We start from the raw sequence: 118,904 nt of genomic DNA, 5'->3' as shown, positions 1-118,904 counted from the left end.
CATTACAGGAATTGGATGTAGAGAGACCAAAACTGCACACACTACACCAGGTGTGGATTCAGCAAAGCCCTGTACAATTGCAGCAAGACTTCCTTACTGGTGTGCTCCAAATCCCTTCCTAATTGCTTGCTGTACCTGCATGTTAATTTTTTGTTTCATGTGCATGGACACCAACATTTAATAGTTCACTGTTTAAAAAAAAAATATAGTTTTTCTATTTCTATGAAAGTGAATAACCTCACATTTCCCCACATTATAAATGCAAGTTATTGTTGTAATGCAAGTTCTCCTTGACCTGCCTGTATTTGCCCACTTGTTATACTAGTTGGCATTGTATTATGGACCATGTCTCAATTCAAATTCAACTCTCAAATTTCTTAATTTGAATTGAATTTTAAATTATATTTTGACAAATTAAAGCTAATTTTTGTAACTATTTAAAGTACTAATCTTTTTTAAAATCAATTTCACTGTTCATTTTTATATTTTTTCCAAATAGAAAGTTAAATAGGAATTACTTTTTCCTTAATGCACATTTGTATTCTGGTTCCTAGGAAGTACTCAAATTGTAGTTCTAATTATGTTGAATGTATTGTTTAAGATATAAAAATATGTCAACAGTAGAGTATAAATGAAAATAAAGTCACAGGATCAGACTTCCTTTTCTCTTGTCAAATAAACTATTCCAAATTCTTAAACATTTGATTATTGTGAATTAGGGACTAATCAACACATCAAGCACTTTCCTAAATTAAAATTTCTATCCAGTTTCAATTTAAAGTTTTGACCAGGTGAGGAAGGGGTCTTGGGCTCCCCTCTCACCCCCTTCTCTGGTTTAGCTGTAACAGGGTTTATCTTTTTAAAGTGATTTTAACTTACCACCTCTGAGTCTTTGCTCACTGCACTCTGGTTCATTTGCAATTGTAATTAATCAGACAGGTTTTCTTGGGTTTAAACAAGAAAGATGTAAGTTTATTATCACTAAACCAGTTAAAATTACTAATATGCGACACATCCACACACAAATAGATACAGAGGGGGAGAAAGAGTTGGGAGGTTGGAGTAAAGTTTGTAATAAATGGAATTCAGATACTGGGTTGTAATGTCCTTAATTGAAGTCAAAGTCTTGAAGTCCTTGCTAGGGCCACATGCACAATTTCAGGCTTGCTTTTCTGGTTCCAGAAGGCTGAAGGGAGGTTCCAACTGTCTTCTTGGTGGTTGCCTGTAAATTTCTGAGGCATAGAAGCTTCCACTATGGTTTCCCTGGGACTTTGCTGGGGAGAGAAACTTTTCTCCTCCAGTTCAGTTGCAATCTCTTTGCTTTCTGTGAGACAATCCAAAAACCTCAGTGTTACACAGCAGGTGTGTCATGTGACAATGTTTGAAGCAGCAGTCCTTGGAGGGTTGTTTGGATTTCAGAGTCTTTCAGACAAACTCAGTTGGCGGGGAGGGGGGTGGTTTGGTTCTTACAAAGTCAAAGGGGTGTGGGTGTCTTTTGATTACCCCTATTGACAAAACCAATCTTGCTAACTGAGTCGGGGAGCATTCCCTTTGTTCCAGCTAGACTGGTACATTATTTCTGTGTCTCAGCCAGCCTTTGTCTTCTCAAAATGCAAATGTACTTGGCCATTTTTTAACTGTTCAGTTCTGCTTTTTAAAAAGTTATTTGCAAAGTCCAGTAAAAGTTTCAAGCAGTGTTTAGTTTAGTTTAGAGATACAGCACTGAAACAGGCCCTTCGGCCCACCGAGTCTGTGCCGACCATCAACCACCCATTTATACTAATCCTACACTAATTCCATATTCCTACCACATCCCCACCCTGTCCATATTTCCCTACCACCTACCTATACTAGGGGCAATTTATAATGGCCAATTTACCTATAAACCTGCAAGTCTTTGGCATGTGGGAGGAAACCGGAGCACCCGGAGGAAACCCACGCAGACACAGAGAGAACTTGCAAACTCCACACAGGCATGTGTGATGAAATTAATATTCCTATTTGGACATGTGTGATTTCCGTCACAATTGTATTGAACAATTCAGATACCATCCTCCAGTTAAATGAATCTAAAGTGCTAGCTTTAACTCACTGGTAGTTTCTTGCCTCTGAGTCAGAAGGGCATGATTTTGGATCTCTCCAGAGACTTGAGCATGTAATCTAGGCTGACACTTGAGGGAAAGCTGCACTGTCAGAGGTGCCATCTTTCAGATGAGACCTCCCAACTGAAGAATGCCATTTGTGGAAGAGCAGGGGAGTTCTCCCTGGTGTCCTGAGCAACATTTATTCCTCAACAAACACTTAGAACAGATGGTCATTATCACATAGTTATGGGTCCTTGCTGTGTGAAAATTAGCTTCCATTTTTTCTACATTACAACAGTGAGGACATTTCACAAAGTATTTCATTGGCTTTGAAACTGTTTGGCATTATATAAATGTAAGTCCCTTTCCAGCCTTCTAAATGCATGTTCAGATTGTGATCTTTTCATTTGATTATTAAATAATTTCAAATTCTATTCATTCATTTGTGGTCCAATCCATTTTCCTGAATATTTGGTGCTCTACATTCTATGTAAACTTCAATTTCTGATTTTTTTCAATTTGAACTCCAGCTGTCCTCGATTTGAATTTAACTTTAATTGTACTTAATTGAAATTACACTTATTTCCCTCATTCAATTCCTGTGATTTATCAATATAAATTGATTTGTTTTGCAATTCATAATTCAAAATTCAATCATTTAATAAATTGATTCCTCTGTACTCAACAGTCTCTTAGTACTTTTCTAATTGAATCAATAATCTAACCTATCGATGTAAACTAATTACCATGTTCAGGATTCTCATTCAAATGTATATCCTGTTTCTGGGGTTAGTTTTATATTGCTGTCCCTTTTCTCTATCGTCTTTTTTTTTAATCAAAAATATAATTTTAGATTAAAATAGTGCCTTTCTCTATAGTTTTTATATTAGATGTAGCCAGAGATGGAGTAGACAACTCAAATTAATTTCATTTTGGAACTGAAATGTATTTATTAGATAAATTTGGAAATGGGAAAAGAATAGTTTTGGGTGAAAATGTTTAGGTTATGTGATGAGTTTTGCTGTTCCACAGTGATCCATTTTTCAGACAAGGCATTAAACTGAGATTCCAGTCAACCTTCCCTGGGAGATGTAAAAGATCCCAAGGCAGTGAAGAAGAGCAGAGGAGTTCTATTTGTCCCTCAACCAACATCACCCAACAATAACTGGTTATTGTTTTTGATATTCGTGGAACCCAGATACAAAACTTACAGCACAGAAGGAGGCCAATTGGCCTATCAGGTTTGTGCTGGTCAAAAAAGAGCTATTCAATCTAATGCCACTTTCCAGCTCTTCGTATGTAATCCTGTAGGTTACTGCATTTCAAGTGCATATCCAAGTATTTTTTTAAAAATGCAATGAGGGTTTTTGCCTCTACCACCCCTTCAGGCAGTGGGTTCCAAACTTCTATCACCCTCGGTGAAAATAAATCTTCAATTCCACTCTAACCCTTTTGCCAATTCTTCTTTGGCCTCCTTGTCTCGAGAGACAATGGGTAAACGCCTGGAGGTGGTCAGTGGTTTGTGAAACTATAAAGTCCAATTCTAGAGTGACAGACTCTTCCACAGGCGCTGCAGATAAAATTGGTTGCCGGGGCTGTTACATAGTTGGCTCTCGCGTTGCGCTTCTGTCTTTTTACCTGCTAACTGCTAAGTCGCTTTGACTCGCCACACTTTAGTCCCGCCTTTATGGCTGTCTGCCAGCTCTGGCAATCACTGGCAACTGACCCCCACAACTTGTGATTAATGTCACAGGACTTCATGTTGCATTTGCAGATGTCTTTAAAGCGGAGACATGGACGGCCGGTGGGTCTGATACCAGTGACAAGCTTGCTGTACAATGTGTCCTTGGGGATCCTGCCATTTTCCATGCGGTTCAAATGGCCAAGCCATCTCAAGCGCCGCTGGCTCAGTAGGGTGTATATGCTGGGGATGTTGGCCGCCTCGAGGACTTCTGTGTTGGAGATACGGTCCTGCCACCTGATGCCAAGGATTCTCCGGAGGCAGCGAAGATGGAATGAATTGAGACGTCGCTCTTGGCTGACATACGTTGTCCAGGCCTCGCTGCCGTAGAGCAAGGTACTGAGGACACAGGCTTGATACACTCGGACTTTTGTGTTCCGTGTCAGTGTGCCATTTTCCTACACTCTCTTGGCCAGTCTGGACATAGCAGTGGAAGCCTTTCCCATGCGTTTGTTGATTTCTGCATCGAGAGACAGGTTACTAGTGATAATTGAGCCTACGTAGGTGAACTCTTGAACCACTTCCAGAGGGTGGTTGCCGATATTGATGGATGGAGCATTTCTGACATCCTGTCCCACGATGTTCGTTTTCTTGAGGCTGATGGTTAGGCCAAATTTGTTGCAGGCAGCCGCAATCCTGTCGATGAGTCTTTGCAGACACTCTTCAGTGTGGGATCTTAATGCAGCATCGTCAGCAAAGAGGAGTTCCCTGATGAGGACTTTCCATACTTTAGTCTTCGCTCTTAGACGGGCAAGGTTGAACAACCTGCCATCTGATCTTGTGTGGAGGAAAATTCCTTCTTCTGAAGACTTGAGCGCATGTGAGAGCAGCAGGGAGAAGAAGATCCCAAACAGTGTAGGTGCGAGAACACAGCCCTGTTTCATGCCACTCAGGATAGGAAAGGGGTCTGATGAGGTGCCGCTATGCTGAATTGTGCCTTTCATATTGTCATGGAATGAGGTGATGATACTTAGTAGCTTTGGTGGACCTCCGATCTTTTCTAGTAGTCTGAAGAGACCACATCTGCTGACGAGGTCAAAGGCTTTGGTGAGATCAATGAAAGCAACGTAGAGGGGCATCTGTTGTTCACAGCATTTCTCCTGTAGCTGGCGAAGGGAGAACAGCATGTCAATGGTGGATCTCTCTGCTCGAAAGCCACACTGTGCCTCAGGGTAGACACGCTCAGCCAGGTTCTGGAGCCTGTTTAAAGCGACTCGAGCGAAGACTTTCCCCACTATGCTGAGCAGGGAGATTCCACGGTAGTTGTTGCAGTCACTGCGGTCACCCTTGTTCTTATAGAGGGTGATGATATTGGCATCGCCCATGTCCTGTGGTACTGCTCCCTCATCCCAGCACAGGCAAAGCAGTTCGTAGAGTGCTGAAAGTATAGCAGGCTTGGCACTCTTGATTATTTCAGGGGTAATGCCGTCCTTCCCAGGGCTAGAGATTGGCATCACTGAGTTCCGATTTTGTTAGCTGTTCGTCCAGCTCATCCATGACTGGGCTGCATTGAGGGCAGTCTCAGTGACAACATTTTCCCTGGAGTACAGGTAGTGTTCCACCCAGCGGTCCATTTGCTTCTGTTGGTCAGTGATTGTGCCCCCTGATTTAGATTTGAGGGGGGCGATCTTCTTGATGGTTGGCCCAAAAGCTCTCTTAATGCCATCATACATTCCTCTGATGTTTCCGGTGTCTGAGGCCAGCTGAATATGACTGCATAGGTGTTGCCAGTAGTCATTTGCGCAGCGCCTGGCTCATCTTTGTGCAGCGCTTCTGGCTGCTTTATGTGCTACAGATGTTAACTCGCTGGGGGTTTTCTTGTAGTTCAACAGTGCCACGCGCTTAGCGGCTATGACAGGTTCCAGCTCTTCAAAGTGAGATTGAAACCAGTCTGCATTCTGCTTCACACGTTTGCCATAGGTGGTCATTGCTGAGTCATAGATGGCGCCTCTGATGTGGGCCCACTTAGTCTCTGCATCCCCTGTAAGAATGTTTTGAAGGGCTTTTTCAAGTGAATTTAGAAACTTATGTAACAGCTGTGGATAAGAAATTCTGCAATTACCTTAAATCTAAAAGAAATAAAAGCAAAATACTGCAGATGCTGGAAATCTGAAATAAAGCAGGGCTGGCAGCATCTGTAGAGAGAGAAGCCGAGTTAACGCTTCAGGTCAGTGACCGTTCTTCAGAACCTTAAATCTATACCCCTGGTTTTTTGACTTTTTTGTGCGCAAATTAACAGCCACCTTTACTTACAGACCAACAGTAACTGTACTACAAAAAGAACTAATTGGCTGTAGTCTCTTTGAACCTGTTGGGTTCAAATACACTCTTTCGCCCAGTCGGCCATGGTACTCCCACCACTAGCTGGCATCGTAAGGCGGTCCTCGCTCCAGGAGCTGGTTGCAGAGTTTGGTTTACTTTGTTGCTATTATGAGTCGAGATGACGCCCAGGTACCTGAGCTGTTCGAGCTGCAATATGACTTTTAAATCCCCGTCTCTGCTTCAAAAGCACCGGGAAAAATTTTGCATCGGGACCGGGATCGGAAGAGGATTAGTGACCCAAACCCCAGAGGATATGGTAAAGTAGTGTATTTTTTTAAATGCTTCTATTTCCTCTCTTAAACGCATTGTATCTCCGGCAATAACATCCTAAGGAAAGAAACAAACACACTCATGTTTGTTTCATTATTGAGGGGACTTATAGCGCAGCCTTTTAACATTGGCTGGGGAGCGAGTGTACTTTCTGCAAGTTTTCACTTGTATTGGCTATCTATAATCCTCACTAACACGGTCAAATACTGTTGAACTTCACTGCTCTATTTATAAAGAAACAAAAATTAGATGTGAAAAGAATAACGTGATTACAAAGCTCCTCGTTGCTAATTTGGCATACACGGTCCATTTTATTGTATTTTAATACAGATTCGGATCAAAGCTTGGTGCATACATTTTTAAACAAGCGTAGTAAAATAATTGCAAGCGTTTCTTTGGCTGTTGCTTTCGCTATTGATGTTTCAATTCAGTGTTTCTGACGCAGCGATTGAAATTGATTGATAATTCGAGCTCGAAAACCCAGCAACAAGACACGTGTTCACTGAAACTCATCGACTTCAACAGTTTCCCTGTGTGTGTGTGTCTAGCGTTTGTAAGTAAATGCTGGTTGCTATGGGGCGAGGATATATGCTTAACACCCGGCACCATAGAGTTGTATTTACTAAGTCGCTGTTGATGCTGAAGGGATCCCAGCACGCACATTTTGGCTGGGGCAGAACTAGACCACAATGAGTGTCCAAATTTTGTCCTGAGCGAAGCATTTGCATTCATACCGACAAACGACAACGAGGACCGGAAAAGACCCACTGGTCCAACCAGCCTGTTCCATCCATCTGCAATGCACAGTGCATCACAATACAGACAATGCCCACCTCATCCCACCCGAAAGCCTTGTAATCTTATGGGAGAGGTGAAAACCGAATTTAAAAATGCAGGCCAAATAGGGAGAACAAATCTGGAAAATTACTCTCCAAACCTTTAAGACCATTGAAGCTAGGCCAAGAGACCATTCTGGCCCTGATTGATGTTGTGCGATACCTACCTTTTGTATAGCCAGAAACAGGGTCTCATCGAAGGAATTCAGCAAATCAGTGTTTATCACAAGAGCTGGGAACCTGTTGCATGCAATCATAGAATGTTTACAGAATAGGAGGTAATTCTGCTTATTGTGTCCACTTGGCTCTCTGCAAAAGCAACTTAACTGGTTTGACTCCCCTGCCCTTTCCCTGTAGCCCAGCAATTATTTGTGTTCAATTCCCTTTTGAAAGCCACAATTGAATCTGCCTCCACCACACTCTCAGGTAGTGCAATCCAGATCCTAACCACAAGCTGCGTTAAAAATATTCTTCCTCCTGTCGCCATTGCTTCTTTTGGCAATCACCTTAAATCTGGTTCTTGACCCTTCCGCCAATGAGAATAGTTTTTCTCTACACTCTCTTGATCCTCATGATTTTGAACACCTCCATCACATCTCCTGCCTTCTCTTTAAGGAGAGTAACCGCAGCTTCTCCAATCTATCCGCATAAATGAAGTCCCTCATCCCTGGAACCATTTTCAAACCTTTTCTGCACCCTCTCTAATGCCTTTACATCCTTCCTAAAGTGTGGTACTCAGAACTGGGCAGAATACTCCAGTTGAGGCCAAACCAGTGTTTTATAAAGGTTCATCATAACTTCCATGCTTTTGTACTCTTATGTCTCTGTTTATAAAGCCTAGGATCCCATATGTCTTATTAACCACTTTCTCAACCTGCCCTGCCATCTTCAACGATTTGTGCACATATACTCCCAGGTCTCTCTGTCCCTGCACCCCCTTTAGAATTGTATCCTTTATTTTGTATTGCCTCTCCTCATTCTTCCTACCAAAATGTATCACTTCACACTTCCAAGCATTAAATTTCATCTGCCACATGTCCGCCCAATCCACCAGCCTATCTATGTCCTCTTAAAGTATATCACTATCCTCCTCACAGTTCACAATTCCTGTAAGTTTAGTGTCATCTGCAAGTGTTGAAAGTGTGCCCTGTGCACCCAAGTGTAGGTCATTAAGGTCAATAGAGAATCCACTATTCCCTGCGAAAAGAATCACTTCCTAACATCTAACCTAGTTTTTGCCCTTATATAATATGAGATTGTGACCTCTAATCCTCCCTAACCTATTTAGCTGAATACCTTATTAATCCTGTGACGTTTGATTACCAGTCTACATGAATCATGTTACTAATTGTGTGCCAATATCCAGATTCATATCTTGTCACAACAAAAAATCACTCTCAAAAGTCAAACCCTCTGTGGTGTTTACTTGAAATCACCTGGTTTCCAGTATTTATTTACTGGTCAAAACCAGTTGTTGACCTTTTTTTAAAAAAAAAAAATCCATAAAATTCAGCTATCTCCAGATGTTTCAATGTCCATAAAATCTTTTTTAGTTTTTAAAGATGTAGATTCCCAAGTTTTAACACAAAGAATGGAAATTCCATAACAGTACCAATATGGGATTCTCACCCCCAAGCACCAGCTCACACCTTCTCCACTCCTGGCAGGCTCTGACCCAGCCATGCTCCATTGCCAGCACCTGCTATCTGAGAGAAAATCTTTTTCCATAACTGTTGCCTGACCTGCTGACCATTTCTAAAATTTTCTTTTCCTTTTTTAATTTTATTCTTACATAACAGCTTGATCAGCTGAAGGACTATAAGCGACGCCGTGAGGAGCAAAGGAAGCAGCGGGAAATGGAGGAGCAAAATATCCTAGAAGAAATGGATGCGAATGAGAGGAGGTTAAGGAATGATAGTTTGATATCTGATGAACAGGCAACATTTTGCCAGGTAAATTCTCTGTTTTAAGAGAAGAAGACATGGTCTTTCAAAGGAAAGTAAATGTCTCCTATTTCAGCCTGTTGCAGGGAAGTAATATTATTGTCTGTTAGGGCTCATTCATCACCCATAATGTTTTGTAAAAGCCTGAGACCCTTGCAGTTTAAATGTATCATTTAGAATTGTAGGAGACGATACTCCTGCACCTCCCATGGTGAAGTGCAGGGGGAAAAAGAATGGAGGGGAAAGGATTGACAGTAGAAGGGATGGTGTGGCCAAGGGATAGGAGAGACGGAGGGGGAGAGCAGTGGATCAGAGAAGGGAAGAGTAAGGTAGAGGAGGATGGGGAGAGGGAATAGTGGAAACAAGTAGAGAGAAGGAAGAGGGGGAAAAGAGAAAGGGGAGAATTAGAAAAGAGGAGGGAGGGAGGGGCAAAGAGGGAGAGGAAGGGTGAAGAGAAAAGAGGGGGGAAGAGGATTGTAAAAGAGGGAGAAAGGAGGGAAAGAAGGAGGGGAGGGGGAGAAAGCTCAGGTAGAAGAGTTTGGAGCAGGAAGATGAAGGAGGTGAGAGGGGGCATGTAGGAAATGCAGAAGAGAAGGATGGTGGAAAGAAAGAACTTGCATTTACATAGAGTTTTTCACCATCTCAGTGCACTCTAAAGTGCTTCACCGTGAATGAAATATGTTTGAAGTGTCGTCCCATGGCCTCTAAATCGTCTTCTAGCCTTTCTGATGCTTCTCCATCTACTGGGGGCCAGTGGAAGACTTACATTAAATGCCAGAAAACTTGCAGGGAGCCTGTCGTGGTCTTATATTGATGTCTGACCCAGAGAACTGGGCCAGGATCATGGAGCTGAGGCAGTGGGAGGAAGAGTCCCTTCCTGACCCTGTACCGCTGGGAAACGAAAAATTCATGAGTCAGGGTTACAAGGATGATGGGCAATTTGAAAATGTGCCTAGAAAATATGGACACAAAATTTGAACTACTGTACAATAATGCTGGTGTTTGTACTTGAATTAACCAGTACAGGCTCAGTACTTAACACTTACATCCATATTTTTTATGCTTGATTACTAATCTTTTTGAAAAAAAAAAGTTAACTCCTGCTACTGTTCAGAAGGATACTACCCGATATACCTTTTTGAAAACAAAAATCATATGTTCTAGTGTTTAATTTGCGTGCACTGGTTTTGACAACAGCACAGTCCCAATCCACCATTCACATTCCCATTACATTTCATTATTTTAGTGGTAGAAATAATGTTCACCATTATGCCACAGCTGTCTAGTAAACTAACCCATTGGTAAAAACAGCTAAACACAGTTTTACATAGATTTGCATAGAATCTACAGCACAAAAAAAAGATAATTTGACCTAATTGATCTATGCTCGTGTTTATACAAGAGCCTCTTCCTACCCTGCCGTCCATTATCCCTATTCCGTTCTCTGTTTTGGATGCATCAAACCTCCCCTTAAACAGGTCTATGCTATCTGCTTCAATCAGTTCATGTAGCAGCAAATTCCCCATTTACATCACTCTCTATTTGAAGAAATTCCTCCTAAATTCTTTATTTGATCTTTTATTAATTTTACATGTATGCTCCCTTGTTCGAGACTCACCCATAAATAGAAACAGTTTCTCCACATTCTCCCTAGTGAACCTTTTCATAATTTTAAAGACCTCTTCTTAGTCTTTATTCCAGAAAAAGGAGCCCTTGCCTGCTGGGTCTTTTCTGATAGGGGCAGTTAACTCATACTAGGAAAATCAAGTAAGGAATGAAGCAGGATGAATTAATCTAAAAGCCAATTAAATTAATCACTCACATTGGACTTCACCTTGAACATCGGCCAAACCCAACACTGAATAAGAACTGACTTGCAAGTAATAAATATACCATCCAATGTATAATGGGCTTGACATTTTAATTCATTGTATCTTTTTTTGATGCTTCATTAAATATTTCGTTGATGGTTGTCGTTAAAGTTTTATACTTGTCCGTTTGTGCATTCAAGGGCAGCTTGGGTGTATTAGCATAATGAAAACTGTCAGAAGATGCAATTATTGTTAATTGGTGCACTTCATATTATGTTCCTAGGGTTTTTGTTAATTTTAGATTCAAATAAATTAGTATTTGAGGTGACTTTCGAAGAAGATAATGAACAGACTCGATTAGATGTCTTTCTAAAGCTTCTTTTACACTGGCTTTAGAGGTTCTCTTGAGCCACTGGTTCCCAATACACCTGGTGGAGACCTGAATGTAATCTTGCTGTAAGTGCTTCTTCTCTTGATGAATCCACCAAGAGTTGCAGCTATGTTTACATTAACTTAGTGATCCTAAGGGGTGGCGCAGCGGTTAGCACCGCCGCCTCACAGCTCCAGCGACCCGGGTTCAATTCTGGGTACTGCCTGTGTGGAGTTTGCAAGTTCTCCCTGTGTCTGCGTGGGTTTCCTCCGGGTGCTCTGGTTTCCTCCCACATGCCAAAGACTTGCAGGTTGATAGGTAAATTGGCCATTATAAATTGCCCCTAGTTTAGGTAGGTGGTAGGGAAATTTAGGGACAGGTGGGGATGTGGTAGGAATATGGAATTAGTGTAGGATTAGTAATTAGTGTAGGATTAGTATAAATGGGTGGTTGATGGTCGGCACAGACTCGGTGGGCCAAAGGGCCTGTTTCAGTGTCGTATCTCTAAACTAAACTAAACTAATACTGGATCTTTTAAGCTTGAGTCCTACCTTGGAATTTTGAATTTATGGGCTGATGTCAGAAAGAATGACCATGAAAGCTGCTTGATTGTCATTAAAAACTCAACTAGTTCATTAATGTCCTTCAGTGAAGGGTGCCTGCTACTCTTGTCAGGTCTGGTTTACATATGACTCCAGTTTCACCTTATGTGATTGATTCCTCATGCCCTCAGGAAAACTAGGAATGGGCAGTAAATGTGCTGCCTTGCAGGTGTTGCCCACATACTGTTACGACCGACAGCTCCTGTCAAAGCCCCCAATCAAAATATACGATTCTGATTGTGGTGGGATCAACGCACTGTTAATTCAATCCCGCCGTTCCACAGATCGGCTAACATATCACTTAAAACTTTCCAAATTACAGAAAGACCCACCAAATTGTACCATCTATTAACCCCCGAATGAGGCTAACCAAACCAGGTGTCTTTAAATCAACAAATTAGCTCTTGAATTAAAAGAACTAAATTCTTAGACACTATGAACATTTAAAAATAGAAAAATTGGAGTCCTTGCAAATTTACAGTCCAATGTTGTTCAAAGTCCCCCGCAGAATGTTGTTCGAAGTCCAGCGAATTTCAACAATTAACGACTTGCAAACACTTTCAACAGAATCAATCTGACATTAGAGATTTTGAGGGATAAAAGATTGTCAAACTCTAACTCAGTTTAAATTACCAGAGATCTCTGTCTTGGCTTGACTTTTTAGAATTTCGAGAGATAATAATTAAACAGACAAAATCCTATTTCCTTCAGTTAAAATGGTTGAGAGCGCTTTTTCAGTGCTGACACCACAGCAGTTGTGTCTTCTGTCTGTGTGTTCAAACTGTCTTACTAACTGCCAGTTCAAAACTGAATTGTAACAAATGTATCGCATCAGGCTCACTCCCAGTGGCTGTTTTCATGGTATCGAGAATGCACCCTTTGAATCACAGTCACCAAATGGCTGTTTCTAAGGCAACAAAAATGCACCTTTCTATAACTCCTGAGGCTTGCTGGCTCTTAAAGCAATACTGATCCCTTGCAAGCCTTAAAGACAAATCACATATTCCGAAAAAAAACTACAGGACCATGACAGTACAGAGAAAAGTAAACAAAAAAAGCTGTCAAGAACCAGTGAATCTAGCTTCCCTCTGAGACCACTGTAAAAGTGCTATACCTCATCATTAATGATGAATGGCTGTTAACAGAATGCACACTTTTGGAGTGATAGGAATAAAGAGGCCTTTTAAAGGGTGTTGGAGAAAAATGCTGGCAGTGCATAGCATCTGAAAGAGAAAGATATATTGGGTGGGACCCTTCACGAGAACTTCTCTCCTCTTTGCTTTGTTTTGGTAAGTCCTACAGAGAGGATTTTTCCAGTTTGTCTGTGCCTGTTCTGATGAAGGGTTTTAACCAAAATGCTAACCTCCCTCTTTCTGATGCTGGCTGACTGAGTTTTTCCAGCATTTTCTGTGTTTTTTTTCATCTTCTATTCATGATTTTTTTCCCCTGCTTTCCTTTTAAAGGAGTAGTTCTGTAAGTAGCATTGTTAATGAAATTGCTAATAATGGGAAGTCTCTTTTTCTCCTTATTTACATGAAGATGTTGCCTCGTTACTAAACTGCTCTTGATTGGTTTTAGTAATATGGTTAAATTGCCAAATAAAAACAGTAAGTGCTGGAAATACTCAGCAGGTCTGGCAGCATGTGGGGAGTGAAAAACAGAGTTAACGTTTCAGGTCTGAGATCTTTCATCAGAACAGGGAAAAGTTAGAGAAGTAATAGGTTTTGAGCATGTGAAGGTGGGAAAAAGAACAAAAGGAAAGGTCTGTGATAGGGTTTAGGACAGGAGAGATTAAATGACAAAAGGTTTCATGGTGCAAGGCCAAGTGGAGTGGTAATGAACAAGTCAAGAAACAAAAGATGTATCTAGAGGAGGTGTGGCAGGATCCTGAATAGCTGCTGCCTTCTGAAAGCAAAGTAAAGGAAGTAAGAGAGAAATGAAGGAAACAAAGCAAAAATAAACAAAACTAAATGGGGGCAGAAGATACGGTCCAAAACTGTTGAAGTCGATGTTAAGTTCAGAAGGCTGTAAAGTGCCAATTGAAAGATGAAGTGCTGATCCTTGAGCTTGTGTTGGGCTTCATTGTAACACTGCAGGAAACCAAAGGCAGAAAAGTCAGAGTGGGAGCAAGGTGAAGAATTAAAATGACTGGAAGCCCGGGGGTCACACTTGTGGACTGAATGGAGATGTTCTGCAAAGTGGTCACCCAGTCTGTGTTTGATTTCCTCAACGTAGAGGAGACTACATCGTGAATAGCAAATGCAGTACACTAAATTGAAAGAAGTACAAGTAAATCGGTGTTTCATCTGGAAGGAGTGTTTAGGATCTTGGATGGTGAGAAGGGTGGAGATAAAAGGGCAGGTGTTGCAGCTCCTGTGCCTGCATGGATAGATGCTGTAGGAAAGGGGGCGGGCGTTGGGGGTAACTGAGGAGTGGACCAAAGTATTGTGGAGGGAATAGTTCCTTCAGAATGCTGGGAGGGGAAGATGTGTTTGGTGGTGGCATCGCGTTAGAGGTGGTGCAAATGGCGGAGGATGATCTGTTGCATAAGGAGGCTGGTGGGGTGGAAGGTGAGGAGAAGGGGAACCCTATCGTAGTTCTGGAAGGCAAAGGAAGGGGTGAGAGCAGAAGTGCAGGAAATGGAATGGACAAAGTTGCGGGCCTTGTCAACCACGATGGTGGGGGGGGTGGAATCCTCAGTTGAGGGAAAAGGAAGCTATTTCGGAAGCACTGGTATGAAAGGTTGCAATATCCACACAGATGCGAGAGAGAGAGAAACGGGAAGAATGGGATAGAGTCCTTACAAGAAGTGGGGTGTGAGGAAGTGTTGTCAAGATAGCTTTGGGAGTCAGTGAACTTATAGTGAATATTGGTTGATAGCCTATCCTCAGAAATGGAGACAGAGAAGTTGAAAAAGGGAAGAATTAGAGGTCAGACCATGTGAAGGCAAGAGAAGGGTGGAAATTGGTAGCACAGTTGATGGAATTTTCCAGTCCAGGATGACAGCAGGAAAGGTCATTGATACAGCCATCAATGTACCAGAAAAAGAGATGAGGGAGGGAGTCTGAGTAGGACTGGAACAAAGAATGTTCATATATCCCACAAAAGGCAAACATAGCTATCACCATCCAGGTACCCATAACCTTTTATTTGGAGGAAATGAGTGGAATTGAAGGAGAAGTTGTTCAATGTGAGAACAAGTTCAGCCAGGCGGAGGAGGAACTGGTTTGGCCTCCATTCAAGGAAGAAGCAGAGAGCCCTCAGACCATCCTAGTGTGGAACGGAGGTGTAGAGAGATTGAACGCCCATGATGAAAAGGAGACAGTTAAGGCCAGGAAACAGGGAACTGTTAAAGTGATGGAGGGCATTGGATGTAGGTGGGAAGAGACTGGACAAGGAGAGGAAAAGAATAGAGCCGAAATAGGAAGAAATCAGGTCAGTGGGGCATGAACAGGCTGAAACGATAGGTCTACCAGAGCAGTCCTGTTTGTGGATTTTGGACTTTTTGGGGTCAGGGGACTATGAGGTTGGAGGCCATGGAGGGAAGATCTCCAGAGGAAATAAGGTCCGTGACAGTCCTGGAAATGATGGTTTGATGTTCAGTGTTGGGGTCTGGTCCAGGCAGGGGGGTAGGAGGAATTGTCAGAGTTGCCATTCAGGCTCTGCTGGGTATAGGTCGGTTCGCCAGACAACAACAGCATCACCCTTGTCAGCAGAGCTAATGACGATGTTAGAGTTGGACCTAAGAGAACAGAATGCTGCAAGTTAGAGTAAATGAGAGGAGCAGAGAAATTGAGACTGTCCATGTCTTGCTGGCAATTCTCAATGAAAAGATCTAGCGAGGGTAAGGCCAAGTGGAGAGAGAGTACTGGAGGTATTTAATAACTAGCAGTTGAAGTTGTAAATTTAGTTGACTGAAGTATGTGTCTGGCTTTTTTGATCGTATGGCCTATCCCGTAATTCTACCTTCTCTACCTCTAAGAGTTAAAGGAACCACCCCATGCTTGATACATTCATAACCAAGCAACTGGTCTGAGCAGTCACAACAGAAAGTAAACTTGATACAATAAGTTATAGAGCCTGCAGAACCTCCAAGAACCAAATCCAATTGTGCCACAATACTTTTTTGTTTTATATTGGAATGAGGGTCAATGCTTAATGTTCACTTTCAGTCTATTTTCTCATAAAACTCCTACTATAACCTGACAGTGTTGGCAAGTCTAGATGTGCTTTTGAAAGCACATGGTAAGGAACTGTAAAGCTTACACTTAAATATTTTGTTCCACAGTTCATCCCTGCTAGACTTGAGATCAGTCTTGTTACTCTTCTGTGCCCTTTCTGCTGCTCCTATTTTTTGTATGATATGATCTCAATATTGTAAAGCCTTAGCGTAGTTTTTGTGGGCTTGCATTGTTCTGGCTATACATCTTTATTTTCTATCAGCTTTTTAAATTATTGCTATATGGCCTGAGTTTTGGCAGTGATGTCTCTTTCCTAATTATGTTCCAGTCATTGTATAGTTATGTCCCATATTTTTAGAGTTAATTTTTTTTCCATTTGTTTGCCTAGAATCCACTTTAATTCATTTTCAAACATTTGCTGCATTCTCTGTCTCCCTGTTTCTACCAGAGGACAAGATAAGTTTGCATATAAGACAGCTCTTCAGCATTTTTTGAACTTGTTAGGTTTGCTCAGTGATTGCACTCTCTCACTTCTGAGTCGAAAGGCTGTGTGGGTTCCAGTGCAGGAGTTAAGTGTACAATCTAGACTGACACTGGGGGAGAGCTGTCTTCAGATAAGATGCTAAACCAGAGCCCCATCTGTCTGTTCAGGAGGATGTAATAGATCCCATGGCATTCTTTGAAGAAGAGAAGGAGAGTTGTCCTGGTGTCTTGTCTAGCATTTATCAACCAATGCCACCAAAAGAGATTAACTGGTCATTTATGTCTCTGCTGCTTTCGGGACTTTATTGTCACATTTATTTTAGTATCGACAGTGACTGGACTTTAAAAATAATTCACTGACTGTGATGTGCTTTGGAACATTCTGGGAATGTATGAGTTCTTCCATTCTTACCATTCCGGAATACAACTTTATTCTCTTCCTAATATAACTTTTGAGATATTTCTTAAATGAGTTGAGCATCCTGGCCTTAAGTACCTTTCCTGGCAATCCATTCCAACTATTGATACCCTTTATGCAAGGAAGTGCCTCCTAATGTCTATCCGAAATTTGCCCTTCACAACCCTGAACCGATGCCGCTTTGACCAGTTGCTGCTACATATCTTTAAAAAAAGAATTATTGGTAAAGTTGCCCAGCTCATGGTTGGTTTTGGTATTCAGGTCATTGACGCAGATTAGAAATAATAAGAGTTCAAGCACTGACCTTTGTAGGCCTCCATTCATCATCTTGTGTTTTAGTCTGACTCTACACTTCTCACAAATAATCGATTTACCTGCTCTTAAATGAGTTTTTTTAAAAATCCGGTCTCATGTTCTATTTTGACTCTCGGTCTGTTATGTGGAACTTTGTCAGTCTCCACAGATCTGAAGATAAAATACCTCTCTGCGTTTTCTCTGTAACATCCTCAAGAAATAATGTTTGTCAGGCAGGATCTTTGCCTTTTAAATCCACCAGTGCTGAGTGAATTTCCTTATTCCGAATCTTGATCGTCTGGAATGTCCCTGATTATTTTATTCAGTAAACTGCACGTTCTGAATTGACTGAGATAAATCAAATCAAATTTAGAATAAGAACATATATTTATATAGCGCCTTTAACATATTAAGATGTCCCAAGTTGCTTCACAGGACCATTATAAAACTAAATAAGGAGATATTAGATCAAATGACCAAAAGCTTGATCAAAGAGGTAGGTTTTAGGTAGTGTCTTAAAGGAGTGAAAAGACGTAGAGAGGGAATTCCAGAGTTTAGGGCCTGGGCCAGGGGTCTGCCACCTTAACAACAAGAAGAGGTATTTTAAAAAATATTTGTCAAAAATATATCTTAAGAGCCACAATGCCATTACTCAGGCACCAATAATAACAAAAAACCAGAACAAAACATTTCTATGTAACGTTGTTTCACTGGTCATAAACATACATGCATTAATAGCAATGAAAGAGGACATTTGCTTATCAACAATATTTTAAAGATTTTGACAAGAAGTTCCAAATTGGATGATGCTTTCTCACAAGTACAATGCTAATAAAAGTTTAAAACATCAAAACAAGCCATTTAATTATCATCAACTCCTTCCTTATATGAAAAAAACCTCTTACTTTAATGCGATTTCTGCTGCTGGATTTCTTTGGAGAGTTGTTTGCTATCTGGACAGTATGCCGTCATTTTGATCTTCAAGCAGGACTGTAAACTTTCATCGTTCAATTGGCTTCTCAACATGCTTTTTTTTACAAAATTCATACTCGAAAACACTTGCTCACACAGGTAAGTAGATCTGAAGATGGACAGTATGCCATATGCATATCTCTTCACTCTACAGTAAGTGTTCGGCAAAGAATTCCAAGCTTCAAACACAATTTGGTCTTTTTTGAGATCATGCATTGCAGCTGCTCTGTGTTGAAGCGCCAAGGTAGATTTCTCCCTTTCTAGAGATTCAAGTTGGGTTCCCAAGCTTCTGAATTTAGAGGCCCACATATCTTTGCCCTGCAAATCTGCCAGCTCAAGTTCGAATTCTGCTTGGCTCACTCCTGAAAATGCTGAAAAGTTGAGTGTCGAGGTGTCCAAGAGTTTTGAACACATTGTTTCCTTTCTAAATTCCTGAAAACTTCCTGCAAAAACTCCTTGCATTTTCAGAATCACATCTTTTAGGTTTTCCTTGTCAAGTGTACCGTTTACCTGTTTTTGAATTGTTTCACTGATGGGAAACGAACAAGGGAGCCTGTCTCAATGTCTCTAGCAATCAGTGCTAGCTTGTGCTCAAGTGAAAGTACTTCTTCCAAAAGTGAGTGAGCCATGTTTCCCTTTCCTTGTAGTCTTCTGTTGAGGCCATTTAAATGTGCTGTGATGTTTGTCGTGAAGTAAAATTTCAGCAGCCAATGGTGGAGCAGTTAAAATCATGGATGCTCAAGAGGCCACAGTTGGATGAATGCAGATATCTTGGAGGGTTGTGGGGCTGGAGGAGGTTACAGCGATAGGGAGGAGCGAGCTCGTGGAGGGATTTGAGAAACTGGATAAGAACATTAAAATTAAGACATTGCTTGACTGGGAGCCACTGTAGATCAGTGAGCACAGGGATGCTGGGTGAATGGGAAGTGGTGCGAGTTAGGTCACGGGAAGCAGAGTTTCGGATGACCGCAGGTTTATGGAGGGTAGAATGTAGGAGACCAGCCAGGAGGCTTTGGAGTAAAGTTTACAGGTAGCAAAGGCATGAATGAGGGTTTCAGCAGCAGGTGAGCTGAGGTAGGGGCAAAGTTGTGCGATGTTACATAAGTGGAAATAAACAGCCTTAGTGATGGTGCGAATATGTGTTAGGAAGCTCATCTTGAGGTCAAATATGACACCAAGGTTGTGAACAGTCTGGTTCAGCCTCCGACTTTGCCAGCGAGAGGGATGAAGTCGTTAGCTAGGGTACAAAGTTTGGAGTGGGGACCAAAGACAGTCTTCCCAATATTTAATTGGAACAAACTTCTGATCCAGGAGTCGATGTCAGATAAACAGTCTGATAATTTAGCAACAGTGGAGAAGTCAAGAGAGTTGGTGGTGAGGTATAGCTGGGTGTTGTCAGTGTATATGTGAAAACTAACACTGTTCCTTGGATGACGTCACTGAGGGGCAGCGTGTAGATGAGAAATAGGAGGGGGCCAAGGATTGATCCTTGGGGGATGCCAGAGGTAATGATGTGGGAGCAGAAGAAAAGCCATTGCAAGTGTTACAAGTGTTACTTGAGCTACGGTAGGATAAATAAGAATAGAACTAGGCGAGAGAAGTCCCACCCAGTTGGACGACTTTGCAGAGGTGTTAAAGGAGGATGGTGTGGTCAACCATGTCAAAGGCTGCAAACAAGTCAAGAAGGACTGGAGGGATTGTTTAATTTTAGTTACCTTAGTTTAATCAAACCTCTTTTATGCTGCATGAATTTTTTGCCATTTGTCTGCAGTTACCACACTGAAATTCTATTCTTCAATGCCAATGAATAATAATCAAAAGTTGCAGATTAAATTTTCCATCATTATTAAACAGTATTCTCCAGAGATGTCATACCAGGAACAGAAAAAATCCTGCAGCAGCTGTTAGACAGCAAGAGAGCAGTACAATATAGTTTAATGTCTATTTGCCTTGCTGCTTACTAGTGTGATAAATTTTATCGCTTTCATAAAGGAACTACAGCTATAATGTGGGGAAAGAATGTTCAAGGAAAGTTATTTCTTGCCATGCTTTGCAGTTGACTACATTATCTTGTTAAGAGCTAAGCTTGTGTTTTCTTTCACTTTTTCCCTTTAATTAAATTCCTTTATCGCTGTTTAATCATTTAATTGTAATCTATTTTTACATTTCATTTTTACCAGCAAACATTCGTTCTCTCCTCAAGAAAGAGATCTTTTTGAACAGTGTTTCATGCTGTTTTGTTAACTAAATATAAAAATGACTCCATAAACATGATCAGGGGGATTTTGTAAGATTTTCCGTGAATCTTAATTATTACAAGGATTTGTCCTGACTCCCATATTTGTTAGATAATCAAGGTTTTATTGCAACTAGCGATACCAAATTAATCAGTACGCATAATTAATTAGCACTAATTAACAGTCGGTCTTAGATACTACCCACATTTCGACTGGACAGGGTAGCTGGCGTAGATAAGCTTAGAGGCTGTTGGGCTCCTTGTTTGCCCGCATTAACATCCACTTTACAGAAGCTTTGAGATTCATCTGGCTGGTATTGTTCTGCTCCAATTCCTTTCTTGTGCAGTTCATAAGAAATCCTCTCTTCCTTATACACCTCTTCCTTGGCCACATGACCTGATGGATTCAATCATTCTTTTATCTTCTCCTGACCTTTTGAGCCTTGTGATCTTAGCTCATCTATTTTAATGGCCACCCATTGTGATGGTTATCAGCTTAATGTAGTAATTTGACACAAACAATGGTCGCTGCTTGTGGATTTTGAAAATCTTAAATCAATCATAAGCATGTCTGTAAAAAAAAAACACCAACCTGTCTGAACAAAGGGTTTAAAATAGTAACACAAAAGCAAAATACTGCGTATGCTGGAAATTGGAATTTAAAACAGCAAATGCTAGAAATACACAGGTCAGGCAGCATCTGTGGGAGAGAGAAGTAGAGTTAATATTTCAGGTCCATGACTTTTCATCAGAACTGGGAAAAGTTAGAAATGTAATAGGTTTTGAGCAATTGAGCAGGTGGTGGGGGAGCACAAGAAGAATAAAAGGGAAAGTCTGTGATGGGTGGAGGACAGGAGAGATTAAATGACAAGGTTTCATGGCGCAAGGCCGAAGGGAGTGGTAATGGGACAGGTAAAGAAACAAAAGATGTGTCTGGAGCAGTGTTGTCCAATAGGATTTTGATATTCCCCCAAAACTTGCAGCAATCAGGTCACCATATTCACCCCAATATACAAAATATATACAATATTAATGAAACAAATGCTAATCTTCTGAAAATATGAGGTTTTAAACAGTCAGCAATCAAGACTGATACTGCAGGAGAATAGCTTCAGAAGGGTTTTGCAATCCAGTTGTTCCACAAAGCAAGCCTACTGTATGCACTCTTAAGGGTGGTGACAGTCTGTGAACTGAATTGTTTTGTTTCTGACAGTGTGATCCAGTTTATTTCAAAAAACAAATTGCTTCAAGAGTGAACTCTCTCTATTTGATCAGAATTGCTATATCAGGAGATTTAGGGAGGGAAAAGAATTGACAAATCTCTACATATTGGCTTCTGCACTCTGACTCTTGCTTTGCTTACACTCCGACATCTGCCATTTCCAGGCACAGCATCCAAACGTTTAATAGACCTTTGGCTTATGGTCAACCTGCTGTAATCATTTTACTCCAGTCGCGCCCTATTCTTTTCAATTGCTCATTTCAACAGATCTGTTAAGATGAAGGCTGAACACATTTGGATATTGCTACACTGCCTCAGCTTGCTAAAATTGTACGTTTCAACCCTCATTGGCAGCCATGTCCGTCACTAACGCATCTCAACTGTTTTGCGAAAAGTGCCGACTACCAACTAAACTAAGTTCTACAGTTAGCATCACTTGTGTCACTAGATTCCCCAAGAAAATTTCAAGAGCAAATGAATGTTGCCCTTCCAAAGTCCAGCCCTGCTTTCACCGCGCTTCACAGAGCAATCCCGCAGATCTAAATGTATCGTCATTAGAGGCACTCAGAGAGAACAGGAACAGAGAAGGTGATAAATGGTAGACTGTTTTTCTTGTTTCACTGAGCAAATGGCCTTTCAGCTTCCAGGTCACTAGAAACTAGACAACTGGACAATATTCTGATAAACATAGGCATGGTCTGACCGACATGTGACTCCTATCTAACAGCAACATGGTTGATTCTTCCTTGCTCAATTAGGGGTGGATGACAAATAGCGGTCTAGCGAGTGACACCCATACTCATACCCACTGCTGCAACTGTAACACAACTCAGTATTGTGTGGCTCTAAAAATGAACACCATCAATTTGTCACATGTCCGTAGTCAAATCACTATTTGTGGCAAGTGGTGAGTGTATTGGACAACACTAGTTTAGAGGAGGTGTAAGTGGCAGGATCCTGCAATTTAAGATAGTCCTCTGCTCAGACAGGTGGCTCACACTTTTAAAAAATTCAAGCAGCTGTATCTTTAAATTAACACGAATCATTTCATTGGTACAAGCAACAAGACAAACATAAGTTTAATGTGTAACAAGAATATTTGTAAGTAGATAAATCATGGTAGTCCTAGAGGGAAAAATGAGGAAACTATCTTAAATACAGATTTACATACAAAGTTCAGCCATTTTATTGCATCTGATACTACAGCCATTGATTGCATGGATACATGTGCATTAACTGTTCTTGGGTTGCCTGTACATTAGGAGCCTGTGGATTGGTGTCAGTAGTAGTCTACAGGAAAGCAAGCAGGTGGGGTTTTAGAGCAGGATGCTCCTCATTTGATGCACTGGTTGACTTCTCCTTGATGGTACATGTTGAGTCAGTCCTAGTGGTCATAGGAAGAGCCCCAGCACTAGGGAAAGAATGAATTTGCAGTTGTATAGCACCTTTCACAACCTCCAGATTTTCCAAAGCATTTTACAGCCATTGAAGTAGAATCACTGTTGTCATGTAGGAAGGTAATTAAAGGAATGCTTACTATTCGGTTAAACAGTGTATTTTTGCCCTGTCTTAATATTGAAATGGCCTACTGTTGTCAACATTGAAAATTTGGTGTCTGAGGATCCAAAACCACAATCAACCTTTATGCAGCATTGCAATTTCCTTTTGGCAAAAATGTCAGGTTATCAAAAGTACCAGAGTAACTATCTACTAACATTTTATTATAAAAGCAAAATACTGTGGATGCTGGAAATCTGAAATACTAACATACTAACATTTTATCCTATGTTATGCCTTATGTCTTAAATCTCAGGATGACCCCAATCCAAGAGAGCAGTGGATGCGGGAACACAAGAATCAGTTGCAGAACCTGGCGCAGGATCATGGGAACCATGCCACTGCTCTATTATCTTGTAACAAAGAGCTAGAGGAACAGAGAGCAGGTAAGTCCTGAGATTCGGGCAATAAGAATACAAAACTGATCACTGGAAAATCATCAAAATGCACCAAAGACCACTTCACATTTGACAAAGAGATATTATCTATTTCTAGTTAATAAAGCACTATTGCAATAGTTCTTTTGCCAACACTATGGGTTTGCTGGCAAATGCCTTACCTGTTTCAATCCTTAATGGGAAATAAGCAGTTTAAATGTCTTTTCTCAAAGCAGGCCAGTAGTGACTGCTTAAGTTTATTATTCAACCTGTCAGCTTTGTCAGAATTATTTAAACATTGTTTTCTATAAAGAATTATCTTGTGTTATATTTTTGTGATGACCACAACTGGAGCCCTGACATGATCAGGTGACTTTGTTCCACAGCCCTCTTGATTTTTCTAGAACTTAGTCTTGAGCCATTCCTTGCAATCGGTAAGATAGAGTTTAGTAAATGTGCTGCTAGTTTGTGCACTTACTAGCATCATTTGTTGCATAGTCTCTCATACACAAGGCAATACCCTGACTCCACCATCAAAAGAGGTTTAGTTCCATCCTTCTAATATTAGAAAACACTGAACTCTTTTTGTGTAAATGTGAACTACTTAAATACTTCGGGCCTTTTTTTTCTGATGTGATCTGGGCACCCTGCCCAAACAAAAAAAAACACATCAAGAAAGATCATGCATTTTTATTGTGCCTTTCTTGACCTCTGAACATCCCAAAGTGCTTCACAGCCAATGCATTACATTTGAAGTGTAGTCACTGTTATATTAGGAAATGTGGCAGCTCATTTGTGCACAGTAAGGTTCTACAAACAGCAATGAGTTAAATGACCAGATAACACATTTATAGTAATGTTGATTTGAAGGATAAATGTTGATACTGCAAGAATTCCCTGACCATCTTGAGTGACGGGATCTTTTTAGCCACTTGTGAGGGCAGATGGGGGCTTGGTTTAATGTCTGATCTAAATGACAGCACCTTTGGCTAAGGTATCAGCCTTAAGTATGTGCTCCAGTGTTTGGAGTGGGGCTTGAATCCATAAACTTCAGACAAAACTGCTACCATGCGAGCCAAGGCTCACACTTGAGCAAAATAACTAATGTTTAAGTATTCTGTGTAATTTGGGCTTTTGATAAGTTATATTTTGTTATAGATTTATAGAGATTGTTTGAGATTTAGCATTTGCAATTTTACTACAGAGATTGTGAGAAAATTAAATGAATTGTCTGAGAAAAGCAAGACCTCTTCACAAGTGGAGAAAATGTTAACAGAGCTTAAGGCACAAGAATATAAAAATGAGCTACTTTTGGAGTCTATGAAGCAACAACTGGAGATCCTGCAGCTGGAGACAATGTAAGTATATTGAGCTACATCATGGGAAAAGAAAGTGTCGAGGAAGCTCTGCTTTGGTCTCGCATTTGAGTTTGAGAAAATATTGTTTTACTCAGCACAATGTCAATAAAAATCATAAAAAGGGAGAAAAGCTGTTGGGGGTGGGGTGATTTTCATTCTCAAGGCCTGGGTGGTAATCTGGGGTGGGGTGGAGGGTTGGAGGGTTAGATTGCCTACCTGGTATAGAACTGTGAACCCACTAATGTGCCCACTTGATGTAGCTGATAAAGATGTAAAGTTTGCCTCTGTCTAGTTAACTGAAATGTATTAATTAATTAAAATACATATTATTGAAGAATATTAACTAATAGTGTGTTAATGCCTAATTAGGACAATTAACAATATTAATTGCATCCCTAATTTTTGATCGACTTGTTTGAATCAATGGTATTTTGGATCAGAACTCCGTTTAGTGGATTAAAGGAAAGAGGGGCACAAACAAAGTCAGGATTACAAGGATCTTTGTCTAAAAGCTTAAAATATTGGTAATATAAACCTCTGGGCAAATGGTACCTTTTGCAAGATGACTAAGATTTTAAAGCTAAGTTAAGAAGACTAAACAAAACTAGTGGAGAGGAAAGGGGAGATTTTCTTGAGTACACTCCCAGGTGCACTAGCTTTCCTGGGCACAGTGAGCATCGAAAATCAGTCTGGCCAAAGTGCACATTACAAGCCTGTATACAGCAGGACCTAGACAACATTCAGAGTTTGGCTGGCAAGCGGTGGTTCAAGAAAGCAAAACTGTGGCAGATGGAATTCAGTGTCGGAAAGTGTGAGGTCATTCCCTTTGGCTCTGAGAAAGACAAATCAGAATATTTTCTTGATGAGAGACTAGGAGCTGTGGAGGATGAAAGGGATTTGGGTGTCCATGTGCACAGATCAGTAAAAGCTAGGGCAAAGGGATACAAATTAATCAAAAAAGGTAATGAAATGCTGGCCATTATCTCAAAGTGTTTGTTTTACAAAAGTGAGGAAGTGATGTTCCAGTTGTACAGAGTCTTGGTCAGATTCCATCTGGATACGGCATTCACATTTGGGCAATGAACCTTAGGAAAGATATATTGGCTTTGGACCAGATACAGCACAGATTCACCAGAATTACACCAGGGCTTAAAGGGTGAATTATGATTACAGGTTACATAAACTCCGTTTGTATTTCCTTGAGTTTCCAGTGGTTCTCAAACTATTTTGGTTGAAGGAATCCTTTTCAAATGGACTAGTAATCACAGACCCCGCCCCAGCCCCAATCTAAATGATAATATAATACTCTGCAGAAGTGCTGCATATAAAGAATGTTTTAATAATGCTTTTAGTAAACAAGTAATTAATTAGAGTATCCATTTGAGGACAATTTCACCGATGGAGAGAGTGATGAGACGGACTAGAGTTAAGGATAAGTGTAGCTCCACTAACCACCTAGTGCATGCTGACTGAACTGCTTTTAATGTGATTAAAGATTGGATCTGTCTGACATTAATCGGCAATCAGATCACAGATCACAGCCTATGCAAACAGCAATTGGCTAGATTAATATTAACATTACATACCAAATTTAGATGTTTAACAGGCTCAAAGCAGGTTGTTATTTTAATTTTTAAAAAACTTCCCACGATCAGCCGGGTTTCCTTTCCTCCAGTTCTATTAAAGGGTACTCACATGAACTTGACGTACTCGGGAATATTTTACAGTCCTATGCAAACCCAACCTAGTTTCTCTGTTATTTATTCATGTAAGGAATTTACATTATTGCAACAGGGTGGAAGATTTAAGCAAGACAAACTGACAGCTTTACCATGATTACAAGAATCAAACCAATAAGAGAAAGCTAAGTATTAGGGAGATTCTGGAGTGGTCAGTTACTTGTGCGGGACTAACACTACTGCTAATTTATACAAAGTGGGCAGCTTGTCTTTTTTCATCCTTTCCTTTTCCTCTCTCTCTGTTTCAGAATGTTTGCCTATAGGTTTCAGCTCAGGTACTTCTAATTTATTGAGTAAGTACAAGAAAGTGAGAAGAATTTCTTGGCAATGAATTTCAGCCTGCTTGGAGTCAAGTATTTGTTCAAGGGGAGTGAGGAAGAAATTAATGAGAGAATTGGTTTAGTTTCTAAAGGCCTCTACCACTGGGGTTTTCCTCGCTTATGTCTGAGTTTGTTGCAGACTAATTGAGAGAGATTGATTGCTATGATTAGTCAACAACTCCATTATAGTTGTAACATGCAACTACCAGGATGATAGAAGATGAACTAGATGGACCTTGGTCTTTTTGCATCCAGCAATGCCTATGTTTACTCTGTATATTTTTTGCCTTTGGAATACAAAGTGGCATGAGGGGGAGTAGGTTGAACACCTACTTTTTGGGGGATGTTGCACATCATGAATGGACTGGAAAAAGACAAAGGAAAATATAGTTCCTTAAACAGTCTTTTCAAAAACCCAAGTGAAGTGACACTGTTCATCAGTCTTTGACTCAAACTTCAAGGGGGAAAGGCCTCATTATTGGGAAAACTTCTAATTGTCAGAATATAACAATGAGTTTTCAGTGACTAATTCTTATGCTTTTATTAATGCAGACAAAATAAAATTGCAAGCAGACAGACCACTTCGCACTCGCATTCGTCGAAAAGAAAGGAGAAGCTTCAGCAGCTGCAGTCTTTACTTCCTTTCTATGGAGGAGGAAGCCTGTCATCTGAAATCAGGTAAATCTTTTCTGAACTAAATCCAGTTAATGATGGGACTGTGATACTGCACAGTGTTAAGTATACCTCCTAGTATTCTACAATCATTGAAGAAAAATAAATTAACCACTTATAGCTATATAATGTCTTTAACATACGAAAATGTCCCAAAGCACTTCACAGAAGTGTAATCAGGCAAAATTAGCACTGAGCCAAAGAATATTAGCTTGGGTGACCGAGAGCATGGTTAAAGAGAGGAGTTTTAATGAGGGACCAAAGGGAGGAATGAAAGGTGGAGAGGTTTATGGAAAGAATTCCAAAGCTTGCAGCCTATATGGCTGAAGGCATAACCAAAATTGTGCGGCACAGCACGTAGGGGACGCACAAGAGGCCAGAGTTGGAGGAATGAAGAGTCCTTGAAGGGTTTTAGAGCTGGAGGAGGTTACAGAGATGAGGAGTGCCAAGACCATGGAAAGATTCAAGCACAAGGATGAGATTATAATTGAGGTGTTGGGGGTTGAAGGACTGGGAGCCAATGTTGGTTAGTGAGCATAAGGGTTATGGGTGAATGAGATTTGCAGGTGGTCAATGGAATTTTGGAAGAACTCTGGTTTATTCAAGGTGGAAAATAGGAGACTCTCCAGGACATCATTGGATTAGTCGAGTCTGGAGGTAATGAAAGGATGGATAAAGGTTTCAGCAACAGGTGGGCTGAGGCCAGGGGTGGAGATGGACAATATTGCGGAGGTGGAAGTATGTGGTTAAGCTATTGACAGTGTACCAAATTTGATTATACTTCTGTAGTATAAAAATGTATAAGACACAATTTTTAGAATTGTTTGCTGTCCATTTTCAGCAAAGCTCATCTTTTAGAGGGCAGGGTGGAATCAGATAAAGCTGCAAGGCTGCCATTAATGTGTAGTACTGTACAGGGCTGACTTTACAAGGCTCAGCTTGTAGACCAGCTTCTAACAGTCATGGATTGGAAAATCAGCTCCTTATGTCACCCATCTTAATTTTCTGTGCCTGACACATACACAGAAGCCTGATTTAAATGTTATATTAAAGCAAATGAGGCACCATGTTGTATTTCATAGGAATGTACAATGCTGTGCCCCAAGCATGGATATCACATAAAATATCTGCTTTACTATCCTCCGTAGCTGGTCTGCTTTGGCAAGGTTGCTGCTGTTTCTATTATTTTTTTTGTATGTTATTAAGCATTTCTTGTACATTAATATTTGCATAATTTTTCTTTCTATAGTCCTGGCATTTTGCTAAAGCCTTTGGTTTACTACATTTGGACAATTACTGCTGGAGTACAAGTTGTATCTAATGAGCTTTTGCAGATAGGAGTCCCTTTGGCTGCTTCCAAAGTGCTGCATGATTTGGATATGGTGGACCAATTGGTGAGGGCACTAAATCTGCAGGTCCAACAATATGTCAGGCAGCTTGCTCAGTGCCGCCAATACCCAAAGCCCTGTATTATTAAAATTAAAATGATCCTCGGGATATGGGTTGCTACTGGGAAAGTTGGCCTATTCCTAGTTGTCCTTGGAAGGTGCTGGTGGGCAGCCTTCTTGAACCTTTGCATCCATGTGGGTGTTCACATGCATTGATCTTTGTTGGTGGCAGGACATATTGAGAGAGCAGTTAGAAAAGCATATGGGATCTTGGGCTTCGTAAATAGAGGTATTGACACAAAAGCCAGGAAGTTATACTGAACCTTTATAAAGCTCTGGTTAGGCCACAACTGGAGTATTGCATCCAGTTCTGGTCACCACACTTTAGGAAGGATGTGAGGGTCTTTGAGAGGGTGCAGAGCATAGTTCCAGGGATGAGGGATTTCAGCTACAAGGTTAGATTGGAGAAGCTGGGGCTTTTCTCCTTGAAGCGATGGGGTTTGAGGGGAGATTTGATAGAGGTATACAAGATCATGGTAGGTTTAGATAAGGTAGATAAAGAAAAGTTGTTTCTGTTAGCTGATCTTACAAGGATTAGAGGACACAGATTTCAGGTTTTGGGCAAGAGATGCGGGACGGGTGGGGTGGTGGGTGGTGGTGTGAGGAAGAACTTTTTTACACAGCGAACGGTAATGACCTGGAACTTGCTGCCTACGTGGGTGGTGGTAGCAGAGATGATCAATAATTTAAAAAGGAAATTGGATGGGTACTTGAGGGGAATAAACCTCCAGGCCCTTGGGGATAGAGCGGGAGAATGGAACTGACTGGATTGCTGTCCAGAGAGCCAGTGTGGACTCGATGGTGCGAATGGCCAACCCCTGTGCCAGTACGACTCTGGTGAAGGTGCTCCCACAATGCTTTTTGATGGGGGGGGTGGTGGTTTCCAGGATTTTAATTTGGTGACGATATATATGTAAATCAGGATGGTGTGTGACTTGGAGGAGAATTTGGAGGTGATGGTATTCCTATGTTCCTGCTTCCCTTATCGTTCTAGGTGGTGGAGGTTGCGAGTTTCGGGGATGCTGTCAAAGAAGCCTTGACAAGTTGCTGCAGTACATTCTGCAGATAGTACACACTGCAGCCACTGTACACTGTTGGTGGAGGGTGTGAACGTTTAAGCCAGTTTGCACATCATGCTATTCTTACTTGGGTTTGTTAGACTGGATCTGTTGTTTCTGTCAATCAAGCTTTGCTATAGAGGGAGTGACAAAACTATGCCATCTGCTGTGTGCTGACATATCATAACCTTAAGAACTGGATTCCTCTTCCAATGGCTGTGAAAGTAATAATGCCATTAAGCTTTGTACTCAGTTGTGGTTCAATCATTAGCAGCCTTGCCTCTGTGGTTTAAGTACCACTCTAGAGACTAAAGCATAAAAATCCAGGCTGATTCTCCAGTACAATTAATATTTTGGAAAGACAGACAGAATGGCAAAGGAGGTTGGGTAGCCTTGATAAAGATTGACATAAGGACATTAGTGAGAAAGGATCTGGCCTCAGAAGATCATGAAATAGAATCAATATGGGTGGAAATTAGGAATAGCAAGAATCAGAAAACACTGGTAGGAGTAGTTTATAGGCCCCTTAACAGTAGTTACACTGAGCATTAAACAAGAAATTATTGGAGCTTGTAAGAATGATTGTGGGGGACTTGAATCTTCATATAGACTGGGACAATAAAATTGGCACGAGTGGTCTAGAAGGTGAGTTTGTAGAATGTTTTTGGGACAGTTTCTTGGCGCAATTGTGGAACTGAGCAGAGATAACACTATCTTAGATCTAGTATTGCATAATGCAGCAGGGTTAATTAATAATGTCATAGTAAAAGATCCACTGGGAAATAGTGATCATAATGCCATTAAATTCCATATGAAGTTTGAAAATGAAATACTCCAATTAGAAACACGAATCTTAAACTTAAACAAAGCCAATTATGTAGTTATGAGGGTAGAACTGGCTAAGGTAAATTGGCTAAATTGACTAAAAGGTATGGCAGAACAGCAGGAAACCTTTAACAAAACAATTCAAAATGTTCAGCAAAAATACATTCCATTGAAAAACAAAAACTCAGCAAGAATGACTCATCCGTGTCTCACTCAGGAAGTTAAAGATAGTATTAGATTAAAAGAAAAGGCTTACAATGTTGCAAAAAAAAATAGACTGAGGATTGGGAGTGATTTAGAGATCAGCAAAGGGCTACCAAAAAGTTGTTGATAAAGGAAAAAAATAGAATGAGAGTAAACTAGCCAATAATATAAAAACAGATTGTAAGAGCTTTTGTAGGTATATAAAAAGGAGAGTAGCTAAAGTAAATGTTGGTCCCTTAGAAGCAGACAGGAGAAATTATCACGGGGAAATTAGGAAATGGCAGAGGCATTGAACAAATATTTTGTGTCTGTCTTCACAGTTGAAGAGATAAGTTTCATACCAGAAATAGACAGTAACCTTGGGGCTCAAAAGGGTGAGGAAATTAATACCAGCAGAGAAAAAGTATTGGTGAAACATAACGGCCTAATATCTGACAAATCCCTGTGACCTGATAGCCTACACCCTAGGTTTCTAAAAGAGATAGCTGTTGAGATAGTGGATGCAGTAGCTATGATTTTCCAAAATTCCTTAAATTCGGAACAGTCCCATCAGATTGGAAGTTGACAAATGTTACACCGCTTTTCAAGAAAGGATGGAGAAAGAAAACAGTGAACTACAGGCCAGTTAGCCTAACATCAATCATTGGCAAAATGCTGGAATATATTCTGAAGGAAGCCGTAACAATGCAGTTAAAAAAGCATAGTATAAGTAGAATAAGTTAACGTGATTTTACTAAAGGGAAATCCTGTTTGAAAAATTTTAGATTTTTTTGAGGATATAACTAGTAGGATAGATAAAGGGGAACCAGTAGATGTTGTTTACCTGGATTTCCAAAAGGCACTCAATAAGGTGCCACACAAAAGGTTAATAGGCAAGATAAGGGCTCATGGAGTTGGGGGTAATATATTAGCGTGCATACAGGGTTGGATAATGGACAGGAAGCAAAGAGTGGGCATAAACAGGGCATTTTCAAGTTGGCAGACAGTGAATAGTGGAGTGCTGCAAGGATCAGTGCTGGGGTGTCAACTATTTACTATCTATAATCAATGACTTTGATGAAGAGACAGAGAGTAATGTATCTAAGTTTGCTGATGGTACAAAGATAGATGGAAAGGTCAGCTGTGGGGAGGACACAGAGGCTGCAAAGAGATATAAACAGGTTAAGTGAGTGGGCAAGAAGATGGCAGATGGAGTGTAATGTAGGGAAGTGTGAAGTCATTCACTTTGGTCTTAAGAATAGAAAAGCAGAATATTTTTTAAAAGGTGTGAAACTTGTAAGTGTTGATGTTCAAAGAAACTTGAGTGTGCTTGTACAAGGAATGCAGAAAGTTAGCAGGCAGGTACAGCAAGCAATCAGGAAGGGAAATGGCATGTTGGTCTTTATTGCAAGGGAATTGGAGTACAAGAATAAAGAAGTCTTGCTACAATTGTACAGGGTTTTGGTGAGACCACATCTGTAGTAGTGTGTGCAGTTTTGGTCTGCTCATTTAAGAAAGGATATACTTGCATTGGAGCGGTGCAGCAAAGGCTCTCCAAAATGGTCCCTGGGATGAGGATAGGTTCTTCTATGATGAAAGGCTGAGTAAAATGGGCCTGTATTCTCAGGAGTTTAGAAGAATGAGAGGCAATCTCATTGCAACATACAAGATTCTGAAGGGGCTGGGCTAGGGTAGATACTGAGAGATTGTTTCCGCTGGTCGGGAAATCTAAAACATGGGGGTACAATCTCAGGATAAAGGGCTGATCATTTAGGACTGAGACGAAGAAAAAATACTTCACTTAAAGGGTTGTGAATCTTTGGAATCCTCTACCCCAGAGGATTGTGGATGCTCCATCGTACATTTAAGGCTGGGATAAACAGATTTTGGTCTCAGAATCAAGGGGTATGGTGAACGGGTGGGAAAGTGGAGTTACAGCCTACGATCAGCAATGATCATATTGAATGGTGCAGCAGGCCTGATGGGCCATATAGTCTGTTCGTGCTCCTATTTCTTATGTTGTACAGTACTGAGGGAGGACTGCACTGTTAGAGGTGCTGTCTTCCACATGAGATGTTAACCCTCCCAGGTGGATGTAAAAGATCTCATGGCACTGTTTCAAAGAAGAACAGGAGAGTTCTCCCCGGTGTCCTGGCCAATATTTATCCCTCAATCAACATCACTAAAGCAGATTATCTGGTCATTGTCACATTGCTGTTTTGGGGGAGCTTGCTGTGCACAAATTGGCAGCTGTGTTTATTACATTACAACAGTGATTGCACTTCAAAAGTACCTCATTGGCTTTGGGATGCACTGAGGACTTGAAAGGAGCAAGTCTCCTCTTAACTCACTGGGAGCATTCATGGTCATGGGTTGAAGTACCATTCCAAAGATTTGAGCACACACTCCAGATTGGCACTTAGTATTGTATTAGAGGAGTGCTGTACTGTTGGAGGTGTTGTCTGTCAGATGAGACATTAAACTGAGTCACGATTTGATCCCCCCCATAGCAATATTTGAAGAACAGCATTTGAGTTCTCCCTGTGGCCCTGGTCAACATTTATTCATTAACCAGCATCCATAAGAAAGATGGTTTGGTCATTTGTCACATTGCTGTTTGTGGGAGATTGCTGTGTGAAAATTGGTTGCCATGTTTTCTATGTTACAACAGTGATTGGACCTCAAAAGTACTTCATTGGCTTTGGAGCAGTTTGGAATGTCCTGAAGACATGAAAGGTGCTATGCAAATGCAAGTCTTTTTTTTTTATAAGTCAGTATATCATATCTCCACCAAGCAAGTGACTGATGTCATGCTTGTCAGGGAAACTCAATCCTAAGTTTCCTACCAGAAACAAGATACCAACTGAAGAGGGCACAGAACATTTGCCACTGGACAGGCTTCCCTTGAGTAGAGGGATCCTTGCACCAACTTGAATGTGTACATAAACAGAAAAGGGTGACTTTTCATAACTATTCAAGCCACAGAGATGCAATCCTGCATGTTAATGCCAGTTTCCAGGGTGCATCCATGATTCTTTATTCTGCCATAGTCCAGTGCCTGCATTATTTGAACAGCTTGAGAATGGACAAATGGCTGTTGGGAGACCAGCCCTAGCCTTTTAGCTATGGCTGACATCGCCAAAAAGAAACCTCACACAATGGGAGAGCTCAGGTAAAGTGATATCCATGACACAACTTGAGTTACTGTTAAGTACACTTTGCGAATGCTGAAGGAATGATTCCGTTCTATGGATCAGTTGGCCAGGATGTAGGTTTACAGTCCAACCAAAATCATTATTGTCTGCCTCACGCTGCACAATTTTGCCTTAATGAAGAGTGAAAATATGTTTTAGCAAGGTGAATTCCTGGTAACAGCCAGTTTAAATCTAGATACAGCGAGCAGATAATACTCAGCCCATACTTCTGAGGATCAGCTGCAGGAAGAGTTCGAGGCAATTAATACGATAGAAATTCCGTCGATTGCAGAACTACATTGTGAGTCACATACTGAGAGAGAAAATGTGAAGAAAGAAGGAGGGTGAAAACAAACCAATAGCTTTGCCCCACCAAATCGCTGCTCCTACCTGACACTCTGTTCGCTGTGTCTTGTGAGAGTCAGCAACTTGCGGCCAATATAGGAAAACCTCTGAGAAATTCCTCTCTGACTTGTTCAGTCTCTCAAGCAAACTCCGTGCGACCATAGTTGCCTCATGTAAAATCGCAGTCACAATTAACTGGCAATTTTCCCCTATAAGTGGAAATGTCCTCTTCTATTGGGAATGGGAGTGGAGCTATTCCTTAGTTACCACAGGCCATGGCAATTTATTCCAGAGGGTAGTGACTCTCACTGATGGGAGGTGGAGTGGGAAGGGGAATAACTTCCTGGTGTCTAACCTAACCCTTTGCCTATGGATTTTATAGCTGTAACCATTCAATCCTGCAATTGCTGACCATATCAAACAGCTCATCGTTTTAAAACTTCAGATATGCATGTGGGCTTTTTTTGAAGTATTAGACTTAAGTCCAGGACTAAGAGTTCTAAGAGTTGGCATCATTCTGGTCATTGATGTCCTTCATCATGAACAGAATACTCCCAAGATCTTGTATAGCTTTAGCTATAGCATGCATGATTTTGTACTAAACAGTCCTAACAATACAAGCTAAAATCTTATTTTCTTTCCCATTATCCACTTGACATTCCTTGTGCACCAAAGTGATTACTGTCCTCTAGATCCTCTTCTCAATTCACTACATTTTACAGGAACCCCTGCATATGACAGATGCCTGGAGCTTTTGATGAAAGGTCACAGAACTGAAACGTTAACTCTATTTCTCTCTCCACAGATGCTGCCTGACCTGCACTTTCCAGCACTTTCTGTTTCTATTTCAGATTTCCAGCATCAGCAGTATTTTGCTTTTGTATTGGTGCTGAGGGTGCTATCTGATGAAGTGTCCATAAGCTCTTATAAAAGCTTTGATGGGATAGAGAATGGCAGTTTAGTTTCAATTTTCTCACTAAAGGAGTTTTATAGCTCACAAGGATGTAGCGGATCGTCCCATTAAGTGTTCTGGAAAATAAGTTTTAAATTTGTTGTGTGGACTAGAAAGATGTGCTACCAGTTGTGGTTTGATTATGTCAAAATCTGTGTATTTCTTGAATGAAAGAATGTAAAAGCTCAAATTTATCCATAGTCTCTCCACAACCATGAACATTCCAGTCATGCAGTTTCCTCTTGAATGCGTTAATTCTTCTATGCTGGACAATAAAATGCATTCTCTCATCTTGCATAGTTTTATTCAACTTCTTTATTTCATTGAATATGCCTGTGAGGTAACTCAGTTTAGCCAGCTACATGTCAGTATTCAGCACCTCGGCGTGTTCAGGTTTCTTATCAAATCTCTTTCTGGGGATGAGACTTATGGATAGACATTCTACCTTGAGACAACCATCTCACTTCTGTACGCACGGAATTATGTGCTGCAACCACTGCCTCGCAAAGTGCAACGAAGCGCCTAGGATTTGTTGCTCTGGATTTAATAAAATTAGTGCCTTTACCATTGTGTTGTAAACACTGTGAAGAGCTGGTTCAATATCTTTTGCAGCAAGTGGCTCTCAGTGTAAAAGGCAATGTGTCCAAATAGCATGAGGTGCAGCAACTTTTATTTTTTGCACAACACCAGTATGCTTTTCGGTCATTGCTGCAGCCCCCTCAGTGCAGACCCCAGTGCAATTTGTCCAGCCAATTTCTGCTGACATCATAAAATCATCCAACAATTCAAAAATATCACCTGACTGAACTGTTTGCAAAACAGAAAGTCTTTGATTTCCCTCTTCCACACATAAGGAACATAGGCAAGTAAATGGGACATTTAAAAATGTCTGTGGATTCACCAGGTTGTAGAGTGCAGTCATTACCATGCAGCTGATCAATGCACTGCAAAACTATGTCTTTTGACATTAAATCAATCTGTCGTTTGACAGTACCATTTGACTTTTTTTTTCAGTTCCTTGGCCTTCTGCTCTCCAAATAATTTCCCTTATGCTATCAGTGGCACGGAGGATTATCAACTCCTCAGTAATCTTATGTGATTTTTTTTCTTTAGTAATTTTCTGCTCCACTAAGTAGGATGAGACTATAAGCTTTTTATCAGCAGTAGTTTTGGATTTCACCACTGCTTTAGCACAAACCTGTTCCTTAGCCTTTTGCTCAAAAAAAACAAACGTTGTTTGTCTTTATATATTTCATGCTTAATAATTAAGTGTCTTTGTAATTTGGAAGGTTTCAAAAATTCATTGAGAGCTTAAGGCTGAGGCTGCCGAAGGCCAACGATGGAGCGATTAAAATCTCAAGGCCTCCCTTCCCACCTCGTCCATGGTCCCCTCAGCTCCCTATGTAAGGAGGCTGAATCTTGAGAAGCGTTTTAGAAAAATAAACTTACATTCCTTCAGGGATCTAGGGCCACTTCCCTTATCTGGACCACAGTAGGTGGGGTCCACATCAGGCTATGTGGAGGGTCGTTCATCTGCCTCACTGGGTGTACAATGCTTCCCAGACAGAATTAGCTTTGACAGCGCCACTGAGTCAGGTACACCTAGCATGTTCTCATGCTATTTGCCCCACCAATGGCAGCAGTACCTTCCTCTACCTAGAACCTAAGCTATGAAATTCCCTGCCTAAACCTCTCTGCCTCTTTCTCCTCCTTTAAAAGGCTACTTAAAACCTACATCTTTGACCAAGCCTTTGGTAACCTGTCCTAATATCTCCTTATGTAGCTCGGTGTCAAATTTTGTGCACAAATTGCATACTGGTTGAGTTGTATCTCCACTTCCAGGATATATAAAATGGAAATACAAGTAGCTGCCTTCATATTCCCTTAATTTTGCAGGATTAATGGTGGTTTTGTTTTTTTACTCTCACCTCCATCTCCTTGGTGTTCTTTAGTCCTTACAGTTGAAGGAAGTTCTGTATCATCACTCTGTGGGTGTTGTTGGTTTGAAGCTGATGGTTGCACTAAAAGTAGAGACATAGAGTACAAAAGCCAAAACACTGGTTTGGCCTCAACTGGAGTATTGAATCCAATTCTGGGCATTGTACTTTAGCAAGGATGTGAAGGCTTTAGAGATGTTCCAGAAAATGATGAAAATGGTTTCTGGGATGAGGGACTTCAGTTGCGCAGATAGATTGGGCAATCTGGTAGTGTTCTCCTTAGATAGGAGAAGGTTTAGAGGAGATTTGATAGAGGTGTTCAATATCATAAGTGAGATTAGATGGAGAGAAACTGTTCCTTTTGGTGGAAGGGTTGAAAACCAAAGGACACCGATATAAAAGAATCAATGAGACACGAGGAATAACTTTTTTATGCAGGGAGTGGTTAGGATCGGAGTGTGTGCTGGAGGCAGGTTCAATCGTGGATTTCAAAAGTGCATTGAACAAGTACCCAAAGAGGAGAAATTTGCAGGGCTATGGGGGAAAGAGTGTGGTCTTGGGTCTAGCTGAGTTGCTCTTGCAGAGAGCCGATACAGATACAACGGGCTGAATGGCCTTTCTCTGCTGCAATCATTCTATAATTCTATGAGAAACCATACGAACATATGAATTAGGAGCAGAAGTAGGTCATTCGGGGAGGCGGTGGCGTAGTGGTATTATCACTGGACTAGTAACCCAGAGACCCAGGGTATTGATCTGGGGACATGGGTTCGAATCCCATCACAGCAGAAGGTGGAATTTGAATTTAATTAATAAATCTGGAATTAAAAGCTAATCTAATGATGGCCATGAAACCATTGTCGATTGTTGTAAAAACCTATCTGGTTCACTAATGTCCTTTAGGGAAGGAAATCTGCTGTCCTTACCTGGTCTGGTCTACATGTGACTCCAGACCCACAGCAATGTGGTTAACTCTTACATGCCCTCTGAAATAGCCGAGCAAGCCACTCAGTTGTACCTAACTGCTACGAAGTCAATAAAAAGGAATGAAACCGGACAGACCACCCGGCATCGACCTAGGCACCGGAATCGACACCGGCAAACCCAGCCCTGTCGACCCTGCAAAGTCCTCCTTACTAACATCTGGGGGCTTGTGCCAAAGTTGGGAGAGCTGTCCCATAGACTAGTCAAGCAACAGCCTGATATAGTCATACTCACGGAATCATACCTTATAGAGAGTGTCCCAGACACTGCAATCACTATCCCTGGGTCTGTCCTGTCCCACCGCAGGACAGACCCAGCAGAGGTAGTGGCACAATGGTATACAGTAGGGAGGGAGTTGCCTTGGGAGTCCTCAAAATCGACTCCGGAGCCCATGAAGTCTCATGGCATCAGGTCAAACATGGGCAAGGTAACCTCCTACTGATTACCACCTACCGCTCTCCCTCAGCTGATGAGTCAGTACTCCACCATGTTAAACACCACTAGGAGGAAGCACTGAGGGTGGCAAGGGCACAAAATGTACTCTGGCTGGGGGACTTCAATGTCCATCACCAAGAGTGGCTTGGTAGTACCACAACTGACCGAGCTGGCTGAGTACTAAAGGACATAGCTGCTAGACTGGGTCTGCGGCAGGTGGTGGGGGAAACAACACAAGCGAAAAACATACTTGACCTTATCCTCACCAATCTGCCTGCCGCAGATGCATCTGTCCATGACTGTATTGGTAGGAATGACCACCGCACAGTCCTTGCGGAGACGAAGTCCCGCCTTCACATTGAGGATACCGTCCATCGTGTTGTGTCACCGTGCTAAATGGGATAGATTTTGAACAGATCTAGCAATGCAAAACTGGGCATCCATGAGGCGCTGTGGGCCATCAGCAGCAGCAGAATTGTACTCAACCACAATCTGTAACCTCATGGCCTGGCATATCCCCCACCCTACCATTACCATTAAGCCAGGAGACCAACCCTGGTTCAATGAAGAGTGCAGGAAGGCATGCCAGAAGCAGCACCAGGCATACCTCAAAATGAGCTGTCAACCTGGTGAAGCTACAACCCAGGACTACTTGCATGCCAAACTGCATAAGCAGCATGAAATAGACAGAGCTAAGCGATCCCATAACCAACGGATCAGATCTAAGCTCTGCAGTCCTGCCACATCCAGTCATGAATGGTGGTGGACAATTAAACAACTAACTGGAGGAGGTGGCTCCACAAATATCCCCAGCCTCCATGATGGGGAAGCCCAGCACATCAGTGCGAAAGATAAGGCAGAAGCATTTGCAACAATCTTCAGCCAGAAGTGCCCAGTTGATGATCCATCTCAGCCCCTTCCTGAAGTCCCCCGCATCAAAATGCCAGTCTTCAGCCAATTCGATTCACTCCGCGTGATATCAAGAAACGACTGAAGGCACTGGATATTGCAAAGGCTGTGGGTCCTGACAATATTCCGGGAATAGTACTGAAGACCTGTGCTCCAGAACTTGCCACACCTCTAGCCAAGCTGTTCCAGTATAGCTACAACACTGGCATCTACCCGGCAATGTGGAAAATTGCCCAGGTCTGTCCTGTACACAAAAAGTAGGACAAGTCCAACCCGGCCAGTTACCGCCCCATCAGTCTACTCTCAATCATCAGCAAAGTGATGGAAGGTGTCATCAACAGTGCCATCAAGCAGCACTTGCTTCGCAATAACCTGCTCAGTGATACCCAGTTTGGGTTCCGCCAGGGCCACTCAGCACCTGACCTCATTACAGCCTTGGTTCAAACATGGACAAAAGAGCTGAACTCCAGAGATGAGGTGAGAGCGACTGCCCTTGGCATCAAGGCAGCATTTGACCGAGTACTTCCTCAAGGAGCCCGAGCAAAACTGGAGTCAATGGGAATCTGGGGGAAAACCCTCCACTGGTTAGAGTCATACCTAGCACAAAGGAAGATGGCTGTGGTTGTTGGAGATTAATCATCTGAGCTCCAGGACATCACTGCAGGAGTTCCTCAGGGTAGTGTCCTAGGCCCAACCATCTTCAGCTGCTTCATCAATGACCTTCCTTCAATCATAAGGTCAGAAGTGGGGATGTTCGCTGATGATTGCACAATGTTCAGCACCATTCGTGACTCCTCAAATACTGAAGCAGTCCGTGTAGAAATGCAGCAAGACCTGGACAATATCCAGGCTTGGGCTGATAAGTGGCAAGTAACATTTGCGCCACACAAGTGCCAGGCAATGACCATCTCCAACAAGAGAGAATCTAACCATCTCCCCTTGACTTTCAATGGCATTACCATTGCTGAATCCCCCACTATCAACATCCTAGGGGCTACCATTGACCAGAAACTAAACTGGAGTAGCCATATAAATTCCGTGGCTACAAGAGCAGGTCAGAGGCTAGGAATCCTGTGGCGAGTAACTCACCTCCTGACTCTCCAAAGCCTGTCCACGATCTACTAGGCACAAGTCAGGAGTGTGATGGAATACTCTCCACTTGCCTGGATGGGTGCAGTTCCAACAACACTCGAGAAGCTCGACACCATCCAGGGCAAAGCAGCCCGCATGATTGGCACACCATCCACAAACATTCACTCCCTCCACCACTGATGCACAGTGGCAGCAGTGTGTACCATCTACAAGATGCACTGCAGCAACGCACCAAGGCTCCTTAGACAGCACCTTCCAAACCCGTGACCTCTACCACCTAGAAGGACAAGAGCAGCAGATGCATGAGAACATCACCACCTGCAAGTTCCCATCCAAGTCACACACCATCCTGACTTGGAACTATATCGCTGTTACTTCACTGTCGCTGGGTCAAAATCCTGGAACTCCCTTCCTAACAGCATTGTGGGTCTACCTACCTCACATGGACTGTAGCGGTTCAAGAAGGCAGCTCACCACCATCTTCTCGAGGGCAATTAGGTATGGACAGTAAATGCTGGCATAGCCAGTGACGCCCACATCCCGTGAATGAATAAAAAAAAATTTGTGGCCCCTCTAGCCTGCTCCACAATTCAATAAGGTCATGGCTGATCTGTTTGTGTTTCGAATTCCACATTCTCATCTACCCCGCTTTATCATTTGATTCCCTTGCCTAACAAGAATCTATCTACAGCCGCATTAAAAATATTCAGTGACCCTGCCTCCACCTTCTGAGGCAGACAGTTCCAAAGTCGCACAACCCTCAGAGAAAAAATTTCTCCTCATCGCTGTCCTAAAGGTGCAACCTCTAATTTTAAAACAATGTCCCCTAGTTCTGGACTCACCCACAAGAGGAAACATCCTTTCCACATCCACCTTGACAAGACTGTTCAGGATCTTATAAACCTCAATCAAGTACCCCTCACTCTTCTAAATTCCAGTGAAAACAAACCCAGTCTGTCCAACCTTTTCTCATAAGACAACTCGCTCATTCCAGGTATCAATCTAGTAAACCTCCTCTGAACTGCCTTCAACGCATTTACATCCTTCCTTAAATAAGGAGACCAAAACTGCACACAGCATTCAAGATGTGGTCTCACCAATGCCCTGAATAACTGAAGCATAACATCCTTACTTTCATTTTCAATTCCTCTCGTAATAAAGGATAACATTCCATTAGCCTTATTTATTACTTGCTGTACCTGCATACTAACTTTTTGTGACTCATGCAGTAGAACACCCAGATCCCTCTGCACCCAGAATTCTGCAATCGTTCTCCGTTTAAGTAATACTCTGCTTCTTTATTCTTCCTGCCAAAGTAAACAACTTCACATTTTCCCACATTATGCTCCATCTGCCAGATTTTTGCCTACTCACTCAACCTATCAATAACGGTCTGCAACGTCCTTATGTCCTCTTCACACCATACTTTCCTACCTATCTTTGTGTCATCTGCAAATTTCGCGACCATGCCATCACTCCCCTCATCTCAGTCAGTAATATAAATTGTAAAAAGTTGAGACCCCAGCACAGACCCTGTCATCCAGAAATGGCACAGGCAGCAGTTCTTCATTGTGATAGGCCTGAAGGAGAGAAGAGATGAATATGATTTAGTCATGGGAATAAAAATGTTTATTTGGTGCTGAAATCACGTCAACGTGACTTAGTTGTATGAAATGTGGGTCGTAGATATTTACTGCTGGCACCATGGAACAGGGAAGTCTGAGTCTCCCCATCTCCGATGGTCAGGGATGCTGACATCTTGCTTATCTCCATGGCCTCCTGCTCTGCAGTTCTCAGCTCCACGATCTGTGGTAGCCCAACTCCAGTCCTCTCCCTTTCCCTTGTATTTCGTTGTCTTTTCTCCTGTAAGACATGTGAGCGTCGGTTAGACATGTCTTCACCTGGTGGATGCACTGCATTCAGTGAGGGTGACTATCAAGCAAATGCATAACGAATGGAAGTCACATACATCTGACAAATACTTACAAGAGGATTGGGATAAGTGGTAGTGGTGGAGGGAGAAAAGGGAGTTGAGGAAGTGCATTAAAATGGCAGTGACGAGTGATGTGATGGAGTGTACCTGATAAGATCGAGTAAAAGTGAATTGGGTTGCACTACAGGGTGTAGATGAATATGCTACTGTGCTCACCTTTCCTGACCTGGTTAGGTTATCAAACTGCTTCCTGCACTGTCTCCATGTCCTGAACACAACACTCCTGCTTGCTCACCTCTTCAGTCACACCTTTTTCATTAGAGCGGCCGTTTTTTTCCTTCTCATTATTGAGGAATAGCATCTCCTTCCTCGTCCTCATTGCACCATCCAACCATGGCGCCCCTCATTAAAGCGACTTAATTTCAAATTCTAGTAATCTATAATTCACTCAAATTCTCCAATTTCCATCTGTGCATTGGCCCTTTAAATAGTCAAAGTGAAATTGCAGCATGCAAGTTTGCACCACGCCCACTTGTGCACTGGAGACGTGAAAGCCGGAAGTAAAATGACGGTGTGGCATCCATGTTGAAATTGGACGTGTCCCATGATCTTCTGTGTTTTGCGCCCGCTATCATTACCCCTGCCCGTCTTGCCACTCCGATCCTGCCTCTGCCTTTATATCGATCCCTGCGTCAATATTTAAGAATAGGTTAGATAGGTGTTTGAATTAATGGGGAATAAAAGGACATAGGAACAGGATGGGCACAAGGGATTAGGCTGACTGCTTGAGTGGGTGATAAGCATCAATATGGACTCCAACAATATGGGGCGGCACAGTGGCGCAGTGGTTAGCACCGCAGCCTCACAGCTCCAGGGACCCGGGTTCGATTCCGGGTACTGCCTGTGTGGAGTTTGCAAGTTCTCCCTGTGTCTGCGTGGGTTTCCTCCGGGTGCTCCGGTTTCCTCCCACAAGCCAAAAGACTTGCAGGTTGATAGGTAAATTGGCCATTATAAATTGTCACTAGTATAGGTAGGTGGTAGGGAAATATAGGGACAGGTGGGGATGTTTGGTAGGAATATGGGATTAGTGTAGGATTAATATAAATGGGTGGTTGATGTTCGGCACAGACTCGGTGGGTCGAAGGGCCTGTTTCAGTGCTGTATCTCTAATCTAATCTAAATCTAAAAACTCACGGACACTTCTTCCTACCTCCCTCTGGACCATGACCCCACCACCGAACATCAAGCCACCGTCCAAAGGACTGTCACTGACCTCATCTCCTCTGGAGATCTTCCCTCTACGGCTTCCAACCTCATATTCTAGCAACCCCGGACAGCCCGCTTCTACCTCCTTCCCAAAATCCACAAACGTAACTGTCCCGATAGACCCATTATGTCAGCCTGCTCCTGCCCCACTGAACTTATTTCTTCCTGTCTATCTTTTCTCCGCTGGTCCAGTCTCTTCCCACCAACATCCGTGACTCTTCTGACGCCCTACGTCATTTTGACAATTTCCAGTTTCCTGGTCCCAACCGCCTCCTCTTCACTATGGACGTCCAATCGCTCTACACCTCCATCCCCCACCAGGATGGTTTGAGGGCTCTCCGCTTCTTCCTGGAACAGAGGCCCAACCAGTCCCCATCCACCATCACCCTCCTCCACCTAGCTGAACTTGTTCTCACATTGAACAACTTCTCCTTCAACTCCACTCACTTCCTTCAAGTAAAAGGTGTCGCGATGGGTACCCGCATGGGTCCTAGTTATGCCTGTCTTTTTGTGGGATGTGTCGAGCATTCTTTGTTCCAGTCCTACTCAGGCCCTCTCCCCCAACTCTTTTTCCGGTACATTGATGACTGTATCGGTGCCGTTTCCTGCTCCCGTCCCCAACTGAAAAACTTTATCAACTTTGCTTCCAATTTCCACCCTTCTCTCACCTTTACATGGTCCATCTCTGACACTTCCCTTCCCTTCCTCGACTTCTCTGTCTCCATCTCTGGGGATAGGTTGACTACTAATATCCATTATAAGCCCACCGACTCCCACAGCTACCTCGACTACACTTCTTCACACCCTACCTCCTGTAAGGACTCCATTCCATTCTCCCAGTTTCTCCGTCTCCAACGCATCTGCTCTGATGATGCTACCTTCCATGACGGTGCTTTTGATATTACCTTTTTCCTCAACCGAGGATTTCCCCCCACTGTGGTTGACAGGGCCCTCAACCGTGTCCGGCCCATTCCCCGCACCTCTACCCTCACCCCTTCCCCTCCCTCCCAGAACCGTGACAGGGTTCACCTTGTCCTCACTTTCCACCCCATCAGCCTCCATATCCAAAGGATCATCCTCCGCCATTTCCGTCACCTCCAGCGTGATGCCACTACCAGTCGCATCTTCCCCTCCCTTCCCCTGTCAGCATTCTGAAGGGATAGTTCCCTCCGCGACACCCTGGTCCACTCCTCCATTACCCCCACCACCTCGTCCCCATCCCATGGCACCTTCCCCTGCAATCGCAGGAGGTGTAATACCTGCCCATTTACCTCCTCACTCCTCACTATCCCAGGCCCCAAACACTCCTTTCAGGTGAAGCGATTTACTTGTACTTCTTTCAATGTAGTATACTGTATTCGCTGCTCACAGTGTGGTCTCCTCTACATTGGGGAGACCAAGCGCAGACTGGGTGACCGCTTTGCGAAACATCTCCGCTCAGTCTGCAAGCAGGACCCCGAGCTTCCGGTTGCTTGCCATTTCAACACTCCCCCCTGCTCTCATGCTCACATCTCTGTCCTGGGATTGCTGCAGTGTTCCAGTGAACATCAACGCAAGCTCGAGGAACAGCATCTCATCTACCGATTAGGCACACTACAGCCTGCCAGACTGAACATTGAGTTCAATAATTTCAGAGCATGACAGCCCCCCCATTTTACTTTCATTTTTAGTTATTTTTTCTTTTTTTTTTTACATTTTTTACGATCTTTTTTTCATTTATTTCATTTCATCTTAGTTTGTTTACCCACTGTTTTTTTTCAGGTTTGTAATTGCTGTTATTCAATATTCCGTGCATTAACACCTAATCTGTACTAATGTTTTGTCTTTCAACACAACATTAACATATTGTTTGCCTTTGCTCCGTGACCTTTTGGTCAGCTATGTGGCCTGGTCCAATCTACACCTCCTTTGTTAACTCTTGCCCCACCCCCACCTCACTTGTTTATAACCTGTGACTTTTCTAATATTTGTCAGTTCCGAAGAAGGGTCACTGACCCGAAACGTTAACTCTGCTTCTCTTTCCACAGATGCTGCCAGACCTGCTGAGTGGTTCCAGCATTTCTTGTTTTTATTTCAATATGGACTGGTTTGGCTGAATGCCCTTTCACTGAGTGGTAGCTTCCATGTAATATGCCTTAAGAAACACTTCGCAAGCAGATATTTTGCACAGATATCCTCCCACTGCGGCACCATGAATGGGAAGTACTTTCCACAAGGCACGATTAAACTATATTTTGGCCCAAGTTTCATGTTGTGAATGGAGGAAAAGCAGGCTGAGGGAAGAATGTGCAGTGGTTAGCACCACAGCCTCACAGCTCCAGCGACCCGGGTTCAATTCTGGCTACTGCCTGTGTGGAGTTTGCAAGTTCTCCCTGTGTCTGCGTGGGTTTCCTCCGGGTGCTCCGGTTTCCTCCCACATGCCAGAGACTTGCAGGTTGATAGGTAAATCGGCCAAAACAAATTGCCCCTAGTATAGGTAGGTGTAAGTGGTAGGGAAATATAGGGACAGGTGGGGATGTGGTAGGAATATGGAATTAGTGTAGGGTTAGTATAAATGGGTGGTTGATGGTCGGCACAGACTCGGTGGGCCGAAGGGCCTGTTTCAGTGCTGTATCTCTAAATATAATTTTTTTTAAATATTGTGCATCACTGCCTGCACCAATCTCCTATTGTGTTCCAAACTCCTAAATATGCGACTTCATTCTACACACCATTTCATGCCACCTAATAAATATGGTTTTAGTTAAATGAGTTTTTATTCTCCCTAATGTCAGGCAAGCCCCTCACCTGCCAAGAATGAGGAAAATTAATTTCGTCACATTGATTTTAAACTGCTGATGGTGAAGAAAGAACTTGCTTTAAAAAAACAATTGGAGAATTTGGCTGGAGAGAGACATTTGCATATCAACGGACAAGTACTTCAAAGAACATTTGAAGTCATTTGGCGGAATGCCTCATCACCAGAACTTTCAAACAAGCACCAAGATGTAGCTTGGCTGGTGGTGAGAAGGGCCCTCCCTGTCAGATCCTTCATGCACACCCGAAGTCTCGCCCCCTCTGCACAATGCCCCCGCGGTGGTTGTGGTGGGGAAGAGACGGTTGCCCACCTCCTCCTGGAATGTGTCTTTGCACAGGGCGGCACAGTGGCGCAGTGGTTAGCACTGCAGCCTCACAGCTCCAGCGACCTGGGTTCAATTCTGGGTACTGCCTGTGTGGGGTTTGCAAGTTCTCCCTGTGTCTGTGTGGGTTTCCTCCGGGTGCTCCGGTTTCCTCCCACATGCCAAAGACTTGCAGGTTGATAGGTAAATTGGCCATTAGCAATTGCCCCTAGTATAGGTAAGTGGTAGGGAAATATAGGGACAGGTGAGGATGTGGTAGGAATATGGAATTAGTGTCGGGTTAGTATAAATGGGTGGTTGATGGTCGGCACAGACTTGGTGGGCCGAAGGGCCTGTTTCAGTGCTGTATCTCTAAACTAAACTAAACTTAAACTAAAGCAGGTGTGGTAAGAGATGCAGTGGTTTTTGTCGAGGTTCATCCCAAGCAGCTCTGTAACACAGGAGTCTGTGCTCTACGGGCTTTTCCCAGGGACGCACACCGAGACAAACATCAACTGCTGCTGGAGGACTATCAATTCGGTGAAAGACGCCCTTTGGTCTGTCCGAAACTTGCTGGTCTTCCAACACAAAGAGTTGTCCATGACCGAATGTTGCAGATTGGCACATTCCAAGGTCCAGGACTGCGTGCTGAGGGCCGCACTAAAGCTTGGGGCAGCCGCAGCAAAGGCTCAATGGGGAAAAACCACAGTGTAAGGTCCCCCCACCAAGCTGAACTGAGGGGCTGGATCCATGGGACACCCCTCGAACTGTATCGGGAAAATTTTGTGTGCTGTAAATGTAAAAATGTATATGGCATGACAATGAAATGGAAGGGTTGTGAGGCAACTCATGATTGTACAGAAGGAAACTGATCACCTTTGCACTGTTTGTATTTTTTGACTTGATGCTGTTTTAAACTGTTTGGGAATGTAATTTTTACAGCTTTCTATGAATATTTTGGAAATATAAAAACAAAGTACTTCAAAGAACAAAGGAGCTATTCCCTGCTCCAATTTAATTCACAATGGACTTTTGATAACCAGACGTTGAAGCATTCCAGGTTAACTACTAAGATGGCCAAATACACAAACAGATGTGGTCAGGCCAGTTTAGTCACATGACTGACTTGGAGTTTTTTGAATTTGAACTTCCAACAGGGAATTTGAAATCAGAAGGTTGTTAGCTCCTGAACTGAGAACATCTCTCTCCTGTCTGCTCTCATCTCGCTCTCACCAGCTTCTGGAACCATTGAAGACATATGAACACCAAGAGAGAGAAGTCTCCTACAGTGAACAAAGTTTAAGAAGAATACTGGGCCCTAATGAAAAGTAGGAGCTGTCTACAATTAAGGACTCGACGGCAAGCTAGAAACATAGAACATAGAACATTACAGCGCAGTACAGGCCCTTCAGCCCTCGATGTTGCGCCGACCTGTGAAACCATCTGACCTACACTATTCCATTTTCATCCATATGTCTATCCAATGACCACTTAAATGCCCTTAAAGTTGGCGAGTCTACTACTGTTGCAGGCAGGGCGTTCCACGCCCCTACTACTCTCTGTGTAAAGAAACTACCTCTGACATCTGTCCTATATCTATCACCCCTCAACTTAAAGCTATGTCCCCTCGTGTTTGCCATCACCATCCGAGGAAAAAGGCTCTCACTATCCACCCTGTCCAACCCTCTGATTATCTTATATGTCTCTATTAAGTCACCTCTTCTCCTCCTTCTCTCTAACGAAAACAACCTCAAGTCCCTCAGCCTTTCCTCGTAAGACCTTCCCTCCATACCAGGCAACATCCTAGTAAATCTCCTCTGCACCTTTTCCAAAGCTTCCACATCCTTCCTATAATGCGGTGACCAGAACTGCACGCAATACTCCAGGTGCGGCCGCACCAGAGTTCTGTACAGCTGCAGCATGACCTCGTGGCTCCTAAACTCGATCCCCCTACTAATAAAAGCTAACACACCATATGCCTTCTTAACAGCTCTATTAACCTGGGTGGCAACTTTCAGGGATTTATGTACCTGGACACCAAGATCTCTCTGCTCATCTACACTACCAAGAATCTTCCCATTAGCCCAGTATTCTGCAATCCTGTTACTCCTTCCGAAGTGAATCACCTCACACTTTTCCGCATTAAACTCCATTTGCCATCTCTCAGCCCAGCTCTGCAGCCTATCTATGTCCCTTTGTAACCTACAACATCCTTCGGCACTATCCACAACTCCACCGACCTTCGTGTCATCCGCAAATTTACTAACCCACCCTTCTACACCCTCATCCAGGTCATTTATAAAAATGACAAACAGCAGTGGCCCCAAAACAGATCCTTGCGGTACACCACTAGAAACTATACTCCAGGATGAACATTTACCATCAACCACCACCCTCTGTCTTCTTTCAGCTAGCCAATTTCTGATCCAAAGCACTAATTCACCTTCAATCCCATACTTCTGTATTTTCTGCAATAGCCTACCGTGGGGAACTTTATCAAACGCCTTACTGAAATCCATATAGACCACATCCACGGCTTTACCCTCATCCACCTGTTTGGTCACCTTGTCAAAAAACTCAATAAGGTTTGTGAGGCACGACCTACCGTGTAAGGTACCCTACCTTCACAAAACCGTGCTGACTATCTCTAATGAACTTATTCTTTTCAAGATGATTATAAAACACTGAAACAGTAACAGAAACCCCCTTTTAGAGACTGCCTCAAACCTCCATTTTATTTTTCTTCTCTCTTCTGTCCTTATTTGCATGTGTGTATCGCGTGTACATGCTAGCGTGGGCGCGTTGTATATCAGTAGGCGTTAACCGTATTAGAATTTAAGTTTAAGGCCTAATAAATTTCACTTTTTTTCTTTAAACCTAAAGAGAACCTGGTGTGCTCATTTCTTTGCCTTATAATTGGAAAGCTGTGAACAAGGATTCACAAAGGGAGAGCTCAAAACACAGTGTGTTTAAAATTAAACCCTGTTACTACAATAAGACGAGATGAAGACAGCGAAAGACCCTTAGACAACTTTCTCACCTGGTCATAACACTAGTCTATCTTTTTTTTTTATTTGTTTTTTGTGGATTGTAGGCAGTGCTAGCTAAGCCAGCATTTATTCAACATCTGTAATTGCCCTTGACCTGAGTGACTATGCCATGTCAGAGGGCATTTTAAGAGTCAACCACGTTGCTATGGGTCTGGAGCCAAATGTAGGCCAGACCGGATAAGGAAAGCAGATTTCCTTCCCTAAAGGATATTAGTGAACCAGGTGGGTTTTTACAACAGTTGACAATGGTTTCATGGTCATCGTTAGACTAACTTTTTAATTCCAGATTTATTAATTGAATTCAGATTTCACCATCTGCCATGGCAGGATTTGAACCCATGTCCCCAGAGCATTAATCTGGGCTCTGGATTACTAGTCCAGTGACATTACCACTACGCAACCACCACTGACCAGGAGGTTGTGGAGCAAAGGCAAAGAGAGTGTGCTAATAGTGTGGTGATAGAAAAAGCATTGTCAGTTAATCTCTCTGGCCCTCTGTCCTATCTACACCTTCCCTTTTGTTCTCTTCTCCCCCCACTCCCCACCCCCTGCTTTATTTGCCTAAAACCTATTACATTTCTAACCTTTGCCAGTTCTGATGAAAGGTCACTGACTTGAAACGTTAACTCTGCTTCTTTCTGCACAGATACTGCCAGACCTGCTGAGTATTTTCAGCACTTTCTGCTTTTATTTCAGATTTGCAGAATCCGCAGTATTTTGCTTTTGTTTTATTGACGGAGTTTAAGTTGCCCATTTATCTGAGGTACGGTTTCAATGTTTGTATTTGGTTGAAGTTCACTTCTGCTCCCAAGCCTGCACCACATCTTGGCCAAAAGCATGAACTTTTGACCTGCCTGTAGGTCTCTACCAGAAATTCCATTGCTGGGAGGTGTACAAAGAGCAGCTGGAATGATCCTTTCCTGGTCTTCCCTCCCTCATTTGTCTTGGCCTTTGTTCTGCTCTACCAAAGATGGCATGACTGGTAGCTCTTTGTGTTGGGATTGGCAGGCAAAGCAGTGCAGTCTATTTTGCAGCAGAATTGGACGATGATACTCCCTGTGTGATTTATTTTCACGATTCATGTATCTGAATTTCCTCTTCAGTGCCTTGCGACTTTCCTACCTGCAGAATGGCGGCAATGATCAACTGATCCTCATTCAGCTACATGATCTCCTGGCTGAAGCTCTGCAACTGGAACAGAGGGTGAAGCACCCAAGGACACAACGGAAGGAGAGGAATCACAGTATGGTTGTGTAGAAGTTTGTTTAGTAATGGTGCTGGTGTATGAGAAAGACATTTACACCTGTGAGGAACATTGCCAGACTGTTGTGCGAGGCTGTACATCAATTAATGTATACCTCCTAACCACCAGCATTGCAGGCAGCTTGACCTTTGTGCAAAGGAGAATGCTATTATTTTCAGATCATGATCAGGTCCTTTTTTTGTTGTTGCCCTTTCTGAATTTCTTTCCCTTACAAACGGGCAGAAGTAAGAATATGCCAAGTTGAATATGAAAACAAAGTATTTTTAATTTAGGTGTGTACATCCGAATCAAGAAATGAAGGAAGGTGCATAATTCAGCAGCAAATGTTTTTTTAAAATTTGAAATGAGGCAGCTGAGTGCTGTTAGATGCTCCAACACAAAATATTTTTAATAGCTCAGTACAGCGAGGAAACAGATCATTAAAGGAACAGTCTGGTAAGGACTATTTTATTGGGCTAGTAATCCAGAGAATGTGAGTTCAAATCCAAACATGGCATTTTGAGAATTAGAACTCAAATAAAAAGAAAATCTGGAAATAAAAGGTTGGTGTCAGTAAAGCAATCATATAGCTGTCGGACTGCTGTGAATCCCAACTGGTTCACTAATGTCCTTTAGGAAAGTAAACCTACTGTCCTTGCATATATGTAACTCCAGTCTCTCACTAATGTGGTTAACTCTAAACAAGCCAATTAGTTGTATCACACTGTGCAGTTGGGAGCCTGATTTAAATTTAACACTGGCTGGCCAGCTGGCAGCTGGGTTTTTTAGGGCTCGGCAGCTAAATGGAGATGAGAGCAGCTGCCTACAGAAGGAAGTCATTTATAGATCTCTGCTTGTGATCCATGAGGAGGCATAGGTGTTCCGCAGCCCCTCAAGCAAAGCTTCTGTCTTTCTTCGGTGATGCGATCTGGCAACTGCCCCCCAACCGCAATCCAGAGTCTCCAGCCCTGCGATCTGCCGATCGTGCCCCCCAATCCATGATCCTGAGCCTCCAGCCCTGCGATCTGGCAATCACCCCCCTTCAACCTACACTTGTTCCCTCCTGATTGCTGCTCTGAGCCCCCCATTCAAACTCACGATCTTTCCCAGTCGCTGGGAACAGTCCTCCCTGCGGTCTTTAACCACTAACTTTCCTGCCTGGACTGAACGAGGTCCTGACAATAGATTTGGCAGGACCTCTGTATCGCCGGGGTATCTGGGTCCCTCCCGCACTTTCTCCCTGTATTGGGCCTCACCTTTTGTATTTAAATAACATTTATAGAAATCTGCATTTAGACAGACCCTATCTTGATCAACAGGGGAACGCGATACATTTAAACGCAATTTGGATTCAGAGCTGATCTCTCTGGAGATAGAAAACCAGCGACTAGAAGAAGAAATTCTCAAACTGCAGCTAAAACGACAAAGCAACCGCAGAAGTCATAAACTACTGAAGACTTCCATTGGCCAAAGGCTAATGTTATCGGGTAAGCTTCTCAAAGTATTTATCAACATTCATTTATTGGATCCTAAAAAGCAAGCATAGTGCTATTTTATTGTGTGTGCAATAGAACAGGATAGATGAAAAGCTAACAAGCCCACAGCATCAATATCTGGACAGGTGTGCTATTATGTTGGGAAAGTATGTGGGATATGCGTTTGATTGCATTTAAACTGATTATGCTTCCAATTTAAAATCCATGATATGCCATTGTGTCTGATTAAAGAAAGAAAAGAAAGAGCTTGCATTTATATAGCACCTTTCACAACCTCCGGACGTACCAAAGTGCATAACAACCAATGAAGTACTTTTGAAATGTGGTCACTGTTGCAATGTAGAAAACGTGACAGCCAATTTGCTCACATGAAGGTCCCTCATACAGCAATGTGATAATGACCTTGTGGTGGTCTGTTTTTGTGGATTGAGGGACACTGGTGGGAACTTCCTCGCTCTTCAAATTAGTACCATGGGATCTTTTATGTCCATCTGAGAGGGCAGGCAGGGCTCCGTTTAATGTCTCATTCAAAAGATGGCACTCCTGACAGTGCAGTATTCCCTCAGTACTTCACTGAAGTGTTCGTCTTGATTTGTGTGCTGAAGTCATGGAATGGGACTTGAACCCACAACCTTCTGATTCAGATGACATTGCTACAACTGAGTCACAGCTGAGCAGTGAATACACCCACTCTTCTTGCAATGTAATTAAGACGTTCCAAAGTGTCTGGAGCAGAGGGTTAAAATATCACATTGGTGCAAGAGGGGCAGGTGTACCTCAATCCCAGTGAAGGGTGCAGTTAAAGGACATTATTGATGCAGAGGAGCGGGAGCTTTACACTGACCTCCAAGTACTTGATGTTGACACCTATGATAAAAGACTTCTGTTTCCAAGCGTTAATATTATTTGCTTTGAGAAGAACGTAAAACATTGTAATTGAGTATTAAAATTTCATTTTTAGTAGATGGAGAAGAAAATGATCAACTACAGCTGACTCGGAAAGATAGAAATCAGAAACTGAGGTCTCTGAAGACTGAGATTGACCTCTTGAAACAAGAGATGGAGATTCAGCGTCTTCAGCGTCACATGAGGACCTCGAAGACACGAGACCTTCCCGATGAAACCCCTCCAACTCCTCCATTCCTGCCAATGGTAAAAGCAGATTGTGACCAGAAGTCACAGCTTTGGGCATCAAATGGACTAGGTTACTTACCTGGTTCTGAGTGTTAAAGGCAGATAGATTGAGGAAGATTGTTTCCAGTAGTTGGACAGTAGTTACGGTGTATGTCGAGGGGCCGTAGGTACAAGGTAAAATATCAGAAATTTAGAATAGAAAGTTTGAGGTCATGGAATTCATTTCCAGGGGTAATGGTTGAGGCAAAAACTATGTCAACATTCAAAATTAGATTGGATAGATGGATGAAGGAGGAGAGGATGAAGGATATGGGTGGGTAATGTGACTATTGCACAACTGGAGGGAAAATGCTGACACAGGCTGATTTTTTTTATTCACTTCATGGGATTTGAGTGTTGTTGGCAAAGCCAGCATTTTTTGCCCATCCATGATTGCCCTTGAGAAGGTGGTGGTGAGCTGCCTTCTTGAACCGCTGCAGTCCATGTGGTGTAGGTACAACAACAGTGCTTTTAGGAAGGGATTTCCAGGATTTTGATCCAGTGACAGTGAAGGAACTGCGATATATTTCAAAGTCAGGATGGTATGTGGCTTGGAGGGGGACGTGCAGATGGTGGTGTTCCCACGCGTCTGCTGCTCTTGTCCTTCTAGGTGGAAGAGGTTGTGGGTTTGGAAGATGCTGTCAAAGGAGGCCTGGTGAGTTGCTGCAGCGCATCTTGTAGATGGTACACACTGCTGCCACTGTGTGCCGGTGATGGAGGGAGTGAATATTTAAGGTGGTGAATAGGGTGCCAATCATGCGGGCTGCTTTGTCCTGGATGGTGTAGAGCTTCCTGAGTGTTGGAGCCACAATTATCCAGGCAAGTGGAGAGTATTCCATCACACTCTTGTGCCTTGTAGATGGTGGACAGACTTTGTGGAGTCAGGAGGTAAGTTATTCACTGCAGAATTCCCAGTCTCTGACCAGCTCTTGGAGTCATAGAGTCATTTATGGCACAGAAGGAGGTCATTCAGCCCATCGAGTCCAAGCCAGCTCCCGCAAAACTATGTAATCAGTCCCACTCCCCTGCTCAATACCTGTAGCCCTGCAGTTCAGTTTCTCTCAGGTGGCCATCCAGCTTCCTCTTGAAGTCATTGATCGTCTCCACTTCCATCACCCTTCCACTTTTTTCTCTCATTCCACCGAATTTCCCACAGTATTTATGTGGCTGCTCCAGTTCAGTTTCTGGCCAGCGATAACCCCCAGGATATTGATAGTGGGGCATTCAGCAATGGTAATGCCGTTGATTATCAAAGGGGGATGGTTAAATTCTCTCGTTGGAGATGGTCATTGCCTGGCACTTGTGTGGCGCAAATGTTACTTGCCATTTATCAGCCCAAGCCTAAATGTTGTCCAGATCCTGCTGCATATGACACAGACTGTTTCAGTATCTGAGGAGTTGTGAATGGTACTGAACATCGTACAATCATCAGCGAACATCCCCACTTCTAACTTTATGATGGAGGGAAGATCATTAATAAAGCAGCTGAAGGTGGTTGGGCCTAGGACACTATTCAGAGGCACTCCCGCAGTAAGGTCCTGAGTCTGAGATGAGTGGCCTCCAACAACCACAACCATCTTCCTTTGTGCTCAGTACGACTCCAACCAGCGGAGAATTTTCCCCAGATTCCCATTGACTTCAGTTTTGCTAGGGCTCCTTGATGCCATACTCGGTCAAATGCTGCCTTGATGTCAAGAGCAGTCACTCTCACCTCACCTCTTGAGTTCAGCTCTTTTGTCCATGTTTGGACCAAGGCTGCAATGAGGTCAGGAGCTGAGTGGCCAACACAAACTGAGCATTGGTCAACAGGTTATTGCTGTTTAAATGGCGCTTGATAGCACTGTCGCTGACACCTTCCATCACTTTGCTGATGATTGAGAATAGACTGATTGGGCAGTAACACCTATGCATTTCTATGCAGCCTTTGTATAGTGTTTCCAATCTTCACTTTATAAGTCAAAGTGTAATTGAAATGTCAATGTATCGTATTTTAGATGTATTTTTTTTAAATGAGAATTCTAACTGAAGTGTGTGTGGCGATGGCAGGGAAGGAGGTTAAGGGCTTGGCTGCGATGTCTCCATGGTCAAATTACCCTGCCAGCATTCATGTTCAAACATGAAGAATGGGAGCCTGGACAAAGTGCTGGCTGGTTGCTGCTGCTTAGGAAACTTTACACCAGAATGAGTCATTGCATTCAAGCGAGGGGAATGGGAGGAAGATAAGGGTGGATGATTAATGATGAAAAATTGGATCACATTCTCATATTGAAAACCATAAAGCAGCTAATAGTGGCTTGCAGCTTTGCATTAAGATGGTTCCACTGGAGTAAACCTGGGACGATATGACCTGGAGTGACACATAAGGCTTAACAACGCTGTTTCCATCTCTAGAACAGAATTCTGTTTCTTCTCTCAGGCTCCCATGAGAAGAATTCCTTCTCAACCCAGTTCCTATTGAGTGCAGGCTCACAATACAAAGGTCAGAGTAGGAAAAAATGGTAAAAAGACAGAATTAAAGGCTCTTTATCTGACTGCATGCAGCATTCTTAACAAGGTTGATGAATTGAAAGTACAAGTAGAAATCAGTGAGTATGAAATGATAACCCTTACAGAGATGTGGTTGCAAGGTGACCAAAGCTGGGAACTAATTATTCAAGGGTATTTGACATTTCTGAAAGATAGGAAGAAAGGAAAAGGAGGTGGGGTAGCTCGATTAATAAATGATATCAGAACAGTAGTGAGAAATAATCTTGGCTCGGAAGATCAAGATGTCGGATCAGTTTGGGTGGAGATAAGAAATAGCAAAGGAAAGAAGTCATAGGTAGGAGTAGTATATAGGCCCCCCTAACAGTAGCTACACTGTAGGACAGAGTATAAGTCAAGAAATAATGGGAGCTTGTAGGAAGGGTCCTGCAATAATCTTGGGTGATTTTAAACTTTTAGAATATAGATTGGACGCGTCAAATTGGCAAAGGTAGCGTGGAGGATGAATTCACAGTGTATTCGGAACAGTTTTTTTAGAAGAATACATTGTGGAACCAGGGAGCAGGCTATTTTAGACCTGGTAATCTGTAATAAGACAGGATTAATTAATTACCTCATGGTAAAGTATCCTCTAGGCAAGAATGATCATAGCATGATAGAATTTCATATTCAGTTTGAGAGTGAGAAATTTGGGTTTGAAACTAGTGTCTTAAACGTAAATAAAGACAATTACAAGGGTCTGAAGACAGAGTTGGCTAAAGTGCACTGGGAAAATCAGTTAAAATGTAAGATGGTAGAGAAGCAGTGGCAAACATTTAAGGAGATATTTTATAACTCTCAACAAGGATATCTTCCATTGAGAAAGAAAAACTGTATGAGAAGGATACACTATTCGTGCCTAACTAAGGAAGTTAAGGATGGTACCAAATTAAAAGAAAAGGTGTACAATGCTGCAAACATTAGTGGTAGGCCAGAAGATTGGGAAAATTTTAGAAACCAGCAAAGGATGGCTAAAAACATAAAAGAGAGGGAGAAATTAGAGTATGAACGTAAACTAGCAAGAAATATGAAAACAGACAGTAAAAGCTTCTACAAATATATAAAAAGGAAAAGAAAAGCTAAAATAAACATTGGTCCCTTAGAAGATAAGACTGGGAAGTTAATAATGGGAAACAAGGAAATGGCAGGGTCTTTGAACATCAATTTTTTATTTATCTTCACAGTAGAAGACACAAGCATCCCAAGAATAGCAGAAAATCATAAGTTAAAAAGGGAAGGAAGAACTTAAAATAGATATTATCATGAGAGAAAAAGTACTAGGAAAACTAATAGGACTAAGGGCTGACAAGTCCCCTGGACCTGATTCTGCATCCTCGGGTCTTAAAATAAATGGCTGCAGAGATAGTGGATGCATTGGTTATCATCTTCCAAAACTTTCTGGATACTGGAAAGGTCCCGGCCAATTGGAAAAACACAAATGTAACGCCTCTGTTCAAGAAAGGAGGGAGACAGAAAGCAGGAAACTATGGGCTGGATTTTGTTCTCCCCCAGGCGTCCGCTTCTGTGGCGGGGGGGGAACCTGAAGATGCCGCTGAGAAAGGGCCGCCACGCACTCTGATGCCTGGAGGGCCTGGCCCAATATTACTGACGGTGGCGAGGCCTCGTGGTGGCCCCTCCCCGCCACTCGGCAACAGGACTGCAATTTAAATAAATTAAAATTAATTAATTAATTTATCTCACGTCGCCTCCTGATTTCCTGCCGCAATTTTCAGCCCGGTGGCCAGCACTCCCACGCCTTTGGATCTCCATCCAGGGAAACGAGGCGGAACACTTGTGGGGGGAAGTAAACTTATCAGTGTGGGAAGTGGGGGGTGTGGAACAGGGTCAAATTAGCATAATGGGTGTAGGGGATGGTGGGTAGGGTTGTAGTTGAAAGTTTGTAGGAGGAAGATCAGATGGTAAAGGTAAGTATTTTCAGGGGGGGGGGGAGGGAAAATAATTAATTTGTTATGTGGGGGTGGGAGAGGTGCAAAAGAGATGGATTATTTATTTTAAATCCGTTTTCCTTTTAAATTTCTTGGTAGGACAGGAATCCAAAGGCACAGGTGTCCCAGCTGCCGGGCTGAAGATCGTGGCAGGGCATTTTGACAAATTTATTAGAGTTCTTTGAGGATGTAACAAACATGTTGGATAAAGGGAAATCAGTAGATATAGTATATTTGGATTTCCAAAAGTCATTCCATAAGGTGCCACATGCAAGGTTACTATGCACGATAAGAGCTTGTGATGTTGGGGGTAATATATTAGGATGGATAGAGGATTGGCTAACTAACAGGAAACAAAGAATTGGGATAAATGAGTCATTTTCAGATTGGAAAACTGTAAATAGTGGAGTGCCACAGGGATCAGTGCTGGGGCCTCAATTATTTACAGTCTATATTCATGACTTGGATGAAGGAACCAAGTGTATTGTAGCCAAATTTGTGGATGATACAAAGAAGGGTGGGAAAGCATATTGTGAAGAAGACACAAAGTGTCTGCAAAGAGATATAGGTAGGTTAAGTGAGTAGGCAAAAATGTGGCAGATGGAGTATAATGTGGGAAAATGTGAGGTTGTCCACTTTAGCGGGAAGAATAGAAAAGCAGAATATTATTAAATTGGAGAAAGACTGCAGAATGCTGCAGTACAGAGGGATCTGGGTGTCCTTGTACATGAATCACAAAAAGTCAGCATGCAGGTACAGCATGTAATTAGGAAGGCAAATGGAATGTTGGCCTTTATCAGAAGGCAGATGGAGTATAAAGGTAGGGAAGTCTTGCTACAACTGTACAGGGGATAGGTGAGAGCAGACCTAGAGTACTGCTTGGTCTCCTTACTTAAGGAGGGATATACTTGCATTGGAGGCAGATCAGAAAAGGTTAACTGGGATGAAGGGGTTGCTTTATGAGGAAAGGTAGAGCAGGTTGGACCTATAGTTTAGAAGAATGAGAGGTGTTCTTATTGAAATGTATAAAATTCTGAGGGGGCTCGACAGTGTCGATACTAAAAATATTTCCCCTTGTGGAGAATCTAGAACTAGGGGGCACAGTTTCAAAATAAGTGGTCTCCCTTTAAGATGGAGATGAGGAGGAATTCTTTGAGAGCAGTGGATGCTGTGTCATTGGATATATTCAAGGCTGAGTTAGACTGATTTTTGATCTACAAGGGAGTTGAGGGTTATGGGAGCAGGCAGAAAAGTGGAGATAAGGCAATAATCAGATCAGCCATGGTCTTATTATTGAATGGCAGAGCAGGCTTGAGGGGCTGAATGGCCTACTCCTAATCCTATTTTTTATGGTCTTAAAGCTGGTCACAATGTGACACACCTTATTACTCTCATGCTTAACCATAGGGATGTCTGATGTAAAAGTTTTCATTGGTATAGCAGGGCTGCTACTCCGAGGTTGGGGTAGAGCAGAAGGAGCTTTGAAAATAAAGAAAGACTTGCATTAATATAGCAGCTTTCCCAACCTCAGGGCATCCTGAATTACTTTACAGCCAATGAAGTACACTATTGTAATATATGAAATACCACAGCCAATTTGGACACAGCAAGGCCCCACAAATATATTATAATGACAAATTAATCTGTTTTAATGATAAAAAAATATTGGTCTTCTCTTCAGAATAGTGCTGTGGGATCTTTTACGTCCATCCGAGACAGCAGATGGGACCTCGGTTTAACACCTCATCTGTAAGATGGCACCTTCAACACTTCAGCACTTCCTCAGTACTGCAGCGAAGTCTCAGCCTAGATTATCTGCTCAAGTTTCTGGAGGTCACTGAGATAAAGGAAAAAGAGAAAACAAAGAACGAGATCAATTCTCCAGATAAATAGCGTTTCGAGAGCAGTGCTGCCTTTGCAACGGTCCCATCAAATCCTTTAGATTTAGAGATACAGCACTGAAACAGGCCCTTCGGCCCACCGAGTCTGTGCCGACCATTAACCACCCATTTATACTAATCCTGCACTAATCCCATATTCCTACCGTATCCTCCCCTACCACCTACCTATACTAGTGGCAATTTATAATGGCCAATTCACCTATCAAACCTGCAAGTCTTTTGGCTGTGGGAGGAAACTGGAGCACCCGGAGGAAACCCACACAGACACAGGGAGAACTTGCAAACTCCACACAGGCAGTACCCAGATTTGAACCCCGGTCGCTGGAGCTGTGAGGCTGCGGTGCTAACCACTGCGCCACTGTGAGAACACATTAGGAAAATTTTTTGTAGATTTGGACTTGTTTTTTTACTGGTACCGGAAAGGTTAAGAAGGCATCCAATGGAGGTTCTCAGCTTTGCGGGTGTATATTGTGAGGTTGTTTCACTATTTCACCACAGTTTGGTGAAATCATAATAAAGGGACATAGATTCAAAATTATTACTGAAAAAATATAGAGGAAACTTTATTCACACAGATGGTTTTGAGAACATGGAATGGGTTTAGCAGTAGTAGCCACTGAGGCAGAAACTATAACATTATTTAAAAGTGATTGGCTTAGTATCTGAAAAGGATAAGGGGCAAGGACAGAGAAATGGGATTAGAGAACTCCCAGTTGATGATCTCCAATGACAGAATAACGATGGGCTGAATGGTTTCCTGTGACTTTAGCTTGACCAAGTCTGAATGTAACCCTGCTGAACCCTGTAATCCTGTGCTGTGGAGAGAGTCAGCTCCTAGTATTGTAATGTCCGTGTGGATGAGGCTAGGTGGCCGGGGAAGGGATGGGGACAGCAATGTCATTGTTGCTTTGTCTTGATGGTTTAAACTTTTCCAATGAATTTTAGTCCATAAGCAAAAGTAGAAAATTTCTAAGATGTTTAGTTTAAATGAGCCAAAATTTTGTGGTGAGCTCGAAGCCAGAGCACACCAATCTCAGATTTTTTTTTTATTAGTGTGTGGGATGTGGGCATCACTGACTAGGCCCTAATTGCCCTTGACCTGAGTGGCATGCTAGGCCATTTCAGAGGGCATTTTAAGAGTCAACCACATTGCTGTAGGTCTGAAGTGACATGTAGGCCAGACCAGGTAAGGACAGCAGATTTCCTTCCCTAAAGGACATTAGTGAATCAGATGGGTTTTTTACAACAATCGACAACCGTTTCATGGTCATCATTAGACTAGCTTTTTAATTCCAGATCTATTGAATTCAAATTTCACCATTTGCCGTGGTGGGATTCGAACCCAGGTCCCCAGACAATTAGCCTGGGGTCAGGATTGCTAGTCCAGTGACATGACCACTTCGCCACCACCTCCCCTTAAATTGAACCTGTTTGAACCAATGTGAGCTCTGGGCCAGTGCACACCAATCTCACACAGCACAGTGTGAATATTTGTACTTTGCACCTCAGTAACAGAGCAGGCTACCCGACCCGAACCTGACGGGACCCAACGACATATTTCAGAGTCGGGTCGGGTCTCTCTTCCGGGCCCAAAATTCCGGCTTGGGTTGGGTCAGGCTGGACGTGGACAGAGATCAGGACAAACAGAAATCGGTGATGAGAAGAGTGAGGAGGAAAGGAGGGGAAAGAAGCAGCAACAAGTTTCGACATAAAGCACCCGAGTGAAATTAACCCAACCCAGGGGAAGATTCCAGTAACTGCACTAAGTACAGAAGCATCAACTGAGCTCTTGCTTTAATCTGTACTTGGCCTAAGGATTTAAAATTATCTGGAAATAGGGAGATTAAACTTCCCAACCTGAGTTCTCTGAGACCTTTTTTTGTTAATGACATCGGGACTTGATACAGTTCAGAAGCTTGTTTGTTACATTGCATGATTTCCTGAAGTGGATACTTGTTTCCCACAAGTGCTCAGGGTCACGGCGCCTTTGCCTGTTTGAAATCAGTGTGTGTCGTTTTTTTTTAAAACTTTATGATGTTAATTGAACAAGGCTACATTAACAACTGGCACCTGTACTCGATCACTAAAGCCTGGTTACCCGACCAAACCCGAATATATGTGTTGGGGTCAGGTCGGGTTTGGGTTGGCTGTTGGAGGGTCTGGCCCAGGTCGGGTTTTAATTTTATACCCGAGCCAGGCTTTATCAGTAATCCTTTAGGCTGCTAAGTAAGTTTGCCAGTCTAGTGCCAAATGAAGCACAGCTCCTTGCTGTGGGTCCTTGGCCATTGGCCATTAGGAACTTGGCCTATCCAAATTTATTAGGAGTACAGTTCTGAACAAAAACATTTTTAAACAGAGCAATGCAAGGCAGTTGCAAATGGAAAATCAAGTTTAATGAAGGCTGCAAATTCTACATGTCCAAATGGATGGCTAGCTTTTCTATAAAGACGAAAATAGATAATCCATAATAGTACTTCACAGAATTAAATTTTACAATCTATTACAATAAAGTGTCATGTTTTCTGACTATTTTAGGTAGGTCTTGAATAGCAAATACTTGTAAGAATGTATAGCATGTGTGGGGTAAATCGAACAGTTAAACCCTCTGTTTTGTATTTCATTGATTTAGGAGGATCCCAGGCCTCAAACTCCGACTCTTGCCAAACATTTTCTAGATTCCGATGAGGGCTTGGGTCCTGCGCCATATGACCCAGTGTGAGTCCATTCAATCACTTCCTGAGATGCTCTAAAACTATATAATCAAAAGAAATTATTTGACTAGACATAATATTTTTACCAAATGGGATTTTTGGTTCCTTTTGTTGGTATAATTGTAAAGTCTTTATAGGGCGTGCTTTAAAAAAAAACTTGTGAAAAATAAGTACTTCTGTTGAAAGTTAATTGAGGGAGTTCAAGAAAAACTCAATTGCCAATTCATGTCAACATTTCCACTTTGAGTAATGATGATTAGCATTGTGCTCAGTAGTTTTTCTTTAATCCTATAATCTCTTCTAGCATTGCATAACTTCTGGAACCTATTGTTCCCAATTAACTCTTTTTTTTAAAATGTAAGTTTCCATTAAGATTACATTCAGACAACTGATTTGTACAAGTGTGTGATGGTTCAAAAAAAATAAAATCCCATGGAATCGAGGGAAATGCAGCAAGATGGATACAGAATTGGCTCAGTGGCAGGAAACAAAGGGTAATTGTTGACTGGTGTTTTTGCGACTGGAAGGCTGTTTTCAGTGGCGTTCCTCAGGGCTCAGTACTAGGTCCCCAGCTTTTTGTGGTATATATTAACGATTTGGACATAAATGTAGGGGGCATGATCAAGAAGTTTGCAGACGACACTAAGATTGGCCGTGTGGTAGCAAGGAGGATAGCTGTAGGCTGCAGGAAGATATTGATGGTCTGGTCAGACGGGCAGAAAAGTGGCAAATGGAATTCAACCCAGAGAAATATGAGGTGATGCATTTGGGGAGGTCAAACAAGGCAAAGGAATACACAATTAATGGGAAAATACTGAGAAGTGTAGAGGAAGTGAGGGGCCTTGGAATGAATGTCCACAGATCCCTGAAGGTAGCAGGACACGTTGATAAAGTGTTAAGGAGGCATATGGAATCCTTTCCTTTATTAGTCGAGGTATAGAATACAGCAGCAGGGAAGTTATGCTGTAGCTGTATAACTCATTGGTTAGGCCACAGCTTGAGTACTGTGTGCAGTTCTGGTCACCTCATTACAGAAAGGATGTAATTGCACAAGAGAGGGTACAGAGGAGATTTACAAGGATGTTGCCAGGACTGGAAAAATGCAGCTATGAGGAAAGATTGGATAGGCTGGAGTTGTTCTCCTTGGAACAGAGAAGGCTGAGGGGAGATCTGATTGAAATGTACAAAATTTTAAGGGGCTTGCATAGATTGGACGTGAAGGGTCTATTCACCTTGGCAGAGAGGTCAGTGACTAGGGGGTATAGATTTAAAGTGATTAATAGAAAAATTGGAGGTGGAGATGAGGAAAAGATTTTTCACCCAGAGGGTGGTGGGGGTCTGGAAATTACTGCGTGAAAGGATAGTTGAGGCAGAAACCCTCAACTCATTCAAAAGGAATCTGGATATGCACCTTAAGTGCTGTAATTTGCAGGGCTACAGACCAAATGCTGGAAGGTGGGATTAGAATGGGTGGATCGTTTATTGGTTGGCACAGACACGATGGGCCAAGTGGCCTCTTTCTGTGCCTTAAACTTTCTATGACCACCATACACTATGGTTCTGATTTCCTGCTGGAAATTCAGCGGAACTCCTAGAGAAATGGCGTAAATGGTTATTTTACTGCAAAGTTCTGGCCAAACGATCAGGACAACACTGTGGAAATTTTGGTTCATGATTTAACTTTCAACAGTTCATACAATTTATTCCACTTCATAGATTTGGGTATGTGATTCTTGTATAATGCTCTGAGGTTATCGCAGATTTAGTAAAACAGTGTAAAATATTTTTTCAATTAATCGTCGGAAATGGTGCAGTGGTTAGCACCGCAGCCTCACAGCTCCAGCGGCCCGGGTTCAATTCTGGGTACCGCCTGTGCGGAGTTTGCAAGTTCTCCCTGTGTCTGCGTGGGTTTTCGCCGGGTGCTCCGGTTTCCTCCCACAGCCAAAGACTTGCAGGTTGATAGGTAAATTGGCCATTATATAAATTGCCCCTAGTATAGGTGGGTGGTAGGGGATGTGGTAGGCATATGGGATTAGTGTAGGATTAGTATAAAAATGGGTGATTGTTGGTCGGCACAGACATGGTGGGCCGAAGGGCCTGTTTCAGTGCTGTATCTCTAAATAAATAAACTAAATAAAGTCACTTTCCTCTGACCATTTTTCTCCCCTTCCCAAAAACGCTGACACCTCACTGGAGAATGGTTTCAGGGCTGTTGGCTCCAATGCCTCGCCCATGTGGTCATTGTTTCTGTGTGATCCTTGGGAGTCATCTTAGCTGAGCCTGATCCTGTGCTCTTCAATGTGCGACAGGCACCTCCAGCAGGGGTAACTGTGTCATTAATCTGAAGCAGAAACCCTTGCTGACTGTTTTCCCTTACTGATCTAGGGGTGCTGAGGCCAAATGCAGCAGCCCCATCACTGTTCCATCAGAAATCAGCTAACTGGTGCTGATATGGGATCAAATTGTTTTTCTGTTTTTCCATGCCCATCTTTCCCAGAATGCCATGTTTGAATTCCTGCAATCACATTTCCACCCTGCTAAAGCAGGGCAAGGCACTACAAGGTCATAAAAGACATCTCATGTAACGATGACCGTGACAACTATCCATCCTCAATTTTCTTGGCCTATTTGCAGCCTCTGACAAGGTTGACCACACCATCCTCCTTCAGTGCCTCTCCACCGTCATCTAGCTGGGCGGGATTGCCCCTGCTGATTCCATTCTTATCTATTCAGTCATTGCCAGAAAATCAACTGCAATTATTTCCCTTCCTGCTCCGACACAGGTACCTTTGATCAATGTTCCCACTAACTTCTGTTTGCTGTGTGTGACCCCTTTAAGATTGGCGCATGGCTGCGCATGCAAGCATCTTAAAGGGAACATTACTTGTCTGTGGCCTGTTTGTTCCCTGCATGGCGCATTCCCAATTGCTGCATGGCCATACATCCATGCAACTTAGAGGGAGCATTGGATCTGATGTCCCCCGAGGATCTATTCTTGACCCCTCCTATTTCACATCTACGTGCTGCCCCTTAGTGACATCATCCAAAAACACAATGTTAGTTTCCACATGTATGCTGATGACATCCAGCTCCACTTCACCACTACCTTCCTCAACCTCTCCACTGCCTCTGATTTGTCACACTACATATCTGACATCTAGTAGTGAATGAGAAGAAATTTCCTTCAACTAAATATTGGGAAGACTGAAGCCATTGTCTTTGATCCCCACCATAAACTCCATTCCCTTGCCACTGACTTCATCCCTTTCCCTGTTCACAGTCTAAGGCTGAACCAGACCACTCGCGACCTTGGTGTTATATTTGACTCTTAGATGAGATTCCAATCCCATATCCGCTCCATCATCAAGACTGCCTGCTTCCACCTCTGTAACATTGTCTGCCTCCGCCCCTGCCACAGCTCATCTGCTGCTGAAACATTGATCCATGTCTTTGTTACTTCTAGACTTGACTATTCCATTGCTCTCCTGGTCAGCCTCCCATCTTCCACCATCCATAAACTCGAACTTATTGAAAGCTCTGCTGACCATATCCTAACTCACACCAAGTCGCAAGTTCATCCATCCCCCCTGTCCTTGCTGACCTATATTGGCTTTTGGTCTGGCAATGCCTCAATTTTAAAATTCTCATCCTTGTTTTCAAATTTGCTCATGGCCTTGCCCCTGCCTACTTCTGTAATCTCTTCCAGTCACGCAACCCTCCAAGATAGCTGTGCTCCTCTGATTTTGACCTCTTGGGTATCTCAAATATTAATTGTTCCACCATTAGTGGCTGTGCCTTCAGCTGCCTAGGCCTGAGGCCCTGGGGTGTTGAATTCCCCTCCTTAAACTTCTCTGCCTCGATCTCACCTTCTGTAAGATGCTGCTTAAAACTTACCCTCTTTGACCAAGATTTTAGTCAAATGTCCTAATATCTGTTTTGGTGTCAAATTTTGTTTGATACCACTCCTGTGAAGGACCTTGGGATGTTTTACTATATTAAACACACTATATAAATGCATGTATTTTCTTTTGGTTTGACTTAGCTTTTCACTGGCTAAATTCACACAATCATTGGGAGAGTCCAAAATAAAGTCATTTTTCAAGTCATTCCTCACAGCCCTATAGATTGGCACTGAAGTTTGATGTCATAGACTGACCCCTTCACATTGACATCAAGAACTAGGAAGGATGATGATACTTAATGATGTAGTCCATAGTTAGGGCCAATTTTGTAATTTTTTTTGTTTGCTAAGTTCAGAAGACATTGGAGAGTAGACTGAAAATAAGATTTCTCCTATAAGAGGCTACAAGATAAGTTACCATCGGTACCAATGATGTAAGTTGGGCTCTTTTGCTTGGGATTTGTTTTTACAGTTCAAGAAAAATAAGGATTTGCATCTGTTGAAATTCAATGATAGATGAAATTGTAAACTGCTTTTGTTAAAGGCAATTAATAGGGTAGTTACAGAAAAGCTATTTTTTTCCAGTGAGGATTCCAGATTAAGCAGGCGCAATCTTAAAATTAGAGCCAGGCCATTCAAGAGTGAAATCAGGAAGCAGTTTTCACCCTATTAATAGTAAAAAAAATGTGTAACTCTCTCTCTAAAAGACTGTGCATTATGTGTCAATTGAAATTTGCATGACTGAGATCTTTTATCAAAGGTTGTGGATGAAAGGCAGGTGAATAAGGCTAAGGTACAGATCAGTCATGCTCTAATTGAATGGGGGCAGAATGGCCGATGTAATAGGCAAAAATATCTGCGTGAAGTGTAAAGAGTCATGTGCTGTAATTGTGACCCAAAACTTTGATTAGTAGATTTCACTCCTGAATGGCCTGGCTCTAATTTTAAGATTGCGCCTGCTTAATCTGGAATCCTCTGCAGATGTTACAATAAGATTATTTTTTTCACAATTTCAGAATCCTTGTTATATTTAAGGGGCAGATTGATTACTGCAGTGATAAACTAAGTACATAGCAGCACTGTCTAAGCTTTTAATTTTGATTCCAAAATGGTGGTTTGAGCAATGTTCAAACTAAAGCAGGCCAATAAAATTGATGATTGGAAAAAAAAGCTAGTATAAGTAAAAGAAGTAGATTGTTCAGATAGGATCTAGACATCAGAAAATTGAAGTTGTGTGGGTTTTTCTAATGGAGTACAGTTTTCATTGTTGACATACCCTTTTCTGCTCCATAGTTCCTTTCAGCGAAGCTGTATGCTGGGAGTGCAACCTCACAAAACTTTCTGTGAGAAGTAGAGTTTGCAGTGTGATATTGTGCTAACTTTTGCTATTTTGGATAAGATGATGTTATAAAGTTCTAATAACTCATCGGTTGATTTCATTTCAGGGCTGGTTTTGTGGTGTTCCATGATTTTCTCCTGGGATTGGTGCCCACGTATCGGGTTTGCCGTTTGGTGGTGGGGCTGTACCATGGCGGACAGGAAATGGGAGATCCCTCTCCACTTCCGGCTGTCTATTGCGATATTGGCAACTTACCTTCCTATTTTCCAGATATTAACAGGGGCAGTGGAGCAATCCTGGCAGTCAAGCAAGTCGTGCCCAGGTGCTTATTGATACAACGTCATTCAACACAGCAACTTCCCAATTTAATATACAAATAATAATGTATAAGAAATGATAAAAGGACCATTATGTGAGACAAACTGGCATTTTAAAATTTGTTTCTGTACAGCTAGGATCAAACTTCAATTCTCAGTAAAGAGATGGCACTTCAGAAAGTGTATTAAGGTTTTTGCTGGCTGATTGATAAAATGCTGGTGAGCTAGTTGGTTAGATAAATGGGAGGTTAACTGACTGGCTGGTTGGATGACTTACTAGTTGACTGACTGGTTGCTTTTCAATATCATGAAAGAAATGTAATGGTCACTGAAAAATGTTGCATATTTAAATATTAATTAACATAATTAGGACTGAGCAAAACCTCTCAGTGTGTACTCTAACAACCATATTAATATGGATATAGCAGGGTTTCACAAATAACCATATCAGGGGATTGAAAAAAATCTAACAGTCTTTCTACGACCATTCTGTTGAAAACAATTCTTTTTTGGCTTCTTTTCCCCAAGTTATGTAAGATATTTTCACCAATTCTTCACCCTGTCCCAAAAGCCACCTCATTTTCAAAACAAGATGTAATGGGTGAACTAACCATAAGGTTCTGACAGTGTTTCTTAGAGCCAGCTACTGGGAGCTGAACAGGAGCATTGTGGATTGAATCACCACCCCATTTATTTATTTTTTGCCAGTAGCAGGTTAACATAGAAAGGAAAAAGAAAGACTTGTATTTATGTAGCGCCTTACCTGACTTCAGGACATCTCAAAGCACCTTACAACCAATGAAGTCCTTTTAAAGTGTAGTCACTGGTTATAATGTAGGAAATGTGGTCGTCAATTTGCACAAAGCAAGGTCCCACACACAGCAATAAAATAAATGACCAGTTAATCTATTTTAGCTTAGTCGGTCGAGGGATAAAAGTTGGACAGTACACTGGGAGAAGTCCTCTGCTCTCCTGTGCTGTGGGATCTTTTACATCCACCTGAAAGGGCAGATGGGGCCTTGGTTTATTGCCTTATCCAAAAAGATGGCACCTCTGAAAGTCCAAGCTCCCTCAGTACTGCACTGAAATGTCAGCCTAGATTATGTGCTTAAGTCTCTGGAGTGGGACTCGAACCTGTGACCTTCTGACACAAAGTGTGAGTGCTACCACTGAGCCAAGGAACATATGAAATAGGAGCAGGAGTAGGCCATTTGGCCCCTCGAGCCTGCTCTGCCATTCAATTAGATCATGGCTGATCATCTACCTTAATGTCATTTTCCCGCACTATCTCCATATCCCTTGATGCTTTTAATATCTAGAAATCTATCAATCTCAGTCTTGAACATACTCAATGACTGAACCTCCACAGCCCTCTGGGGTAGAGAATTCCAAAGATTCACCACCCTCTGAGTGAAGAAATTCCTCCTCATCTCAGTCCTAAATGGCCTACCTCTTATTCTGAGACTGTGTCCCCTGATTCTGAATCCCCAAGTTAGGGGAAACATTCTTCCTCCATCTACCTTGTCGAGCCCTGTAAGAATTTTGTATGCCTCAATGAGATCACCTCTCATTCTTCTAAACTCTAAATGCTAGATCTGAAGACTTGAAGCCTGTGAGTAGGTTGTGTACCTGTCTGCTCAATCAGGGATCAGCATGAAAGATCTGAAAATAAAATGAACGACAAGTAGACGCAGGTGCTAATATTGAATGCTTTGGGTATATTAAAAACAGTTATTAGCCATCTTATTTCATGGATTTTATTTATCTGTTCTGTTTTATGCCAGGGTCCGTCCATCTCCAGGTATTAGTCTTATAATGGAGCTACAGGCATCTGGTGGCTGTGATCCCTATGGGCAGGACATCAACCGTCTTGTCTCACGAGGCTGGATCAAAATTGATATTTTTGACTCTCAGAATCGTGTAATTAGCGGCCGGTGGAAGGTTCCAGTTCGAGTTCTTCCGGTTAAACCATCCATGACTACTGGTGAACTAAATGGAGTGCCTCAGGTAAAATAATCTCGACACTGGCTGAGAAGATGCAAGTCATTGATGATTTCAGTGCGAGTTTAAATTGAACCATTTTTCAATTGGCTGATGATGCAAAAGTTTGCATGGGGTTAGTATTCACATTAAATATGTGTTTGTAAGCTAATTTAGACAAGATAAGGGAATTGAGCCCATGAGTTTAGAAAGTTGAGGGATGATGTAATTGAGATGTTTAAAATGAAAAAAGGATTTGATAAGAACAGATGCCGAGAAGTTGGTTGTGAAATTTGGATCAGTAGTGCTGCTGGCAGGAGTTTATGCAGTCCTTTAAAAGGGAGCTGACAGGCTCCTGGGAGAAGAGGGCATTTCAGTTGTACAGCTTAAAGTTGCCAGTTAGCTGTGATTGTGAGCAGTTTTGAACTTCCACAGTCTTCCGGGGCTACGTTTGATTGCCCTAGGGAGGCAGAAAAGAATTTGCCAGTGAAATTTCTCGTCACGTTGATGGGGTAGGTGAGTGGTCTCCATGGATTCACTATTGTCTGGAGGGACCAGTCTTGATGGCCTTTTCCACATGCTTCTTTTTTGTATGCTCATTTGTAGCCATGTGTTGGTGTCACAGTTGCCATGGCAGTGGCCAGATATAGCTGTACACATGCTCGAAATCATCCATCCCCTTTGTTATTTGTTGCTGCTGTAATTGTTAACAGCTGATCAAAGCTGCTCAAGGTCTCCATCAGCTGCTTGTTCTGTTAACAACTATGGGAGGCCAGTTGGAAAGGGGAGACTTCAGGCAGCTTCAATCAACTGCTGCTCCTCCTAATATCACCATTTGTTTGCACCTTTGTGAAGCACTTTTCGACATTTTTCTATGTTAAAGGCGCTATATAATTGCAAGTTTTTGTTGAATAGCCCACCGCTGTTAATATGAAGTTGTTTGTGCCCAAAAAATGATTTGAATTATTTGGTAATACAAATTAACCAGTTGAAATGGAACAGCACAGGAGGTGGGTTTTGTGTGCTATAAAAATAGTGATAATTCAAATTAATTAATTTTGAATTCAGAGGGGCAGTCTGTGTTTGGCAAGGGGACCATTGAGCTATGATGAAATTTGATAAACAGTAATTAAGACTGTGGGGAGAAAATCACTTATCCTTTAGATACAGAGATCATTTTTGGGTGTGTAAATCAAGATTGCCATACAATAACATACAATAAATTCATTTTCTGCGATTTTGATTTTTTTTTTGCCTTGTAGTTGGAAAATACGGAGCTATATCTTCGTTTAGTCAATGCAAGAGATGCAAATGTCCAGTCAACTGCTGCTATCGATCCCAATAATGCTAGACTGTATAAATATCCACCACTGGTATGTAAGGTTTCTTCACAATTCCACACTTCAGTCTGTTGTTACGACCAGGTGAGAAAGGTGTCTAGGGGTCTTTTACTGTCTTCACCTGGTCTTATTGTAACAGGGTTTATGTTTTAAACACACTGTGTTTTGAGCTTCCCCTTGGTGAATCCTTGTTCACTGCTTTCCAATTATAAGGCAAAGAAATGAGCACAAACAGGCCGTCTTTAGGTTTAAAGAAGAAAAGTGAAATTTATTAAAACTTAAACTCTAATATGGTTAATGCCTACGGATATATGACGTGTCCATGCTAGCATGGACACGTGTGCAAATGTGCAAATAGGGACAGAAAAGAGCAGAAGAAAAATAGAGAGGTTTGAGGCAATATCAGAAGAGTTTCTTGTTTACTGTGCTTCAAGCTCACTGTAGTCCTTTTGTAGTAGTCTTGCTTTTCGTTGGGGCCCTGTATTCTTCTTAAACCTTGTTCACTGTAGGAGACTTTTCTCTTTTGGGGCTCCTGTGGCTTCAATGGGTCTTCAGTTCCGTGAGAAAGAGATGACAGCAGACAGGAGAGAGATCTTCTCAGTCCAGGAGCAAACAGCTTTCTGAGTTTTTAAACTCTGTGGCAAGTTCAAATTCAAAAAACTCCAACCGCCAGTTAGTCATGTGACTAAACTGGTCTAACAAGGTCTTCTGTGTATTGGGAAGCAGGGACTGGGTCCTTTGTTCCAACACTGTCTGCTAGTATGCAAAAAAGGTCTTTCCGGCAAAGGGCCTGGCAATTCCTTGTGATAGGCCCTCTTTTCTTCCCAGCAGCAATTTCAAGTTTTAATGTTCATGTGGCAAAATAACATGTACCTCATTCCTGGCAGGTGGGGGCCTGCATGACACTGTCCATACCAGGTGAGAACCGAAACAGCAGCCTTTGCAGGCCAAGAAACATTGGAAATGCTACATGAAAAAAGACCAAAGTTCTTCTGATTCACCGTCTATCATCCTAATAAGTTGCATCATACAATGATGATGGAATTGTTGATTATTCATAGCAATCAATCTGTATTAATTAATCTACAACAGACCCAGACATGATGCAACAAAAATCCCAGTGATGGAGAGCTTTTAGAATCAATGGTCCAAAATCAGTTGTTCTCGCCAAGCAGGCTACACTTACCACATGTCACATCTCAAGTTCCTCATTTGCTGTATCCCAAAATGTTATTTTCTGGAAGAAACCTATCTAATTTGTGGTTGAAGGCTTCAATACTAACTCCCGTCTAATTCACACTGATTGTGTTGTATCTAGGATATGACTGTTTACTTCAGATGGTCATATTTCATCCAATTCAATAGGAAATGAAACACTTTAACAGGTGAAAAGCTAAATATTGCTGAAAATTGAAATAAAAACTAAAAATGCTGAAAACCCCCAACTGGTCAGGAAGCATTTGTGTAGAGAGAAAAGTAGGGTTATCGTACCAGGTTGATGACCTTTCATCAGAAATAGGCAGCCTTCTGCAATGGTTTATTTGGGAAGTACATTGCCAGTGTTGAACTGAGCCTTATAGATCAGTAACATCCCAAATTCAGTCCCTGATTTGTGATGTGTTGACTGATTTCAGCTTCAATCCATCTCAATGTTCCTTAGCTAGAAAGCAGAAATCAGACCGGGCTTTTAATCCTGATCACTGTCCAGTGACCACAAGAACAATAACTTGTATTTATATAGCACCTTTAACATAATAAAACATCTCAAGGTGCTTCTACAGGAGCATTATAAAGCAAAATTTGATGTAAGGCAATATTAGGCAGATGACCAAAAGCTTGGTTAAAGATGTAGCTTTTAAGGGGTGTCTTAAAGGAAGAACGAGAGGAGGAAAGGTTTAGGGAGAGAATTTCAGAGTTCATGGCCTAGGCAGCTGAAGACACAGACACCAAAGGTGGAGCAATTAAAAGCGGGGATGTTCAAGAGTCAAAATTAGATGAGCGCAGGTATCTTGTATCTTGAATGGTTGTGGGGATGGAGGGGATAAGAGATAGGAAGGGATGAGGCCATGGAGGGATTTGAAAACAAGAAATGCGAATTTTAAAATCAAGATGTAGCTTAACCAGGAGCAAATGTAGGTCAATACGCACAGGGGTGATAGGTGAACGGGACCTTTTTTTTCATTTGTTTCATGGGATGTGGGCGTCACTGGCAAGGCCAGCATTTGTTGTCCATACCTAATTGCCCTTAAGAAGGTGGTGGTGAGCTGCCTTCTTGAACTACAGCAGTCCATCTGGTGCGGGTACACCCATAGTGCTGGTAGGGAGGGAGTTCCAGGATTTTGACCCAGCAACAATGAAGGAATGGCAATATATTTCCATGGGAGGATGGTGCATGACTTGGAAGAGAACTTGAAGGTGGTGATGTTCCCATGCGTCTGCTTTCCTTGTCCTTCTAGGTGGAATAGGTCGCAGGTTTGGAAGGTGTTGTCAAAGGATGCGTGGTGAGTTGCTGCAGTGCATCTTGTATATGGTACACACTGCTGCCACTGTGCATCAGCGGTGGATATTGAAGGTGGTGGATGGGGTGCCAATCAAGCGGGCTGCTTTGTGCCGAGCGTCCTGGGAGGTGTTTGAGCCACACTCATCCAGGCAAGTGGATAGTATTCCATCACACTCCTGACTTGTGCCTTCTAGATGGTGGACAGGTTTTGGGGAGTCAAGAGGTGGGTTACTTACCACAGAATTTCCAGCCTCTAACCTGCTGTTGTAGTCACAGTATTTATGTGGCTGGTCCAGTTCAGTTTCTGGTCAATGGTAACCCCCAGGATGTTGATAGTGGGGGATTTAGCAATGATAATGCCGTTGAATGTCAAGGGGAGATGGTTAGATTCTCTTGTTGGAGATGGTCATTGCCTAGCACTTGTGTGGTGCGAATGCTACTTGTCACTTATCAGCCCAAGCCTGAATGTTGTCCAGATCTTACTGCATGTGAACATAAACTGCTTCAGTATCTCAGGAGTTGCGAGTGGTATGGAACATTATACAATCATCAGCAAACATCCACACTTCTGACCTTATGATGGTCATTGATGAAGCAGCTGAAGATGGTTGGGCCTACATCTCTACCCTGAGAAACTCCTGCAGTGATGTCCTGGAGCTCAGGTGATTGGCCTCTGAACAACCACATCCATCTTCCTTTGCGCTAGGTATGACTCCAACCAGCGGAGAGTTTTCCCCCTGATTCCCATCGACTCCAGTTTTGCTAGGGCTCCTTGATTCCACACTTGGTCACATGCTGCCTTGATGTCAAAGGCAGTCACTCTCACCTCACCTCTTCAGTTCAGCTCTTTTGTCCATGTTTGGACCAAGGCTGTAATAAGGTCAGGAGCTGAGTGGCCCTGGTGGAACCCAAACTGTGCATTGGTGAGCAGGTTGTTGCTGTTTAAGTGATTCTTGATAACACTGTCGATGACACCTTCCATCATTTTGCTGATGATTGAGAGTAGACAGATGGGGACGGTATGTGGCCGGATTGGATTGTCCTGCTTTTTGTGGACAGGACATACCTGAGCAATTTTCCACATTGTCCGGTTGATGCCAGTGTTCTAACTGTACTGGAACAGCTTAGCTAGGGGCCTGGCTAGTTCGGCAGCACATGTCTTCAGTACTATTGCCGGAATGTTGTCAAGGCCCATAGCCTTTGCAATATCCAGTGGCTTCAGCTGTTTCTTCATACCATATGGAGTGAATCGAATTGGCTGAAGACTGGCATCTGTGATGCTGGGGACCCCAGGAGGAGGCTGAGATGAATCATCCACTTGGCACTTCTGGCTGAAGATGTTTGTAAATGCTTCAGCCTTTTCTTTTGCACTGATGTGCTGGGCTCCGCCATCATTGAGGATGGGGATATTTGTGGAGCCTCCTCTGGTTAATTGTTTAATTGTCCACCACCATTCACAATTGGATGTGGCAGGACTCCAGAGCTTTTATCTGATCCGTTGATTATGGGATAGCTTAGCTCTGTCTATCGCATGCTGCTTACGCAGTTTGGCATGCAAGTAGTCCTGTGTCGTAGCTTCACCAGGTTGACACCTCATTTTTAGGTGTGCCTGGTGCTCTCCTGCCCTCCTGCACTCTTTTATTGAACCAGGGTTGGTCTCCTGATCTTGATGGTAATGGTAGAGTGAGGGATATGCCAGGTCATAAGGTTATAGATTGTGGTTGAATACAATTCTGCTGCTGCTGATGGCCCACAGCGTCTCATGGATGCCCAGTTTTGAGCTGCAAGCTCTGTCTGAATCTATCCTATTTAGCATGGTGGTAGTGCCACACAACAGAATAGAGGCTATCCTCAGCGTGAAAACAGAACTTTGTTTTCACAATGATTGTGTGGTGGTCACTCCTACCAATACTGTCATGGACAGATGCATCTGCAACAGGTAGATTGGTGAGGACAAGGTCGAGTAGGTTTCTCCCTCTTGTTGGTTCCCTCACCACCTACTGAAGGCTCAGTCTGGCAGATATGTCTTTCAGGAAGCGGCCAGCTTGGTCAGTCAAGGTGCTACCGAACCACTCTTGGTGATGGACATTGAAGTCTCCCATCCAGAGTTTATTCTGTACCCGTCAGTGCTTCTTCCAAGTGGTGTTCAACATGGAGGAGTACTGATTCAACCGCTGAGGGAGGGCGGAAGGTGGAAATGAGCAGGAGGCTTCCTTGCCCATGTTTGATCTGATGCCATGAGATCTCATGGGGTCTGGAGTCAATGTTGAGGACTCCCAGGGCCACTCCCTCCTAACTGTATAGCAATGTGCTGCCACCTCGGGTGGGTTTGTCCTGCTGGTGGGACAGGACATACCCAGGAATCATGATGGTGGTGTCTGGGACATTGGATGTAAGGTATGTTTCCGTGAGTATGACTGTGTCAAACTATTGCTTGACTCATCTGGGGGACATTTCTCTGGAATTTGGCACAAGCCCCCAGATGTTACTGAGGAGGACTTTGAGGGTCGACATTGGGCTGGGTTTGCTGTTGTCGTTTCCAGTGCCTAGATTGATGTCGGGTGTTCCGTCTGGTTTTATTCTTTTTCAATTTTTGCATACTGGTTTTGTACAACTGAATGGCTTGCTGGGCCATTTCAGAAGTCAGTTGAGAGTCAACCACATTGCTGTGGGTCTGGAGTTACATGTAGGCCAGACCAGGCTAGGTCAGCAGATCTCCTTCCCTAATGGGCTTGTTGCAATTTAGGACATGAGTGGCAGTGTTTTGGATGACCTCAAGTTTACAGAGGGTAGAATGTGGGAGACCGGCCAGAAGTGCATTGGAATAATCAAGTCTAGAGCTAACAAAGGCATGGATGTGGGTTTCAGCAGCAGATGAACTGAGGCAAGGCGGTGTTGGGTGATGTTATGGAGGTGGAAATAAGCGGTCTTAGTGATGTCGCAGATAATGTGGACAGAGCTCATCACGGGATGTATAGGAAGCCTTGCCTATTTGTACATTGGTAAAGATGATTTTATTTTCTTGTTGATATTAGTGATATTACATATAATGCAAAATAACAACCGTGTTCTTTGTGTTATGGTTCTGTGGGGCGATTACCTTGCCCAACTGGTATTTGTTAGAACCTGACAGTGAGAATAATATCCAAACCCAGTGCTGTCCTTGTCTGATGCCCACGTGGGCACACTTTCCATCAGGAGTTACGTTCCTTCGGCTGTCTTGGGCCTAAGCTCTGGAATTCCCTCCTTAAACCTCTCCATCTGTGCTCCTTTAAGACACTCCTTGACCAAAGTTTTTGTCACCTGTCCTAACATCATTATCTTTGGCTCTGTGCCAATTTATTGCCTGATTACACTCCTGTGGTGTGCCTTGGGATGCTTTACTATGTTAATATGCTATGTAAATGCAAGTTGCAGTTGTTGTTGCATGTTATGAGTGGGGAAACTCTGGATGATTCTCCCTTTTCAGGTCATTGCACTGCTAGCAATTTGCAACTGCTATGCTGAGAGAGATTAGCAATTGGGAACATCATGGCTTTTTTGGAAGTGGTATTTGTAAAGCCTTCGTCATGCATCATTACTGTTAACTGCCTCAAGTGAGTGTCATTAAGTGCCAATTTGACTGACTCTGCTAATGGAGATGTCACAAACGGAAAAGTGCCTCAGATAGGAATTTTCACAGTGAAGAGTAGCAATATGATTATAGTTTAAGTGCAATTGCACAGTATCAATAATAATTTAAGTGATGATACTGACCTCTGGCACATTTATAATGTATTGGGAGATATCCTCGTGGTTGCATCTGATTCAAAGTGCATAATATTAGAATCTTTCATATTTGTACCGTGCCTTAGTTTTGGATTGTCCCAGCAAAGATTCGGCACAGACATGATGGGCCGAATGGCTTTGTCCTGTGCTGTAAATATCTATACTTCAAATCTGTCATAAAAAACCAGCACACATGGACTGAATTGAACTCAGTAAGTTATAAGAAGGTTAATAATTTCTTGGATAAATGTTACCCTGTTTTGTTTCAGGCTACAGCACGCCATACTATCCCCATTGATGCTCCACTTTCATCTTATCGTTCATCTTATCATTATCCGACAATGCAGCTGGTCTATCCTTCATTTGGAGAGACTGTGGACCCCCCACCTCCTTCTGCCGATGTGATGGGACTGCAGTGTTCTGCCTCAGCCAGAACTCAATAAGGATGGCTCAACTCTACCAGTACCAAGAATAAGCAAAATTCAGAAACTTGCAAGAATATTCCAGTGTTTCAGTCGAATGATATTAAAGAGAAACTTTGTAAAAAATCAAGTAAAATCTTCATAAGTGATACGAATGAGAACTCCCGTGATTTTGCTCAGAGTCAATCAGAGGCTTTGCTTAAGTGTGCTGTCGAAACTGAGGTAGGAAATGTGACACTTGTAGGTAATATGTGCCACATACAAGGCTTTTAATATAAATATACATGAGTGTGGTATTACATCATACAGACTGGGAAGGACTCTAGTCTCAACCAGTAGGGACTCTGCAACAGGACCCTGCATACTCATGTTAGAGACAGAGATGAACCAATTTGGCAGAGGATCTTGCCAACTGGTTCTCATCCTGCATGACCCCTCTGCCGGAAGTGCATATATCTAGATGACACTAACTGCACACTATTTAGGAACAGGCTCATGTACAGGATCTAAAGGTGGAAAATCATCACCGGGGTGTGAAGGCACACCAGCGGCTGACCGCCCTCCCCAGCGGGAGACTCAGCACTGCAGCAGAGACTCAGTGTTGCCTTTTGTCCCAGAGGAAGTCAATGAGCTTCTTCTGTATGTGGGTGACAAACTCAGGGGGAGGGATCAAAGTGACCAATTGGTACCACAGTATTGCGGCCGCCAGTTGGTTTATGACCAACATTCGACGCCTGTGGGGCAGCACTTGGAGCAGTCCTGCCCAGCGCTCTAGGCGAGTAGTGACTTTGACCTCCAGCTCTTGCCATTTTGCTGGCCAGACATCCTCGGCAGGGCTAAAATAGACTCCCAGCTAAAGGAGCTGGGTGGTGCTCCAGGCTATCTCCTCCAGCAGGCAGTCCAACCGCCACTGACTCAGCAGGAGGCCAGAACATTTCTCCCAGTTGATTCCGGCGCAGATGCTGCAAGAGTAGGCTTGCTGACACTCACGCATTCACGCAGGTCAATGGGACCCGTGACCATAAGGAGCATGTCATCGACGTAAGCCAAGAAGATGACCTCTGCGCTCGCCCCGCATAGAGCCAGTCCCATCAATCTCCTCCGCAAAAGGCACAGGAGAGGCTCTACGCAGATAGCGTATAACTGGCTAATTATGGGGCCTCCCTGACGCGCTCATCTCCCAAGCAAAGGGGCGCTGTGAAAGACTTTAACGTTGACTTTAATCAGACACTCTGCAGCAGCGTACAGAAGTCGGATTGGGGTGAAGAAATGTGTCCTGCACCTGAATGTCTGCAGAGTCCTGAATAAATATTCATGATCCACCCTGTTGAACAGCTTCTTCTGATCCAGGGAAAGGAAGGCAACCAACAGCTGCCCTCTGGGAATGGTGGATCAGGTCCTGGACCAGGTGGATGTTGTCGCAGATTATCCGGGCAGGAAGCATGTAACACTGGTTGGGGTGGATCATGTGGGCCAACATGGTGCCAAGCCGAGCAGACATGGCCCTGGCAAAGATCTTTTAGTCCGTACTGAGGAGGGAAACTGAGCACCACTTCTTAAGGAGGCAGAGATGACTCTTCTTGGGCAGCAGGACAATAATGACCCTGCACTAAGAGAGCAGCATCTCCCCAGTGGTTTTCTGCTCTTCTCTGGTCAATGAGAATGACACTGGTGTCATCAATCAAAATCAAATTACCAAATACTGCTCCCTTTTTAAAAGGGATGAACAATAATATCCAAATTATATATAAAAAAGGAAACTTATCAAATTAGATCAAAAGATTATTCACACTGTTCACAATGCCCTCCAGGCCATTGTTCCATTACAGTTTTGCCTTCCAATCTTTGATTCCAATTTACTCAGGCTGGTTCAGTTCTCACAGCATTGAAGTTGGCCCTCCCTCAATCACTTATTTTTACCCTGGATTGCTCCTTGTCCTTTTCCATAGCTAACCTAAACCTTATTGTTTCCTAATGTTCCCCTAATGACACTTGATGTACTTGGCACACCTCATTCCCCAGAACAAGATCCAGCAAATATCCTTCCTCGTTGGACTGGAAATATACTGATGCAAAAACTCTCCTGAACACACACTAGAAACTCTTGCCCCTTCTGCCCTTTACACTATTACTAACCCAGTCTATATTAGCATAATTAAAGTCCCCCATTATACCTACTTGATAATTCTTGCACCTTTCTATAATTCCCTTGCAAATTTGTTCCTTTATATTCCCACTAGTCCCAGTGATGTAATGGTACCTCTATTGTTTCTTCGCTGTAACCAAATAGATTCTGTCCTTAACCCCTCCGAGACATTCTCTCTCTCCAGCACTGTGATGTTCTCCTTAATCAATACAGCTAACCCTCCTTCTCTCCTTCCAACCCTATCTTTCCTGAACACCTTATATTCAGGAATATTTAGTATCCAGTCCTGCCTTTTTTGAGACAGTTCTCCTTTATTGCTATGCTACAGACAGGTGGTAAGGGGGTGTAAGTGGTTCCGACTGTTCACCTCCCAACTGACCACAATTGTGTTTTGTTTAAAATGGTGAGTTAGCCCCTGAGTGTTTTACTTGCCAAATAAACAGACAGTGGCAGGTTTTCTTGTAGGTTTAAAAAAAAGATGAACTATTTATTAAGTAATATTTATTCCTTGAAATGTTCATAACACCACTCATACACACATTCATTCTCACAGGCACCCTCAAGTGAAGATAGATAGAAGGTAAAGGTTAAGAGTTCAAGGTGTGGTAGGTGTTTGTGTTTTACAGTCAACCTGTTGAATCTTCTAAGTAGGACAGTCTCTTTTAAAGATGCAGGCCTGGGTGTTTGTAGTCTTGAGCTTGTTGAGGTGTTGTAGATTTCTGGTAGTTAAGATTTCGGACTGGATGTGGTGGTCACTTTCAGTTCTCTGTTGCATCAAGTTGAAGTGTAGAATTAGCAGTGGGCTTCTTGTTTAGACTGGATCTATCCACAGCCCCTGGCTAGACATCTTCTGTGATGTTGCTGTGATCTCTCCTCTCTCTCCAGAGGGTTTTAAGGTCAAAATCCATCAAATTAGAGTTTTTGTTAGTTGACACATGGTCTTCTCCCATGCTGTGATCACACAATGGACCAGTATGTGAAATCCATGGCTATCTATTAATACTTGAATGGGTACTATTCTGTATGTGCCTACTTTACACCTTTGTCTCAGATGAAAACCATTCAATTCGATAATGTCTCTTGATGGTTCCAGGATGGGTGTAGTCAACACCTCTTAGCCTGGAATGTATCCTTTTGTCCCTTTAAAACAGTGAATCTGCATACAGTGGCCAGGTCATCTGACCTTTGGTGGCTAACATTGTCCACCTTTTTAAAGGAAAAGTCAATTTCAAAGTCCACATTGAATAAATGATCGTATCTTATAAGTAGGAGCATGATGGACTGCATTTTATGTTGCCGTCGCCGTAATCAACAGCGGACGTAAACAATGGCAGTCGGCTCATGTGGATCATACACCATGCAGCCGCCGCGATATTCAGCATGTCAGCTCATGTTAATGGCTGGGGTGGACCACCCACCCCGATGATGTGGAGGGGGCGGGCAGTCTGTACCCGGCAGTGGTGTCAGCAGCCTGTGCATAGGTGCTGATGCCATTTATAAAGGGCTTTAAGCCCTTCCATTTCATTTCAATATTTAAAAAAATAGATTACAAAAACTTTTTAAAACATTTAATTTGCCCCTTTCCCACCCCCCAATAACCATGCAATGCATTACTTGCCTTCTCCCACCAAAACACTTCCCCTGTCCACCTGACCTTCCCCCACCTCCCCCACCCCCCCCCCCCCCCCCACCAAGTACATAGACTTTAAACTCTTACCCTTCCCACCATCCCCTAAACCAATGAGATTAGTTTGACCCCGCTAACCCCCTCACACGCTGAAAAACCTGCTCCCTCCTACCCACCAGTGTTCCGCCTTGGATCCCTGGGCGGGGAACCAAAGGCGCGTGAGTGCTGGCCACTGGCACCAATATCGCAGTGGGATGGAAGGAAGAGGCGAGAAGGTAGTTAATTCCTTTATTTAAATTTATTTAAATATGCAAATTTTTCTCCTGTCACTAGGTGGCGGAAGTGCCGCCACGAGGCCTCGCCGCCACCAGCAGTATCGGGCTGGGCCTTCCTGGTGTCGAGGCCCGTGGCAGGTCTCTGCCGGAGGCATCTTCTGGCCACCCCCCCAACCCCGCCATGACCCCGGATGTCGGGGGGAGAGGGTGGCTGTAAAATTCAGCCTGATATGTCTTTACTGGGCATGACACGCCCCTTCCACCCCCAAAAAGGTTGCATTTTGATGATTTATTTTTTATATTGTTTTCAGGGTAAAGTAAGGGAAACATGAACACACATTCTGCACTCATTGTGACATCCACACCTCAATCTTACAACTGCTACAACTGGCATTGTCTGCAACAGCCATTTCCTGTTCAGGTTTGAGTTTCTTATCGCCCCTTTTTTGGATGAGGCACAATTATAATTTAATTTCTTTTTTGGGAGGCATTGATGTTTTTCCCCAGAAGACTTCTGTTTAGAAAATCTGGTGTCTTTTATCCATTTCCCACTTTAAATCCCAGTTATGTGGTATCGAATGGGGTTGAATTTTGTTAGCATTTCTTTGCAGTACCTTGCAAACTTTATTAACAACAGACATGTGGCTTTTGGTGAGCTTTGTGAAAATTCGAGTTGGACTCGTGGATCCTTGAAAGGATTACAATTCTCAGGCTGCTATAGAGCCATCTTTTCTGTTCCAACATTTGAAATGCAAATTTCTGTCACTGCATTGTTTCTGGCTATTTTTAAATTTCACTGCCTGGAAAGACCTAACCACTTACCTGCTGCTTCCAAAATACATAGATTTAATGTTTCACGTGCTGGCACATTGATAATTCTTATCTTCAGAGTGATAACGGGTGGTAAATTGTTTTTTAACTCCTGTGAGGCTTCTGGGTTCTCCTGCTGCACTTTGGCCTGACTGGGTTCTGAATCTAATTTGCTAGGTTCTGCTATCCATACCTCTTGTGCATTCCCTTCAACCTCTGCTGCTTTTATCGCAACTCCTTTACTTTCCCCTGGCTCTGTCACAGCCTCTTCAAATTCTACTGGCTTTCCTTTAACCTTTTTCATCTTTACTGGCCCTATTGCCAGCTGTGGGATTTTTGGGACTTCCTCAGCCCTCTGCAGCTGCACTGAATTTTGCTTTTCTCAGTTTCTCCAGTCTCTGTGGACTGCTCTGGACCTTCTGGAATTTTAATAGTGTTTCCCACCAAGTCATTGCCCAGCAATAGGTCAACCCGTGCATTGGTAAGGTCGGAATGATCCTGACCGTCACTGACCGTGACCAACTTATTCTCGATGTCAACTTTAACTAAGGGACCCTTCAAGCATTTGTCAGTAAGCCCTTTTACCAATTCCATGGTATTTGTTCTGCTTTTGGGTGACATCTCTGTAACCGTTCTCGCTGCTTCCTCTCTTCTCTGCAATTGTATTTCCTCTCTTTTCAACTGAAATTCTCTTTCTTCTCTTTCCTTTTGCAGCTCTCTTTCTGCTGCCTCTTTTTCCCTTCGCATCTCAAACTCGAATTCCATATTTCACATGACAAATCCCTTTCCATTTGAATCTTAGCTGGACTACCTTTTTAGACTTTGGGCTAGATTTTAAGTACCCGCCATCACTCCCCGTGGCGGGAGAAAAAAATGGCGGCCCACGCGCTGCCAAGCTGCCGCGATCTACCGTGCGGCAGCTCATCTAAATATCCCGGTCAGCCTGCCCCACATCGCGTGTTGGGGGACGGGCTCTCCAACTCCGGCAATGGCACCAGCTGCCTATGCACAGGCACTGGAGCCATTTTTAAAGGGCACCCAGACCTGCCAGTTAATTTACATTTTTAAAGAGATACCTCCCCCCACGAGGTACTGAATAAAATTCTAATGCACCTTTCCCATCCACCAATAAGAATAAATTAAAGTATCTTCCCTTACATGGGTTACAGTAAACCTGTTGAATCTTCTAAGTCGGATAATCTCTTTTAAAGATGCAGGCCTGGGTGTTTGCAGTCTTGAACATGTTGAGGTGTTGTAGATTACTGGTGGTTAAAATTTCAGACTGAGGTGGCAGTCACTTTTAGTTCATTGCTGCACCAAGTTGAAGTGTAGAAGTAGTGACAGGGCTTCTTCTTGTTGAGGCTGGATCTATGCACAACCCCTGGCTGGACTCCTTCTGTGATGTTGCTGTGATCTCTTTCTCCAGAGGGTTGCCTTTTAAGGTCAAAATCCATCAAATTAGAGTTCTTGTTAGTTGACACATGGTCCTCTCCCATGCTGTGACCACACCATGGACCAGTATGTGGAATCCATGGCTACCTATTAATATTTGAATGGCACTATTCTGTTAAAATATGTCTACTTTACACCTTTTGTGACCCAGAAGAAAACCATTCAGTTTGGGAATGTTTCCTGATGGTTCCAGGATGGGTGTAGTCAACACCTCTTAGCCTGTAATGTATCCTTTTGTCCTTTCGGGACAGTGAGAGAGTCTGAATGCACCAGCCAGGTCATCTGATCTTCAGCCATTGTGCAGCACATTGACTTCTTTTTAAAAGGAAAAGTCAATTTCAAAGTCCACATTGAATAAAACGTATCTTAAAAGTAGGAATATGAAATGTCATTACTGGGCATGACAGCTATGACATCATATTTCCGCATAAGTGAAGTAAAGTTAGGAAACACTTCTACACATAAAGGGTGGTAGACGTTTGGAACTTTCTTCCACAAATGGCATTTGATGCTCGGTCACTTGTTAATTTTAAACCTGAGATTGATAGATTTTTTGTTACCCAAAGATATTAAGTGATATGGGACAAAGGCAGGTATATGGAGTCAGGTATAAAAGCAAAATACTGCAGATGCTGGAAATCTGAAATAAAAACAAGAAATGCTGGAAATACTCAGCAGGTCTGGCAGCATCTGTGGCGAGAGAAGCAGAGTTAAAGTTTCCAGTCAGTGACCCTTCTTCAGAACTGGCTACCTATTCCTATGCCATTGCATTGGTCTTCACTCTTGAGGTGGGATACGTGTTGTCCTTTGCCCATATTTTTAATAGTTCCCTGCACTCTGGGAGGGTTCTTGAAGAGAGGAAGGAGTCTAACTGGTTCCCATCTTTAAAGAAACATAAATGGACCTGGGCAACAATATGCCCATTGAGTTAACATCAGTAATAGTTATGATGCTAGAGGGAATGATTAGGCATGAAATATATAATTACTTAAATAGAAAGGAACATATTAGGAACACTCACCATGGCTTCAAAAAGGTCATATCTTACAAACGTGATATTTTTTGTAAAAGTCACCAAGGTGTTGGTTGAGGGAAACCCAATAGACATTGTCTATTCAGACTTCCAAAAAACTTGGACAAGGTACCCAATATTTTTGCCTTTGTTCACCTTCATCGAAAAGGATGTTTCGACAAAACTGTTTCAATATAAACAATATTATGCTGCAATTAAAATAATTTTAAACTCTAGATGGCATCCTTGGCTTAATGCAAGCACTTTCACCTTTGAGCCAAAAGATTGTGAGAAGATTGTGGGTTTTAACTCCCACTCCAGCACTCCAGTGCAATAGTGAGGGAGTGCTGCACTGTCAGAGGTGCCATCTTTCAGATGAACTGTTAAGCCAAGCTTTTGTTTGCTCTTTATCCCTGAAACAACACTCATAAAAACAGTCTACCTGACTTTTATCCCATTACTATTTGTGGGACCTTGCTGTGTGCATATTGGCTGCCATGCTACCCTACATTTACATAACTATGATTACACTTCAAAACTAAATAGGCTGTGAAATATTTTGGGGTGTCCTGAGGTTTGGGGTGTCCTGAGGTTGTGAAAGGTGCTATCTAAATACAAGTTCTTTTTTTCTTGGTCATTCTGTGACGATGGGACTGGGCATTAGCCTGTTGAGATTGCAATTTAAGACTAAAGGGCTTCAAATTAAAGACCTCTAGCTAATACGTTCTGTTGCCCTTTCTCTTTTCAGATGCTCTTGCATTTGTTGTTTCTGTTTTTATTTTGAGTGCTACGTATAAAGTAAGAAAATCAAACACACTAAGATACAGATTGGTGCTCCAACTGGGAAGTTGGAAAATAGACACTCCACCTCTCCTCCACATCTCTCAACTCCTGCACAGCCTGTGTGCTATCAGGCTGAATATCTGACATTCAGTCTTTGTTGAGCCATGAATTTGTCCATTTAGATTGTGGGAAGACCATTGTCTTCAGTGCCTGCCACAAACTCCATACACTTGTCAACAACTCCATTCCCCACTCTGACTGCAGTCTCAGGTTTGCAAGCTCGCTCTCCTATTTGACTTTGAGAGTAGCTTCATAATCCTCTGTATCAAAATGATTCCCTACTTCCATCTCCGTAACATCACCTGCCTCAACTCATCTGCCACTGAAGCCCTCTTCCAAGCCTTTTTCACCTCCAGACTTGATAATTTCTGGCTTGCCTCCTATCCTCCATTCTGCATAAACTCTGCTTTCCATATCCTATGCTCTATTAAGTCTTACTTCCCCTATCATTGCTGACCTACATTGGCTCCTTGTCCCCCAATGCCTCACATATAAAATCTACTTCCTCATGCTCTTCCTATCACTGTAAACTCCTTACTATTTTCTCACCCCTCCTAAACTCTCCATTTCTCTTGCTCTGTCCTATTGTGCATCTTCCCCCTCCCTTTATCCCATTGGTGCTATACCTTCACTATGTAGGCTCCAAGATGTGAAATGCCTTCCCTATCCCCTCTGCTTGTCTACTTCCCTTTCCTCCTTTAAAAGCCTCCTTAAGAGCAACTTCTTTGACCAAGCTTTTGAATACCCTTTCTAATATCTTTTACTTTGGCTTAGCCTCCACTTCGTTATTTTGATAACACATGCATGAAGTGCCTTGGGACATTTTTTTACATTAAAGGTACTATATAGAATCATGAATCATAGAATGGTTGCAGCACAGAAGGAGGCTATTTGACCCATCGAGACCGTGCTGACCCTCTACAAGAACAGTTAAGCTAGTCCTGCTCCCCTGTCCTTTCCCCATAACCCTACAATTTTTTCCCCTTCACATACTTATCTAATTCACTTTTGATAGCCTCAATTGAACCTGCCTGTACCACAATTTGCGATAATGCATTCCAGATCACAGAATCTCAGAATCGTTACAGCGCAGAAGGAGGCCATTCGGCCCATCATGTCCGCACCGGTTCTTTGAAAGAGCAACTCCCTCAGTTTCATTCCCCTGCCTTCCCCTCATAACCCTGCACATTCTTCCTTTTCATATAACTGTCTAATTCCCTTTTGAATATTTCGATTGAATCTGCCTCCACCACATTGTCAGGCAGCGCATTCCAGACCTTAACCACTCGCTGCGTGAAAAAGTTTTTCCTCATGTCACTTTTGCTTCTCTTACCAAATACTTTAAATCTGTGCCCTTTTGTTCTCAATCCTTTCACCAGTGGAAACAGTTTCTGTCTATCAACTCTGTCCAGACCCCTCTTCTCCAAGGAAAACACTTCCTAACTTCTCCAATCTATCTTCATAACTGAAATTCCTCATCCCTGGAACCATTCTCGTGAATCTTTTCTGTACTCCCTCCAATGCCCTCACGTCTTTCCTCAAGTGCGGCACCCAGAATTGGACAGTGTACTCCAGCTGAGGCCAAATTAGTGTCCTGTACAAGTTCAACATTACTTCTTTGCTCTTGTACTCTATGCCCTTATTAATAAGTGCCAATCTGACCTCCGGCAATGGAACTTGTTTAGCCATTGGTTGGGTCACTACACATGAAGGAAAAATCTCTGGAACTTTTTCCTGCAATTGTTCTGTCTCATTAACTTCACTTGGTCTTTCCGTGACTGCTGGAAAAGCTACCACCGTCATCCGGCCAAATCGTTCCCCAGAAGTAGGTCAACGCTGTCTACAGGCAAACTATGGACAACTCTGATACAAAGGTGTGGGTATATACTCCCTGCCAATACCATTCACTAAACTCTTGGCATTCAATGTGCTCTCTGGTGGAAAAGTTATGCCTTACCCCAGCAAAAGAGTTTGGGCAGCTCCTGTATCCCTAAGTATAACTACAGGTTTACCTGCCTCACTGAGGGATAAGGAGTTACTTTTCCTTTTGACAACAATTCCCTCTAACTCTCAAGTATCTTATTCATGATTCTCGCACTTACAGCAATTTTTGTACTGGGCCTTATAGCTGCAGTCAGAGCTACAGACTGATCTGTCGTACATTTGGTCAGGGGTCCTTTTTCTGCATTGGCCTTGTGTAACCCATGGGTTTGCCCTGCAATTTCCAGCATTCTGCACGAAGGTGTCCCATCTTGTGACAATGGTAACATTCTCCAGAGGTTCCAAAATTTCTGCTTGTACGCTTCAGGGGTCAACTCATAAGCAGCGTAAATAACCTTTTTTGCCCTCTCATAATCTGCAGAAGCCTCCTCAGAAAGCGTGGCATAAACTTTCTAAGCTCTGCCCATCAACCTGCTTTGCATAGCAGTGTCCAGCTTTCCTTCAGCCACTTCATCCGTCTGGCTAGCTTTTCAAAAGAAATGAAAATGCCTCTACGTCCCTTTCCTCAAACTTCGGGAGGGCTTGCACAAATTTAGCAGCGCTCTACTGGGTCCTGGGCTTGAGTCAGATCTTTCCCCACCAAAATTTTCACTGGAGTCAAGACTACCACTTTATCTTAGTTCCATCTTTTTAAATTTGAATTCCCTTTCTTCACTTTCTTTTTCTCTTTGAAATTGTAGTTCAAGTTTTTTCATTGTCAATTCTCTTTCCTGTTCAAGCTTAAGTTTTTCCAATTCTATCTCTTTTTCTTTGTCAAGTTCAAGCTGCCTCATCTGCAACTGAATTTTAGCTAATTCAAAATCACTGACCTGAAACATTAACTCTGCTTCTCTCTCCACAGATGCTGCCAGACCTGCTGAGTATTTCCAGCACTTTTTTGCATTATTTCAACTGATACCATCTGGTTTGCCACCTCCTTCTTCCAATTTCAAATGATGTGCTATTACCTCAATTACGTCTGCTTTCTTAGCTCCTGTTTTTAACTCTAATGCCAACAGTCTGCCAAATCATTTCAGTTAAGTTTCTCAAATCACTCAGGGATACATCTCCTTTGCCAGAAAGTTCAAGGTCATAGCAACTGACAAAGACAATTCCAGTAGTGTAGTCTTTACTCTATTGCACAAGAAACCTGTTTTTTCCTTTTCCTCTCTTTAATTATTACCTATCTTACAATTGCATATCATCAGTGTCAGGTTATCCCGCCAATTACATATTACGACCAAGGTAGGAGGAGTGCACTTCTCCGCAGGTCACAACATATATTTTTGAAATGTTTATCCAGTTACCGATTTGGTCAATCATATACTCTACACTTTATCCCAGAATAAAATACACCAACCAGATTTCTTTAACAACAACAACATTATCAGTTTATTATCAAACAAGACTTATCCAATAATGAAGCAAAGCATCAACACACAATTTGAAATATGAAAGTTCCCTTTTTAAATTCCCCACACACACACTAAAAAAAATACAGAAATTCTCTCTGCAGAGGTCTGTTACAAAAAAAAGACAAAAAAGAATTATTTGACCAAATACTTGCTAATTCTTGAAGAAAAGAAAGATAAGATACGGACAGAAGTCAGTTGTCTCTTTTGGCCTGGTGTCGGGGTATACAGAGATGGGTCACTGGGATCTTTTCAGAAGCAATTCATTGTATTGATCTCGAGAAATCATCTGGTAGGCTTTCTAGGAGAATGTGGCATTAGGGGTTTCAGCCAACACATGCTTGAATTGCAGGGTTTCTTTCAAAGAGGTAGAGAAAGAAATGAGCTGGGTGGTTTCTTTTGCGTTGGCAGGCAAAACCAACTGTCTTCAAAACAGTTCACACTCCAAATGAACTGAAAACAATCCAAACCCCAAAACAGAAAGTTAATCTCTTGACCTCCATAAACTTGACTGTGGCTTGTCTGTAAAGATCCTCCCCAGGTCACCAAGGTTTCTGTTGTTTATTGAGCTTAAAGCACATGATTTCCAGCAAAGATTGTTTTTAGCAATCCATGATTCTTCCAGTAAGTGTTTTCAGTCAATTGTCCTTTCGATGACCCCAGTGAAAAACACAGTCCAGCATTTCTTCAGGCTTCCAAATGAATTCATTTCCACAACTTAAATATGAGTCCTTAAAAGCATTTTTTTTAAAAAAAAGAAGCACTCTTAAAGCAGCTGACCATTCTTTTTCCCGATTAAACTGGTGTTTCAGATGGGGAGGGGATGCCATCAAGGGAAAGATTGTGCATGCTATGTGACCTCGGGGGGAAAAGGGGGGCAGAAAGAAAGAAACTTTCCAGTCTGTGGACCTGCAGCAAGACCACAATAATTGGGATCCAATATGACTCACTCCTTCGTTTGAGTAAATAAAATAACTGAAGGTATTGTCAATATCTTTCCCACACCTCACGCCAGAGCTTTATATTCCTGGCCATGTGTTTCTCTGATGGATGAATAAGCTTTATCTGGGCACTCAAGTCTTTTGAGATACTGCTGGCTATTGCGGGGCTGCTTTTGTGACTAAAGGATTTATGGCGATGAGGTTTGGTAGGTAAAGTCACTCAGGGCAGAGCTTATTTCTCCATTTCTCTCATGTGGATCTACATCTGCCATAACAGCTGCTGTTAATTCAGGACACCAGCTTTCACTGTTGTGTTCAGGTTTGGTATCAAAATAAAGGGAGAAGTTTTTTCTGAAATGGAGGACAAGGACCTGAAATTTTAATCCAGGCAAGTGTGCACAAAACAAGTCTGTAGTGAGCAGTGTATCTGTTGCCCCTGGTTAATTTCTTAAGAACATAAGAAATAGGAGCAGGAGTAGGTCATATAGCCCCTTGAGCCTGTACCACCATTCAATAAGATCACAGCTGATCTACCTCAGCTATACCTTCCCGCACTATCCCCATATCCCTTGATTCCCTTCATATCCAAAAATCTGACTTGAATACACTCAAAAAACTGAGCATCCATAGCTCTCTGTGGTAGAGAATTCCAAAGGTTCACAGTCCTCTGAGTAGAGAAATTTCTCCTCAGCCCATATTCTGAGACTGGGCTCCTAGTTCTAGACTCGCCAGTCAGTGGAAACATCCTCCCAGCATATGCACTGTCAAGCCCTTAAGTATTTTATGTGTGTCAATTATTGTATCTCATTATTCTAACCTCTAGGCTATATCGGCCAGGTCTACTCAATCTTTCCTCATAGGAAATTCCCTCATCCCACTCTGTCTAGGACAAGTATATCCTTTCTTAGGCAAGGAGACCAAAACTGTGCACAGTACTCCAGGTGTGGTGTTTCACCAAGGCCCTATATAATTGCAATAAAACTTCTTAACTCTTATATTCTAATCCCTTGTAATAAAGGCTAACATAACATTGGCTTTCCTAATTGCTTGCTGTACCTGCATGTTATCTTTCTGTGATCCATATACAAGGACACCTAGGTCCCTCTGAATATCAACATTTCCCAGTGTCTCACCATTTTAAAATATTCTGCTTTTCAATTTTTCCTATCAAAATGGAAAACTTCACATTTCTCCACAATATATTCCACCTGCCTTGTTTTGTCTAAATCCTTTTGCAGCCTCTTTGCAACTTTCTCACAGCTTACCTTCCCACCTAATTTTTTGTCATCAGCAAACTTACATGATCTCCTCATCTAAGTTTCAAGCTCAAGGGAAGTGCAGTGATGGAAATACAAAAATAAACTGAAGAGTTATAAAAAATAGAACAATTTAAAAAGACTTGGCTTCAACAAAGTCACATGACACGTACCTTCTCCTGCATTGGAATATTCATTCAGGTCTGCTAGAGCTGAAACTCATAACTCCCATCTGCATTGAAATTAAACAGCTCATCACACATGGATGTGAGCAATCCACAAAGTGCGCTAAAACAAAGGTACTCATAGATGCTATGTCTCCAGCTACAATCACCACAATAAAGTGTGAACATCCCTCATCTTAACAAAATGGGATGAAATCAGAAGTTATTGTATAACCCCTCATGATCCAAAAATCTAAAGTCACTGGGTGAAACTAACACTTTATGAATTTACCTTTAAAGGTAACCTTTTTGGAGAACAAAGGAAGTCGTAAGTCATCAATCACCAGCCATCAAGTGATCAGAATATTAGAACATCAGTGTGAATCTTCTGCCTCAGAGAGAACATTTGTAACCATCTTTAATTCCAGCACAAGACTTAGAGACAGAGAGAGAGAGAGATAGGTCAATTTCAGCTAAGACAGTTGAACCCTGCTGAGATAAGTAGGCAACCAACTGCAGCAGAGAAATGAGAGAGTGCCTTTTGAATAGCTCCTCCACCTGTGAAAATTGCACTAAGAAATACCAGCACTGTCTTTGAACTGAAGTCTTGACTGCCAGGAGACATCAGCAACCCAGCAAGGGCACCACAACCAGAAAACAGGCTTGCAACTTTAGAAACTTACCTTCCAAGAGGATCCCACAGGTTTTTCCTGAAAACAGCAGACTTTTACACTCTTAACGCCTTTTATCCTTTACCTTCTAAGTATCTTCTATTTATCTATTTTTGAGTGTGCATGAGAGTGTGAAAGTGCATGGGTGGTGTTGCAAACATTTTGGGTGATTATTCTTCAATAAATATTTAATCTTCTGTTTTAAACTCATAAGAAAACCTGTCACTGTCTGTTTATTTGGCCAACAAAACACAGGGGCTGAAACATTTGTTTAAACAAAAACACTGTGGTCAGTTGGGAGGTGACCAGTGGAAACCAGCCACACCATTTCCCACCTGTCCATAACATAAGCCATTAATATAGATTGTAAATAGCTGAGGCCCAAGCATTGATCCTTGTGGTACCCCACTAGTTATAGCCTGCCAACCCGAAAATGTCCCATTTATTCCTTCCCTCTATTTTCTGTCCGTGAACCAATCCTCAATCCATACAAATATCTTACCCCCAAACCCATAAGTCTTAATTTTGTGTAATTGCTTCTTGTGTGGCACCTTATTGAATGCTTTATGAAAATCTAAATACACTAAATCCACTGGTTCCCCTTATATATCCTATTAGTTACATCCTCAAAAATCTCTAACAGATTTGTCAAACACAATTTCCTTTTCATAACTCCATGTTCACTCTGCCCAATCATGTTGTGATTTTCTAAGTGCCTTGTTATCACATCGCTTATAATACATTCTAGCATCTCCCTACTATTAGTGTCAGGCTAACTGGCCTATAGTTCCCTACTTTCTCGTTCCCTCCTTTCATGAATAGAGGGGTTATATTTGCTACCTTCCATCCACAGGGACAGTTCTGGAATCTTGGGAATTCTGGAATATCAAGATCAATGCATCCATTATTTCTGTAAATATCTCTTTTAAAACCCTAGGCCATAGCCCATCAGATCCAGGGATTTGTTGGCCTTTAGTCCCATTAATTTTTCAAGTACTTTTTCTTTACTAATGCTAGTATTCTTAAGTCCCTCATTTTCATTAGACCCTTGGTTCCCCATTATGTCCAAAATGTTTTTTGTTCTTTTACCGTGAAGACAGATACAAAGTATTTGTTTAATGTCTCTGCCATTTCCTTACTCACCATTATAATTTCTCCTGTCTCTGCTTCAAAGGGGCCAATGTTTACTCTCACTAATCTCTTCCTTTTTACATAACTATAGAAGATTTTACTATCTGTTTTTATTTCCCGAGCTAGTTTACTCTCATATCCCATTTTCTCCTTCTTGATCAGTTTGTTTGGCATCCTTTGCTGAATTTTAAATTCCTCCCAATCCTCGGGCTTACTCCTCATTTTAGCAACATTATAAGCCTCTTCTTTTAATCTAATACTATCCTTAACCTCATTAGTCAGCACCAGCTTGATTGTTTTTCCCACGGAGCTTTTATTTCTTAATGGAATGTACATTCATTGAGAATCATGAAATATTCTTTAAATGTTTGTCTTTGCTTACCTATTGTCAAATCTTTTAATTTAATTTTCCAATCTACCTAAGGCAACCTGCCCCTCATACTTATGTAAGAGGCTTTATTTAAGTTTAAGACTCTAGTTTCAAACTCAATGTGAAATTGTATCATAATATAATCACTCTTCCTCAAAGGATCCCTTACAATGTGATCACTAATTAGCACTGTTGTATTACATAAGACATCTAAAATAGCCCATTCCCTGGTTGGTTCCTTGATGTATTGTTCTAGGATACTATCTCAAAGCCATTCCATGAACTTGTCCTCTAAACTACGTTTGTCAATTTGATTTGTCTGGGCGTTATGAAGATTAAAATCCCCTATGATTATTGCATTATCTTTGTTACAAACTTGTCTTATTTCTTGATAAATACTCTGTTCAATAGTACAGTTAGTTTGGGTGCCTACACACTGTTCCCACAACTGCTCTCTGCCCCTTGTTATATATCTCCACGCATACTGATTCTAATTCCAGATCTTCAGAGCCAAGATCCTTCACCAAGACTGTCCTTATATCATCCTTAATTTTCGGAGCCACCCTGCTCCTCCCTTTCCATTTTGTCTGTCCTTTCAAATTGTCAAGTACCATGGAATATTTAGTTCCCAATCTTGGTCACCATGCAACCATGTCTCTATAATGACTCTTAGATCAAACCCATTTATCTCTATGCCATTTATTAATTTATGTTGTTACGAATTCTTTGTGCATTCTGATAAAGCTCCTTTAACTTTATACCATTTTTCCCTGATTTGACTTTATTCACTGGTGCACGATTGCCATTAAAATCTCTGTCCCTTCCTTTCACACTCTGCTTATCTTGACCCAAATTGCTACACTGCTCCTATGGCCTTGCCTCTTCTCTTAAGATTTAAAAAGTTCCCTCACCTGAACTGTCCCCCAACCACCACCTCCCCCCTGCAACCCTCCTCCCCCTGCTTTTAAGGGCCTCCAATGTCAATATATTCTACCTAAGGTGTGATGGCCAGAAGTACTCACAATACACCAGATGTTGCCAAACCAGTCCTTTGAATCGCTGTGGTATAACTTATACCTTCTTGTATTTTTGTTCTTTAGATATAAAGGCCAGATTTCCATTTCAGCCATATGTTTCTTTGGACTTCCAATTTCTAGTTTTTCACCATTTAACAAGTACTGTGTTCTATCCTTTTTAGGTCTGAGGTGAATGACCTCATACTTGCCTACATTGAAATCCATTGGCCACAGTTTTTCCCAGTCACTTAATCTATCAATATTGCTTTGTAATTTTATGCTTCCATTTACATCGCATACAATGCTGCCTATCTTTGTGTCATTGACAGACTTGGATATGTGACTTTCTATCCCATCATTTAAGTAGTTAATTAATATGGTGAATAGTTGAGGCCCCAAAACAGGTTTCCTGTGCAATGTCATGGATGACAAAGTGGGCTCATTAATGTCTATTTTATATCCTTATTGCTCCAAAATCATGTCCATGGTGTACACGCACACTAGTGGGATGAATTGTGTCAGATACCATATTAGTACAGCCATTTATATATGCACAGTGAGCATCCACATGAAGGGCTGGAGTTAATTCAATGCCACCCCATTCCTGCAGAAACAGGCTAGGAGGTGGGGGGTCCATAGAATTGTGATGGGAGGCGGGGGGGTGGAGTGCCAGTCTCCTTCTGGTCGCAGATCATTACAGCAATCAGTGTGCAACACGTTTGACACCAACGGTGCTATTTTGGAGTTTGACACTCCAGACGGCCTCTTCTCTTAACCTTGCACATGTTCAGCAGCAGGAAAAACAATAGTTTCGCCAGCAACACTTTAAGGGATCAGCAACTCAGTTGCTGATTGATTACTTCTGGGTGTTGCTATGATACTACAAGTGTTTGGCACTTTCTGTCGCTGTTTCAAATTCAAATTCAATTCTACAGGGAGTGGTTTGGCAGGTGCTGAAGGACTTTATGCTGATTTCTAGACTTCTGCACAAATCAGTTGTTCCCTGACTTGGGTGCAGCAGTAGGCATTCTCCTTGGAATAGTGCATGACTGGGAAAATGAAGGGAGGCCACGCAGAGCAGGTCAAGCTGCTGGAAATTGGAGGGGGAGAAGGGCTCTCAGGAGGCCATATCTGCCAAGGGGGTTCAGGGATAAATTCTTTGACCTGAACCTTGGTATGTGAAAACGAGCTGGATTTTACCAGCCCCCTGACTTCGGTGGTCATGGCGTGGGGAGCCCGAAAAATGTCTCCAGGAGAGGGTCACCAGGGGCCTCGACTGCAAGGAGGCCCCACCTCATATTACCGGTGGCGGTTAGGCCTTGTGGTAGCCACCCCACAACTCCCCCCCACCCCCGCCACTGCTTAGTGACAGGAGCAGGATTTAAATGTTAATTAATGAATTAATTACCTACCTGCTCCTGTCGGCCATCCCGCTGTCATATTCCGGCCGGTTGCAGGGACTCTCATGCCTTCAGATCTCTGACCAGAGATCTGATAAGGGACACTGCTGGGAGGTGGGGAGGAGGTAGGTTTTCAGGGCGGTGGGGGAAGTGAGGAAAACTATTGCAACTGGTGGAGAGGATGGTGGGAACGGGGTGAAGGTGAAAGTTAATAAAGTTTGGGGGGGAAGGTTGGGATCACAAGGTAAGTGTTTTTTGGGGGGAGAGGGCAATCAGTAAAGTGTTTAGTCATGGTGGGGAGGCGGTGGGAGAGGGGCTTAAATCATTTATTAAATTTTTCAAATTAAATTTTTAATAACTTCCTTAAAAATGTAAGTTAAATGTAAGGGCTTGAAGCCCTTTAAAAATGGTGTCGCGCCTGCGCAGTGGCGTCAGACTCCATTGCTGGGATTGAGCACACACCCCCTCAACGTCATTGGGGGGAGGGGCCAGTCCCCCACATCCATGTAAATGAGCCGCCGCACTAAATATCACATGTGCGCCCTGCCATTTTTGAAGCTCACCGGAAAAATTCAGCCCAATGTATGACATATCTGTACTTCAGTGCAAAGAAGATAGTGTGGTTGTTGGAGGTCAATCAACTCAGTCCCAGGACATCTCTGTCAGAGTTCCTCAGGGAGTGTCCTAGGCCCAATCATTTTCGGCTGCTTTATCAATTACCTTCCCTCCATCATAAGGTCAGAAGTGGGGATGTTCGCTGATGATTGCACAATATTCAGCACCATTCGTGACTCCTCAGATACTGAAGCAGCCCGAGTCCAGATGCAGCAAGACCTGGACAACATCCAGGCTTGGGCTGATAAGTGGCAAGTAACATTTGTGCCACATAAGTGCCAGGCAATGACCATCTCTAAGAAGAGAGAATCTAATCATCTCCCCTTGATGTTCAATGGCATTACCATTGCTGAATGTCCCACTATCAAGATCCTGGGGGTTACCATTGACCAGAAACTGAAATGGAACAGCCACATAAATAACATGCCTGGATGGGTGCAGCTCCAATAACACTCAAGAAGCTCAACACCATCCAGGACAAAGCAACCCACTTGATTAGCACCCCATCTACCACCTTAAACATTCCTTTCCTTCACCACCGACGCACACTGGCATCAGTGTGCACTATCTACAAGATGCAATGGAGCAACTCATCAAGCCCCCATCGACAGCACCTTCCATACCTGTGACCTCTACCACCTAGAAGGACAAGGGCAGCAGATGCATGGGAACACCATCATTGGCAAGTTCCCCTTCAAGCCACACACCATCCTGACTTAGAACTATATTGCCGTTCCTTCACTGTTGCTGAGTTAAAATTCTAGAACTACCTTCCTAACAGCATTGTGGGTGTACCTACCCCACATGGACTGCAGCAGTTCAAGAAGGCAGCTCACCACCACCTTTTCGAGGGCAATTAGGAATGGGCAATAAATGTTGGCCTAGCCAGCGACGTCCACATCCCATGAATGAATAAAAAAAGTAAGAATGTCCTCACTGAAATCTTCCACCTGTTGCAGCCATAACTGCAGTCTTGGAGAAGGGCAAGGGCCTCAGTGCCAATAGTTGTAAAGGTGACTGTGGCAATGAACTTTTATGCACCTAATCCTTGCAGGCTGGGGCTTGAGATATTTGAAGCATTTTCCCATCCACTATTGCGTAAGGGAGGTCACTCATGAAAGAAAGCTAAATATTCCCTCCTTGTCCTTCATGACCTATCTGCAGCCTTTGACATGGTTGACCACACTCCTGCTCCAATGCCTCTCCACTGTCATCCAGCTGGGTAAGACTGCTGTCACCTGGTTCCATTCTTATCTAATCGTATACAGTGTACCACTTGCAATAGCTTCTCTTCATGCTCCCGCATCATTACCTCTGGCGTCCCCCAAGGATCTATCCTTGGCCCCTCCTATTTCTCATCTACATGCTACCCCTTGGAGAAATCATCTGAAGGCACAGTATCAGTTTTCACATATGCTGATGACAGCCAGCTCTACCTCTCCACCTCCCCCCCACCCCCTCCACTGTTGCTTAATCATCAGCAGAAATTTCCTCCAATTAAATATTGTTAAGACTGAAGCCATTGTTTTCGATCCCCACTCCAAACTCTGTTCCCTAGCTACCAACTTCGTCCCTCTCCCTGGCAACAGTCTGCGCTTAAACTATTCTGTTTGCAACTTTGGTATCGTATATAACCCCGAAATGAACTTCTGACCACATATTCGCACCATCACTAAGACTGCCCATTTCCAATTTTGTAACATTGCCCAACTTCACACCTGTCTCAGGTCATCTGCTGCTATAACCTTCATTCATGCCTTTGTTATCTCTAGACTTGACTATTCTAATGCACTCCTGGCTGGCCTCCTCCATTCTACCCTATGTAAACTTGAGGTCATCCAAAACTTTGCTGCCTCTGTCTTAATTTGCACGAAATCCCATTCACCTATCACCCCTGTGCTTGCTGACCTACATTGGCTCATGGTCAAGCAACAACTTGATTTTAAAATCCACATCCTTGTTTCCAAATCCCTCCATGGCCTCGCCCCTCTCTACCTCCGCAATCTAGCCCAGCCCCACAATCCTCCAAGATATCTGTGCTCATCTAATTCTGGCCTCTTGAGCATCCCTGATTTTAATTGCTCCACCGCTGGTGGCCGTGTCTTCAGCTGCCTGGGCCCTAAGCTCTGGAATTCCCTCCCTAAACCTCTCCAACTCTCTAAGTTGCTCTCCTCTTTCAAGACACTCCTTAAAACCTACTTCTTTGAACAAGCTTTTGGACATCTGCTGTAACATCTCCTTATGTGGCTCGGTGTCATATATTTTATAATGCTCCTCTGAAGCACCTTGGGATGTTTTATTACGCTAATTGACGCTATATAAGTTGCTGTTGTTGGTTGAGAGATAAATGTTGGCCAGGACACTGGGATAACTCCCTTGCTGTTCTTCAAACTAGTGCCTTGGGATTATTTATATCCAGTGAAAGGGGCAACCATCTTATCCAGATTTTTGGTGTCACATCCTCTAGCTCCTTAGTACTGCACTGAAATGTCAGACTATTATGTCTCTGGAATGAGGCTTGAGCCTATAACCGTCTGACTCAGATAAGAGTGCAACAACTGAGCTAAGGCTGACATCATGAAATTCTGAGCACATCATTTAATGTGTAAAAGGATTAGTTCCGACTTTAATTCGATGGCATTCAGTAAACGCTATAAAATTAGCAATTGGTATGATTATTGGGCAATCAGCTCAGACCGCCAACACTCTCAAATTCAATGATGTTCTTGTAAAAGTCAAAATAGCCCGGAATTCAGGTATCCAGATCACACGTTCCCAAATCAAATGGTGCACGGTGACTGCATGGGTTTCTTCTCACCAATACCCAGAGCGTTAAACGTACTGTGTTCCCAGTTCTTTCCAACCTCAAACTGATGACCTGTAAGATAATAAAAATAATATGTTGATTTATAAATCATAACAACTCTCACACCAGGCATTATTTGGAAACAAATAAATCCGTCAGAGTAATTGAAAATGCATGAACAGGAGTAGGGCAATCTACCCTTGTGCCTGTTCCACCATTCAATTAGATTATGGCTGAGCTGTACCTCTGCTCCATTTATTCACCTTAACTCCATATCCCTTGATATCCTTACAGAATAAAAATCAATCCATCTCAGTCATGAAATTGTCAAGGTCCCAACATCCACAGCCTTTTCGGGGAGAGAGTTACAGATTTCCACTCCCTTTTGTGCAGTAAAATGCTTCTAGATTTCCCTCCTAAATAGCCTAGCTCTAGTTTTATTATTCACCGGCCTTTGTTCTGGATTCCCTACCAGAGCAACCCTCCAGTCCTACTATTCCTATACTCACTACCGTGTGGCACTGGGAGTAATCCCGAGATTATTACCTTTAAGGTCCTGCTCTTCAGCTTCCTCCTGAGCTTCTGAAGCACTGACTGCACGACTTTAACCCTTTTCCTTCCTATCCCATTGATCCCCACATGAAACATGAGTTCTGATTGCTCTTCTTCTCTCCTGAAAATGTTCTGCACTGTCTCAGTGATGTCCTTTACATTGGAACCAAGGAGGCAACACATCATATGGTACTCATGTTGACAGAAATGCCTGTTTATCCCCCTGATTATCGACTCGCCCGAAGCTGAGTTCGAGCAACTGGAGGCACTTCCATCACGTGTAGTTTTCCTGGGCATATGAAGCATCCTGGAGTTCCCACTTGGTACAGGAATTGGAGGCAATGGGTCTCACCTGTCCCAACATACACTTTAACATCTATCCACTCAGGTTATATGTGTGCTTTTAGTTTAGTATCCCTTTACCCCTATTTATTCTTCAATTATTTATGTATACCCCCTAATCATTCCCCCAACCTACCTGTGATCTCCAGACACCTCAATCTCACCATTTGAACTCAACACCTCAATCTCCCTAATTTCCCCCACCCCCTCCAATCAGTCCTTAATCTCCTGCGATCTCAGACCTCCACCGATCACCAAACCTGCAGATCTCCCACCACCCACAGTGATCTCCGCATCCCACTCATCCACCCCCTGCTGACCCCAGACCACCAATCTCTCCCGAAACTCCTCTGATTCCCAAACCCCGGAATCTCCTCTGACCCCTGCAATCTCTGATCCCTCAATCTCCCCTGACCCCCTGGAGTCTCCAAATCTCCTCCGATGTCCCTTGATCTCTTCCCTGATCTCCCAATCTCCCTTCTGATCTCCCCCAATCCCCATAATCTCTTCCTAGATGCTCCGATCTTCCCTGACCCAAACAATCAACCCAACCCCTTCGATCTCTTTCCTGAATACCAAATCTCCTCTACGTTCTCCCCCATATCCCATTGACCTCTTTTCAGAAGCCCACGATATACCCCAGCCCCTTCAATCTTCTTCTAGACTGCCCAATGTCCTCCGACTCCTCTCTGATATTCCTGTGATCTCAGACCTATCACAATCTCCCCAACCTCCACCACGATAACCACACCTCCCTGATCTCGCCCCCAACCCAAGTGATTTCCAACCCACCCCAACCTCCTGACCTCTGTCTGCGATCTCCAAACCCCCCGATATGCCTACAATCTCAGACCTAATCTCCCCTGACCCCACCACGATATCTGGGTCTCCCCAATCTTCCTCTCCAGTAATCTCAGACCCCAAAACCTCCCCGACCCTCCTACAATCTCCAGACCTCACCCCCCGCCCAATTCTTCACAGACCCCTCAACCTCCCCAAGCCCCCATGATCTCCAGATGTCCCTGATTTGCCCCCGACCTCCCACAATTTCATACCCTCATCGATCTCCCACCGACCCCTCTGTGACCTCAGACCCTCTTGCTCTCCCCCAATTCCCCCTGCGATCTCTCACCTACCCACCTGATTTCTTCCCTATGCACCGATCTCCACTGACCCCTGTGATGTACCTCTCCCCTCCAATCCTCTACCGCCATCCCCCCCGCAATCTGCAAGCCCCCAATCTCCCCTGACTCTCCCTGTTATCTCCAGACCGCCTGATCTCCCCCTGAACCCCACGATCTCAGAACCCTCAAATCTCCCCTCTGACCCCACAGCCGCCCCTGCAATTTTCAAATGGTACCACACCGTCCACTGGGACTTCTGCTGAACCCCCTGCAATCTCAAACCCTCACAACCCCCCTGCTGGGATCTCCTCCCCTGCCATCTACCCCACAATCTCCAACACCCTGATATTCCCCTCCAGCTCCACACTCTCTTTCAACCATGACTGCTACCCAACAACCAAGAGTCGCCCCTGACCACAATTGCATCCCCCTGACCATGATCTCCTCCGGCCATGATCTCTTCTCCAAACCACAATCTCCTCTGACAACAATTTCACTCCTTCCCCCCCACCAAAATGACTACGATCTCTCCCTCGACTGCGAGCTCACCGACCACACCCCATCCCCCTTATCCCTAACCAGCTCCTCGGATGGGACCTTGGCCACAGGCTTTACAGCCTGTGAAAACTTGGTGAAAAAATGTAATATATGTCCTGTGATTAATTCCTGTCGTTCCAGGTTTCCCATCCAGAAATCCTCCCTACCACACTCCTGGTAAATGCAGGGGCCCAGGAGTCATGACTGGGTCTACTTTTCCTTTGTGCTTTATTTGTACTTGGGCATAGGGAGTATAATTAGCTGAAGTTACAAAGGTAAGAGGTTTGACAAACACTGGGATGGACAGTAAAAAATTACAGGAAGACAAACAGGTTCGTGGAATGGGCAAAGAAGTGGTAGATAGAATGTTGTGTACAAATGTGAAATAATACACTCTGAGAGAAAAGAAATAATTTCCATTTATATGGCGCCTTTTTTGACCTCCGGACATCCCAAAGCTTTTTAAAGACAATTAAATACTCTTGAAATGTAGTTACTGGGCAGGTGGAAGGGGTGGCAATGGGAGAGCATTTTGGTGTGGTGATCATGATTCAGTCAGTTTTAACATAATTATGGAAAAGGACAGAGATAGAACAGCAGTTAGAGTTCTCAATTGGGTCAAGGCCAATTTTGCTCAACTGAGGAATGATTTAGCGAAAGTGGACTGGAAACAGCTACTTGAAGGTAAATCAGTGTCAGAGTAATGGAAGGCATTCGAAGGGGAGATTCATTGGGTTCAGAGTAAACATGTTCCCACAAATAAAAAGGGTGAGACAGCCAAATCTAGAGCCCCATGGATGTCAAGGAGCCTACAGGGTAAGGTAAGGCAGAAAAGGAAAGTTTATGTCCAACACCGAGAACTCAATACTGCAGAATACCGAGAGGTGTATAGAAAGTGGAGGGGTAAAATCAAAAAGGAAATTAGGAAAGCAAAGTGCGGGCATGAAAGAATATTGGCAGGCAAAATCAAGGTGGACCTAAAGATGTTTTATCAATACATTAAGAGTAAGAGGATAATTAAGGAGAGAATAGGGGCCATAAAAGACCAAAAAGGTAACCTATGTGTGGGGGCGGAAGATATTGGTATGGTTCTTAATGAATACTTTGCTGTCTTCACAAAAGAGGGGGATAATGCAGATATTGTAGTTAAGGAGGAGGAGTGTGAAGTATTGGATGTGATAGGGAGAGAGGAAGTATTGATGGTGATAAATCACCAGGGCCAGATGAAATGTACCAAAGCTGTTAAAGAAGCAAGAGAGGAAATAGCAGAGGGTCTGACCATCATTTTCCAGTCCTCACTGGATACAGGTGTGGTGCCGGAGGATTGGAGAATTGCTAACGCTGTACCTCTGTTTATAAAGGGAGCGAAGGATAGACCGAATAATTACAGGCCAGTTGGTCTAACCTCAGTAGTGGGCAAATTATTGGAATCTATTCTGAGAGACAGGATAAGCTGTCACTTAGAAAGGCACAGATTAATCAAGGATAGTCAGCATGGATTTGTTATCTTGTTTGATCTTATTTGAACAATTTGATCGAATTTTTTGAAGAAGTAACACAGAAGATAGATGAGGGTAGTGCAGTTGATGTGGTCTACAGGGATTTTAGCAAGGCTTTTGATAAGCTCCCTCATGGCAGACTGGTTAAAAAAATAAAATCCCATGTGATCGAGGGAAATGTAGCAAGGTGGATACGAAATTAGCTCAGTGGCAGGGAACAAAGGGTAATTGTTGATGGGTGTTTTAGCAACTGGAGGGCTGTTTCCGGTGGCGTTTTGCAGGGCTCAATACTGGGACCCGTGCTCTTTGTGGTATATATTAACGATTTGGATGTAAATGTAGGAGGCATGATCAAGAAGTTTGCAAACGACACAAAGATTGGCCTTATGGTATATAACGAGGAGGATAGATGTAAGCTGCAGGAAGATATTGATGGTCTGGTCAGATGGGCAGAAAAGTGGCAAATGGAATTCAACCTGGAAAAGTGTGAGGTGATGCATTTGGGGAGGTCAAACAAAGCAAAGGAATAAATGATAAATGGGAAAATACTGAGAGGTGTAGAGGAAGTGAGGGACCTTGGAGTGAATGTCCACAGATCCCTGAAGGTAACAGGGCAGGTCGATTAAGGTGGTTAAGAAGGCATATGGAATCCTTTCCTTTATTAGCTGAGGTATAGAATATAGGAGCAGGGAGGTTATGCTGGAACTGTATAACTCATTGGTTAGACCACAACTTGACTATGTGTGCAGTTCTGGTTACCTCACTACAGAAAGGATGTAATTGCACGAGAGAGGGTACAGAGGAGGTTTACGAGGATGTTGCCAGGACTGGAAAAATGCAACTATGAGGAAAGATTGGATAGGCTGGGGTTGTTCTCCTTGGAACTGAGAAGGCTGCGGGGAGATTTGATTGAAATGTACAACATCTTGAGGGGTCTGGATAGAGTGGAGGTGAAGAGTCTATTCAAATTAGCAGAGGTCAGTGACGAGGGGGCATAGATTTAAAGTGATTGATAGAAAAATTAGAGGGGAGATGAGGAAAAACTTTTTCACCCAGAGTGTGGTGGGGTTCTGGAACTCACTGCCTCAAAGGGTAGTTGAGGTAGAAACCCTCAACTCATTCAAAAGGAGTCTGGATATCCACCTAAAGTGCTGTAATCTGCAGGGCTATGGACCAAATTCTGGAAGGTGGGATTAGAATATGTGGATTGTTTTTGGCCGGTACAGATGCGATGGGCCAAGTGGCCTCTTTCTGTGCCTTAAACTTTCTATGATTTTAATGATTCTATGTTGTGACATAGAAAACACAGTTTAATGTCTCATCTGAACCAGCATTCCCTCAGGGAGGCACTGAGGCACCAGCATAGATTTTATACTCAAGTTCAGTTCAGACTTGAGCCGAAAACCATTTATATTAGAGGCAAGAGTGCTGCCATTGAGCCATGGCTGAAAATCCAGGAGTTAGCCTATATTGTCAATGAAACGATGCAGGAAGGGATCAATGAATAGTGTGACATAGGAGTTCAAATCTGTAATTCCCTGAAAGTGTGAATGCAGGTGGATAAAGCCACAAAAAACTCAGCATTTTGGGTTACATAAATAGGGACATAGGATACACGAGTAATAAAACAATGGCATATTTATATAAAACACCAGTTAGGCCACTATCTGCAGTTTTAGGTGTCCAAATAGAGCTTTAGAGAGAGTCGTGGTTGAAAGAGAGCGTCCATTAAAGCTATAGAGAGTACAGATTTACCGGGATGGTGACAGTGATGCAAACCTATAGTTATGAGAGATTTGAGAAACTGGGATTATTTCCACTGGAGCTACGAAGGACGAGAAGCGATTTAATAGAGGATTTTTAAAATGATGAATCATGTCAGACTGAATAAGAAAGGACAATTTCCTCTGGTTGGAGCATCAGCAACAAAGTGTCATCAACTTAAAATTATTGCTAAGAGAGTGAGGAGCGTGGTTAGGAGATAGGTGAAATAGGTCAGTGGGATTGGTGTTGGAATTCTCTAACAAAGACATGATGGACCGAATGGCTTCCTTCTGTGTTGTAAACTTAAACTATTCGATGGTTCTGTGATAACAAAGTGGTATTTAAACATGATGATGAATATTTCAAGACTTAGTCCAGGAATTTCCTCGAAGCTGCTGCCTGTTCTGCCATCATAATTTCACTGTAAGTGCGGTGGAAACCCCATTACAAGCAACTTCAAAGAAACCCTTGTCCTTAGGTAAAGAGATACTTTATCTTCTATAACTGCTGAAGAGAAAGCAAAAAGAAGAGTTTAATTTTGAAATACTGAGACAAGATAAAGCATTGTAGATGTGAATTCAAAGCCAAAAGAAAGTGAACGAGTGCCAGCTTGAAGCTGAAGAGACTCCCCATCGTCAAGCTCTTGAAGCAGTAGAGAAATACATATCAAGTTAGATGGGTGAGGCAACAGAAAGTTTTTGCCTATGATTTTATGAAGTCTAACTTAATGCCACATTTGAAGGAAAATATAGTATTAATAATTGTACATGCTTGTAAATTGTTGACAAGCTACCATAAGTGGACTAAAAATGTAAGGATTCTCTGTTGCATTTCTTGGGTCTTCTTATCATTGCATTGCTTTTTTTAAAATTCATCCACAGGATGTTGGTGTTGTTGTCAAGGTCAGCATTTATTGCCCATCCCTAATTGTCTTCAAGTGAGTGGTTTATTAGGCTATGTCAGAGGGCAATTAAGCATCAAACACATTGCTGCAGTCTGGAATTACAGATAGGCCAGACCAAGTAAGGACAACAGATTTCCTTCCCTAAAGAACATTAGTGAACCAGATAGGTTTTTAAACAATAATCCAGTAATTACATTGTTACCATTACTGATACTAGCTTTTTAATTCCAGATTTATCTATTAACTGAACTCAAATTCCCCAGCTGCTATGGATGGGATTTGAGCTCTTGTTTCTGGACTATTTACCACAGGCCTCTGGATTGCTAGTCCAGTAATATAACCACTACGCTACCATTCCCTAGTTGTGCCTAGGATATAACGTACAGGAGGTCAAGCTTATGAGAGTGATCAGTAATGCTGAAGAAAAAAAATCTTGTGTAAAGATCCAAAAATGCAACAGCAACACAGCAAGATGGAATTCCATGCTAAAACAATTTGGATTATCTGATAGTTTCAAGCAGGCAACCTTGAATTAAGAGATGGTAGATTGTAGAACCACCTAATTTATATTGCAGAACCGCTGGTGGATATCGGTGGGAGCACAAATGTGACAGTAGAAAGAGAGGAATGAAGAACCTTAGTACACATTACATTGATGGATAATGTAAGCTAAAACCTGATATTATATGCAATCTCTTTTAATAATGAGCACAAGTGAACCTGTGGGAGGTAAGTTAATGCAGAATGAAATGTATTATTCGAAACATATACTGCTCAATTGAAATATGCTTGCCATGTTATTAAGGGTAAAGTAAGCAATGAGATGTATCGTGAAAAAGACTATCATCAATAAGCATATATTTATTCATTTTACCTACATGTACAATGCAGGCTGGTCATGGACAGCAAGAAGCAAACTAAAAGATATCAATGTGTGAGTAAAAGAAAGGGCTGAGAAAAGAAAGTCATACCTGGAACAAAACCATTATAAGTGGGATGGAGTGAAGAATCATGTCTATAAATTATCCTGCTATGCTGTTCCGTTGGTTTTTGATCTGGTGTTTGAAACATATTCATCCTGCTTGGGAGACAAGGATCAAAAAATGGCTCACATACCATGGGGATGAAAGTGCAGCTATCTGGTGGCCTAATTTCATCTGGTGCCTGAGGAAATAGGAAAAGACATTACATTATGTGTTACTTTAGACACCATAGATTGATCTGTGCATCACAAAAACCCCACAGAATCTTACAATGGTAGATAGAGGCCTCGAGGACATATTTGGTGCAATCATATCACTCCTTTTGCACTGCTCCATTTCAAGTTGTTTCAGTTCTTCTATAGTCTGAATGGCACTGGTTGCTTCAGGATTGTTGTCGTATACATAATTCTTTAGAGCAAAATGATATTTTCCATCTCTTGGATAGAAGTAGCCTACAATTAAAAGTGACACAGTTAGTGTGCTGGCTTTCTTCAGTCAAATAACTTACATTGGAGATGGGAGGGGGGTAATAGCTGTTTACTGTCACAACACCGTATTGTTGCACCATTAACTGTAAGACTACTGCAGTTTGTTGAAAAGCGAGTTAACAGCCGTAGCACATAAAGCTGCCAGAAGCGCTGCACAAAGAACAGCCAGGCGCTGCGCAAATGACGACTGGCAACACCTATGCAGTCATATTCAGCTGGCCTCTAACACAGGAAACATCAGAGGGATGTATGATGGCATTAAGAGAGCTTTTGGGCCAACTGTCAAGAAGATCGCCCCCCTCAAATCTAAATCAGGGGACACAATCACTGACCAACGCAAGCAAATGGACCGCTGGGTTGAGCACTACCTGGAACTGTACTCCAGGGAAAATGTTGTCACTGAGACCGCCCTCAATGCAACCCTGTCCTTGCCAGTCATGGATGAGTTGGACATACAGCCAACAAAATCGGAACTCAGTGATGCCATTGATTCTCTAGCCAGCGGAAAAGCCCTTGGGAAGGACGGCATTACCCCTGAAATAATCAAGAGTGCCAAGCCTGCTATACTTTCAGCTCTGCACGAACTGCTTTGCCTGTGCTGGGATGAGGGAGCAGTACCACAGGACATGCGCGATGCTAATATCATCACCCTCTATAAGAACAAGGGTGACCGCAGTGACTGCAACAACTACCGTGGAATCTCCCTGCTCAGCATAGTGGGGAAAGTCTTCGCTCGTGTCGCTTTAAACAGGCTCCAGAAGCTGGCTGTGTGTGTCTATCCTGAGGCACAGTGTGGCTTTCGTGCAGAGAGATCCACCATTGACATGCTGTTCTCCCTTCGTCAGCGACAGGAGAAATGCAGTGAACAACAGATGCCCCTCTACGTTGCTTTCATTGATCTCACCGAAGCCTTTGACCTCGTCAGCAGAAGTGGTCTCTTCAGACTACTAGAAAAGATTGGATGCCCACCAAAGCTACTAAGTATCATCACCTCATTCCATGACAATATGAAAGGCACAATTCAGCATAGCAGCGCCTCATCAGACCCCTTTCCTATCCTGAGTGGCGTGAAACAGGGCTGTGTTCTCGCACCTACACTGTTTGGGATTTTCTTCTCCCTGCTGCTCTCACATGCATTCAAGTCCTCAGAAGAAGGAATTTTCCTCCACACAAGATCAGGTGGCAGGTTGTTCAACCTTGCCCGTCTAAAAGCGAAGACCAAAGTACGGAAAGTCCTCGTCAGGGAACTCCTCTTTGCTGACGATGCTGCATTAACATCTCACACTGAAGAGTGTCTGCAGAGACTCATCGACAGATTTGTGGCTGCCTGCAATGAATTTGGCCTAACCATCAGTCTCAAGAAAATGAACATCATGGGACAGGATGTCAGAAATGCCCCATCTATCAATATCGGCGACCACACTCTGAAAGTGGTTCAAGATTTCACCTACCTAGGCTCAACTATCACCAGTAACCTGTCTGTTGATGCAGAATTAAACAAGCGCATGGGAAAGGCTTCCTCTGCTATGTCCAGACTGGCCAAGAGAGTGTGGGAAAATGGCGCACTGGCACAGAACACAAAAGTCCAAGTGTATCAAGCCTGTGTCCTCAGTACCTTGCTCTACGGCAGCGAGGCCTGGACAACGTACGTCAGCCAAGAGCGACGTCTCAATTCATTCCATCTTCGCTGCCTCCGAAGAATCCTTGGCATCAGGTGGCAGGACCGTATCTCCAACACAGAAGTCCTCGAGGCGGCCAACATCCCCAGCATATACACCCTACTAAGCCAGCGGCGCCTGAGATGGCTTGGCCATGTGAGCCGCATGGAAGATGGCAGGATCCCCAAGGACACATTGTACAGCGAGCTCTTCACTGGTACCAGACCCACCGGCCGTCCATGTCTCCGCTTTAAAGACGTCTGCAAACGCGACATGAAGTCCTGTGACATTGATCACAAGTAGTGGGAGTCAGTTGCCAGCGGTCGCCAGAGCTGTCGGGCAACCATAAAGGCGGGGCTAAAGCGTGGCGAGTCGAAGAGACTTAGCAGTTGGCAGGAAAAAAGTCAGAAGCGCAAGGAGAGAGCCAACTGGGTAACAGCCCCGACAACAAATTTTATCTGCAGCACCTGTGGAAGAGACTGTCACTCTAGAATTGGCCTTTATAGCCACTCCAGACGCTGCTGCACAAACCACTGACCACCTCCAGGCACTTACCAATTGTCTCTCGAGACAAGGAGGCCAAAGAACTGTAAGACCACTGCAGTTTGTTGAAAAATAAACAGAATATAATGCAGTCTATTCTCACTTTATTGTGCCCTGGTGATCAAATTTCAATTGCTGTTCATCTGTCTCTAGACAGACATTTGGAGTTAATCAACATAACAACAGAACAACTAGGCTGATGCAGCTGTGGCTCAATGGTAGCACATTCCCCTCTGAGTCCCAAGGTCATGGGTTCATAATCCCACTAAGAGTCTGGAATACAAAATATAGGCATGCTTGAAGGTGCTGTCTTTCAAATAAGATGTTAAATTATCTGATGGGACCCCATTTGCCCTCTCAGGTGGACATAAAATAGCTCATAGTACCATTCAAATAAGAGCAGGGGAGTTGTCCCTGTGCCTGGCTAATATTTGTCCCTTAACCAACATCACTAAAACAGATGATCTGATCATTGTCTTATTGCTGTTTATGGGATCTTGCTGTTCAATTTGGCTGCTGCGTGGCTTACATTACAACAATGACTACACTTCAAAAATACTTGATTAGCTGTAAAGGAGTTTGGGACACCCCGAGGTGAAAAATGCTATATAAATGTAAGTACCTTCCTTCTTTTTCCCTCCTGCCTACTGCAGGAGTGTCCTCAACTGTTGTACTGAATCCATCACCACAGATTGGGGAATACATCCTGGAACCGTACTGGCTTGGATGTGCCACACAACAAAGTGTATTTGCCCAGTGAACCACCTGTGAGATCCCCTTAGTCTTTACACAAAATTCTATATGGATTGCTCAAAAGTACAACCTGCACTTATACAGCACAGTCAATGCAGAAATTTGCCCCAAGGTGCTTCACAACAGCATAATGAATAAAAATGGATATGATGTCAAAGGAGATAATAGGAAGGGGTGAACAAAAGCTTAGTCAAAAAGGTGGGTTTAGAGGAGGGTCGTAAAGGAGGAGAAGGAGATGGAGAGGTGGCAAGGTTTAAGGAGTAAATTCCAAAGGCATGATGGTTGAGCAAAGGAAGGGAGGGGTGGAGGTATGCACAAGCGGTCAGATTCAGACTAATGGAGAGTTCAGGGCAGGGGGCTGGAGGACTAGAGGAGGTTACAAAAGTAGGAAGGCACAAGGGAGTTTAAACACGGGATGACAATTTTAAATAAATAACCAAAAAACACATGAACTGAATCAGATGCGTCTGTAGTCTGTAATGTCCCTGTGCAACAATATCAAAAATGGTTCTTTGACAAGCTGACGATTTTTGGCACCCAGATACAGGCAATCATGAACTCAAGTTAACATTTTTATAACATCGATCTGTATTTTAGATCAAATCTTTATGATGGATAAGGCAACTAGAAGTGAGCAATAAACACTGGCTTTGCCAGCAATGTTCATATCCCAAGAATTATCATAGAGTCATACAGCACTGAAACAGGCCCTCCAGCCCACTGAGTCTATGCTGACCATCAACCACCCATTTATACTAATCCTACATTAATCCCATATTCCCTACCACATCCCCACCTTCCCTCAATTCTCCTACCACCGACCTACACTAGGGGCAATTTACAATGGCCAATTTACCTATCAACCTGCAAGTCTTTGGCTGTGGGAGGAAACCGGAGCACCTGGCGGGAACCTACACAATCACAAGGAGAACTTGCAAACTCCGCACAAGCAGTACCCAGAACTGAACCCGGGTCGCTGGAGCTGTGAGGCTGCGGTGCTAACCACTGCGCCACCCTTTATAAAAATTCAGCTTCTGTTCTGAATTTTCAGTCATCTTGTTTGCAAGTGTAGGCAAACAACAGAGCATACTTCGTAAATATAAGAGACTAGTTTCAGACGGATCATCTTTCCAGAACTTGTAAAACAAAATACTTTTCTGATATTGTGGAGCATTATTCTTTTTACAATGTGAGTTCACATTGAACTAAACATTTCTTGTGCATCTTATTCATCTAGTGGGTCCCATGAACTATCACAAAGCAAGCCTCAATGAATCACAAAGACAGAATCAACATCACCGTTTTTAATGTTTGTCTTCTGCACCTGTCCTGCATATGTGGTAATTTCTGGATGGCCATAGGTCCTATTCAGCAGATGCCTTGGGACCTGGGGATTGTACAGTGGTTTAGTTTGGGTGAGAGTTAAACGTGGTGACTTGGGCTGTCCAGGTTCATATGACAGCAGTCCAAGGGTAGCATTGCCATAGGTCTCCCCTAACCGGCTTTGTAACTTTGGAATGTACCCTCCATACCTGAAAAATGAACAAAACAGAGTTTTAAAATATTTTTTTGTATTTAGGTAGGCGATATTTCAGCCGTTATCTGACTACATCACAGGAGCATAGGAATTACTTCTGAAAAAGACGATGGTTCATCGAATTTGCCTTCTACCATTATGGTACATAGCAACATAGGAACAGAAGTAGGCCAGCTCCTCGTATCTTTTCTACCATTCAATTTGATCATGGCTGATATGTATCTTATCTCCATCTACTCACTTTGATTCTGTAACCCTTAATACCCTTGCTGAATAAAATCTATCAATCTCAGTTAGATGATACAATGATAACGGAGCTGTTGACTGATCATAGCAGTCAATCTCTATCAATTAGTCCACCACAGGGCCTGACATGGCACCAGTGGTGGAAATCTTTGGGAATCATAGATCCAAAGTCACCTGGTCTGCCCAAACATGCAAGATTTACCACATGTCATGTCTCAAATTACCTATATACTGTATCCCAAAGTGTTATTTTCTGAAAGAAACTTATCTAATGTTGCACTCCGATACTCTCAGACTCATATATGTACACTTAGTAGTATAATATAAACAGGTAAAATCTATACCTTAACCCCAAATATTCCCCCTCCCACTGAATGATCCAGATATTTACTTTTCTCACAGCTACTGTTACATAGAAACAGGAGTAGGCCATTCAGACCCCATTCCACCATTCAATTAGAACATGACTAATCTGTATCTCAACTCCATTTACCTGCGTTTATTCCATATCCTTTGATACCCATAACTAACACAAATACGTCAGCCTTAACAACCTTTTTGCGAAGAGAGTTCCAGATTTCCCACTCCCTTTTGCATGATGAAGCGCTTCCTAATTTCACTCCTAAATGGTCCGGTTCTAACTTTAAGATTGCATCCCCTTGTTCTGTATTCCCGGGGAAACAGTTTCTCTGCATCTATCTTATTGAATTCCTTTATCATTTTGAACACCTCAACCTCCTAAAGCTGTTTAACCATTTTCTTTCTTCCTTTCTCCATTTCTGCCTCCAATTTTCTCCTTCTGAAAATGGAGATTCGTTTTAGGGTTTGTTTCTACAAACCACAACCAGCACTTTCCGCAACACTGGGAAAACACATTAACTAGTCAGTTATATTGTTTGCAGTTCGTGAGACCTCAGTGACTGATAATAACTGACTACAGTTCAAAGTAATTAATTGGCTGTGAAACACAGGGATTCCTTGAGGATATACAAAATGCCTTATAAAAGTCCTTTTACCTTTATTGCTCCTACTAATTTTATATCTCTTAATAAATCCTATTCATAGTTTTTGACATGAGATATACTATCTGTCAAATTATTATTTGTCCCTCTTTTAAAGAGAATAGGAGACTGTGAAGCAGCTTATTATATATTGAGTAACCCTAATCTGATCAGAAGTATCCTACAACCAGAAAAATGTCCTGAGGTGCTTCACAGAAACATAATCAGAAAAAAAATGGCCACCAAGCCAAAGCAGGAGATATTAAGAGGGATAAACAAAGCTTGTTCAAAGAGGTTGGTTTTAAGGGAGTCTTAATTTAGAGAGGTAAAGAGATTCAGGGAGGAAATTCCAGAGCATGGAGCCTAGTGGCTGAGGGCATGAATGGCAAAATGCATAAGAGGACAGGATCAGAGGAAGGAAGAGTTCTGTAGGGGACTGTTGGGCTGGAGAAGATTACAATGATAAGAAGGAATGAGTCCATGAACAGATTTAAACATAAGGAGGAGAAATTTAAATTTGGGGCATTGGAGGCCATGAGACAATGTAGGTCAGCGAGGACAGAGATGATGGGTGACTGAAGCTTGATGCAGGGTGGAATGCGTGCAGTGACGTTATAGAAGAGCGAAAGAGGCTGTTCAGAAGAGAATTAGAATAGTTGAGTCTATAGGTGACAAAGGCATTGATGAGGATTTCGGCACCATACATGCTAAGGTAAGGACGGAGGTAAGTATTGTCACAGAGATGGAAGTAGGCAGGCTTAGTGATGAAGAAACTATGGAGTTGTAAATTCAGCTCAGAGTTGAATAGGACACCAATGTTGTACAGTCTAGCTCAGCATAAAACAATGGCCAGGGAGGGAGATGAAATCAGTGGCAACGGTACAGAAGTTGCGGCAGGTGCTGAAAAGGATGACTTAGGTCTTCCCAATGTTTAACTGAAGGAAACTGCAAATCATCCAAAACTGAATGTTGGATAGTCTGACAACAAAAATTAGTGTGGAAATAGAGTTGGCATGTGGAAGGTAGCCCCATGTTTGTAGATGATGTCATCAAGAGGCAGCAGGTAGATGAAGAAGAAGAGGGGTCCAAGAATAAATCCAGAGGTAATGATGCAGGGCCAGTAAGAGAGGCCATTGCTAAGGATGTTCTGACTATAATTAGATAGGTAAGACTGGAATAAAGTGAGGCCAGTCTGACTGAACTTGACAATGGTGGAGAAGCGTTGGAGGAGGATGATGTGGTTGACCATGTCAAAGGCTTTGTGAGGCTGAGCAGGATGAGGAAGCATAATACACCATGGTCAGAGACACATAGGATGTAATTCGTGACTTTGATTAGGGCCATTTCTATGCTGTGGCAGGGTCATAAATCTGATTGGAGAGGTTCAAACATGGAGTTCTAGGAAAGAAGGGTATGGTTTTGGAAAGCACAATACAGGGTTTATTGCTCACCTGTGCCACATTACCTCCCAAATACATTGTATATCAGGCCATATTTTGATTCACAGGAAGCATTCATCTGCCTGTGCCCATCAAGAAAGGGGTCAAGATAAAGGGTTAAATTTTACAGCCCACCCCCCCGATATCGGGGGTTGTGGCAGGGGTGGGGGGGGGGTGGGGTGGGAGCCGGAAAATGCCTCTGGCAGAGGCCCGCCATGGGCCTCGATGCCAGGAAGGCCTGGTCTGATATTGCTGGCAGCAGCGAGGCCTCGTGGCGGCTCCCGTCGTTTGGCGATGGAAGGCAAATTTACAGATGCAAAATAATGTTAATGAAAGAGTAAATTACCTTACCTGCTCCTGCTGTCCGTTCTGGAGCAATATTGGTGCTGGTGGCCGGCACTCGCACACCTTCGGATACCCGTCCAGGGATCCGAGGTGGGACACTGGTGGGAAGGGGGCAGCAGGTAATCTTTTCAGTGCGAGAGAGGGGGGAACGATGTCAGATTAATTTCATTGGTGGAGGGTTTGTGGGAAGGGGTAAAGTTTATAGTTTATGAACTTTGGTGGGGGGGGGAAGGTCAGGTGGGCAGGGGAAGTGTTTTGTGGGGGGAAGAGGGCAAGTAATGCATTGCATGGATATGGGGGTTGGGGTAGAGGCAAATTAAATGTTTAAAAAAATTTTGCAACATCTATCTTTAAATATTTAAATTAAATGGAAGGGCTCAAAGCCCTTTAAAAGTGGCCTCAACGCCATTGCTGGGGTCCGACAGCCCATCCCCTCCATGTCATCAGGGTGAGCGGTCTGCCTCAGCCATTTAAATGAGCCACTGCAATATTCCATGAAGTGCACAGGCCACCATTAATTACGTCTGCTGCTGTTGTAAAATGCAGCCCAAAGTATCTGGAGATGCAACAGCAATTTTTTTATGTATTTTAGTGGAAGTTGTTACCTAGACTTGTGGTGAATCTATGTAAGTAATTATTTTGTTATACTGATCCAAATATACATATTGCATGAAAGTATATAAAACAAAAAAGGCCACCTGCTTATTTGTATTAATATTACAACTACTAGAACTAGAAATATCAATGCAAAGAAAGATTTGCCTTTATATAGCAACTTTCACAATCTCAGGATGTCCCAAAGCACATTACAGCCAGTTAAGTATTTTTGAAGTGTAGTCACTATTATAATGTAGGAAACTGCAGTGGCCAACTTTTGCACAGCAAGCTCCCACAAACAGTAACGAGATGATAGCCAGATAATTCATTCCTCTTACTGATATTGTTTTAGGGATAAATATTGGCCAGGACTCTGGGGAGAGCTCTGCTGATCTTTGGAATGGTGCCATGAGATCTTTTATATTGACTTGAGGGCTGATGAAGTCTTGGTTTAATATCTCATACCAAAGGCAGTACCTCTGACGTTGAAACACTCCCTCAGTACTGCAGTGAAGTGGAATTCTAGGTTATCTGATCAAGTCTCTGGAGTGGGACATGAACCCACAACTTTCCAATGCAGAGGTAAGTGTGCGACCACTGAATGACCGCTCATTAGCGTTTTATTTTACTCATTTTAAAGCTATTTTTCTGACATTTCATTCGTTGCCTTGCATCACACCAATCATTTCCCTATCAAACGGGTGAGCTGGGTTTAGTGTTTCAAGACTCTGCCATGGCACTCCTGAGCTGATCACTAGAACACTAAACCCTGGAGAACACTAAATCCTGAGGAGAACAACCGCCTACTGGGATTGGGAACTCACCACATGCATCAGCCAGACCTGTGCCATTGCCGCTTGGAAGAACATTGGCTCAGTGCCCAAACATGCAGGTCAGGGTTGCCTCAAAATACAGTAGCTCCACAGATTATTTTAGGAATAGTACATTTCTCAGGTCTTACCCAGGCATGAAGTTCGGATCAAACGTACTAAATACATTTTCTGTTTTGAGAGGTAATGGAAACGGCATCTTAAATCAAATTACAATGAATGAACCTAGAAGTAATGTCCTTGAAGGTAGCTGGGCTAAACTGCAGCAGTAACCAGGCGCCAGGATTAATGTTACTTTAACAACAGCGTCACATGACTGGTCACAAACATCCCGGGAGCCTCCAATAGAGGCGATGTCATTAACATGATATTGCATTGAAATTACCAGCTTGACAGTAACTGAAAGGAATCACAGCTAGCCAGTCAGTGCAGACTTCACTACACTCTGAAGTGCAACATTATTGGAACTTATTCGCCTATTTGGTAAAGGTTTTAATAATTGGATGTAGCACGGAACAGTTCAACAGCTGATTTTCCGGTTTGTTTTCTTTAGTTATATTTTGGTTATGGTTGCTAAGGTAACACGAAGTGGCTCTGAACTTCTTGTCTAAATTCAAACATTACGCCAAATGCACCTTTGGAGAGAGAACTATTGGAGTCCCATTAAAATCCAACTCCCAGTCAATCCACTCAAATGAAAGGAGTAACCCCTTTGTTTTCAACATCTCCACTTCTGCTCAAACTTATTTATTGAAATA

General features: G+C 42.8%; 2 protein-coding genes across 4 annotated transcripts; one reads left to right on the top strand and one right to left on the bottom strand.

Moving 5' to 3' along the window:
- The first annotated feature begins 6,177 nt into the window (after positions 1-6,177).
- Positions 6,178-79,217, top strand: LOC137368741 (coiled-coil domain-containing protein 17-like). 3 transcript variants are annotated; one of them, XM_068028928.1, is made up of 13 exons: positions 6,178-6,403; positions 9,053-9,205; positions 23,599-23,728; positions 24,924-25,077; positions 27,689-27,814; positions 51,621-51,760; positions 53,080-53,247; positions 54,221-54,408; positions 63,429-63,514; positions 68,857-69,072; positions 70,852-71,074; positions 72,310-72,420; positions 78,925-79,217. In XM_068028928.1, exons 1-13 carry the CDS (start codon positions 6,266-6,268, stop codon positions 79,096-79,098), a joined length of 2,007 nt encoding a protein of 668 aa, XP_067885029.1. In that variant the 5' UTR covers positions 6,178-6,265; the 3' UTR covers positions 79,099-79,217. The 3 variants fall into 3 exon arrangements, with proteins under 3 accessions (XP_067885029.1, XP_067885028.1, XP_067885030.1); XM_068028927.1 differs by having other exon boundaries at positions 54,218-54,408; XM_068028929.1 differs by lacking the exon at positions 72,310-72,420 and having other exon boundaries at positions 54,218-54,408.
- A 21,578-nt stretch (positions 79,218-100,795) lies between these two features.
- LOC137368740 (ciliary microtubule inner protein 2B-like) lies at positions 100,796-118,453 on the bottom strand. Its single transcript, XM_068028926.1, has 5 exons — positions 118,278-118,453; positions 113,451-113,683; positions 108,980-109,161; positions 108,698-108,890; positions 100,796-101,076 (listed from the first exon to the last, which is right to left on the bottom strand). Exons 1-5 carry the CDS (start codon positions 118,343-118,345, stop codon positions 100,979-100,981), a joined length of 774 nt encoding a protein of 257 aa, XP_067885027.1. The 5' UTR covers positions 118,346-118,453; the 3' UTR covers positions 100,796-100,978.
- Between the last annotated feature and the right edge of the window lie 451 nt (positions 118,454-118,904).

Source organism: Heterodontus francisci, chromosome 4 (genome assembly GCF_036365525.1).
Source record: "Heterodontus francisci isolate sHetFra1 chromosome 4, sHetFra1.hap1, whole genome shotgun sequence".
Taxonomy (NCBI): Eukaryota; Metazoa; Chordata; class Chondrichthyes; order Heterodontiformes; family Heterodontidae; genus Heterodontus; species Heterodontus francisci.
The sequence above is the reverse complement of the archived record's forward strand: the minus strand, read 5'-3'. Positions and strand labels throughout refer to the sequence as shown.

What these genes read in the sequence shown, in the direction of transcription:
- LOC137368740 (XM_068028926.1), bottom strand. Translation starts at nt 118,345, where the DNA reads ATGCCGTTTCCATTACCTCTCAAAACAGAAAATGTATTTAGTACGTTT. An exon ending in GAAGACAAACATTAAAAACG is followed by an intron (nt 109,162 to 113,450) that starts GTGATGTTGATT and finishes TTTTAATTGTAG; the next exon opens with GCTACTTCTATCCAAGAGAT. An exon ending in TTATAATGGTTTTGTTCCAG is followed by an intron (nt 101,077 to 108,697) that starts GTATGACTTTCT and finishes ATTATCTTACAG; the next exon opens with GTCATCAGTTTGAGGTTGGA.
- LOC137368741 (XM_068028927.1), top strand. Translation starts at nt 6,266, where the DNA reads ATGACGCCCAGGTACCTGAGCTGTTCGAGCTGCAATATGACTTTTAAA. An exon ending in ATCCTGCAGCTGGAGACAAT is followed by an intron (nt 25,078 to 27,688) that starts GTAAGTATATTG and finishes TTATTAATGCAG; the next exon opens with ACAAAATAAAATTGCAAGCA. An exon ending in CCAAAGGCTAATGTTATCGG is followed by an intron (nt 53,248 to 54,217) that starts GTAAGCTTCTCA and finishes TTTCATTTTTAG; the next exon opens with TAGATGGAGAAGAAAATGAT.